The sequence below is a fragment of the Micromys minutus genome, assembly GCF_963924665.1.
Source record: "Micromys minutus genome assembly, chromosome: 22".
Classification (NCBI taxonomy): Eukaryota; Metazoa; Chordata; class Mammalia; order Rodentia; family Muridae; genus Micromys; species Micromys minutus.
In genome coordinates this window covers 6,776,598-6,920,776 of record NC_137957.1, presented here as the reverse complement: position 1 = coordinate 6,920,776, position 144,179 = coordinate 6,776,598, and the positions used below count along the sequence as shown (strand labels likewise).

Genomic DNA, 144,179 nt, shown 5'->3' with positions numbered 1-144,179 from the left:
TCTCCAGCACACCCCTTAACCTTCGTCTAAGGCCACCGTCTCTTGATAGGGGCACCAGCCGACAGGTTTCTTCATCAAATTTCTGTTGCCAATAACAAAATCATTGTCCTAGTTGGGCTTTAGTTTTGGTTTTGGTCAGCTTGGAATGAGCTAGAGTTATTTAGGAAAAGGAAGCTCAGTTGAGGGGGGAAAAATCAAATTACCTGTAGGCAAATCTGTAGGGCATCTTCTGGATTAATAATTGGTAAGGAAGGACCCACCCAGCGGTGTGTGGTCCCACCTCTCAGGCAGGTGGTCCTAGGGTGGATCAGAAAGCAAATTTAACAAGGCATTCAGCAATACCCCTCCAGGGCTTCTACTTCAGTACCTGCCTCCAGCTTCCTCCTGCCCTGGGGTCCTGCCCTGATTCTCTCCGAGAGACAGATTTACCTGGACTATAAACCTCCTTCTCAACTTGCTTTTGATCCTGGTGTTTTTATCACAGCAGGAGAGCCCCTAACTGAGACAATCAAAGCCTGGGTAAAGTACAAAGAAAGAAGTTTATCGTGGTTTCCAGCGGTTCCCAGTCCCAGTCTAAGGTCAAAGGGCAGCATTGGTGAGGCCTCAGAGTTCTGAGGTGGCGTTGTGCATGACCTGGAAAGACACTAACCAAACTGGTTTTTGAAGCAGTCCCTCTTTTCAGGGAGCTCATTCCAGCATTAGTCCCTCATCCATTAGTCACTGGATGGATCAGCCCACTCAGGAGAGCAAGAGCTAGTCACCAAGAAGAGGTTCCCTTGTCTGACCTCTTAATGTTTCACAAGGGAAGATTCAACATGAGCCTCAGGGTGGGACGAACCACAGTGGTTTCCACTAGAGCCCAGACCTGCCCCCTTTAGAACAAAGCTCAAAGAAAACATGTTATTTCGAGTCAATACCTAAAACCATTGATCCTGGTCCATACACTGTAGTTCAGGGCCCCAGGACTGGCCTCACCTGGGTGAGAGGCTGCTTCCTGATTAATCACCTCAGGGTAAGAGCATATGGAATCTCCAAGATGACTGTATCTACCACTTAGTCCACGTGGTGGAGAATGTCCCAGAAAGACAGACAGGGATACAAATGACGTTTCAGCCCACAATGTAAAGCATGAGGTCCCCAAGTTGCAGGTTACGGCACCATACAACCAACAAAAACATGTATGACAATCAGTTTTTCTTTTACTTGAAAACTGAAAAAATCCTATGAATTTGCCAGAGGCCCCCATGTCTTGTGTCTTTTCTCTCTGACATACTATGGTCTAAGATGGCACCAGCCAGCCGGAATGAAGAGATAGAAGATAGGTTTCTGCTCCTTTAGGGCATGGCATGTTTTGTACTCACAGGTACTGGCTGGACTCCGTCACACCTTGAGAAAGGCTAAAACTGGTCTGCCTTCTAGACAGCCAGTTTCTCAACGAGAACTTATGTTATTGCAGGGAAGAGGGTGAAAGTCTCTGCCCCTGAGAGGAAGTCAGGCCTTTGACTGTGTGGTCAGGAGAAGTATCTTCCTTCACAGGTAAATCTTCGCTGGTTCTTTGGTTTCTTAGTTCAGTGGTCTTGTTGGGGTATAATTTTTGTGCCATTAAATTTTCTGAACTTGATGCAAGTGTTTAGTTTGATGATTTTAATTAAATTTAAATCTAAATCCACTTCCTATGTCAGGGAGCATCCATTGCTAGACATTTCATATAAACCAATCACGCTATAGGCAGGCCTTTGTGTCTAGCTTTTTACTTAGAATGGTACCTGGGGATTTAGTCATGTTATTTCATGTTTTCAATGCTCATCTTCTCTTAGTTGCTGAACTATCTCCTGTGGCGTGGAAATTCCATTTTGTGCTTACTGATTTATAAGACGTGAACATCCACTTGTTTCTAGTTTAGAGCTCCTCTGTGATGTTACTAAAAGCATAATCTCAGCTTTGATCCTGACATAGGAGTGCACTGCACTTAGGAGATCTTGGAGGATCAGTAATTCAAGGCTAACCTTAGCTACATCATAAGCTTAAGGCTACCCTGGGCTACATAAGAGCTCATATTTTAAAAAACCACACACACACACACACACACACACACACACACACACATATGCTGTCTCTGTGTGAATGCAGCTTTCATTTCTCTAAAGTAGGTACCCAGAAGTTACATAACTGGGTCATGGAGTGTTCCTAACTTCTTAAGTAATTTTCCAGTTGAGTTTTACATTCCCACCAGCAACATATGTTGGTTCTACCTTCTCCTTGTCCTCACCAGCACTGGGCAGTGTTAATCTTTTGGATTACAGTCACCCCAAAAAGAGTATTGTGTCATCCTATTGAAAGACCCCCGCTTAGCAACAGTAAATGCCATTTCTGTAAGGCTGTGCACACACGGGGCAGGCTAGGACAGGGTCCCAGGTGGCCAAGCAAGATACCGGTGGGTGGCCAGCTAGCAATAGACAAAGAAAGGAAGACACTCGGATAAGCCCAAAGCAACTATCCTCGAAAGCTGCAGCCCCAGCTGGTACCAGGAGTTGTGTCCTTGGAGCCATATTTCTGCCACAGTTCCCACACTTATATAAGCCCAAGGCAACTATTCTCGGGAGCAGCAGCCCCAGCTGGTACCAGGAGCCGTGTCCTTGGAGCCATATTTTTGGGCTCACTCCCTGGCCACATTTAAACTAGCCAATTAAACCCCTGTTACTATGCTTCTGCTTCTGTACCTCACTTCTGCCCCCCAAACCCTATAAAAAAGAAACTGTCCCTTGGTCCGGCGTGCCAGTCTTCTGAATAGGCTGTCGCCCACGGACATCTGTGACCTATAAAACCCCCTTGTGACTTGCATCCAGTGGTCTCGGCTGATTCTTGGGTCCTGGGGTCTCCTCAGCTAAAGGTCCTCTCAACGAGGGTCTTTCACTATGATGGTTTTAATTTGCATTTCCCTTCTGAGAAACAACACTGAACATATACCAAGCTGTAAAATACCATGGAAGCACTGTTTTGGTTTCAACTAATAAATTATTATGTGTTCATTTTCATTCAGTTCATTTCCTAATTCAGTGTGCACGTGTGTCTCTATGTATCTATGTGTGTATGTATGTGCACCTTTGTCTATGTGTATGTGCCTGTGTGTGTGTTTCTGTGTGTGTGCACCTTTGTCTATGTGTGTGTGCCTGTGTGTGCCTGTGTGTGTGTGCCTGTGTGTGTCTATGTGTGCGTGTCTCCATGTGTCTATGTGTGTGTTCCTGTATGTGCTGTGTCTGTGTGTGTGTCCCTGTATGTGTGTGTGTGTGTGTGTTGAAAGACCAGGATAAATCCTGACCCCCTAACAGGTAAAGTAGAAGACCCCTAGCAGGTAGAGTAGAGCCAAAAATGCAGGCTAGCCAGTTCTGCAATACTATCCTTCGATTCCAGGAACTGGCTGACCATAAAGAATTTGTGGCCTTAAGGTCAGGGTGACTCTGTTTCAGAAACTGACTGACCATAAAAACATAAAAGTTAAATAACACATCATAAACAATCTTGAGAAACCAGGTGTTTCCTTTACGATTCTTCACTGGTATTTTTGGTATTCTCCAATGACGTACCACCCCACCCCCCGTTGTGGTTTGTCTTCCTTAAAAACCCCTTCTCTCAGCCACTCGGAGTCAAACTCCTCAACCCCAGCGCTGGATTTCAATAAACCTTGTGTGATTGCAGCAAGAACGGTCTCTCGTGAGTTCTTGGGGGGGTCGTGTTATCCTGAGACTAGACTGAGGGTCTCCCCTCTACCGGGGGTCTTTCAGTGTCTCCATGTGTCTATGTGTATATGCACTGAGCAAGCCTAAATGCATACACGGGTGTAATAGTAATTTACTTTCTAAAGCAATCCGTCCATCTCTAGCTCCTGTGAGACCAGTAACCCATATCTGAGGTGCTCCAGTGATAGCTCTATACGAACCTACTGAAAATATTCTCCACGTCAAAAATTAGAAGCCATTCCACACTCAGTCATTCAGCTGACTTATGTGACAACGTCTGACAGGAGCCAGCAGTCTGCTCGGGAGTAGGGACGTGTGTTGAACATGCCATAGAAATTTCTGATACCAGGGAAGGACATGGTTGAATGAGCAGTTATTCATGTAGTAAGTACCATGGAACAAAGCCATTACAGGAACAGGTTATAGCAGCTGGTGTGCATCGGGGACAGGTAGTCTAGACTGGGGGATCAAAGGACTCTTGGAAGAATCACAGACTGGTCTAAGACTGGGGGTGGGGGGGAGATAGCACTGACCAGAAAGCTAGCAGGTTTGCACTGCACATTACTGACAGCCATCTAAAGCCGAGAGGCTTCAACTTGACCCCTCACCTACTTGTTCCTTCTTCCCGGCTTCCTTACCTCCCCCATTTATGGGATTTGGTGGGACCCTCTAGAAACAATGCTCTTTATTAATTTGTTTTCTGTAGCCACGTTGACCTCAGTAACTATGTAACTGAGTAACTATGCAACTATGTAACTGAGGAAGCTCCTACCTACACTCTGGATTACAAGCCTGTGCCTACATCCCTGGCTCATTTTTAGATTTGTTTGAGCCAGATGGATTTAGACAGTGGGGCATGTGGTAACGCCAGTAACACCAGACCTGATGGCAGAGGAAAGCCCTGAAATTTCTGGCAGCTTCCAAGTGTAACATGTTAAACCAGTTGTCTGGGTTCCTCTAGATAAGCATCATTACCTCATGGAGTTGGATTTAGAATCCTAACTTCTAGTTCCTGGTCATACTATTGGCTAAACGAGGCAAGTTCTGTCTCTGTTCGTGTCTTTGTTAATAACCGTGGTGGAGGCATGGATGGTAAGCCAGCCTACGGCTGTGTCTTTCCTCTAGTATAATAAAAAGAAAGAATCTTTTTTGTTTCACATTCAAAACCAAGTGGAAGTGATTCTTGAATGGGAGGTGCCACAGAAGCAAGCTCAGATCCTTACTAAAATGAATGAGGCTTTATAAAATGTGCCAGAGGAGCCCACAATGGCTCCCAAGCTCACTGAATAGTTGAAGGTGACCTTGACAATGGCTGCTCTTTCTGGCTTTCATGTGTCGCCACGCTTTGCTGTTGGGCAGAACTTAGGGACAGAGCTGGAGTCTTGGCATCTCTCTCAGAGTTTTCTTTAACCCAGTGGCTAAAGAAAGTATTCTGAACACCCAGTCATCCATTCACAAGTACTACTGACTGGAGCAAACCAGATCTGTCTCTAGACAGCAAGGGACACTTATTGACTATTGTATGTCCCCTGCTTCTTCCGTCCTCTGCAGAACTTTGTTCTAACCTTCTCTATCCTTTTTATCTAATGTGTTTGGCTGTTTTCCCTGAATATATGTCTGTGCACCGCACACGTGCCTAGTACCCACTGAGGCCAGGAGAGTGCCTCAGATCTCCTAAGACTGGGGTTACTGACAGCTGTGAGCCTCCACATGTGCTCATATGGGACTCAAACCTGGATCCTCTGGAAGAGCAGCCAGTGCTGTTAACACGGAGCCCTGTCTCCGGCCTTGTAGCTCTAATAGACTATTAAAATGGGATTCTAATAAGTGGGATTATTTTATGTGGTTTAAATTTTTTGTTAGCTGCCAAATGACTTTAACTACTGTAAGGGTGGAGAGAGGTGAAACCTTCTCTGCCTGTTATCAAGGTAATAGCTGACAACCCTAGAACAAAAGACAGGTCAACAATTATGACAACAGACAACAAGGAGCCTACAGATTGAAGACCCAAAAAACTTACATGTTGAAAGGTGTTTTGTTGCTCGGCCAACGGAGAAGGTTCAGCCGTGTGTGTGTGTGTGTGTGTGTGTGTGTGTGTGTGTGTGTGTGTGTGTGTATGTGTGTGTGTATATGTGTGTGTATGTGTGTGTATGTGTGTGTGTATATGTGTGTGTGTATGTGTGTGTGTGTATATATATATATGTGTGTGTGTATGTGTATATATGTGTGTGTGTGTATATGTGTGTATATGTATGTGTATGTGTGTGTGTATGTGTGTGTATATGTGTGTGTATGTGTGTGTGTATATATGTGTGTGTGTATGTGTGTATGTGTATATATGTGTGTGTGTATGTGTGTGTGTATGTGTGTGTATTGTGTATGTGTGTGTGTGTATGTGTGTGTGTATATATGTGTGTGTGTGTGTGTGTGTGTGTGTGTGTGTGTGTGCGCGCGCGCACGAGTGCTGAAGACAAACTGAAGGGACCCCTGCAAGGCACATCTGTTCCGATTCTTCTTGGCCCCTTCTTGTAGCATCTCATTCTTAGGGATAGGGTAGGACCCTCTGGAGTGCAACGCATCAACCCATCATTAGGAAGGCAGAGATTTTATGGCTGGCCCTGGGGAAAAACAAAGTTCTGGTTTCGATGACAGCCTGGAAGAGGACGCACTGGTTTCAGTGGCTCACCTTGGAAAAGAACAAGGGATGAGAGAGGTAAGAGAGCAGGAACGGGTTAAGGAGGAGCCTTCACTCTGGGGTGTCAGTTTCTGAGCATCAACATTCTCTGGTCTGAAATCCACTCCCCCCTTTACACCAACACTGGACCAAATTCCCAAAACAGGCCAGTGTAATCACCCAGTCCACAGCTGCATGTCTCCTTTCAGGCATTGGGTCCAGATGGCTCCATCAAGAGGAGACCTCTGCAGGACTCAACCCACCAGATCTCCAGTTTGTTTCGTCATTGGGAAAACTGACCTATTACCTTGTTTCTGTGGCTCACGTAAAGGCTCAGTGAGTCAGGAGTAAAGAACGTCACTTTCTGGCTGATCCAGACACCCCAGCATTTGGGGACTTGACGAGAGAGGCACTCATCCCATGGTTCAGGAAGCAGAGGCACAGTCCAGTGCCAAGTCTTTGGCTTGGCATCTAACCTGGGGAGGCTTTTTAAAGGCCAGGCATGGTGGAATGTGTCTGTAATCTTAGTATTTCAGAAGTAGAGGCAGGAGGAGCAGAAGTTCAAACTGATCCTCAGGTACAAAGTGATTTCAAAGTTGGCCTGGGTTACACAAGGCCCTGTCTCGAAACAAACAACAAACCCAAAAGTATCACTGGAGATTCTCATGCAAAGTGCACACACAGCACACATACTGATTTATTGTCTGTCTCTCAATCTGTCTGTCTGTCTACTTATCTATTATCTATCATCTATCTATCTAAAATCTATCTATAATTATTTACCTACTATCTATCATCCATCATCTATCTATTGATCTATCTATATCTACCTATCATGTATCTACTACCTGTCTATCATCTGTCTGTCTATCTCATTGCTTTGAGTCAAGACCTTGCTATATAGCCTGTCATTATTATAATTAGTCCACTGTTGTGTAAAGGCCATACATATTTGTATATGTGTGCATGTCTGTGTGGAGGCCAGAAGCTGCATCAGAAGTCATCCTTAGTCACTCACTTCCTTATTGTTCTCATGGGAACCGGAGTTCACCCATTTGTCTTTGTTCCGTTCTTGACTCTCCCCCAGCTTTTATGTGAGCCCTGGGGATCTGAACTCTGGTCCTTGTGCCTTCATGGCAGGCACTTATTGACTGAGGCATCTCCTCGGCCCTTACTTTTTGCCCTTATTTATTTTTTAACTGGGTGGCAGCAGCAGTGGGAGCAGGGTAGTTGTTGAGACAGTATCTATCTATGTAGCTCTGGCTGTCCAGGAACTCAACTGTGTAGACCATACTTGATTTGAACTCACAGCAATCTGCCTGCCTCTGTCTCACAGGTGCTGGGGTTAAAGGTCTACACCACCATCCCCAGTATACTTTTTATCTTTAACTGATCCATAAGAGCATAAAAATAGAATATATTAATAGGATATTATGCCATGCTTGAGCCATTGATACATTGTATCACATTTAAACCAGATTAACTGTATTTATCTCCTCAGTAATCTGTGTGGTGAAAACTTCTGTATATTATTGTTATGAATTGTCACCATACTTCCCTGACACGCTGTATCTTCTCGTTTCTAATTGTAGCTCAGAGCCCATTCATCACGATCGCTGCCACAATGTGAGCTTAAACAGGCCTGTGCTCAGTCACTGCTATAACGCGTCAGACCAAAGCCAAACACATTTTGTGGATTAGTCAGCCGTACTGTTATTATCTCTGCAAATGGAGTGACTAAAGCAAGAAAAAAATGTTTAAAAACAAACTTACAAGGCTAGAGAGATGGCTCGGTGGTTAAGAGCACTGGCTGCTCTTCCAGAGGTACTGAGTTCAAATCCCAGCAACCACATGGTGGCTCACAACCATCTGTAACAGGATCTGATGTCCTCTTCTGCTGAGTCTGAAGACGGCTACAGTGTACTCACATACACAAAGTAAATACATCTTTTTCTTAAAATATATATAAATATATATATATTTGTTCTTAGACTCTGCTTCACTGGTTTTGAAGTGTTGTATCTAAAAAAGATTAACTGAAAAAAGTAAGCTTATAAAACATTGGAAATAAGCCATTCATTTAATCAGAGCTAATTAAAAGCAAATAAAGCCATTTATCAAAACAAAAGCAACAGAGGAGACTCACTTTTTCCACTAAGAAAGACAGCTTGAGGCACAAAAATCTAATCTATTTCTCCCAGCCTGTTTTCTTTTTCTGTAAGTCCAGATTGGTCACCTCTAGATACAGTGGGACCTGGGAGGAGGGAGCTGGTCAATAAGGCGGACTGAGTCTCGTGCAGTAAGATTCTTCATTCAGATTCTCAGACAACTTATACTCTGAGCATTAAGAAAGGTCACCTGAGGGAAGTCCCATGGATTCAGGCTGTATACAATCACAAGGACAAGCCAGACATGGCAAAAAAGACAAACAAAACCATGTTTTCCCAGAGGTGCATAAAGATAGTTTAAACATTAGTTGAATAAGGACAGCAAGCAAAGACTGATCTGACGCAAACTCACACCTGTGAGGAGCCTGAGACCATGCTCCAAGGACAAGTCTGTGATTTGAAGAAACCAAGGTCACAAGATGCTTGTTTTCTTGGACTGTCCTCACAAGCACTCAGAATTCTCACATGACTCCATTCCTGGACCGAGTTCTGACACAGAGCCACAGAATCAATGTCCTCCTCTTCTGACATCTTCACGTACTACACACACACACACATGCATGCACACACACATGCACACACATATGCTCACACACACACAACCAAAGACAAGCTTTTAATTTAAAAAAATGAAGAAAAATATTTTATTATTTTTATCAAAATTATAAGTAAACAAGAAAAGTAAACTATACATTTGATAAATATATTTTAGATCATGAGAAAAGCTTATATATAATTTCAATTTAATTTTAGTGGGCCTAATAACACTCAAATTTCATTGTTGTTACTTTGTTTTGTTTTTCTTAGGACATGTATCCCAGGGTAAGTTATATTTCATATTAACTCTCCCAGAGAGACACCTGGGAGCTGTCTGTCTCCAAAGGCTTGTCCAGGTGCAGAGCCTTAAACTGTCCCCACTCAGTCCTCTTCATGAGAGAAATGCTGATAATACCCTAGCCATATAACCAATCTATTTCAGCGATGGTTTCGTTACTATGATGAAACACAATGACCACTGTAGCCAGAACGGTGGGGATTGCGCAGCTGCAAAGGCATCTCCTGCAGGAGGACCTAATAGAGGACTGACTGCCTGAGAGACAGGGTTCGCAAATAAATGCCAGCTATTCAGGAACTGATGCTTAGAACAGCTACTTTCATGGAAGCAATGGGGCACGGGTGGAGGGCATTAAAGGAGTTAAAGGTACTGCAGCAGTGCTCAGGAGAGCTCCCTGCAGCACTACCACCTGCTCCGGAGCCCGTGTCGTTGACTCTGCGCCAACTCAAACCCCACGAGCAGGTAGGGAGAGAGCACAGGCAACAGACCCCAAGCACTCTTATGAAGGAAAACATTTAATTGGGACCGGCTTACAGTTCTGAGGTTTAGTCCACTGTCATCGCGGCAGGATGCGCGGCAGCACACGGCAGACATGATGCTGGAGGAGGAGCTGAGAGTTCTACATCTGGATTTCCAGGATTTGCAGGCAGCAGAGAGAGACACTGACCTACCTTCCGTGACCATCTAAAACGTCAAAGCCCACTTCCAGTGAGACATTTTCTCCAACTAGTGCCACTCCCTGTGAGCCTACGGAGGCCTTTTCAAACCTCCACACAGACACACACTGACGTAAATCATAGACACTATTTTGTAACAGCTACTCCATTTAAATAGAATGATGTGGACGAGCTTATCCATTTTCACATAAAAACTCAATCTTGGCTCTGAAAAGCAGCTTCCACATTTTTCAGAGTTGACCAAAATTTTGATTTTTATAACTGCCAGTGCTCAGACTATCTCCTGAATAAATGCGTTTATCAAAAACATCAGAAATCCACAGTATATGGCATTAATAATCATTTCATTATTATTAGGTTTTTTTTTTACTAAAAGACATGCCGGCTCCTGTGTCCCTAATTCATCTACAGACAAAAAAAAAAAAAAAAAAATGCTGTTCAGGAAAGGACACACAATGTGGGATAGTCAACAGCTTAGCTCTGTCAAGACAGAGTAAGTTAGCATTTTATAGTTCCTGCTTCACATTAGGCCGGTTAGATGGTTCTGGGCCAGAAGGCTTAAGACAGGTGCTCCATCATGCTGAGGGATAGCTGTCTCTGTAAATTAGTTAAGTTTTTGTAAGCTCTGTTTTTTTGTTGTTGTTGTTTGTTTGTTTTGTTTTTTTTTTTTTTTTTTTTTTTTTTTTTGCTTCTAACATATTTAGGTAATATTTAATTAATTCTCAAATTTCCAGCAGGATTGAAGATTAGTCACAGTCTTGTCAAACTTACGTTGTTTGGCATTGAGAAAGATGATATAGATTTGAAAGGGTGATTTTTCAGATGGTAATCCAAGCTAAAATCAGAACATAATTCAGGTATAGAATTATAAACTCTTTAAGTTGGGGTAGATAATAGGATAGTGTACCTAAATTGACAAAATTGATGGAATGGGCGTTATTAGTGTATATCATACCTTATAGTTATATATAATTACACATTGTTATAACTATGTTCATTGTATATCTGAGAGAAAAGTTCTTTTTAATGGATGAAAAGGTAAAGTGTTCTGGATTTGTTTTGTTGCTTATATTATGTTTACTGGGTTCCCAAATTACATGGGAATTTGGACATCTACATGTGAGATGCTAAAGGTCCCTGTCCCCAGCTGGTTCTAACTGGTAAATAACGTTGCCAGCAGCCAATGATTGAGCAGAGAGACAGAGGCAAAACATTAGCTTTCCAGGGCAAGGGAGGAAAAGGATTTAGAATCACCATGACAGGGAAGCAGGAAGATCACGCTTGAGAGCTTAGAAGCAGGTATGTACAGCCATGTAAGAGTTGGGGAGGAGAGGCCCGATGGGGGCCCATTTGGGTCTAGGGTAGCAAAGATGGATTTTAGATTTTAGTAAATAATAATTCAGGAGTATCAGAGGGGAAGCATTAACAATGTAGAAGTTGGGGAGTGGCCCAGCCGTTGAGTGGCTTAGGACATATTAAAAAATAAGACTGTGTGTGTGTATGTGTGTGTGTGTGTGTGTGTGTGTGTGTGTGTCTTTCATTCGAAAATACAAAGCATTTTGGGGGTGGTGAGGAACTCAGGAGCGGGGCAATTTGAGTAGTGTTAATTGATTTATGCAACAGTAACCCTACATCCTGCTGGCCCAGTGATATAGATGTGGCATAAAAGCTACACTTGGAACATCCAGCAGATCTGGGAACTCAATTCAAAAAGAGAGTGGGGGATTTTTGACTCAAAAGGAGCCCCAACACATACATCTGAACCCAAGAAGGTGATCTGTGGATCTTCTAATGGTATCTAGCTCACGAGAGAACAGAGTCAAATGGAAAGATTGGATCTGAGACTGACCTGTTGGGAAAAGAGATTTTAGCTTTCTCAAAGAGGCCATATTATCTTTGGCAAAATAATGTCAACAAGAAAAGAAGTCAACAGAGGCCTGAGCATGGGGTTGGCAAAACTTGAAGAAGAAAAGCATGTCAGTTGACTGAGGAATTTTCAAGAGGGGAGGGAGGTAGGCCCAAATGGAACAGATAGGGTTGAAAACATAAAAGCCAGAATTTTAATTAAGCTGGATGCTGACTCTACAGCTTTTTGAGCTTTTTGAGAAATGAAATAACCACGGTTTCCCTTCCTGGTTCTTTTTTTTCCCCCGAAAGTACTCACTCGGGACTATTGAGAACGGAAACGCGTAAGAAGCTGGGCATCATGGGACATACCTGTAATCTTACCGTCGGGGAGGATGAAGAAGGAGAATCCGGAGCTTGGGGCCAGCCTGGGCTGCATAGTGACACCATGTCCCCAAACAGTAACAACTATGGAACCAAAGGACTTTCATGGCAAAGGATGCACTAAGGAAATCGCACAGCTGCAGCCCCCTGGAGACGCACAAGCTACCCCTGCACGCAGCTGTGGGCAACCCCACCCAGTGTGTGAGCGCCAGGTCTTTGAGGTCTTGCCAGACCTGGACACTTGAGCTGACAAACCAAACAGCCCCATGGTTATTGAAAATTCGTTCTTGTTTTACTTGGCGTTTCCTTAGTCAGTGGATCGACCACATTTCATTTATTTACTGATATTTCTCTCTTTTGTAAAGTGAATATACTAGTCTTGTGTGGTTTTCTAATTGAGCAGTGGAGTTTCACACCCCCAAAAGGCTTTCATTAAAATTAATTTTACTCACAGAAAAGTAAAATGTCCTCCCAAAATTATGACTTTATTAACCAAGGACTATTACCTTGATTCTTTCCAAACAGACTCTCCTTGGAGCCTCTTGCTTAAGGCTGGACACCCAATCACTTGCTGTGGTATCTAGAGATATTGTTCACAACTACTAAACACCCACTAGTGACCGCCCAAATACATTTTTTGTAATTTTAAAATTTTTAGTTCCAGGGCCTTGATGAAAAAGCTTGGACTTCCTAAGTGAAGACCTCAACGAAAGGCAAGATTTAATTACAGTTCACCTTTCACCTGGATGGGAATCTAGAGGCTTTTATTTTCATGCTTTCAGTGTGTGCATGCCTATGTGTGTACATGTGGTGTATCAGTGTAGTGTGTAGTGTGTGTATGACATGCTTATGGAGGCCTGAGGGTGGCATCTTCTTGGATCACAGCCTCCTGACACCAGCTAGTCTGGCTTGCCATCTTGCTCCAGGCATCCCTTATCTCCGACTTCCAAGTCCTGAATTATAGGCTTCAACAGCCACACAGCATTATGTGGGTTCTGGGGATGCAGGATCTGAACCCTGATCACAGTGTTTGTGTGCAAGTGCTTTCTTTATCTACTGAGCCATCTGTCCAGTTCATTGCTGATATACTTATTCCCATGTACATGTGTGAGAGCATCTGTACCATGGCAAGCCTTGGGAGGTCAGAGGACACTTCCTGGAGCCAGATTTCTCCTTCCACCATGTGGGTTGTGGCCATTGACCTCCAGTCATCAGGTTAGGTACAGGCTCCTTTACTGCTAAGGTGTCTCACCCTCCCTGTTTGGGGTTGTTTGTTTGTTTACCATAGCGTCATAAGCAACCCAGGCCAGCCAAGAACCTACTGCATGGCCAAATCTGTCCTTGAACTCCAGTGCCTTCTGCGTCTGCCTCTAAGTGCTGGGGTTACAAGCATGTGCCAGCATGCCGAGCTGGTACTCGGGTTGTTTTAGCATTCTCTCAGAGTGGGGTACACCTAGACCTTAAATCATTAATAACTCAAGGGCTAAGAATGTAGCCTTGTGGCAATTTTTGGTATTTAAAAATCATTATGTCTAATCTATACACACCAAGAAAACTTTGATTATTTCCATGTTACGTTTTGTTTTACACGTACTTTACAATCATTGTAAATAGTAAGATTTCAATGCATACTATCAAACCTTTTTAAAAAATCAAGTACTGACAAAAATAGTTTTATGCTAAAAAAAAAAGTTTATTGGGGCTTTGCTTATAGTTTCAGAGTTGAGTCCATGGCCATCAGAGAAGGGAGCGTGGTGGCAGACAGGCACAGTGCGGGTGCAGTAGCTGAGAGTTTGCCTGTGGAGACAACAATTAGCTCTAAAAGTACATGATTTAATATTCTTCACTTCAGTTCCTCAAAGACAAGATCCTCCATTTAGCCTGGTCTGACTTCAAAATTACAAGCTCCTGCCTCAGATTCCCAAATGATGGGAACTCAGGCATGTGCCACCATGCTCAGTCCATAATTCAAATTTTATCATTAGGATTATAAATTGCAAAAAAAAAAAAAAAAATGAGTCATCTGGTAGTCATCCAGCAACTCTACTGCCTTCTGCCTTTACCATGGAGCCGTGACTAGGGTAACTCAAGCAAAGTCAAGGCCTGTAATCGCGTGTGGCAAATATACACCAAGAATTAGACTTAATAGATTACTGATTAGGCTGTGTCTATTTCTTTTGGAAAGTATATTACTAGCCTTGGCAAAGTTTCCCACTACTTCTAGAGCCACAGGGTTAAGCTGAACGGTTACAATATTGGCTCCTCAGTAAGAATTAAAAGCCGCCAAGAGAAATGGCTCATTGTGTAAAGCTACTTACAGCTAAGCTGGACAACCTGATTCAATTACCTGGACCCACATGGTGGCAGGAGAGATCTGACTTCCGCGCACGCCATCCTCTGGATTCAAAAGAAATGTGCTGGGTTAAGTACGCCACTGGGAGGAAACATTCAGAGCTGCCTCTTAAGAGCAATTATCTTTAGGGAGCGAGGCACTTGCTGTTCTTTCCTACTTTATACTTGGGGCGCTTCACCAAGCCACGACTTCTAGTGCTGTGCCTCAAGATTGCTTCTAGAAACGATGAGACCCTTCTCTCTCGTTCTGTTTGAAAGTGTGTGTGTGTGTGTGTGTGTGTGTGTGTGTGTGTGTGTGTGTGTGTGTGTGTGTGTGTGTGTGTTAACAGACACCATGGGTCCACACAGCCAAACACTGCTGTGTGCTGCAGACAACCAATGACGGATCGCGTAGAGGGCCGTGTTCCGTAAGATGACGTCACCTCCGGAAGTCACTGCCGTCTTAGTTTGTACAATAATACACTCCACGATTTTAGTACAAGGATGACAAAGCCTGGCACATGTCTCTGAATGTGTCTCCATATTTAAGTGGCATGCGTCTATAACTCTATAAAGACATTGAGGCAGCCCCAAGCAAGACGGGCTTCCTTCTGTCTCTGCTTCCCACTCCACAGGGGGCTCTGCTTTGCTGTTTTCCAGATCACTATTTTTATTTACTGCCACGTTTCCGAACAACGTATTTGCGTGGCTTGTTTTTGATGTGGGTCTCATTTTCTATTGATCCTTCCTGTGGACTATGAGACTTCATCTGTTTGATCGGTCCGCTCCTCCCCTTCCGAAGTTCGGACGGTAAATATCCTACAGAGATATGAAGTGTTACAACATAACAATTACATTACCGTTTCCAAGCTGCTGTGTTTCGGTTTTTCCCTGGAGTTGATAAATGTTTTTATTTGCTTAGTTTTGAGTGTCCCTGTCACTTAGTTTGACCTTCCTGGCTTTGTTTATTGCTCTTCTAGGTCAGAAACTGTCTTAGCCATCACTCTGGGAACCAAATCAAAACAGAAGTGGTTGCATCCTAGGATAAGTTCCAAGATCAAGAGGAAATGAAAGCCGGGTAAATAATGATTGACAGAAATTATAATGTCTAACTCCTTGCCTTTGCTAAACTATGACCTCAAAAAAGTTAAAAGGACGGGGCTGGAGATGGCTCAGCACTTAGAAGCCTTTGATGCTCTTGCAAAGGACCTGGGTTCAGTTCCCAGAAACCACATAGCAGCAAAAAGAAAATTGTCTGCAGCTCCAATTCCAGGGGCTCTGATGCCCTCTTCTGGTCTCTTTAGGTACTGCATGAACAAACATACGGGGTGGGGGGGGCAGACAGACAGACAGACACAGGAGACAGAGAGGGAGAAAGGGAGGGGGAGTGAGGGGAGGGAGGGGAAGGAGGGGGAAAAGGTATAATGAATGGTATGTCCTACCACAGGAATGGATCTTAAGGAGCTAAATACAAAGGCCAAATATTTTGAGTAACTATGAAAGTTTAACTCTCCCTAAGGCCATTTGACTAGGAGTAGAGTATTGTTTGTGACCGCTAAAGAAACTCCATTTTATACTAGGCAGCCATCTTGGTAGGCACTAGCCTTTTGTCTCTGGCTGAAAGTCCCTGAAAGATAAATTTCTCGTAACTCTGACTCAGAGACCCCCCCCAAAAAAATGCACAGCTGTGATTATCTACTTGTTATGCTATGTCTAGTTATATGATATATGACAAATGGTATATGACAGGCTATGTAATATAATGTATAATATACAATGTATAATATATAATACATAGAGCATAAAAATATATACACATAATTTATATACATAAATATAATTATATATAATGTATAATAAATATAATTATATATAATAAACACATAACATAAAATACATATCTATAATGTGTAATTGTATATTATATATAATATATGTTGTATATATTGTATAATATATATATTATGTTGTGCATTATATTATTGTATATTGTTGTTATATGTTGTATATGTATATAATATATGTATATAATATATTCTATGTTTTATGTATATATGTATTATATGTATATAATATGCATTCTGTATTATAAATTACATTATATGTTACATGTCATACATCATATTATATATTAAATAGTATATACACACATATATATATATACTATAAAGCTACCAAAGATTACTTTGAGTTACCTTAACCACTTAACTTGGCATAACAGGCCAGGTTTTTTTGTTGTTTTCGTAGATATTGAAGGTCTTCTTGTGGTTTTTTACCTTCAAATATTCTTCCCTCGACTCCCTTTTCGTGGACATCTCAAATTTGGCTCAGAGTGTGTGTCTTGCTAGCCGCTAATCAATAAATCTTTCCATTACAGTTGGACTGAGTCTCCAGGCGGTAGTGTTACATGCCTTTGATTCCAGCACTCAGGAGGAAGAGGCAAGTGGATCTCTGTGAGTTTGAGTCCAGCTTGGTCTACAGGGACAGTTTCAGGACAGCCAGGGCGACACAGAGTAACCCTGTCTTGAAAAAACAACAACAATAATAATAATAATAATGGGACTGAGTTCATGGCTTTTCCCCAGGGGTCACAAACTTATAGCACTATTAAGAATGTTAATGTTTGTATTAGTCCGAGTGGGGCGAGCAAGTCGAGTGGTTGTCTGTTCGCATCTCGGAAGCCGGGAGCCCTCGCAGCATGGCTGACAAACTGACAGAAGAGCAGACTGCAGAATTCAAAGATGCTTTCTCACTATTTGACAAGGATGGGATGGGACAATAAGAACCCAGGAGCTGGGGACAGTGATGAGGTCCCTGGGGCAGAACCCACAGAAGCAGAGCTGCAGGACATGAACCGTGAAGTAGGTGCGGATGGTAATGGCACAATTGACTTCCCTGGGTTTCTGACAATGCTGGGAAGAGAAATGAAAGACACAGACAGTGAAGAAGAGATTGGAGAAGCATCCAGTGTGCTGGATAAGGACGGCAATGGCTATAGTAGGGCAGCAGACCTTCTGCACATCTAACCTTAGATGGAGTTGGTCAAATGAGGGAACATCTGGGTTACGCCTTTTTTAAGTGGCTTTTAGGAACTGTCTGCATGTTGTCTTTGGAGTGTGGAGTTGTAACTGTGTAGAACAGGTACTTAAAGCTGCACTGTTGCATGACGGGTGTTTTATCCAGGTGTTCATACACTGCTCTTTGTGCTGCTGGTATTGTACCAGAAACAGTTTCTTTTCTTGTTACTTGCTTGTTAAACTTTGTTTAGCCACTTAAGGAAAATCTGCTTGTGGCACAATTTGCCTCAAATCCATTGCAAGTTGTATATTTGTTTTCCAATTAAGTGAAGTACAATTTACCCAAGAAATGTTAATGTTTCTTTTTAGAAATTAAGCCCTCACTATTTAGTTTTCACTGGCCTGGAATTCCTTGCATAGAGTAGGCTGACCTTAAACTCACCAAGATCTGACTGCCCCAGCCCCTCAACTGCTGAATTAAAGACATACACGCAGACAAAACACTCCTAACTCATACAAATAAAATAATAAAATAAATATTTTTAAATATTTTCTAAAATTTATCCAGAAGCATTTATTGAGCTGGAAAGATAGCTCAATCAATAAGCCCCCTGCCTTGCAAATCCTAGGACATGAATTTGACCCAGAACCCACATAGAAGCACTGGGTACAGTAGCATGTGTCTGTGATCTCGGTGCTGGGAAGGCAGGGGCAGGAGGATTCCTGGACAGTTGGTCCTGCCTCATTGGTGAGATCCAGGCAGATGAGAGAGATATGTCATCTCAAAATGGATGAACAGCACTGAAGATGATATCTTTATGCAGGTCCAGGATAAAGTGAGGCCTGTCATTGGATGAGAAGAAAGGATAAGCGGAAACAACATTTTAGAAAGGGAGGGGAGGCAGTCGGAGCAACCATGGAAGCAGATGTTAACATTCTTCTCTGTGCATGGATACAGGTTCTTATGAATATCTCTAAGGGATGCGTGTGTCTAGATAGACAAATTATGTCTTGTCCATTGGATCACAGGTATTGTGTGCTGTGTTCTTTCATATGACTACTTAGTTGAGTTCAAGAGAAAGTGCAGTGGTGGGGCAAACCAAGCTGCAGAACTGGGATGTGTGTGCCTGACCTGGTAACAACCCGCCTAGGGAACAGTGAATAAAAGCAGTGTGGTGGGGTGCCACGCTGGAGTGGCTCACGTACTGCCTGGGTCAGAGAGAAGGGATCTGTGCTGAATGGAACAAGCAGGAACCGGCACCCCTTTTTTTAATATTTGCTGCAACACAACATCCCTGAAGATAACTCTCAAGATTGGCCTCTGACCTCCACAGATACATTTGCTAATGCACCCATACCTGTGTGAACATGTACACACAGAGAGACTCAGACGGACAAACAATACACACACACACACACACACACACACACACACACACACACACACACGCATGCACGCACGCACGCACGCTCAGGGATCTGGCTCTGGTAACAGCCCTGGCTATGGGTTACCATTCTCTCTGCACCGAAAAGCCTCCCTAGCCAGCTCCCACCTCCTTGGGCTCCAACACCCTCCAGCCAGTGTCTAGTCCTCAGTGGTCTTTTGGGGTGTCCTGAGGCGTAAAGATTCAAACAACCTCACTATGGGGAGCTGAAATTGCTTCCTGCAGCTTCTACCTCCACCAAAGCCCAGGGCTGTTCTTTTCAATTCTCCCAATCACCTGCTAGCAATAACAATTTTTTATTTCTTAATTGCATACATGTGTGTGATGTGTGAGGGTATCCTCATGTGAGTATAGGAAACCTGGGAGGATGAGGGCATCGGGTCTCTTTACAACTGTTGCTACAGGCGGTTGTAGGCTGCCTGCTGTGGGTTCAGGAACTGAATTCTGGTTCTCTGGGAGCCATCTCCTCAGCCCAAATATTCTGTTGGCTTGCACCTCCCCCCCCCCCAGAGTCTTGCTGTGAATCCCGGACTGTCTGCCTTCCAAGTATTAGGATTAGTCTTAAGAGACCACTGATAGATATGTGTATACACACACATACGTAAACACTATATATACCACACATGCACATATGCATACACACGTGAGCACACTACATATACATACATACACACATGTGCACACATGAACACACGATGTATAGATACAAACACACACACACATGCACACATGCACTCAAGAACACACCATATAGATATTTTTCTGTGCTAGAGACTGAACCATATATGCTAGACAGGGGCTCTGACGTGGCTGTAGCCCAGCAATAATGTTTATTTTTAAGATATTTGATACTGGTGTGGAAAATATAAATGAGTTAAATGACGCTATTTTATAATTGTATTGAACAAAAAAAATGTTGGCAGATAGAAATTTCATAATTTAACAGGAAAGGCAAAGTATGGAAAAATATAGGTAGTAAAATGTCTCTCAAAGAGACATTAACAGGCTGGAGTCACAGCTGAGAGGCAGAGCAACTGCCTACTGTGCACAAGGCCCAGGGTCAATCCTTAATACCATTAAGAAACAAGATGAAACTAGACAAAAAATAAATTAACCATTCCTTTGAGCTTAAGGGTATTAACTGCCAATGGTGACCTGAGTTTGATCTCCAGGAACCCATAAGGTGGAAGGAGAGAACTGACCCCTGAATGCTGTCCTCTGACCTCCACATTCACTCTACGATAAGAGTGAGCACACACACACACACACACACACACACACACACATATCACACACACACAAATAAAATGTAAAATGAAAACAAGTTACAGATTCAAGGCCAGGAAGATACATGGTAGGACCCTGTCTCAAAACTAAAAAAAAAAAAAAAAAGTACAATAAAATAAAAATAAAAAGAAGAGAAGAAAAATAAAAGGATAATTTTTTAAAAAAGATGTAAGATCATATCTGTAGTATAGTTAAGAGAATCGAGTATTATCATCATAGTTTCAAATTTCAGTACAAAGCTAAGACCAGACTAGATCAGGGCGGGAAATGAAGTGTGAGAAAACGGAGGATCAGCAAAGATGGGCACAGCTGCAGATTCCAGGGTTTGACTATGAAAACTGTTGCTTGACAGTCTTGCTCCCAACTCTCAGGAGGCACCGGCTGATGGCTCTCTGAGTTCAAGGCCAGCCTGGTCTACAAACAAGTTCCAGGACAGCCAGAGCTACACAGACAAACCCTGTCTTGAAAAAAAACAAAATGGTGTTGGCTCAACTGGCAGTCAGCATGCAGAAGAATGAAAATAGACCCTTTCTTATCTCCTTGTACAAAGCTCAAGTGTAAGTGGATTAAAGATCTCCACATTAAACCAGGTACACTGAAATTATTGGAAGAGAAAGTGGGGAAAATCTTAGAACACATAGGCACAGGGGAAATGTTCCTGAACAGAACACCAATGGCTTGTGCTCTAAGATCAAGAATTGACAAGTGGGATTTAATGAGATTGCCAATTTTCTGTAAGGCTAAGGACACTGTCAAAGAAAACAAAACGGCAGCCAACAGAGTGGGAGAAGATCTTTACCAACCCCACATCAAATAGAGGTCGAATATCCAAGGTATACAAAGAACTCAAGAAATTAGACTCCAGAGAATCAAACAATCCTATTAAAAATGGAGTACAGAGCTAAACAAAAAATTCTCAATTGAGGAATATCGAATGGCTGAGAAGCATCTAAGGAAGTGCTCGATATCCTTCATCATCGTAATCAGAGAAATGCAAATCAAAACAACCCTGAGATTCCACCTCACACCAGTCAGAATGGCTAAGATCAAAAACTCAGATGATGGCAGATGATGGCAAGGATGTGGAGAAAGAGAAACACTTCTCCACTGTTGGTAGGGTTGTGAGCTGATACAACCACTCTGGAAATCTGTCTGGTGATTCCTCAAAATTGGACATAATACTACCTGAAGACCCAGTTGTTCCACTTCTGGGCATATACCCCAGAGAAACTCCAACATACAACAAAGACACATGTTCCACCATGTTCATAGCAGCTCTATTTATAATAGGCAGAAGCTGGAAAGAACCCAGATGTCCTTCAGTAGATGAATGGATACACAAATCATGGTACATTTACACAATGGAGTACTACTCAGCTATCAGAAACAATGACTTCATCAAATTCCTAAGAAAATGGATGTATCTAGAGAATATCATCCTGAGTGAGATAGCCCAGTCACAAAAGAACAGACATAATATGCAGTCACTGATAATTGGATACTAGACCCAGAAAGCTCTGAGTACCCAAGAAACAAGTCACAGATCATATGAAGCTCAAAAAAAAAAAAAAAAAAAAAGAAGAAGAAGAAGAAGAAGAAAAGAAAAAAGAAGGCCAAAAAGTAGTAGCCTCCGTCCTTCATAGAAAACAACAACAACAAGTGTATAGCACCCCAGAGTGGGGTACACCTAGACCTTAAATCACTAATAACTCATAGCCTTGTGGCAATTTTTGGTATTTAAAAATCATTATGTCTAATCTATACACACCAAGAAAACTTTGACTATTTGCATGTTACATTTTGTTTTACATGTACTTTATGATCATTGTAAATAGTAAAATTTCAATGCATACTATCAAACCTTTTAAAAAAAATCAAGTACTGACAAAAATAGTTTTATGCTAAAAAGGAAAAAAAGGAGTTTATTGTGTATGCGTGTGTGTTATGGTCATGCTTGCATGTGTAAATATGAGTGTGTGTTTCGTGTGCACAAGTGGCTGTGCTTGCCTGTGTGAGAGCATGTATGTGGAGCACACAGAATCCAGCTGGGGTCCAGTGTTCCTATATCACTCTCTGTGTTACTTTTTGAGGCAGGAGCTGTCACTGAGTCTGCAGCTCGCTGCTTGGCAGGCTGGCTGCCCAGCTGGCTCCAGAGACCCCTCTGTTTGGCCCTCACACCCCTAGAACTGTAGTTACAGACTTGCCCAGAACTTTTTAGTGTACACAGACCTGTAATGAAAATTCTATTATACACTACAGGGCTTTTTAGCCTTAGGTTCATACAGTGTACATTGTAATAAACACCTGGCAAATCAGATAAAGAAAATCCAACTCTTTTCAACATATAAATAAGCCTTAGGCTAATGATATACAGAGATACCATGATGCACTCAAAGACTAAAGGCAGGGACTTTCTTGACTCTTGCCTCAAAGTGAAAAGACCAAATTAAGGAAGTTATGTGTCATATTTGGGCCAAACAACTCCCCCTGTTTGTGGCACTCAGTTCTCTTGACAGATTGTTTTGTTTTGGATTTTATTCCTGAGTAGATGGTTAAGATAATACTTTAATATTTTCCAGCCAGGGTGATGATGGCATACACTATAATCATAGTGCTAAAGAAGGAGGGGGCACAAGGACCATAAATTCAAGGTCATCCTCAGCTACATCGTAAATTGGAGGCTAACCTGGACTACGTAAGAATGTGTCCCAAAACAATATAAACAACCTACAAAGTCTGGGTGTAGCTGTTAGTAGATGCTTGTTTAACCTACACAGAGCCCTAGGTTTGACCCCAGTCAGTCCAGAAAACTGAGCATGGTGGTTCCTGCTTACAATCCTGGCCCTGGGGAAGTGGAGGCAGGGGAATTAGAAGTTCAAGGTCACCCTTGGTTGTGTGGTAACTTTGAAGCCAGCCTGGGGTAGAAGACATCCATGGCATACAATAAAGCTCGGTGGTATAGCTGTTTGAGAAAACCTACTGATTATGGGCTGGAGGGATGACTCAGTGGTTAGAGCACTGACTGTTGCTCCAGAGGTCCTGAGTTCAGTTCCCAGCAACCACAGGGCAGCTCACGACTGTAATGGGATCTTCTGGTGTGTCATAAAATAAATGAATACATTTACAAAAGAAAAAGAAAAAAAAGAAAACCTACTGATGATTTCCAAAAAGACATAAACAAACAAAATGAAAAATTAAGCATGTACACAGCTGTTGGCAGCTAGACATTCATAATAGCTGAAAAATAAAAGCCACCAAAATGTCTATCAGCTAAGAAGGAGAGAAGCACATGCGGTGTGGCTTATAGTGAGGACTGGGTAGCCGTGCTTATCTCAAGAAAGAAAAAGTAACTCTTGTAAACATCCTTCAAAGTTTACTTTTCTCGATGGTGAGCTAAGCTGTTTCTAGATCCACAGCCTCACTGTCTTCGGAGACAAGTGTTTTCCAGCTGATTACTCCAAGCAGCTTGCATTGGCCTAGCAAGACATTCTTTGGAGTACTTTAGACGATACCCCTGTGGCTATTCTCGATCATGACAGAAGATGGTGCACTTCCCCTGGGATTCAGCACAAAAAGCCCGTGGTTGGCACGGTGCCAGGTTTAGGATCCATTGGTAAATTTGGCCTGAGGTGCAAAGCCCCGTAGCAGGTGAAAGATGGCTGGGCGCGTGCAGGGCTGAATCCACGCACCAGCCCCCACCCCATCCCTCCCATGGCTGTATGCCGTGTCCTTCTCATAGCAGGCTGTTTGTCACGATTTCTGGGTGGGTCTGGGAGGCCTCACCTGGGAGGCCTACTCACTGCCTCCATCGGTGTTGCAAAATGTTGCTTAGCAATCTTCCAAATGGTCTTTGTACTTCTGATCTCCATCATGAGTTGAGCTGGTGGGGTACAAAGAACAAACAGGCCTCTGGCTTCCAGTTCCTGGGGAGATAAAAGTGTTAACACTGAGATGTAGCCGAGGTACATTGAGCCTAGGCCACTTCAGGCTGGTTTTATGAGATTCTGCCCCATTCCCCCAAAATAACCGCAACTCTAAATTGCCACCAAAGAACTCCAGAGATAGCCAAGAATAGACACTACAAGGAACCAAACTTGGTTGCTGACTCCTATAACCCAGCACTTGGCAAGAGGATCTCTGTGAATGTGAGGCCAGCCTTGTCTACACATGGAGTCCCAGGACAGCCAAGCTAGAGTGAGACATGGTCTACAAAACAAACAAAAACACTGAAAGAAGGTTAAAAAAAATACAAAGAGTGACTGAATATTAAGAAGGGAAATAGCAGGACTGGAGAGATGGCTCAGTGGTTAGGAGCTCTGACTGCTCTTCCAGAGGTCCTGAGTTCAAATCCCAGCAACCACATGGTGGCTCACAACCATCTGTAATGAGATCGGATGCCCTCTGCTGGTCGGTCTGAGGACAGCTACAGTGTACCCACATATATTAAATAATTCTGAAGACTCCAGCCACCCAACACTGTCAGTTAAAGGCTAAGCGTAATAAATTCCTGCCTAGAGTGGTTTTGAAAGCTTGAGACGTAGACCTCTTCCTCTGGTTTCTCACTCTGTGAGTTTCTGTGACTCGGGCCATCAGCTCTAGGAGGACTTGCTCCTTGCCATGCCATTCCAGAGTTTCTGTCCAGACAAAGAAGTCCATCTACCTGTTTGTGATTCCAATTGTATGAGATACACATACACCTTGGCAACGCAGTCACAGAAACTAGACCCTAGATTCATTGTTGCCTAGAACTGATAGGAATGGCTGCCAGTGGGTTACCAGTGGGCTACCAGTGGGCTACCAGTCCCTTCTGTTTGTTTTGCTCTTCAGGATTTTATTTGTTTGTTTGTTTGTTTGTTTTTTAATCTATGAGTACACTGCAGCTATCTTCAGACACACCAGGAGGGGGCATCAGATCCCATCACAGAAGGTTGACAGCCACCGTGTAGTTGCTGGGAATTGAACTCAGGACCTCTGGAAGAGCAGTCAGTGCTCTTAACCACTCAACCATCTCTTCAGCAGCTTTTCAGGATTTTAATGCAGTCCAGTCCAGAGGAGGATGTCTGGTTTGTTTTAGCTCCTTCATCGCCAAGCCAGGGGCAAGGGACTGCTTCAGCCCTTCTGCCTTCTTCTTGTTCAAGATGACCAGGGTGTAAGGGAACCTGCTGCCATGAACCTTGAACTTCTCATTGTCCTTGTTCTTCTAGATCCTGAAAGATTTGGCATCCTTTTGCCTGGCTGTGAGCAGAAAGTCCTTCTTTAAAGCCTGGTGTACTGGCATATGCCTTTAATCCTAGCACTGTGAGGCAGAGGCAGCCATGAGTTCCAGTCTAGCCTGGTCTACATAGAGAGCTTCAGAGAAGTCACGGTTATATAGGAAGACCCTGTTTCAAGGCATCGGAAAGAAAAAGAAAGAAAGAAAGAAAGAAAGAAAGAAAGAAAGAAAGAAAGAAAGAAAGACTGTGTAATATGTAATTCAGTGACACCAGGCAGTGTGAAAACCCTCGACAAACCTGAGTCTTGGTGTCCTTCCATGGGATTGGAAATGGTTTGTGCCTGTGCTATTTACTTTGTGACTCAGGGTAGGCCGCAATGACTGCTCACCTGCACACGTGTCCTGTGACCTGCCCTGTCTTATCTATCCTGTACCCTGAACCTCCTTATTATCTGAACAAATTCTGTTTGCCTAAGCCACTTTGTGCTGGATTTTTGTCAGTGGCAAACAAAGCTCAGCAAAGGAGAAAAGGGTTCTTGGTCTCTGTGGCCTTTCCTAGAATGAAGGGTAAAAACTTAAATGTGTATTCTTTTTCCTTTGGGAAGGTATTCATAAACATGAAATTATTTTTTTAATTTGCATGTGTAACACAGGTTATACATGCCCAGGTGTGTACATAGAGGTCAGAGGACCACTTTTGAGAGTCCTTGCTGAAACAGGTCAACTTTGTTGTTTCTACCTCTGTACTGAGTGCTCTAGACTTGCTGGCACAATTCCAGGTGAGCCTCCTGACTCTTAACCCCCATAGGAATTAAGAGATTACAAGCTGTCCCATCAGGCATGTTGTGTGGTTTCCAGGAATTGAACTCTGGCTCTCAGGCTTGTATGGCCAGAGCTTTACCCACTGAGCCACCTTCCCATTCCTAAAACTGTTTTATTAAGGTTTATGAAAATAGCTCCACATCACCAGAAGGAATCCATGAGGGGCAGGGGGAAAACTCAACACAAACAAGCACAGGGCACATGGGACCAGGTGTTTAGAACAATGGATTATTCGTTGCGTATGGACAAAAGCAAGGGTCATTACCAGAAAGAAATATTAATTTAACTGTGTTTTCCCTAGCTGGCTGTGAGATAAATCAGTGGGCATAATGGCAGGATGAGGGACTCAGGAGCATGGGCCCACTATTTATCCAGGAGAGCAGGGTTGGGGATGCGTTTGTCCCCAGCAACCATCCAGAATGAGCTGTTTCTCACCTACACTCATAATTTGGAAACATTGTTTCAAATTAGTAATGAAAAAACTCTCTCTCTCTCTCTCTCTCTCTCTCTCTCTCTCTCTCTCTCTCTCTCTCTCTCCTCCCTCCCTCCCTCCCTCCCTCCCTCTCCCTCCCTCCCCCCACCTCTCTCTCTCTCTCTCTCTCTCTCTCTCTCTCTCTGTGTGTGTGTGTGTGTGTGTGTGTGTGTGTGTGTGTGTGTGTGTGTATACCACGGCATAGATGTAGAGGTCAGGGGATGATATTTCTTTCTTTTCACTGTGGGTCCCAGAGATTGAACTCAGGTCATGAGGATTGTGTAGCAAATGCTGTCACTTGCTGAGCCATCTCCCTGGCCCTATAATAATGTAGTTATGCAAAGCATGGCTGTGCATATCCAATCCCAGCACCCAAGCAGTTGAAGCATCTCCAGGGCATTGCCTGTCTGGGCTTACAGAGAGTTGAAAGCCAGTTCGGACTGCGTGGAGAGATGGCTGCCTTTTCCGCAGCAATAAAGGAAACACATTTATAGCTTTATAATCTGGAACAAAGAATTTTAAAAGAAAATATAACTTGTAAGAAATGACAGTAAAAACATGCCCCCTACCGCCACCATCTCTGATCTCCAGCCAGTGTTGGAATTTCTCTACTCAAAATGTGGTCATCCTGGGTGTGTTGTATGATTTTTATCTTTCTGGCCCCTGTTAATTGGACCAGAGATAAAGCCAATCAAAGCCCACAAGTTTCTTTACCCTAACCAGTACAGCCTGGGTCCCAGAAACCTGACTGGGATGTTAAAGGAACAAAGAAACACTGAAGGGATTAAAAGCTATCTGGGCAGAACACATACAGATGTACTCATGGAAAACCTGGGGCTAAGTGGGCTGTACTCGGATGAAGAACAGCCTCAATGCAACAGCTGCAACTTTAGGGTTTTATTGCACACAGCATAGAAGGGAAGACTTAGCTCAGATGCTGTCAGCAGGCAGCAGACACTGGCTTTAGACATCCGGACTAGAGGAAGCTTTGCCATGTCTCTGAGCCTGACCCTTGCATTCCCATGGGCCCAAGGCATCAGATGCTGCACATTCATCCGGGCCTGTTTGGGTGGAGGCAGGGAATATAACTGAAAGACAGCTGTCAGCCCCTGTCATGTACAGTGAAAAACCTGTAGCTCCAGCCACTCAGCTTAGGCAGGACGGCCACCTCAGAAGTTCAAGACCAACCTGAGCAGAACATTGACGCCCTGCCTTAAAATAAGCAAAGACAAAACCCTTCCTTGTTACAGTTTGATTGTGAAGTGGCCCCCACCCCAGCTCGTGTTCTTAAATACTTGCAGTTTGGGAGACTGTGGAGGGATACCCTAGGCTGAGCCTTGCTGGAAGAAATGGCTCCCTGGGAGTGTGAGCCGTACAGCTCTGCTCTCCTTCTCAAGCTGTCCAGATGTGTGTATGTCCCCACAGCTGTAAATCAATCTGTAAATCAATCTGTAAATCAAGCTGGCATGTTCCCCCATTAGCTCTGGTTTTGTTTATTCGTTTTTATAGAGAAGACTTTCAAGTAGCCCAAGTTGCTCTTGAACTCATAATATCCAGACCTGACCTTGACCTGAACTCCTGATTTTCCTGTCCTTGTAGGTGCTGAGGTTACAGGCTCGCACCACCACACCCAGCTCTTAGATCATCCGGCATATTCCGGTCAGAGCCAAGAGGACAGTAACTAATATCCCCAATCAGCTGCTGATAAAAAGCAGGACAGGTGGCTCACAGGGTGGGCCCAACTGGGTGCAGGTTAGTGATAAGGACTGGAGGCAGGGCTGAGAGGGCAGAGCCCGGCCTTGAACCTGAGCAAATCTCCCCGGCTGGATTTGCAAGCCACTTTGACTGGAAGAGCTCTTGTTAACCTTCTGTTCTTCGACCTTTCCCTGGCTTTGGACTAGAATGTCTGTAATTACAGTCCTAAAGACACACCTCTACTATGTTCTGGGAACACATAACTCCTTTGTCTAATCTTGCAGAGGAGTTAGGCTGTGCCCAGATTTCTCTTAGACGGGATGTCAGTGGTGGTGGGGTGTAGACAGATTTGGGAGCAGCTCTGTACTGAAATGCTACTTCCACAGGTCTTGAGAGAGTAAATGGGTTTGTTCTGTTCCGTGGGCGCAAAACTTACAATGATGAGAAACAGGTGGTGGTTGTATAAGGTGTAGGTGGGTGAGGAATGGCGAGGACAGGGAGGCTTGCAAGGATGATGAAACTATGTATCTTGGTGCTGATGGTAATTACACCTGTTGGTGTGTTCCAAATTCATAGGGTATACACCAACAGTTCGTTGTAATGTATGATCATTTAAATATTTGACAGGAAATTAAACGTGCAGAGAGCTCCATCAACTCAACGTCTAAAGCCCTATGGTCTGTAGTGATGAATATGGACTCTTGTCTCCGAAGGAACGTGAGATCGGGGTCCTGGTTTTACCCTTTTCTGGATCAGCAGTAAGATTCCAGCTACTTAACCCTCAGCTTCCTGAAAGTTGACCTTGATTTTATTCTTTTTGTGAGTTCTGTTGTATGGCAGAGTGTTTCCTGGTGATGTCAATTGATGGTGCCTATCAGGTTTCATAATATAAAGTTTCTCTGGAGGTTTATAGAAAGCAAAAAAAAAAAAAAATCCCAACCACTCATTCTCTGTAGCCATCGTGGGTTGAGAAGCTGTTCTGTGATGTGACCACTAGGCGGCAGTGTGGAGTAAAGTGGCGCAGAGATCTCAAAGAAGGTGGGATCTCTTTATCATCGGTTGAGGAAGTTAACCTGCTTAAGGTTTCTCACAGACATGGCTTGTTGAGCCACAGAGCTGTGAGGACTATATGGGACAAGGCAGTGGAAGGCACTCAGTCGGCAGTACTCTCCCCTGTTGTGGAGCACTGTGGTCCCGGGATGCTGAACCCTGAGCAGCCTTGAGCACCCTTAGGAGATCTTCCCAAAACCAGGCCTGCTGACATCTCTTCAGAGAAGTGGAGAGGGTCGCCACGCCCTCACCTGAGATGACAGCCATTCAGTTCCTCCTACCCCACCACTCCAGCCTGGACGCATGTAATCCTGCACGAGGTTGGGTGGGGGCGGGGGAGGAAATGCTAGCGGATACAGGAGGCAGAAAGGTAACCAGAAGGTGGACTCCTCGCAGCAGCTTTTGTGACACTGGAACTGGCTTTGGGTAGTGGCAAGAGCCCTCCGCACTCATGTTTCCGTAGGAAACCCCAGTAAACTCACTGGCTAGCTTGCCTTAGTGTGATCCGTTATTTTGTAGCTCTTGGGACAAAAGGCAGCTCACCGCTTCAGGGGACACATCTGAAAGTGTTAGGAGACAGGAGACAGCTAGTGGACGATAAACTCTTGGACTTGGCTCACTTTATCATACACACACACACACACCTCTTGAGAGAGAACATATTTATTAACTCTCCTTACCGTTCCAGGCCGGAGGCCTCAGGACCTCAGTCAATTGGCAGATAATCAAGGAAGCCTCCGAAGCTGTCAGCCTCCAATCACAGAGCCTGACGTGTGGGGGATGGGCACAGTGTGTGCCCAACTTCCCACCACTGCTCCCAAGATATACATTAGTCTCCATCCTCCAGACCTTTAGCCTTTGCTGTGAGCGTTCTAGAAACAGCGGCCTTCCTCAGCCTGTGAGTCTAGGACCGGAATAGTTGAATCTACATAATCTTATGAAGAAAGGGGGTTTACGTAGGTTACAGTTTTGGATGCTACACAGACAAGATGAGAAACCCCTATTGGTTTATACCTGGTGATGGTATCAAGGCAGAGGGCATTATGGGACAGTGATGGAGTCAGAACACACAAGGGAGCAAGAGATTACATCGCCAGAGGTGAAGCCCGGAGAGCGTGAAGCGAAGCTTGCTCCTTATGTAACCACCTACACAGGGGTCCCATAAGAATGAGTTCGACTCTTCCAAGTGCATTCTCCCAGTGATCCAACTTAGGTGTGGCAGCTTTGGGGCCACTTCGAACACATTTGGAGCTCATGCAGAGAGGCCAGTCCTGACCCTGTCCATGGTCCTTCCTAACCATGCCTACTTCAGAAGCTGACTCTGTAACCAGGTTTGACAATCTCCCTGAGCAAATTTTGGCACAAATTGCTAAAACTAATGACAAATTAATAATAATAATCAGTCCCCTGCCTGGGTGGAAAAGTCCCCTTACCTCAGAGTGGACAAGGCTGACACTATCCCCTTGATAGTGACTATAACCCCCACCTTCTGGTGTCAGATTCCAGTCCTCCAACTCGGAGTTCAGCTGTGTCTGACTTCATCTGAGCCACCCCTCCTGTGCTTTCAGTATCCTGCTGACCCTGCACCTTCCACGTCCAGGAAGCGGCTGGTCCGCCTGGAAAATAACCATAACCACCAAGTACTTTTTGGTACCACGTAAAACCACACTCTCAATAATGCCTGGGATTCCAAATAGGTTCTTTGAAGGATTTGCTTTCATTTTGTATTTGTGTCTGTGCGTCTGTCAGTCACGTGTGTGCAACGTGCAGGTGCCAGCAGAAGCCAGGGGAGACCATTGGAACCCTGGAGCTGGAGTTACAGCCTATTCAGGTGCCGAGAACCACAGTTGTGTCCTCTGGAAGAGCAGCACATTCCCTTAACAGCTCAACCATGTCTGCAGTCCCTGCATATAGGTTTATCGGGTAACGGTGCGTGCCACATTCTCTTCAGCACTAGAGATGCGCCAGTGGATGGACAGTCTAAAGCCCCCTCCTCACTGGACTGAATCCCCACCTCCGCCTCTGTCTTCTGCTGCCTGTCCCTGCAGAACTGCTGAATCCCCACCTCCGCCTCTGTCTTCTGCTGCCTGTCCCTGCAGAACTGCCCGTTTCACAGCCGGAAGGTACAGAGGGGACCTTCCCGTTGGAAGCACTTGCCTGTCACATCCAGGCCCTGACCCTTTGCACTGCCAGAGCTTGAACTGGTGCTGATCTTTTCTGCCTATGTCAGCACTTTCCTTACAGGTATAACTTGTGGCTCAAGTATCTTTGCCCCAAAACTGCCCTGTCATAAAACCACCATAAAATCACGCAGTGCAGGGTTGGACAATAAAGGTGCCTCTGGAACCTTGCCTAAAACAAGAGATCTCTCTCGTTCTCACCTGTGATTTTTAAAAAGCAGGTGCATCCTGCTTTCAGGAAAAGACATAGGCATAAAACATAAGCCACAGAACGATTTTCCATGTCAAAGGAGCCATCAAGAGCAATAATCTGGATCTTCAACTAGAATCAGACCTGGAAGTCACAGTGTCACTCCTCTCTGTTCTCTCAAGTGCTCTGTATTCTACCTTGTTACAGGTGTGTGTACACACCCAGACACAAATATACACACAGACACACACAGAGAGACATATACACACATACAGACACACATATACACAGACACATACATTCATGTACAGAAAAACACACACAGATACATATATACACACTGACACACACAGATATATACACACACATACAGACACACAAGTACACAGACACATACACAGACACACACTCATGCACAAAAAAACACATGCAGACGCATACACACATGTGTGTACTCACCACAGCAGACTGTGCTCACATTCACTTGCACACACATTCACACATGAAACTCCAGTAAAAGATGACTTTTTTCAATGTAATTCTTTAAAAAAAAAATATTAAGGGCCCAGAAACTTTTGAGAAATGCAGTTGGAAAATAAACGCCTTTAATCCCAGCACTTGGAGACAGAGGCCGGCAGATCTCTGAGTTTGAGACCAGCCTGCTCTACAGAGTGAGTTCCAGGACAGCCAGGGTTACAGTGAAAAACCCTGCCCCACCCAAAAAAAAATCGCATTCCATCTGAAAGTCCCTATTTTAGACTCATCTTAACCAAAGAGTATTCAACAAAACCCTCATGTCTTAGTAGAGAAATAAAAGAAATGGTGAGCAAAGCTGACATCTTTAAGATGCCAGCTAGAAGAACTACCCTGAAGATAAACTTCCATTCTTCAAACCTGCAATCTTTAAAAACTGTTCTGTTCAGTTTGGTTCACTTTGCTTTGCTTTGCTTTTTTGGGATGGTTTAGTGTCCCTTTCCAGGGATTCATGGAAGGCTAAGGTTGCAGCAGGTTTGCATGCAGAGGCTGTCCTAAGCTGCTGCAGTAGGTTCAGGGACTGAGAGCATATGGAGGGATAAGCAAACACAGGCATGCGCACTAAGGGAAGGATCTCAGCCAGATGAACCAGACAAGGAATGAGAGGTTCCAGGGCTGCCAGGACAGGAACTTACATGTGCACACAGGAATCTGGAGGCTATTCCCCCCTCCTCTTATAGCATCCCTCCACCACCCTCTACTGGCAGAGCATGATGTCAAAATCAGTGTACAGAGCAATCTGTGAGGGATGAACTGGAGAAGTCCTTGGCTGATGCTGACTCACATGGTAAACTGCCCCAAGACCACATCATAAAGCCTCATTCTCGCTGCAGTGACCTGAAACACTGTCCTTTTATTTCATAGATTCGTGCTCCTGCTCCTGAGGCAGGATCCACAGATTCCTAACTGCTCAACTGGCTAAGAATTAGTGACCATCCTCAGCCATAAATGTGGCCTCTCGATTGTCCTGAGCTGGCTACTTTTGTATATACATGATACAAGCTGGAGTCATTTTGGATGGGGAATCTCATTTGAGAAAATGTTCTCACTAGCTTGGCCTGTGAGCAAGCCTATGTATGGTACATTTCCTTGAATGATCGACTGATTGATGATTGACTGGTTTATTGATGATTGACTGGTTTATTGATGATTGACTGATTGATTGATGATTGACTGGTTGATTGATGATTGACTGATTGATTGATGATTGACTGGTTTATTGATGACTGACTGGTTGATTGATGATTGACTGGTTGATTGATGATTGACTGGTTGATTGATGATTGACTGGTTGATTGATGTAGGAGGGCCCAGCTCACTATGGGTAGCACCTTCCCTGGTTAGTTGTCCTGGGTGCTATATAAAGCTCGCTGAGGCTCTGCCCATGATGCACAATCCGATTCCTCGGTGTTGGAGATAGAACTTCAAGTGTGCACCTGCGTATTCCCACCGTTGCTCCGAGTCCTGTGGATGATGACTGAAGGGTAGTAGGAGGGGATGCAAATGAGGGAGATACAGACGAATGAGGACCAAAGCCACGCTGGGTAGGGAGATGGCTCAGCTATTTGAGTTTGTACTGCTCTTAATCCAAGCTCAGGTCTCAGCATGCACACAGGACACCTCACAACCAGAAGTAACTCTAGCTCCCGAGGAGCCAGTGTCCTCCTCTGGACTCTGAGGGCACCAGTACACTCACACACACACACACACACACACACACACACACACACACGTTTTTAAAAGGAATAAAACCATGTTTCCTCTAGGTTTTTGGCCAGATAAACTGTAGGAGGATAGCTACCTGGTAAAGAAGGCAAACTGCAGACCCATGACCCTTATCCAAAATACATAACCAAATACCATGTTTGTCTTTCTGGTTCTCAAGTTCTGCAGTAGCACTTGGGATGGTTTCTTTTTGTTTGTTTGTTTGTTTTGGTTTTCTCCTAAATTCTTTCATTTACCTGATCATTTTGTTTTTTAAATGAGTGATTAGATATTCTATTGTGTAAATGAGCTACATTTTCTTTACACATTCATCTGTTGATGGACATCTAGGCTGTTTCCAGTTTGGGGCTGTTATGAATAGGATGTCATGAACTTGGCTGAACAAGGGTCTCCGTGGTGGGATGAAGTGTCCTTTGGGTATACAGCCAAGAATGGTATAGCTGGGTCTTGAAGTAGATCCCCATCTTTCTGAGGAACCGACACACTGCTTCCCATAGTAAGTAGACAAGTTTGCACTCCCACCAGCAAAAGTTGTGTGTTCTCCTTTTCCAACATCCTGCTGTTTGTCTTATTGATCTTGGACAATCTGATTGATCATTTGTTTTATTGATCTTGGCCAGTCTGGTTGGAGTAAGACCAAAGCAGTTTTGACTTGCATTTCCCCAATAACTAAGAATGTTGGACATTTCTTATCAGAAATTCTTAATAAGCACTTATCAGACATTTGAATTTCTTCTTTTGAGAATTCTGTGTTTTTGCCCATACTTTTTAATTGGGTTATTTGTTTTCTTGATCTCCAGCGATTTTAGTCTTATGTATTTTAGATACTAGCCTTCTATGGCATGTATAGTTGGCAAAAACAAAAAAAAATGTTTTTCTGTTTTGTAACCTGAGGTTTTGTCTGAATGGCCGTGTCCTTTGCTTACAGATGCTTCTCAGCTTCACGTGGTCCCATTTCTTACTGACTATTGTCCTCGATGTCTGTGCTGTTCATGTCCTGCCCAGAAAGTCTTTTCCAGTGCCAATGAATTCCAGTATGTTCTCTACCTTCTCTTCTGTCAGATTCATTGTAACTGGCCTTATGTTGAGGCCTCCACCCAGGTGGACTTGAGCTAGAGTGGGTTGATAAGTATCTATTTGTATCTATTTGCGGTCTTTTACCTGTTGCCATCCAGTTTGACCAGCACCATTTGTAGAAGATGCTGTCTTTTCCCCCAGTGTGCATTTCTGCTTCTTTATCAAAAATCAGGTGTCCATTGGAGTGTGGGGTTACTTCTGGGTCTTCAACTATTTTTGTTTGTTTTTTTTTTTTAAGATTTATTTGTTATTTATTGTGAGTACACTGTAGCTGTCTTCAGACACACCAGAAGAGGGCATCAGATCCCCTTACAGATGGTTGTGAGCCACCATGTGGTTGCTGGGAATTGAACTCAGGACCTCTGGAAGTGCAGTCAGTGCTCTTAACCACTGAGTCATCTCTCCAGCCCTTGGTCTTTGATTCTATTCCATTGATCAATGCATCTGTTTTTCTGTTAAGCCATCAGTAAGCTACAATCTGTATAACCACAGAGGTTATGTAGCAAGTGTATGGCTAGGGGATAATGGGAATGGATCTTCAAGGGAATCTCACTGGGGAAACAAACCACTGGTAAGGTCAGACCCCATGTCCAGCCGTAAGTGCCCACACAAAATGAGCTCAAGAGAATCTTTGGATGCTCTGTGTATGTAGTGTTAAGTCAGGCACTATTATGAAATGCCTGTGTGTGCAAACATGTCTCTGGGTCTATGTGCATTCTTGTGCTTTTTTCTTTAACTCTTCTTTCTGGATTATTTTGTCCTATCCTGATTTGTTTGTTTACCTTATTGTATTTTATTATGTTTTCATTTTTATTCCTTAGGTTTCCTTTTTTTTCTTAGAAGAGACAGAAAGGGGATGGGTCCAGATGGGAACACTGGTGGGGAGGTACTGGGAAGACTAAGGGGAGGGAAAACCATGATCATAACATACTGTATGAAAAAAATTTTAAATAAAAGAAAAGTATGCATTACATAATAAGCCAATTAGCAATCAAGCAGTGCTTAAATCTGTCATTCTTCATGTTTAGAAAAAAATGGACCCTCCTTCACAAAAGTACACTCTTAGCCACCATCTCCTGTGATTTGACCCCCAACTCAAGGTACTTGTGCTGCAAAGGAGTCAGTGTGGGAAGGCAGGACCTAGCGAGAGCTGTTCTGGTGGATTCATGGCTTTCTCTGGGGACTTCCGCCCTTTACATCTCTCTTTTAGTCACTCAGTGGATCTTCCATGTCCTGCTGTGTGGTGAGACGTTTTTACCTAAAGTCAAGCTGAACCACCGAACCACCACCACACTATTAGCTGGCCAGTCACCACAACCACGGACCAAAAGGAGCCTCCATTCAGCAAGGAGATTATTCAGTCTTGGGGATTGTGACAGAAACAGAAAGCAAACTTGTATGATTTTTTTTTTAAACAAGAGGCAATTATACTGTGTCTTGTTTAATTTTGTGTTATTCTAGGTATGAATCGTTTGCATGAGTAGGTGTTTCTTTAAATTGCTCATGAAGCCAGAAAACCTAATTTGAACCTAAAAATGGATATCCATAAGACATTTTTTTATTTAGAAAGTGTTCCACATTAGTCTTATGAGTCATCTAATGAAACCTATCTTCTGATCCCACAGCACAGACTGAATCTCTCTGGGTGGTCTTTCCTATCTAATTGTTGTAAACACAAAGTTTTCCTACAGCTCAGAATATATGTAAAATCTGGGTGGAACCTCCTAAGCAGACCCCTCGGGGTCCTCTGGGAGATGCCGAATAGAAGCAGCTGAAGATGGGGTCTGAGTGCTAGGGCACAAAGGTCCTTGTGCCCGCAGACCACAAGGGAACCCAGGTGATCTGGTTTCTATAGAAACACACACTGTGCCCTTTCCCAACCCCTCCAGGGCAAGTGTGCCGCTTTAGTCTACCAAATGCTTCCCATGATGCTCTCTGCCTTACCTCAGAACTAAAGGCAACAGACCCAAACTAGAACCATGAGCCAAAATAAATCTTCCTCCTTTAAACTGATCTCGGATGAGAGATTAACGTGAGGTCTCTTATCCCATTTATTCTGAAGCCGCCAGACAAAAGGTGACGTCTAACGGATTCAGCAGAATAGAGCCCACACATTAAGGAACCATGGGACATCTCGCTTAAACAAACAGAAAAAAGAATGACGGATTCTAGGAGGCGGCAGTTTGATAGGCTTCGGACAAGGGGCTGTGTGAAGTGAATCTCAGGCTTAGACTGCAAAGCGAGCTTCACGTTCCTCTGTGAAGAGGAACCCTTTGAGAACACTGCAGTCCCTTGGTTGGATCTTGAGGCTGGTCTCAAAGGAAGTACTAGGCCACGCCCTCCTACTGGATCTTACCGGTCCGTAACTGAAGCACTTCAACAATTGTTGGCATTGGGAGAGGAAAAGTAAGTTTTCTTCAAGATGTGGCTCCTAGGACATCAGTCGGGCTCCCGTGAATGATCCCTCTGAACAGCACAAATTAGATTCAACAGTTAAAGGGAGAAAAAGAAAAAGAAAAACGAAAGGACTCATAGTTGAAGCCTGCAGGGTAGAGAGTGGGGCTTAGAGGGGTCTGAACGTTGTGGGAAGTAAGATTTTAGGGTCTCACCAGTTGAGAATGTACCTCGGGGGCAGGTTTCCTACAGAGTTAGCATGAGGCCCTGGGGCCTGGATCCCCAGCAAGTGTGTGGGAAAGATAAGAAATCACGCCACACTTTGATTTCCGTAGGCCCTATCAGAAAGACCTTCCGACAGGGAACATTTGAATTCTCCATTTAGGGCTAATATTTATTTTCTCAACAAGGCATGTCACGCACAAGTATGTGATTACTGTGAGAAATAAATTCTTATGGTCCTTTTTGTGTGTGTAAAGGAGCCTCCGGCCAGCACTGGCCTAATAAGGATTGAACAGAAAACACATGATAATAATAAATAATAATGATAATAATAATGCTTCCAGCCTATTTCCTCACAATACACACTGAAACCTAAACACTAAGTTACCGCTATGCGGCCAAATGAGGAATTTAGAGCAGAAAATTACAGATGGCTGATCTTGCCTACAAAATCATGTAACCCATAAGCTTTAAAATAAACAAGATTTAAGATGTAGAGACAAGCCCGTGCCCTCCTGAGAAAAGGTGTGACAGAGAAAATAATAAGCCCTTCTGATTACACAGAGAATGTGGAAAGGGGGAGGGGCTTGAATGTGTTAGGGCTTAAAACTGTCCTCTGTGTTCAGACACTGGCCTGTCCCCAAGGAGTCTTTAGTGCTCACTGCCATGAGGTAACAAAGCAGTTTTGTTTCTGCCTGTTAGTCTCGGGCCTGGGATACGCCTAAATTGTAGGTTTCTCTGTAATTCAACCAGCCAGGCTTGCAGATTGCCCCTACCCCTCCTGTTGCAATTTCAAAATTCAGATGGAATTAATATTATTCCTTGCAGGCCTCCAGTCTCCAATGACCCAGGGCCCCAGGCATGACTAAAGAAAGGAAGTACTTTAGCCCTGGGGGTGTTTCTGTAGAGAGTGAAATTTCGTCCCTTGGGGATCTGAACAAGCAAAACGTTTTTTTTTTTACTGCTTCTCATAGCATTGCAGATCTGTAGTTCAGAGAAGCCTTTTGTTTATTTCTCTCTAGACTACTTGACAAAAGACCCCAGAGAGAAGGAGGGAGGGGAGGGGAGGAGGAGAACTGATCAACTAATAAAATCTAGTATATTTTAATTACATTCAAAGCAGTATTTTTTATAGATTTATTTATTTATCAATGCATATGAGCACACTGTCACTGTCTTCAGACACCAGAAAAGAGCATCAGATCTCCATTACAGATGGTTGTGAGCCACCATGTGGTTGCTGGAATTTAAACTTAGGACCTCTGGAAAATAGTCATTACTCTTAACCATTGAGCCATCTCTCCATCCCAGCAGTATTTTTTTAAAATATCATATTGTCCCTACGGTCTAGAGAAAATCACGTGTGGGGCCTAAGCTGGACGCAGCACTGTGGGCCAGAGAACAGAGGCTTGCTGGTTGGAGGCTAGCCTGGGCTACCTAGGAAGACCTATCTTTATAAAACTAAAAGGAGAACCTTTCTCCTTTTTTAGAGGCTCCAGTACCAAAATGCCCACATACGTTGCTTTAGGCCCTGGTGGGAGTGCCCAATGGTCCCATTATGTTGCCAAACCCAAGTTCATCTCCTTGACATTTCAAAGCCCAATGATTCAAGGATGAAAATGTTCCCTCCCAAGGGGCTCAGCCAATCAGATGAGGCTAGAAGGCTGCTGTGCTTTTGCTCACTTAAACGGGGATACATTTACATTTAAGCTTATAGGGCTGGAGAGATGACTCATAGGTTCAGAGCACTGACTGTTCTTCCAGAGTTCCTGAGTTCAAATCCCAGCAACCACATGGTGGTTCATAACCAACTGTAATGGGATCCGGTGCCCTCTTCTGTTGTGTCTGAAGACAGCTACAGGGCCAATGTCTTGAGTAACCCTGGCTGGCCTTGAACTCATTATGCCTCCAATAATGGCCTTCGGGGTCATCTGTGGTTTTCCTGCCCCAGTGATGAGGTTATGAGAAGGTGCTGCTAAGCCTGGATTAAAAGGCTACTTTTTAAAAACTCAGTTTATCATGCATATTGTTTGCACAAGAAAATGGATTCCACTAAGGCATGTTATACCAATATATAATGCACTTTTATTAGTTCATTCTTCATTATCCTCACTCATCCCCCTCTTCCTGCTGCTCACCTCCTTCCTCCCAGACTCTCCTTCTCGTTAATGAACAAATCTTATCTTAGCCTAGGTTCAAAGCTTTTTTTATGCTTAGGAATGAAGGAAGCAGGGGTGGAGGGCTTAAACTGGGAAAGGGTTGATGGCTAGAAAAACCTAGATCATTGTTACTCAACTTGTGGTCCTGATCCCTGGGGGGAGGGGGTGTCAAACAAACCTTTTTCCTGAGGTCGCCTGAGACCATCAGAAAACACAGATGTTTATTATGTTCCAATTCACAACAGTTACAAAATTACAGCTATAAAGTAACAATGAAAATAACATTTATGTGTGGGGAGGAGGGCGTGTCACAACAACCTGAGGAGCTGTATCAAAGTGCCACATGGTTAGGAAGGTTGAGAACCACTGAGTTAGAGGGTTTAGCTCAGTAGAACTACTTGCATAGCATATGTGATATCCTGAAAAGGGCTGTTGAGAAAACTGTTTGGAAATCTGCTAATCATATCACATTTTCTCTGTCTCTCTGTCTCTCTGTCTCTCTCTCTCAAAAAGATTTATTTATTTTATGTATATGATGTTCTACAGAAGACAGCATCAGAATCAGATCCCATTGTAGATGGTTGTGAGCCACCACTGGAAGAGCAGACAGTGCTCTTAACCACTAAGCCATCTCTCCAGCCCCATGATTCTCTCTTAAATCTTAAAAATACACGAGTCAGCAATGGAGAGATGCCCTAGCCATTAAGGGCACCTGCTGTCCTTGCTGAGTTCAGTTCTCAGCCCCCACATGGTGGCTCATAGCCATCTGTCACTCCAGTTCCAGGGGTCAGACACCTTTTTCTCATCTCCATAGATGCTATTTGGCACATGCACACACACGCAGACAAACTCCCATACAAATAAAATTAATGATCTTTACATCCCTTAGTCTTATGTTGATACCTCAGCTTTGAAGAGAGAGAAAGATTGGATGACTGAGGGTAACACATCTTCTGTATCAGTTTGAAACAAACGTTTCTCTTTTTGCTGCTGTTTTTGTTTCCAGCAGAGTTTCTCTGGATAGCCCTGGCTGTCATGGAGTTCACCCTGTAGACCAGGCTACTGCAAACTGTCTAGGTCTGCCTGCCTCGGAACAAATTACCAAACCCTGCCAGACAAGGATATTTTAACTGATTAAATTTCTTTCTGCAAATTGACATTGAATCTAAGCCAGGGGTTAAGGTACAAATTAAGGTGCTCGCCAAACAGCAGTTTTCTCTCAGCTACAGTAACACATGCTAGCCAGAAAAGACCCTACCAGGAGCAAAGCTAGACATAGGGAAATGCCCATGGCCCTAAGAGCCAAGATTATTCTCTTGGGGCTGGAGAGTCAGCTCATTGGTTAAGAAAGCACACTGCTTTTGCAGACAACCTGAGTTCTGTCCTCTGCACCCATGTGAGGCAGCTCCTAATACCAGTTCTAAGGAATACAACACTGCCTTAGAGGCATACAACTTATGTACAGAGACACACATACACATATAGTTAGAAATTACATTTTTCTATATAAACAATATCTGAACAATGTCAATATCAACAGACATACTAACAAAGGAGAAAAACTATGCAGGGTCTCCCTGGGTAAGGAACTGTAGGCAGCTGACGACCACTAAGAAACAGAGAGCCAACTTTTCCCAGGGAGGAACCCCTTAGTTAGCTGTCCGATACAAAGTGGTCAGCACTGAAACCATATGAACACAACAGAATGGACTCAACAGGTTGTATTTATACATGTATGTGTGTGTGTGTGTGTGCATACATGTGTGTGTGACAATAATTATCAAGGAGAAAGAGGCTAACAATGTGAGAGTTGGGGACATAGAATTGGAGGGAAAGGACTTGGAGAAACTGAAGGGAGAGAGAATGGGAAACAAGGAAAGACATGTAATTACATTTTAATCAAAATGTTCTTTAAAACTTTAATAATTAAATCTTTTAAGAATGAGTATTTTATGTGAGGCAAAATGGCATGATGGTGGCTCTCTGTGAGCTCCAGCCAGTCAGTACAGAGACCCAAGCTCATGCTAAGGGTAAATTAAGACACTCCCCTTCCCAACCTACAGAGCAAAAGGACAATTCCTGGTAGAGCAGATATCATGGCCCATAGGACTTCTATTAAAAGCCCAAACACAGTGCTGGAGAGATGGGTTGGCAGTGAAAACCATTGCTCTTGGAAAGGTCCTGGGTTCAGTTCTGAAAACTCTTATTAGGTGGCCCTGACTCCCAAGAACTCTTACGCGCACATAGACTCACGTAGGTGCGCGCACGCACACACAGACATTTATAAAATTAAATTAAAAAATTAAAGAGCAAATACTTACTAGTCCTAACACATATCTTTTAGTGGGTACAGGTCTTCCCATACATCCTAAGTGGCAGATATGATATTTGACATCTTAATAAAAGAAATAACACCTATTTTGGCTTGCTGTCTCTCAATGGCCACACGCTCTTGTTTAAAATACACAGGTGGCTGTAAAGTTCTGCACACTACTGCAAATACTCATCCCTCACAGACTGTAATTGCCGCCCAAGGTGGAAGGATGAATAGCCTTACAAAAAGCCATCTTAGCAAGTAATGACACAAACGCAAACCGACTAGACTGATGTTGATGCAGGAGAGAGCTCTCTGCAGGGAGTAAGAAAAAGAGATCCGTGGGGGAAAAAATGTAAGAGAAAACAAATCCTGAGGCACAGGGAAAGTTTAAGGGTTAAAATGACACTCCGGCCAAGGAAGGAGATTGGTACCTTGTAACTTCGTTTTTTAAACCTTATTTTTAATGGTGGCTTTAACCTCCCTTTAAGCTCATCACCCACCAGAGACAGAGGAAAAGACAGGACAGGGGAAGTGAACCTGTTTAGAAATGGTTCTTTGGGACAACTCACATCTGTGTTGTCTGAAAATTGACGATTCAGTTCACAGGTCAGCAATGACAACTAAGACACAAATCAACAGGAGGGACCCAGAGGAACAACAGGAGCAGTTCTCAGCAGTGAAAGAATACGTCAAAGTCAATCACGGGTGCAAGCTGATAGCTCTGTGTTCTGCTCCAAGGGAGTCTCATTGGGGAAACAGACCACTCTTAAGGATAGGCCCCATGCCCAGCCATAGATGGCCTACATAAAATTAACTCAATGCAAAGAGGGGGGTGGTGTTAAAACGAAAGAGCAAGTGGCTGGAGAGATGGCTCAGAAGTTAACGGTACTGGCTGCTCTTTCAGAGGATCTGGGTTCAATTCCCAGCACCCACATGGCAGATCATAACCACCTGTAACTTCTCTTCCAGGGATTTGATGGTTTCTTTTGGCCTTCGGGGCACTAGGGATACATGTGTCACATAGACATACATGTGACCAAAACACTTATACATTTAAAATAGTAATTTAAAACATTGCAACGTCTGAAACTCTGAGGAAGAAGGGGGCATGTAGTCAGGTATAAAATACAGCTAGAAGAAACTAAACAGCTCAGAAGAAAGGCTTGGCTCTAGACTAGTAACCACAAGCCAGCTGTTGCCCCATCCCAAACCACTGAGGAAAAGTCCTATTGTCCTCACATATAACCTTGTATCCAATGCAAGCTAACTGTAACAGACTGAACTCTAAGGATGACAGATAACAAGAAACCTACTCTTATCTCAGGAAAGAAACTCCAACTAAGAACTAATACATCTACTTCTTGGGCTGGGAGAACAAGAGAGCTCAGCAGAGCTAACGGTGTTTGAGATACTTGCAAAGTCCAACTGGAAAACCTTTCTACTCTAAGAGTTTCTTTCACTTTCCCTCAGTTTTCACACTTACCCTGTAGTTCTTCATAATAAAGCTTGCTTTGGCTTTGCACATGCCAAACTCACTGACCTGAGACAATGAACTCTGACCCACTATCCCAGGTCCATTTTTGGTATCTTGGATGCCTAGCACCCTACACCCTCAAGTCCCATCTTAATCAATGCCCATACAACAATCTCCCCCATTTCTTTCAAGAGACTCCATTCAAAGTCCTTTCTAAGGAAGGTCCTTGTGGTGGTGTTTGAACGCTTGGTGATCAGGGAGCAGAACCATTTGAGAGGAATTAGTTTTCACAGCCCATGGTAGCCCCAGTCCCCTCTCTCAGCCAGGTGAGAGAACATGGCTCTTACTGCTTTAACCCATGGGTGCTGCCATGCTCCCCACTTTGATAATGGACTAAACCTCTGACACTGTAACCCAGCCCCCAACTAAATGCTTCCTTTTATAAAAGTTCCTTGGACAAGGTGTCTCTTGATGGCAATGGAGTTATGGGTTAGGTAGCCTTTAGGTTTTTTCAGGCTTTCTATGATGTCGTGAAATATAATGTGGTGTGTGGTGAGGGGCTATCCTTAGCTGGAACATGCCAAGGTGCACCCCTTGAGAAATTACTCCATAAAATACATCTGGTGTAAAGGGAGTTTTCTGGGGAGGGGAGGGGATAAGACCTGGAGGAGGGGTAGAGGCAGATGAGTGGACATGTAGACAAGCAGACAGACAAACAGACAGGAGCAGAGACATGAGAGCAGACAAGGGGGAGCAGAAAGGAAAAGGGAGGGGCCTGCACTGAAAACAGAGAGAAACCGGGGTGGTGTGGGGGTCTTTTATTCACTGTGCACACCTGGTGCACTTGGAGGCCTCAGTAGCTCATGACAGCTGCTCGGTCCCTGAGGGCAGCCCGGCGGAACTGTCCATTCACCAACATAGGATCCTAAACTATTAAATCTCAGCTTCCTCCCACACCTGGAATTCCACAGAGCGGAAAATAAACTCCTACCAAAGTCCACCTTAGTTACACCTCTCAAAATCCACCCAGGAAGTGGGTTTAGTTAAAACAAATAAAAACAAAAACAAAAAATCCCTCCTGTGAAGGAGGAGCACCTGGTCCTCCTCACCATCCCTACCGCCACTAAGAGCTCAGCTCCAGGATTCGTTTTCCAGGTTAGAGCTGCAGAGACATACCCCACGCTTAATCCAGGCAGGGTTCAACTCTCCACCCTATCTCAGAGGATCAAGACTCCAGGAGAGTCTCCCCGCCGCCTACTGCTATGACATCCTGGGGACCTCAAACTCATGTAAAAACAAAACAACCAGATGAGATTACTCCTTCCAAGTTATTAAATGTAAGGTCCTCCTTCCTTCAGTGCCCCATCACATTCCAAGGTGGATAATCCTCTCTTAAGTCTCTTTGGCAACAAAGGCCAAGTTTTGAAATTTCTCTACTGGAATTCATGCCCACTAGCCTGTCTTCCGGAGCAGGTACAGATCTCCAAATTCTTTCTGTTCAGTCTTGCCCTACCCAGTTTTCCTCAGCTCATTTAAACAATAGTATCATGACTGCATTTATACAAGGTTAGGCAAAAATGTTCCCCAACCTGCCATCAAGTCTTGGTTTTTGTCAAAGAAACACAGTCATGTTTCTGCTAAAAGACTGGTACTCTCTTGCTTATCCAGGCATCTTCAGGTCCAGCTATAATGGGTTTCTTTGATTTTGATGTTATGTACAGTGGCAGAAAACTCTGGAAACAGGTAAGATCTAGAACCAGCACCCACTGAATGTGGAGGGCCACAGAACTCGGGGTGGCTTTAAGATTCAAAGCTGGAACAAGTAGCTAAAGCGCCTGTTCAGTCTATCAAAGCTAATCTGGCCTCCATGTTCTCCCAGCATCCCTCAGTGCAGTTCTCTGGTCTCCTGACAATCTCTTCTCTGGCTCAGCCATCCTCTCACTCTGGTACCCCGATTCACTCCAACACCGAAGGTCAAAGGGTCAAGTGCTTCTAGGCTAAGTACTCCCAAAGAGTTAATCCGCCCTTGGCGATCCTTTAAAGGGCCAGACACACAAAATAAATAATACACCACCTCAGTCAGGGGATGGCTGGCACCTCATCCTCTACCCTGAACACTCCAGCACAGGGGATGGACTGCCCTTCCCCCCAGAGGCTTTTCCCCTTGTAATCCAGACATTTTGGTTCTCTACTCTCTCTGTCCCTTCTTTTGGCTTCCTGGCTGCTGTACTTGATCCCCCTCTCTCCCTTCCCCTTTTCCTCTCCCTACTCATGTTCTGTGGGACAGTTGGTAAGGTAGAGCGGGTCTCAGACCCCTAATGCCTCCCTGCTCCCTACTAGATCCTGGAGCACGTGTCCATACCCACGTGCGTAGCCCAAAACAGAGTTCTCTATGCTAATGAGGTATCTAGAGGCCCTGACTGTTTAGCCAATAAGCTTCCCTTCCCAGACATACCTCCCTGCAAAAGGTATTTAATCTCTGGTCCACCTGAGGAGTGGGATGCATTCCATTTTTTATGATGAACAGTCAATAAGTGTTATATATAAACATGGACTATGTCTTTCAAGAACATCCGCGGGAACTAAAAACCTTCCACTACCAAGCCTCTGCCTAAGTCTCCCACAGAAGGCCTCAGCCTGTGGCCTCCATTCTGTTCTCAAGTCTTCAGAGCCCAGCAGTGCCTGGATGCCCAGGAGGCTGGCAGCATCCAGTCCAGGCCTCGTCACAGGCCTAGTAGAGGCCTGGGAGTCAGCAGCCCAGGGTGAACGCAGCCCAACATCTCCTAGGCCTTTGTGGCAGGGCGTTTCCCACACCCTTGTGGCAGGGTGAAACATGGCTCCACAGTGTTCTTTTTTTCCTTTCTATTTCTTTTCTTCACTCACCTGGTGGCTGAAATGGCCTCTCTCCCTATTGCAGAGAAAGGAGCCTCAGTTGAGGAAATGCCTCCATGAGATCCAGCTGTAAGGCATTTTCTCAACTAGTGATCAAGGGGGAGGGCCCAGCCCATTGTGGGTGGTGCCATCCCTGGGCTGGTAGACCTGGGTTCTATAAGAAAGCAGGCTGAGCAAGCCATGGGAAGTAAACCAGTAAGTAACATCCCTCCATGGCCTCTGCATCAGCTCCTGCTTCCTGACCTGCCTGAGTTCCAGTCCTGACTTCCTCTGGTGATGAACAGCAATGTGGAAGTGTAAGCGGAATAAACCCTTTCCTCCCCAACTTGCTTCTTGGTCATGATGTTTTGTTCAGGAACAGAAACCCTGACTAAGACACTCCCTGTCACCGTCTCCGACCAGCAGAAAAGGAGCAACGACACAGTGTTCTTCTCAAAGCGGTTTATTCAGAAACCTTACAGAATGCCCGTGAAAATCTTTTTGTCTCTTTCTCTCTCCCCTCAAACGCAGTCCCTTTTATCCTCTCTCAACTCCACCTCCTCAGTCCACGTTTCATGGCTGCAGTTCATAGGTCCGCATCATCTGGCCTGATCTCGAGTCATGGGTGCGCCTGCGCAGCTCGCACGGTGGGAGTGGCTAACCTGGGGGGGGCAGGAAGAAGTCAGGTGCTAGTCACAAGACTTGGCCAAAGTCCCAAGCGCCATCTTGGGACTGCCGCCACACCTGCTCTCCACAACTCCCCAAGGAGCTCGTCAAGCTGCTGATCTGACTCCTTTAGGTATGTACAGTTTATGTGTTTCTGTTGGCTTTCACACACACACTCACACACACACACACACTCACACACACACTCATACACACACCAGATTTGATTCTAGAATCCGAATCTTTAGCTGCCTTTTTCCTCCCTTACCTAACTGTACATCTCTCCTCACCTACTCAGTAAAGTGTTTTCTCACAGCTCCACCCTTTCAGGCTGCCACCATGTGAGCATCTCCCTTTGTTGCCCTTTTTGGGCTGCCTGCCACTTGGGCATCTCCCTTCGGGCCTTACCACGTCCGGCGACAATTATACTTTCTCAGACACACCTCCCCAGCTGTTTTCTCCTCTAGCTGCTCTAACCACTTGTCACTCCCGTTCTAGTGTCACTACAGAGCTCCCTGCTCTGTTCACTATGGAAGCCCCTCCAGTGTACTAGGAAACTTCCTTGCCCTACTAGACCCCCATCAGGTGGGAAGGTATGCCCCGCCTCTGTGATTTGGGAATGTTTCTCTCGGGCTAGTCTCTCAGTCCTCTTGGGGGTGCCTGTAACTTTAATCTTTTCGAAGGGTACTTTTAATGGTGGTTCTTAGATGTTTTAACCTCCCTTGTAACTCACCACCCACCAGAGGCAGTGGAAAGGAAAGGATACAGGGAAGTGGGCCTGTTTAGAAAGGTTCTTTGGAGCAACTCCCATCTGTGTTGTCTGGAGATCGGCAGTTCAGTTCACAGGTCAGCAGCAGCTCCATCCACTCACAAACACTTCACGGATACACCAGCATTCCAGTTCAGAAGAGTCGGTATAGCAAACACAAATCAGTAGGCATGACACGACCTAGCAGTCAGCCAAGCCTCAGCTTGAGTCAGCAGGAAGGACTGGGAGGAACACCAAGAGCCGTACTCGCCTGTGCCTCTCTCAGAGAAGGGAAGATCAGGGAAGGTTCGAGACCCACAGGTGTTGCACAGCTAACTCTACGAACAAGCCAAGCTCAGCCTCCATCACTCAAGTCCTATTTATACCCTCCAAACACCACGTGTCTCCATGGGTCTTGCCTCAGCACGTACATCTGTCTCAGACATCACTCAGCCAATCGACCTAAGTCTACAGAATCAGCCAGAAACTGTAGCACACCACCAGAAGTCTTTCTATGGATTCCCAACAAATGCAGCTCAACTACACTATGTAAGGTGGACCAGGACATTGTGTCGTTAGCAAAGGATCCTTTCACGTGCTGGCTTTGGCAGAACATCCTCTCTCCTGTGTCTGCTTCAGCTAAATGTTCCTTCTGTGTTTGCCCCAGCAAAACACCATCCAACACAACTGACTTTCCAAAGAACCCTTAAGTTTCCACTTCAGACACTCCAGATTGAAAGTCTTATGACCATGACACTTAACCCCTCTGCTACCTCATGGCTCCTCTCAGATCCTTCCTGGAACTTCCTCCCCTCCCCTAGGAGCTGCCTAAGTCCAGCAGCCTCCCAGTGCCCCCTTCTTCTGTGATATTGGGACCCTCCCTCATGTGGTGTTCCTTTGTGCTCCTTCCTCCTTACGGCTGCACAGTTCTGTGTCTCTTGGTCTCCTCATCCTCCCTATGTGAGCATCTTTAACCTCCTTTTCCTGCTTCTCTCCTCAGACTCAATTCCTCTCTTAGACTCACAGATTTTTTTTTTTAATCTCAATGTCTTGGCCTCAGTATAGCACAATGGCCAAAGAAAGCACACTTCATTCCACATTCTCTCAAACTGTAACCGCTTCTGCCACCGCACAAATGGTCCCTGAGTCTCTTATCTCTGAGGCTCTATGGCTTTCCACTCTTAAATCTTTTATCTTCATGATTTCTCTACTCTCAAGAAATCTTTTGAGACTATTGTGTAAGTCTCGGCATTGACTTCTAAATCCATTGGGTATGGTTAGAAATGTATAAAATCTGTAACAAAACTTGGCTCCACTTGTAACTAAGGATGGGTTTCTCAGTTGAACACAGCAGCCAAGGCTTTTGCTGCCTTCTTAGATCCCTTGGCATACAAAATCCAGGCCTTAGGCCTCACTCTCCTAAACCTACAGCTGAGCTGAAAAAGACAGTTTACCTTGCTACCAGACTCTAACTAACAAGAGACTTAACTCACAAAAAGAACAGATTTCAATGTAACATTTAGTATTCCTTCACTTAATTGCTGTTCCCAGTAACCAATCACCTGCACCTTGCTGTGAATAAATAGAAAAACACTGCAATGTTTATGTTCGCTCTACGGATGTAAAAAGGAAATGCTTTAGGGTCCAAGAAGGTGCTTTAGGGTTGGTGAATGCAAGTTATAGAGGTCAGAGGATGAGAAAGCTCTGTGTCTCCACGGCAACCTCAGCTTCACGGCTGCTTCTTTCAATGTCTGGGTTTCTCCACAGGCCCTGGGTCACTTCTCTGGCCCTGCTCTCTGTAGAACTCTAGGCTCTGGTTGACTTCATTCCACTGCTGCTGCTGTTCTTGGTGATCATCCCATAGTACTCGAATCTCTAATGTGCTAGTATTTCTCACTGCAACTAGGCTTCACCAATAGCCTCTCATAGACTCTCTTCATGGTGCCAAGCCTCAACTACTTTAATGACCCTTCAGTCCTGGGCCATCAACTGCAACTGAGGCTGCACCAACACCAATGACCTTCCACAGTGCTGAGTCCCACACCCTCCATGACCTCTTCATGCCTTTAAAATCAGTACCACCTGGGTGACTATTCTTATACATGACCAAGTCCAGCTGCACATGAGGTACAACTTTGACTATCTCTGGAACATAGCTTCTTTTTGCTCTCAGAAAACACTTCCCAGATTCACCTCAGTGATTCTCTCTCTCTCTCTCTCTCTCTCTCTCTCTCTCTCTCTCTCTCTCTCTCTCTCTCTCTCTCTCCTCTCTCTCTCTCTAAGATTGATTGATTGATTGATTGAGTACACTGTCACTGTCTTCAGACACACCAGAAGAGGGCATCAGATCCCATTACAGATGGTTGTGAGCCACCATGTGGTTGCTGGGAAGTGAACTCAGGACCTCTGGAAGAGCAGTCAGTGCTCTAACCACTGAGCCATCTCTCCAGCCCATGGCCTCTCTTTAATCACCACTAATTTCTTAGCTCCAGCTTTCTAGCATCCATTATCCCAGTAATCCCTTGTATTCTTGACTCTAAAGCCAGAGCCACGTGGTGAAGCTGCCGAGTTCTGCTGCTTGCTTGGGCTGGAACATGGCTTCTTTTTCCTTTACATTATCATCAGCTTTCTGTTTTCCAACTCCTTTACTGACTAAGCTTTGCTGTCCTGGAACTTGCTCTGTAAACTCACCTTGAACACAGATCTGCATAGTTCTGTTTCTTAGGATTAAAGGTGTGTGCCACCAAGCCTGAGCCTAAGCTTTTCAAGGCCACTGTTGTTCTACATCCGGATCAGAAACCTGTGCCTCGAGATCTGGGTCACAGGTGTGCCCTCCGTTTCTGGATTGTAGTTCATTTCAGCTTAAAAATAAAAGTAAAAACAATAGCCAAGTCCATTGTCCAACTGCAAAAGCATAAGCAATAAGCTTAGCAGGACAGGACCTCGCTTTGGGGTCACACTCTGCTTTGGGGTCACACTCCCTTTATCTGTTTATCTCCTTGAACACAGGTTCAGCTTCATTCTACTTCCTGGTGCCCCTTTATTCTTTAGACCATATGATCAAGAAAGCAAAATGAGCCTTGATACTTGATATTACAAGAATAAGGTTATTGTGTGAATCTCTCTCTCTCTCTCTCTCTCTCTCTCTCTCTCTCTCTCTCTCTCTCTCTCTCTCACACACACACACACACACATTTACTATATAAATTGTAATAAACTCTTTGGTAATCATTTTAAATAAATTTGTATTTTTAAACTGATTTATTTTAAAAAGTCCCTGGGGGAGGCCATGCCACGCATCACTGTCCTTTAGTAGATAAGCAGGAAGATTGACTTCTCATCAAGAAATGAAAGATTCCTAGCTCTGCTTCGAGGATAGGGAGATGTGCCAGGAACATCAGCAGATGTGGCTAGCAGAACCAGCATATAGGAAACCTATAGGTATAGGTTAGTCTACAAATTCAACCCTTTGAGAGTAGAGTATGCAGGATGGTAGCCAATAACCCTTACAGAGCTTTGATCGTAGCCCCACGTGAAGACAAGTGGTACAGACTGGGCTCCAAGGGGACCAGTGAGAAGGGCATTTGGGTTAGAAGAGGCAATGAGGCTTTTGAACGGAGCCAGGAATGATGTCCTGTTGGTGAACCGCTTGCTCAGCAAATGTGAAGCCCTGGGTCAAATCCCCCAACGCTGTGTAAACTCAGGGTGGTGGTCCACCTCTGCCATCCTCACATGGAGGTAAAGGTAAGAAGTTTAGAGGCTCAAGATCTCCCTCAGCTACAAACCAGGTTTCAAGAAACGTAAGAGCCTCTCCCCCAAAATAAATAAATAAACAGCAAAATTAAAAAGGAAAGCCTGTTCGAATGGGCTGGCACATGCCAGGAGACCCAGGGACCTTGCTCTGTGGAACAAGGACTAGGCTGAGTGTAGGGAGAAAGCCTGGTAAAGGCATCAGGTTCCTATGGAGTTAGCCCTGTGGGCAAAGTCAGAAGGGTGAGAAAAGGGGCAAACACCTGCCCCTAAGTTTAAGCTGCAGGCCTCTCTCTCCAGCAGAACTCAGGACCTCAGACCCAGGTCTCTTATTTAGCTTGGCAGCTTAACTCATCCTTGCCTCACCTTGGATCTGTTCCAAGCTCTGAAATTTGGCTTCGGCAACTGTGCCGGCACCCAGGAAAGCCGTTGCCATTGCTACATAGTCTAAAGCAGGTAGAAACAGGTCAACTCCTGCCAGAAACGTATTCCAACCTCTAAATTAGAATCATTTACACATCCAAAAAAAAATAGGTAGAACTCGTGTACATAAGTTAGGAAGGGCGGTTGCTAAATAGCCAAATACTTTCCAGCAGTCAGAGAACTAGATCGGGGCAGATGAGGCAGACTTTACCGATGTGCCAATGCTCCGTGACCCCTTACTAGCCTGAGCTGTTGCCTAGCAACCACACATGATAAACTTTTTTCCTCTTTCCTGTCTGTCTCTTGCTCCCTGTCTTTCTGAGAGTGAAGATGCATGTCACTGAGACTGAAGGAGTTGTTCTGCGAATCCCTTCCCTGGGGTGATATAAGCAAGGTCTCACTCTTCACAAGGGTTCAGGTTCCACCCGGGGAATCGGTGGTAGAGCATGCTGAGGGGTTTCTTACAGAAGCACAGGTAACTCCTGCATGGTTGACGGCTTCTCTGTGGCCACAAGCATGGAGTCTTCCCTCTGGAGTTAAGCTTTCTCTGCAACAAATGTACTGTTACTTTTAAAATAAATTTCAACAGAAAATCAAAGGTGAAGTAGGAAGTGTGTAGGAGACATTTCCTTGGGTCTAGACTGAAGATGTCTCAGTTCCAGATAACTTCATTATATAACCACATCTAAAGTTATGTGGGGAACTTTCTAATCAATTCCCTGGATGTGAGTCCTGGATAAACCACATAAACCCATCTTCCTCTTCCCACCCACACCAGAAACCTGCAGCACATCCCAGATGAGGAAATCTTCATGTTGGCAAGGATCGTAAATAAGGACCTCTGCTTTCAAATCCAATGAATATTTATTAAGTAACTTTTCTGTTCAAGGAACAATCTCTTTTGGAGCCCCCTTGAGACCCACTTGCAAGAGACAAATAATGGCCCTATTGTAAGTGCACAGCCAGACGCTGAATCAAGAAGGCTGACAAAGCATCCAGTTTTACTTCTGTAAATCATTACAGCCCGTCCCAGCCTTCCCTGTGCCTTTTATACTTTTAAAACTTGGGCTATCATCGTTATGCACACCATCTAGAAACAGTCCTTCCTGATAGCGTAAGAGAAGGGACCTTAGTACAGGAGAGTGCAGCATCTCCTCAGAGCCCAGAGGGCTTTGCTCCTGTAACAAAGTATATTGTTCTTCATGAAACTGAACTGTGCAGAAAGTGAGTTTGTTCCAAACTTGATCAATCCTCTCACAGAATTGGATTTGCATAAATAAGAGGTGGGGATGAAACTGGGGCCTGGGAACATGGCGCAGGTGCCCTCCTTAGAGAGACTTAGAAAGACGTGGTGTTAGAAGACCAGTATGAACAGCTAAAAGCCCTAGAACAAAAGGAAGCAGATATACCCAAGAAGAGTAGACGGCAAGAAATAATCAAAATTAGGGCAGAAATAGACCAAATACAAACAAAAAGAACCATTGAAAAAATCAACAAAACCAAGAGTTGGTTCTTTGAGAAAAGCAACAAGATTGATAAACCCCTAGCCAGACTAACTAGAGGGCAAAGAGAGAGTATACAAATTAACAAAATCAGAAAGGAAAGTGGAGACATAACAACTGAAATTGAGGAAATTCAAGAAATTATCAGATCCTACTACAAAAAATTATACTCCACAAAATTGGAAATTCTGGAGGAAATGGATGAATTCCTAGACAGATACAAGATCCTAAAGTTAAACCAGGACCAAGTAAACCATCTAAATAACCCTATAACACCTAAAGAAATAGAAGAAGTCATCAAAAGCCTCCCAACCAAAAAAGCCCAGGTCCAGATGGGTTTAGTGCAGAATTTTATCAGACATTTATTGCGGATATAACACCAATACTCTCCAAACTATTCCAAAAGATAGAATCAGATGGAATACTACCGAACTCATTTTTTGAGGCTACAATAACCCTCGTACCTAAACCACACAAAGACCCTACAAGGAAAGAGAACTTCAGACCAATCTCACTTATGAACAGTGATGCAAAAATACTCAACAAAATCCTTGCAAACCGAATTTAAGAACACATCAAAATGATCATTCATCATGACCAAGTAGGCTTCATCCCTGGGATGCAGGGATGGTTTAATATAAGAAAATCCATCAATGTAATCCACCATATAAACAAACTCAAAGAACAAAATCACATGGTCATCTCACTAGATGCTGAGAAAGCATTTGACAAAATTCAACACCCCTTCATGTTAAAAGTCCTGGAAAGAACAGGAATCCAAGGTCCATACTTAAACATAATAAAAGCAATATACAGCAAACCAACAGCCAACATTAAACTTAACGGTGGGAAACTTGAAGCAATCCCACTAAAATCAGAGACTTGACAAGGCTGCCCACTCTCCCCCTACCTATTCAACATAGTACTGGAAGTCCTGGCTGGAGCAATTAGACAGCAAAAGGAGATCAAGGGGATACAAATCGGAAAAGAAGAGATAAAAACATCACTCTTTGCCGATGACATGATAGTGTACTTAAGTGACCCCACAAATTCCACCAGAGAACTCCTACAGCTGATAAACAAGTTCAGCAAAGTGGCTGGATACAAAATTAACTCAAACAAATCAGTAGCCTTCCTATACTCAAAGGACAAACATGTGGAGAAAGAAATTAGGGAAAAGGTACCCTTCACAATTGTCACAAAAACTATGAAATACCTTGGTGTGACTCTAAGCAAGTGAAGGACCTGTATGACAAGAACTTCAAACCTCTAAAGAAGGAAATTGAGGAGGATCTCGGAAAATGGAAAGATCTCCCATGCTCATGGACTGGAAAGATCAACATTTTAAAAATGGCCAACCTACCAAAAACAATCTACAGATTCAATGCAATCCCCATCAAAATTCCAACCCAGTTCTTCATGGAATTGGAAATATCAATGTGCAATTTCATATGGAATAACAAAAGACCTAGAATAGCGAAATCCATCCTCAACAACAAGAAAACATCTGCGGGAATCACTATCCCTGACCTCAAGCTATATTACAAGGCAATTGTGCTGAAAACTGCTTGGTACTGGTACAGAAATAGGCATGTGGATCAATGGAATAGAATAGAAGATCCAGAAATGAGCCCTCATGTATATGGTCACCTGATTTTTGACAAAGGAGCTGTAAACATTCAGTGGAAAAAGGACAGCCTATTCAACAAATGGTGCTGGTCCAACTGGCACTCAGCATGCAAAAGAATGAAAATAGACCCTTTCTTATCTCCTTGTACAAAGCTCAAGTGTAAGTGGATCAAAGATCTCCACATTAAACCAGATACACTGAAACTATTAGATGAGAAACTAGGGAAAACCTTAGAACACATAGGCACAGGAGAAAATTTTCTGAACAAAACACCAATGGCTCAAGCTCTAAGGTCAAAGATTAACAAATGGGACTTAATGAGATTGCAAAGTTTCTGTAAGGCTAAGGACATTGTCAAGAAAACAAAACGGCAACCAACAAAATGGGAAAAGATCTTTACCAACTCCACATCAGATAGAGGCCTAATATCCAAGGTATACAAAGAACTCAAAAAGCTAGACACCAGAGAATCAAATAACCCTATTTTAAAAAATGGGGTACAGAGCTAAACGTTTTCAGTTGAGGAATATCGAATGGCTGAGAAATATCTGAGGAAGTGCTCGACATCCTTAGCCATCAGGGAAATGCAAATCAAAACAACCCTGAGATTCCACCTCACACCAGTCAAATTGGCCAAGATCCAAAACTCAGATGACAACAGATGCTGGTGAAGTTTCGGAGAAAGAGGAACACTTCTCCACTGTTGGTGGGGTTGCAAACTAATACAACCACTCTGGAAATCAGTCTGGCGATACCTCAGAAAATTGGACATAATACTACCTGAAGCTATTCCACTTCTGGGCATATACCCCAGAGACACCTTAGTACACAACAAAGATATATGCACCACAATGTTCATAGCAGCTCTATTTATAATAACCAGAAGCTGGAAAGAACCCAGATGTCCTTCAGAAGATGAATGGATACAAAAATTGTGGTACATTTACACAATGGAATACTACTCAGCCACCAGAAACAATGACTTAACCAAATTCTTAAGAAAATGGCTGCATCTAGAGAACATCATCCTGAGTGAGATAACCCAGTCACAAAAGAACAGACATAATATGCAGTCACTGATAGTGGGATGCTAACCCCAGAGGCTCGGACTGCCCCAGAAACAACTCACAGACTGTATGATAAAGTCCAAGAAATAAAGAAAAAAAAAACAAAACAAAAAAAAAAAGTCATGCTCAATCCTTACCCACCAAGAACACATTGACAAATTCCGGGTTGTACACTGTATTACATGTACTGTCTGTCTGCTTTACAGACAGTAAAAAAACTTTACACACCGAGAAAACTTTGACTATTTTCAGGTTGCATCTTGTTTTACGTGTACTTTATGCTCATTGTTACTGATGAGATCTTTATCACACTATCAAACCTTAAAAAAAAAAAAAAAGTACTGACAAAAATGTATTGTATAATTTTATGCAAAAAATGCTTAAAATCTGTACATTTAATCTTTGTTTTGTAAAATAAAGTTGTTAAATAAATAAATAAATACTGAAAAAAAAGACCAGTATGAAAATATGGGGTGGGGGAGGGGCTGGGAAAATGGCTCAGTGGTTAAGAGGGCTGACTGCTTTTCCACAGGTCCTGAGTTCAATTCCCAGAAACCACATGGTGTCTTACAACCTATAGTAATGAGATCTGATCTTCTGGTGTGTCTGAAGACAGCTACAGTGTACTTATAAATAATAAATAAATAAATCTTAAACAAAATATAAGGGGCTAGAGACAGGGCTTTGTCAGTAGAGAGCTCACCAAAGAAACAGGAGGACTGAGTTTGGATCCCCAGAACTCACATAAAAATCTAGGTGGGGTTGTGTATACCTCTAATCCCAGCATGAGGCTGTGGAAACCCATGGGTCCCCTATGCTTGGCCTGTGTACCAGGCTGTGGCGGACTAGCTGAAGCAGTGAGCTTAGGTCCCAAGGCTCCGTGTCAGCTCCTTTTTGTGTGTTTGTTGTTTTGGAGGGAGGGTCTCTCCACATGGCCCTGGATGTCCTAGAACTTACTACGTAGACCAGGCTAGCCTCTAACTCGCAGAGATCTAACTTCCTTGGCCTCCCAAGTGCCAGAATGAAAGGTGCACACCTCTATGCCCAGCTTTTGTTTTAGGTTTTGATCCCAGGACACACAAGGAGAAAAGTTGCTCATCGGTCAGACTCATTACTAAGCACTTCCAACCCTCCGTGAATCTGTGTCAGTTTTAAAGTCCCTATGATGGATGAGGCTTAAAATTCACTTCACAACGTTCTGGGCTGAACTTCAGGACCGTAACAATGTTTGATATACTCAAGAACAAATCAACAGCCAGTGGAGTGAGGCATAAATCACTGAAGGAAAGAAAGGAGCCTGGCTGTGGTTCAGAAGTAAGAACTTGAAACACAGTGACTGGAAAAGAAAAAGGAATTGATCTTCAAAAGAAGGGTTTTGACTGTTTTTGTCTGGGGTCAGAACTGTAAGTATGGAACTCGGCTGGGTTTGTCCTCTGTAAGGACATTCTTACATGAGTTCTAATACAAAGCAACACAGTGAAGTCGATGGTTTGTGTGACACAATTTAATACAATGAGATGCACCAAGTTATCTACGACGTTGCTACCCTATATCCCTCTGTAAGACGTTCATAATGGCTCGCTCCTCCAAACATGTCCCACTTCAGGTAATGAGTGGGCTGTATATGTTCACTCTATATAAGGGAAAATGCATGGGGTTTTCTAAGAAATCTTTAACATTCCTCATAGATGACAGAGGCAGATACCATCACCTTCCCCCTACACTATTTGTCTTAGTTGGGGTTCCTGTAACTTTGATAAAACACCATGACCAACTTGGGAGGAAAGGGTTTACTTGGCTTACGTGTCCACATCACTGGTCATCACTAAAGAAAGTCAGCACAGAAACTCAAACAGGCAAGAACCTGGGGATGGAGCTGATGCAGAGACCATGGAGGGATGTCACTTACTGGCTTGCTGCCCATGGCCTGCTCAGCCTGCTTTCTTCTAGAACCCGGGACCACCAAGCCAGGACAGCCTCATCAACCGCTCATTAAGAAAATGCCTGACAGCTGGATCTCATGAAGGTATTTTCTCAATTGAGGTTTCCTCCTGTCGTTTGTGTCACGTTGACATAAACTAGCCAGCATACTGTTAATGCCTTTAAAATGTCTGTAATGTCCCATAATATCAAGGTGACAATGCTGAAGAAAAAGGCTAGAAGACACAGGCACATTAGCCCTGCCATCCACTAGCCTGTCACTTAGGAAAGCAAACCTCACATTCGTGGTAGTGAGTCTTTTGGTTTTGGTTTGGTTTGGTTTGGTTTTAGTTCTGTATGAGAAAGTCTCACCATGTAGGCTAACCCAGAACTGACTGTCTAGCCTCAGCTTCCTGTGTGCTAGCATTCAGTAATGTATCATCAGGCACATCTTAAGAAAACAGATTTTTAAGTCAAGCCACCGCCCGAAGCAAATCGTCTCCCTTGCCTAACCCTCTCTGCTTTCATCTGACCACTGATCAGGAACTCTCAGCCTTCTCTCCTAAAAGTGTGGCTCATGCTCAGTCCTCAGCACTTGGGAAGCAGAAGAGGGTGGATCTCTGTGAGTTCTAAGCCAACCTGCTCGACATAGAGACTTCCAGGACAGCCAAGGGTAATATAGAGACCCTGCCTCAAATAATTTTATTTCCTTCTTTTGAGGCTATAATATAATTATGTCGTTTCCTTCTTCCCTTTCTCCCTTCAACCCCTATATGCCAGTACCTCCTTGTTCTCTTTTTGAAAAATGTTTTTTTTTTGTTATTACAAGTGTTCATTTATTGTTACTACATACTATATATATATATATATATATATATATATATATATATATATATATTGAATCATATGATTCTTCAATGTTCTCATGTAAGAATTTATCACAGAACTATCAATATATAAGTAATAGCATCAAAACAGGCTCAGTTGGGGGCTGGAGAGATGGCTCAGTGGTTAGAGCACTGACTGCTCTTCTAGAGGTCCTGAGTTCAAATCCCAGCAACCACATGGTGGCTCACAACCATCTGTAACTTCTGTTCCAGGGAATCTGAAGCCCTCACACAGTCAAACATTCAGCAAAAGACCAATGCACAGAAAATAAAAATAAATAAATCATAAAAAGAAAACCAGATTCAGTTGAGGAGTAGAAAGATGGCTCAATGGTTAAAGCACGTGTTGCTTTTTCAGAGAACCAGGGTTCAAGTCCCACCACCCACTTAGGGAGGCTCACAACTGCCTCTGCTCACAACTTGTGACCTCCCCAGACACTGACACTCTCATAAACAAACACACACAAATGTACATATAGTTAAAAATAAATCTAAGAGAGAAAAAAACCAATAAACTGTTCTTACATGGCTCTGTTTAATAGGACAGGGGAAACGTGGTTAAAATCATAGTTTTGTAGACTTGAAATATGAGCACCTTGATTAACAAGCTCGCTGCCAGCCAGGGTTAGAGTGGGGTTGAGAGAAAGGAAAAGACATCCGGGTAAGCGGTTTAGGCAAGAAAGCATATCCATGCAGATAGCTTGAGCTGGGAATAACTGAGTTATTTCTTCATCCCAAGAGCCACCGATCCAGGATCCTTCAGACTGCCTGAGCTGGCTTGCCCCTAGACAGGGCCAACATGTAGTCTACCAGTGACGTAGGCAGATAAGATAAAGGGATGAAGAAAAGCTTGGCGTCCCAGCCCGCGGAGTACCGGGTGCGAGGATGCGCGGAGGTCAGCGCATGCTCCATGCAGTCCGTGACGAGGCTGAGGTTCGTGCTGCACTTCATCAGAAGCTGTTTGCTGTTGCTGCAAACTGAAGAAGCGGAGGAAGGTCAGCCAGCTCTGCTCTGGGATGTTCTTAAGTTACCGTAGCGCGTGGTCATAGGAGTCTGACTACAGTTAACGTCTGTGAAAACCAAGAAAGACTCCAGGCCAGACCTGCGCTTCTCAGAGTGATCATCACAGACATAAAGATCAAACCTGTGCTTTTATTTAATTCTAGAGAAAAGTTTATTTTGGGATCCAAGGTGTGTACCACACCCTCCCTTAGTAAACGTTATTTTTAAAACTCAGTTCCATGACTAATTCAACAGAAATACATGGATCTCCTTTTTCAATGAGAAAATTTATTATTTATTTATTGAGTGCATATTTATATGTGTGTACACATTGCACAACACGTGTGTGGAGGTCAGGGGACATCTTTGTGGGGTTGGCGCTCTTCTACATCTTTATTTGGGTTCTAGGGCTGAACTCAGGTCACCAGGCTTCGATAGCAAATATCTTTATCAAGTAAGCTATCTTGCTGGCCCTCAGCTGTAAATCTGGGTATTTTTGTTATATATCATAAAATCTAGCCAGTTAAAGCACACAAACTGTTGAGTTTTAGTGTATTTAGAGTTGTATGATCATCCTCACATTGGAACTTTAGAACATTTTCTTCACTCCAAAAGTAAACCCTGAAGGATGGACATGTGACTCGGTGGTAGGGTTCCTGCCTACAACATGCATGGATGTCCCTGGGATTGATCACACGACATCGCATACATGTACACACACATACATATATGCACCCACATAGATTCACATGTAAAACGCATACATATGTACAGTTAAAACGTAAACACATACATATGCACAAACATACACACATGTAAACACATATGTATGTATATTGCATAAGCAAATACACATACAAACATACAATCACAAAGCCACTCTTTTTCTCTCCAGTCTCTATGAATTTGGGCATTTCATATGAATATAACCATGAATTGTATTCCTTATATATGTGCTTATGACTAGTAGCACATACCAGAGTGTTCACAGAAGCTGCCTGTCTTGTTTTTTTAATACAAACATACCCATTTTCTCTACAATCTCTATAAAAATAATCCAAACAACAACAAAACAAACCTGGGGCCAGGACGCTGCAGGTAAATCGTACAAATGCCATTGAGTTAGATCCTCAGAACCCACAGAAGCCAGGCCATGGCTGTAACCCCAGGAAGGAGAGAGGTGGCTCCTGGGACTTCCTGACCAGCCAGTCAGACTGAAGGGATGAGCAGCTAGTTCAGAGACCTTGTCTCACAAACTACGGTGGAGATCCCGGCGGTGGTGTACCCCTTTGACGTGTGGAAGGCAGAGGCAGGCAGACCTCTGTGAACTCAAGGCTGGCTTGTTCTACAGAGCTAGTTTCCAGGACAGCCAGGGCTACACAGAGAGTTGTACTAACTACTACTCGGGGGTTGTGGGGGACTAACATGGAAGGTGATAGATGACACCCAAAGTCCGCCTCTGCTCACTCCAAATGTGCAGAGGAGTACACCCCACACACACACACACAACCCCACACACACACACAACCCCCCCACACACAACCCTACACACACACACACAACCCCACACACACACACACAACCCCACACACACACACACAACCCCACACACACACACACAACCCCACACACACACACACAACCCCACACACACACACAACCCCACACACACACACACAACCCCACACACACACACACACACACCCCACACACACAACCACACACACACACACACACACACCCCACACACACACACAACCCCACACACACACACAAAACCCCACACACACACACAACCCCACACACACACACAACCCCACACACACACACAACTTACAGTTATCAAAAAACTGCTGTCCGTAGGACTCCTTGACATGCTCAGGGGCCGCTTCCCAAGCTTCCTTGGTTTTCTCAGTGCTTAGCTCTGCGTCGGTCATGCTTGTCTTGAAGCTCCCAGGCTCAATGATGCTGACTTTCACCCCGAAATCCTGAATCTCACGCCTGAAACCAAACTTTAAGTTACCACCTTTGATGAAAACCATCACCATTTTAACTCTCTCTCACACACACACAAACACACACGTGTAACAAATAGTTTTACTGCAGATTTTAAAGGACAGAGCCACCACGAAGTGATACACAACCTTGAATCTAAGCACTTAGGAGGCAGAGGCAGGTGGATCCCTATGAGTTCCAGGCCAGCCTGGTCTACAGAGTGAATTCTGGGCCGGCCAGGGCTACACAGTGAAACCCTGTCTCAGAAACATAAAATGAAGAACAAAAAATAGGAGGAAAACCCAGTAATTTAAACGTACCTGGACGGAAACATGATTATACTGACCCCTCTAACCATTACTCTGTTCTGCTCTTTTGCTTTGTTTAGATTTTATTTTACTTTGTATGTTTGTGTGTGCATGTGTGTACACGTGTGCATGCATGTAAATATGTGTTTATGTGTGTGTGCATGTGTATATGTGTGTGCATGTATGTATATATGTGTATGTACATACATACACGAGTGTGTGCGTATGAGTGTGTATGTGCCTGCATGCATGAGTGTTTGTGTGTACAGTGTGTATGTGTGCATGTGTTAACCATATCCCACTTGTTGGAGGTCAGAGTTCAACTGATAGGAGTCAGTTCTCCCCCTCTTGCATGCACAAGAAATGACTTAATAGATGTAAAATTCTTACAATATGGCCTGATAAATAATAAACACATGACATTGTTCCACAATGTAGTGTCATACAAGATACATGAATCTAGGGGCTGGAGAGATGGCTCAGTGGTTAAGAGCACTGACTGCTCTTCCAGAGGTCCTGAGTTCAAATCCCAGCAACCACATGGTGGCTCACAACCACCTGTAATGGGATCCGATGCCCTCTTCTGGTGTGTCTGAAGACAGCTACAGTGTACTCACATACATAAAATACGTATTTGTTTAAGGAAAAAGATACATGAATTCAGGAAAGGACATGTGCCTTAGTGTCCAAATGATTGCTTAGTGTGTATAGGGCCCAGAGTTCTATCAATAGTATCACACACACATACACACACGTGTTCATGCACGCACAAAGAGTTCTAGATTCAGGCAAGGCCTAGGGGTCCCATGATAAATTGAAATTATAGTGAAGAAAACAGGTTATCAAGTAAAGATTCAGAGTAAGGTGTTACATGGAGAGAGAGACAAGTTGTTTTCCAGGAAGAAAAACTAGCCACCCTCTCCTCAGAAGGGGCGTCTTATAAGGGATGCACCTTGAGAACTAAGTGTGGTGTGGTTACAGAAGCTAATGACCTCAGACCGGAGCATCATTCTGCCAAATCCTGACTTACAGATTAATTGGGGGGGGGGGGGGAATAAATGGGGAAAAAATGAATTCTGGCCTCAGTTTCTATGAACCAGTAACAATGTCCACATATCAGATTTTTGAACCAGACTCTGTAGTAGTGCACACTTTTAATCCCACACTTGAGAGGCAAAGCTGACAGATTTCATTGAGTTGAAAGACCAGCCAGGGGTTCGTAGTAAGATCCTGCCTAAAAAAGCTTTTTTAGCTAGACAATAGCACACACCTGTAACCCCAGCCCTTGGAAAGTTAGAGCAGTATGCTCAGGAGTTAAAGGCCAGCCTCAGCTACCTGTTTCAAAACAACAAAGGTTCATATTTGTAATCTCAACATGCAGAAAGCCAAGTCAGGAGGAGCGCCTACACTTGAGGCCAACAAGAGCTATAGAGTGAGATCTGTGTCACACAACAGAAGCAATGTGAGGAGCGAGGTAGCGTCTGCAACACAGGCATACGTGGCAGTTACCTTAGCACGTCTGAAAATGCCTCGACTCCATACTTGGAGCAACTGTAGAATCCACTAAACAATGCAACTCTTCCCAAAACACTGGAGACATTGACGATCCTGCCCCGAGCCTTCTTTACCAGGAAAAGCATGCTCAAAGTCACCTGGGCCAAACCAATAAGGTTCACTTGAAAGATAGACATGTAATCCTCTGGTCTGTACCACTCAGTGTAGGCAAGTGGTTGGAACACACCTGCATTATTAACCAAACCCCAGAGTCCTGAAACAACAAAACATATATCAATACTTATGTTCCTGATACAGACAACCACTTATATTGACAAATATTCCTCAATAAACAGCTAAGAATGCTAGAAAAAAAATAAGATTGAGACTAGATCTCTCCACATAGCCCAGGATGACCTGCAGCAAATGATGCTCTTCCTTCAACCTCCCAAATGCTGACAGAGGAGAGAGGAAGGAGCTATTGCTTTTTTAAAAGGGGGCGGTTTGAGTCTTGGTTTGGGGTTTTGTGCTGGTTAGTTTTAAATCATCTTGACACAAGGTAGAGTTATCTGGAAGAAGAGAACCTAAGTTGAGAGAAAATGCTTTCCTAAGATCAGGCTGTAGGGTATTCCCACATCAGTGATTGATGGGGGCAGACTTAGCCAACCCTGAGATGGTGATCCTGGGATTTATAAGAAAACAGGTTGAGCAGGCCATGGGAAGCAAGCCAGGAAGCAGCACCTATCCAAGGCCTCTGCATCAGTTCCTGCCTCCAGGTTCCTGCTCTGTTTGAGTTCCTGTCCTGACTTCCTCCATAATGAACAATGGAATGGAAGTTTGAGCCAAATGAACCTTTTCCTACCCCAAGACGCTTTGGTCATGGTGTTTCACAGCAACAGCAACTTTAACTAAGACAGTTTTTATTTTATAAGTCAGACCAAACTCTAAGGAATGCAATAATCTAGAGAAAATAAATAGAACCCTGATTGCAGGTTTAAATTTTAAGGAAATTTGTCAACCACTGTGAACTTGGAGGAGCATAGTGAGGAGGAGGAGGAGGAGGGGGAGGAGGAGGAGGAGGAGGAGGGGGAGGAGGAGGAGGAGGAGGGGGAGGAGGAGGAGGAGGGGGAGGAGGAGGAGGAGGAGGAGGAGGAGGAGGGGGAGGAGGAGGAGAAGGAGGAAAGAGGGAAGAGGTTTGCACAACACTTCTGGACTTTAAATTCTAAGGAACCTGGGCTCCAGAGACGGCTCAGTGGTTAAGAGCACCGGTCAGGAGCTCTTCCAGAGGACCTGAGTTCAATCCCCAGCAACCACATGGTGGCTCACAACCATCTGTAATGGGATCTGATGCCCTCTTCCGGTGTGTCTGATGACAGCTACCATGTACTCATACATGAAATAAATCTTTTTTTAAAGAAGAAAAAAAAAGAAGGAAGGAAGGAAAGAAGAGAGGATGGAAGGAAGAAGGAAACAGAAAGAAACAAAATCATGACAGCTTCAAGTGGCAAAGCCAGTGTTTTAAAACCTGTTTCTTGGCATGTATACATGATACAGCCTTGCCTATTCTTGCCTAAACAAATTAAAAGTGAAAATATTTCTTTGTACCTTTGTCTCCAACACGCTCCTTCACCCACTGAGTGGCTCCCGAAATACTCTCTGTCTTGGTGACATCAAGGATCACTGTCTCCAGCCTGTCAGATGTCTTGCTCCTCAGCTGCTCAGCTCCCTTCTCAGTCAGACATGCAGCCAGCACCCTCATGCCTCTCCTGTCCAGCTGTCTGGCCAGCAGGTTCCCAAAGCCAGAGTCACAGCCGGTGATGAAGACATACTTGTCTTGGAGATGGCTCACCACCTGCCTTTCACGATACCAACGCAGAAGGTGGTAAAGGCCCACAAGAGTCACCAGGTAAAACCACATTATCCCTGAGTAGAAAGAGAAGAGATTTTGTCAGGCAAAAGGCTTTGGATATGCTTTAGTAGAAGACTACTTGCACCAGCCCAGGTCTTGATTGCCAGTAAGAGAAACAAAGAGAAGGCAGTAAGGGTGTGACAGACATCTTAACAGGAGTTCTATACACAGTTACACAGGGCCAGGTGTTGCAGCAAATGCCTATGATTCCAGTACCAGGAAGAGGGAGGCCAGAGTGTCAGCCATATGTCAAGATGGTATCTAAGAAAGAAGAAGAGTTTCATATGCTACAAAGAAACATTGCTAGTTTTGTCTCAAAAAAAAAGGTGGGGGGGGGAGAGTCTGGAGAGGTGACACTGCAGTTAAGAGCAATTGTTCTTCCAGTGAACCCAGATTCAATTCCCAGCACCCACATGTCAGCTCACAACCATTTGTAACCCAACCTCAGAGGATCTGACTCTCTCTTCTGGTCGCTGAGGGCACTGCATTACACGGTGCACAGACAAACATGCAAGCAATGTATCTATACACATAAAATAAAAATTAGGGCTGGAGAGATGGCTCAGTGGCTAAGAGCACTGACTGCTCTTCCAAAGGTCCTGAGTTCAATTCCCAGAAACCACATGGTAGCTCACAACCATCTGTAATGGGATCAGATGCCCTCTGCTGGTCTGTCTGGAAACAGCTACAGCATACTTGCTTTAAGGATCGTACAGTGGCAGTTGAGGCTACATCAGACAGGTATTTGTTTAATGGGAAATCAATTAAAAGACTCAATAATTTGAGTGACTTAATACAAGCAAAGCATTTGTAAATATAGACCAGCCTGAAGAGCTGTTGAAATTCATCTAATTGGCCATGATGTATCTCAATCGGTCCAGTGCCTACTTAGCACACATCTCAACTACTACATAGGAAGTCTGAGATCGGTCACATGAGACCCTGTCTCAGAAGGGTAATGGAACCTACATGACATGAAAGCAAAAGCTTTTCAGAGAGAAGTGGTAAGAAAAGGGGGGACAATAATGAAGTAATGATATGTGTACATCAAATGCAAATGCTAAGCAGTGGTCCATGGCTCCTCAGGCTAACTACAAACAATTTAAAACGAAAAGGAGACAGGAAAAAGTTGCCTGTCTCTGTACAGAGCTCTGGAGAGCTGCTCACTTTCTTTTGTTGGTCTTTAAGCATTGGCTACTATGTAGTCACTATGAGTAAAGGTCAAAGGTAAAGGTAACAGGCCTCCCCCACCACGCCTGCAAGATGAGAATCTACACACTTCAGATTCCTTGTTCATCATGAAGGTATTCCTGGTGCCAACACCTAACCCCCTTTCTCCTAGTTTGTGCTCTCTTTCTTCTTAATTTTTTTTAAGACAGGGTCTTGCTATACAGCCGTGGCTGGTCTGGAGCTCACTATTAGATTAGGCTGGCTTCAAACTCACAGTTTGCCCACCTCTGCCTCCTGAGTACTAGTCTTAAAGACATGCCTCACCACATCGGACTCTACCACTCTTCCTTACAGCTTACTCTAATCCTAGCAGGCAGTTTCCAGTATGCCCCAGAGGGCAAGTTTTTCTGGTTTTTCAACATTACTATGCTGCCCAGTCTGGCCTTGAACACCTGAACTCAAATGATCCTCAGCCTCCCTCTTAGCAGGTACAAAAGACTGGCCACACTATATCCAGATGCACAGTTTTGCATTACCTTTGCATTTGGTTCAGTACATCTTTCATTTCTACCCAACACTTACCCAATTAGAAAATAATATATATTATTATATCTCATATATTATATCATGTTTTATATTGTATATTATATGCCATATATTGTATTATATCATATATCACATATTATAGATCACACATCATATATCACATATATATCACATGTCATTTGTCATATATCACAGATCACATATCATATGTCACATGTAATATATCACTGATCACATACCACATATCACATGTCACATATCACACATCACATGTCATATATCACAGATCACATACTATTTGTTACATGTCACATGTTATATATCTCAGGTCACACATCATATATCACATATCAAATGAGAGTCAGGTCAAACATCATTTTCCTTCAGCAAACATTTACTTTGAGTCAGACATTTGGAAAGTGTGAGGCACTGACCCACAACCAGCAGCAGAACAGTCCATCTGAGCCAGGTGTGGTAGCATATTGCCTATAATCCTTGCACTAGACCGGCTAAGGCAGGAGGATTACAACAAGTTCAAAGATAACTAGGGCTACACATCAAGACACTACCCCCAAACAGCCAAAAAGAACAAACTAACAAACTCACAGTCTTCTCTCTGTTGAATTTTCAGTCTTAGTGTGAACACAGATGGTGCCCAGGGTACAGTCAGAAAAGACAAGACAGTAGGAGAGAGTTAGAGAAAGGGGTTCCATGGGAGGGGGGTAAAAAGGTGAATAGAGATGAATATGATCAAACTACATTATATATGCACATACCAGGGTTCTCCAGAGGAAAAGAATTGGTAGATTAATAATATATTACAAAGGAGGTGTTTAGATTGGCTTACACAATGCTCACAGACAGCACACTAGACAGACTCAGTGCCAAACACCTCAGCAAGTTCAGTCTGTCCTGGAGGCCTCAGATCCTCAGTCTGTGCTAGCCCAGAGAGGAGTTCCAAGCTAATGAGAACAGGTAGCCAACAGTCTCTCCCTCAGATTTGGGTCTAGACCTCCACCAGAAGGTGCTGCTTCCTCCGGGGTAGGGGCTTCCTTCTTCTGCTGCTCCCTTACAGACCAGCCCAGAGGCACTTAGTTTCCAGATCTGATCAAGTTGTCACCCTGAAAGATTAACTACCAAATTCCCCCCTTTGGTCGTGCCCTATTTTGTGCTAATTTCCAAATGAAGACAACAGTGTCATAATTCCACCTGTCTTATATAGAGCTAGAAATGCACTGTTTGGGGTTTTGGGGGTTTTGTGTTTTTGTCTGTCTTACATAGAGCTAGAAACGCACTGTTTGGGGTTTGGGGGGTTTTGTGTTTTTGTTTGTAATTTAGTTTTTTGAAACAAGGTCTCACTATGTGTCTCTGGCAGTCCTAGAACTCGTTACATAGACCAGACTGGCTTTGAACTCATGTAGACCTGCCTTTCTGCCTCCAAAGTGCTGGGATTAAACGTGTGCACCACCGTACTTGGCTACTGTTCTTTTCAAAATGATATTGTCATTAGTTCTTTGAGAATTTCATATATATTCTGGTCACATAGCATGGTCGATATATTACCTCCTCCTAAGTCCTCCCCTAGAGCTGCCATATGGGTGGGGGGAATTGAACCAAGGTCCTTTAGAGAGTAGCCAAGACTCTTAGTGCTCTCTCTCTCTCTCTCTCTCTCTCTCTCTCTCTCTCTCTCTCTCTCTCTCTCCCTTTTTAAGTAACCCCTAAGTAACCCCCTGAATCCCTTATATATATGATGTACAATGAGGGTCACTCACTGGAGGACAGTCGACATACTCTTTCTCCCTCAACAGCCATCAAATATCAGTAATTCCTCAACTAGGGGTGGGGGCTGAGATGTTGGCAGCCATAGGTCTGTGTGTACCTGTGCAGGCGACCACAGAAGTGATAGGCTCACAGGCGCAGTTGTCCTGTCACGTCCCCATGGCGTTGTTAAGCCGGGGGTTTTGCCAGCTCTTGCTCCCACAGCTTTCAGCCTCCTCTTCCAAGATATGCCCTGACTCTCAGGCAAGGGGGTCAGACACAGGTGTCTTATGTACACCGAGAACCCCACAGACACCTTTTTCTCTGCACTGTGACTAGCTTCGAGTTTCTGGAAAGGGATTATTCTTAACAGAAGTGTTCACAGTAGTGACACGTCTCATTTCTGCGGTGGACCACGTGGTCTTAACTGAACATCCTGAGTTTCTTCTACTCTCAGCAGGAACCTCAGCAAGTCAGTTCTTTACCTGAAGGGGGAACGCAAATCTTCTTTTCTGAAATGTTTATTATCTTTCCTGGATGGTGATGTGTAGTTTCCCACAGGCTTTAATTACAGAATGTGGTAACACCAAGAGATGCCTTCAAGAACTCTCTGCCCTCCAGATCTATCCAGATACTTCTTCCCCAAATACCTTTCTCATCAACTGCTCTTCCCACATGCCTGACCATTTCGCTGTAGCATTGGCTACAGTGCATGAATCGGTGTTTGCACATTTGGCCATTTTTCCTTCAAAGCAAAATTCACAACCATATGTACTGCCTCAAGTTCTGCTCACTGAGAAGCTCTGCCTTCCCCAGTGTCCTTGAGGGTTGTCTCAGAAAGGAGCTGTAATACTGTAATACTACAACTGTCTTCTGGGTGCATAGAGTGCATGGCTACCCACAAACTAGGTCCTAATAGCCTCTCAGTCTTCAGTCAATCAATCACAGGCCACACCCCACCAAGCCAAAGGTGTATGTTTGGGTGACATTATAATATTTGCAAGACCCATATGCATCTAGGTAACTTCTTCGTGTAACTGACCTGTGCCCTAGACCCAATCACACACATGCCGCACCTATTTGGTGGTGGGTTGTTGCTGTTCACATCCAACTTTGCAGTTGGGTGTGTCAGACAACACCCAGCTCACGTTGGGCAGCTCAGGTTGCAGGGTAGCTTAGTGGCTCATTATTTATTGTATGTATATGACTACACTATAGCTGTCTTCAGACACACCAGAAGAGTGTGTCAGATCCCTTTACAAATGGTTGTGAGCCACCATGTGGTTGTTGGGAATTGAACTCAAGACCTCTGGCACTGAGCCATCTCTCCATCCCAAGAAAAAAAAATTTCAGAACTGTAACAAAGTCCTTCCTCAAGCAGACCTAGTCTCCCCTTCATTTGAAGAGTTTTAGGTCTTCAAACTAGCTCAAATCTGGAAATGAGTTAGAGCCTTAGTTCTCTGCTGTTTTGACTTGGGGTAGCCTTTCATTAACTTGTTCTAGAAATTCTCTGCATACACAGAGAGCTTTCTACCGATTTCCATGGGAACACCATGGAACACCACTAACGCTAACATCAGTTAGGGGGGGGTCTGCACAGATCATTGTGAACATCACTTCGGCTACACTGCAGCAAGAACACTTGCCTTGCCTCTCATACTTCACCTGCCCCTGGACACTCCGAGACCCATCGCACTCAAGTCAGTAAGAAGCCACAGTCCCCACTGTAAGATTTGGCACAGAAAAAAGCAATAGCCAAGCTCTTCAAGTAGAATGAGCTCCTTTCACTAATCCATTTCTTATTTATGGAGGGCAAGTCTTCTGGATCCTTTCACACGTGTCATGATGTGTACATGGCCAACAGACACACACAGGCACACATACACACATATAAACATAGGCACACATATATACACAGGCACACATATATACACAGGCACACATACAGACACATACAGGCACACATATAGACAGACACATACATACACACACAGATACACTTCACACACACACAGGCACATATACAGACACAAACATCTAGACACACAGAGACACACAGTACACACACATACAAATACATACAGACACACAGACACATACAGGCACACATACAGACAGACACACACAGACACCTACATACACACACAGATACACTTCACACACACACAGGCACACATACAGACACAAACATCTAGACACACAGACACACACATATAGACACACAGAGACACACAGTACACACACATACAAATACATACAGACACACAGACACATACACATGCAGGCACACATATAGACACACACAGATACACTTCACACACACAGGCGCTCATACTGACACACATACAAACAGACACAGACACACATATAGACACAGAGACACACAAATACACACAGACACACTTACATACACACACAGGTAATCTAGCACAGAACGGTTAGAAAAACCAGGAAACCAGGTAACAGCAGACCCGACTGCTTATTTTACAGCTCACTTTACGAGCTGTCTGTCCCAGCCTTCCATAAACCAGATCCAGCAAAGATCATGAATGACTTCCTACTTGCCCTAACGGATGGGCACGTTCTCTCCTCTCTTGGCTCCTGCGAAGTCATTCCTAGCTCTCCTGTTCATCGATTTCTCTGGCCCTTGCTGGCTTGTCTTCCTCTGCTATCTTTACGTGAATATCTTTAACAGAACTACCCTGTATTTCTTTCTCTTCTCATATCCACATTCCTACCTGGTGATCTTGGTCGTCATCCTGACCTCAATTCAAGTGGCCCCGAATCTCTGATTTCAGCCCAGATCTCTCCCCTTGCATCTAGCCTCTGATTTGCAACCGCCTGCTGAACACCTGCCACCCGGGTCCATCTGACACCCACATGCTTAGCCTTTGCTTTACATGCAAGCCCTGAACGAGCTACAAAGAGTAGCAGAAGTTCATAGACGTGCTACGTGAACTCATAGCATTTAAGTCTTTCTGGGGAGGTTGCTTAAGGAAATCTCACACGCACTAAGCACTACCACTGAGCTGTACACCGAGCCCTAGAATTCATAGAATTAAATTAGAGAACAGATGGCACGCATGCAATATGTCCCAAAGGGCAATACACGCAGATACTTAACATTGTCACACACGGTATGCGACCAGGAAAGAAGGCTGAACGCAGTGACTCCTTGAATTCAACCTGTTAGGAACTGAAGCCATCATGCTTTGTGGCTGTCTGTCCTTCCTCTTGCACATGCATTCCCAACCTACTTCTAGTTGATAAGTATTTAACACTCTTATCAGCACCTACAAAGGTTCAAGAAAGTCCCCTTCTATCCAGTTGCCAAAGTCCACAACTCGATCATTATTTTCATCTCTTTCCTCCTTCCCCACACGTAGACATTATTAATTCTGTCTCCTTAAGTTACCAGATCCATCCCACCTTTTCCTCTTCAGAGATTCAGGTCGTGGGTCTCTGTCATCTGATCCCAGCATCTAAAACTGCCTGCTGTTTTCTCCCCTCCTACCTGCTGGTCTGTGGCTCTAGAAATTTCCTAATGCACAGTTCTGGTTGTGTCACTGGAGAATGATTAAACCCAGCAGTGAAGTGGTGTACTGTCCTAGACACCCGGGAGGTTGAGAATCGTAAGCTGGAGGCAAACATAGTGACACAGTGAGAAAAGAACATTGATCCTCGCTGTTTTCAGAAAATCCCAAATTTCCACAAAAGATTTTGATACTATGTTTTGGGGTGAGTCTAATAACCTTTTATTTTACACAGTCTGCTGGGAGAGGGCTGTATTCAAAGCGTAGGTAGCATTATGAACAACAAGAAAATGTGCACAAGAAGACAACAAAGGTCTAGTAGGTTAATTTATAAGTAAACTTTAAACGACATCGTTTAGTGGACACTTGCGATGTTCTACAGTGGATGCTTTGTTTGCCTTCATGACTGTCGCTTGCTTTGGACTTAGGAAAGAACCATGTGGGGCTCAACTGAAAGCATCCTTGTTAAACAAATTCGGTCTTTACAAACAGGCTGTGCTACTGTGCTGTAGCTTTTTTTATATAACACTATCAAATTTAAGCTGAACTATGATCGAGAAGCATCTAGGAATTCTCCATCCTGTGTCAATCAAACGTGTCCTATCTCCTCCCTTCTGTCCAGAGGAGGAAACCAACCAGCACACAGGACTTCAAGTCTTCTAAGAACTTGTTCAAGTATTTCTTTCTCTTCTCATATCCACATTCCTACCTGGTGATCTTGGTCGTCATCCTGACCTCAATTCAAGTGACCCCGAATCTCTGATTTCAGCCCAGATCTCTCCCCTTGCATCTAGCCTCTGATTTCCAACCGCCAGCTGAACACCTGCCACCCGGGTCCATCTGACACCCACATGCAGACTGAGATACAAATTATTTTTTTCCGCCATAGTATTTTCCGCCCCCAAACTTCTCATCAGTCACTTTCCTTTCACTTTGATGGAGCTGAATAAAAGTGAAGGATGCATTCCATTTACCATCATGTTCCTGAGCTTGGCACACAGCGCTTGCCCCACGCTGCCTCCTAGACCGACCTCTCGGCTGAACTATTTATATGGAGAGCTACCAGCAGATTCCCGAACACACCATGCCCTTCGTACATCTGCATCTGTATTTCTGTGCCAGTCTTATTATTATCTTAAGGAGCTGCAGCCATAGAGGGTTGGGGATGTGGCTAGGGGGTTAGGAGCACTTGCTGTTCTCCTCCAGAGGCCCCAAGTTCAGCTCCCAGCACACATACAGCGGCTCACACCTGCGTGTGAGGAGGATTTGATGACCTCTTCAGGCCTCTGTAAATACCCAGACATATGTGGTTAACACACACACACACACACATTTAACAACAGTTTTAAAATGTCTAACTACCCCTAGAACATTTTATTGCCCTTGTCTGTGTCTGGTGTCCCTTCTAGACCTTCACTGCCTCAGGAGCATAAACCATATCATTAATTTTTTCTCCTAAAGCCTATCTTTGTACCCAACCTAGATTGTGTTAGTATTATAGACAGAGCCTACAGGGTAAACAGATACAGATATATGAAAAGGTTACTGGGGGCATCGGCTCACAGAATTGTAGAGGCTGAGAAGTCTCGAGACAGGCTGTCTGTAACTGAGGTAGGTCTCAGTTCAAGTCCAGGTCTCCAGATCCAGGGAAATTGCTCACATAACCCTCAGGGTAAGGCCAAAGGATTCAGCGAGACACAGGTTGAGTCCTGGATTGCTGGGAATCGTCTCTCTGCCCTTGGGGATGGAATTAAAGTGTTCCAGGTTTAGGAAAGAGGAAATCACCTTTCTTCTGTCCTACTTGTTCTTTCTGGTCCCCTAGCTGATTGGACCGCTCCTGCCCACAGGGAAGGCGGGTCCTCCCACCCAGATTAGCAGTCCATTCACCAACACCCCCTTTAAATAACCTCACACCCAGAAACAATGTTTTACCAGTGTTCTGGGTATGTCTTGATTGAGTCTAGGTGACATACAAATCTAAGTATTACACATTTATTCATTAATTATCTGCAGACTAATAGAGTAAATGAAAGAAAGTCTAACTTGACATGGTGGCCACTCTTGAAATGTTGTGTTTAGGAACTGGGGCAGTGCGATGAAAGTCTGAGGCTGACCTAGGCAATGTAATTCCCATCACCTCCAAAATGTTAATATTTTTAAACCATGTAAGAAATAAAGATTTAAAAAGCCACACCCCCCCAAAATAAATTACTCTTTTAGTGTTAAAACCATGTAAAATAGTGCTGGAAACTAAACTAAAAAGAAACCCCAAATAATTGGTATCTCAGTCTGCTGAGTTTGGAGAAATAGCTTGGAACTCGCTAGATATTAGCTCAAAAGAAGAGTGATGCTGTCCGACAGCGTAAGGCTTGAAGGGAAATAACTGCCAGTGGTTAGAGGGCAGTACAGTCCAACAGCATAAGGCTTGAAGGGTTTAACGGAAACAAAAAGGTGACAATGCTGCCACCGAGTGGCAGTGGTCGGAAAAGCCTCTACCTGAGGATTCTTTTAAGATTAAATAGCTTCTGTGTGGCATACAATGTGGTCTATGACTGTCCTCTCTTTTCTTTCTTTCCTTTCTAAAGATTTGTTTGTTTGTTTGTTGTATGTGAATACACTGTCGCTGTCTTTAGACAAACCAGGAGAGGAAGGGCATCGGATCCACCATGTGGGTGCTGGGAATTGAACTCAGGACCTCTGGAAGAGCAGCCAGTGCTCTTAAGCGCTGGGCCATCTCTCCACACACGTCCTGCTTTTTTATCCCAGAAATAACCTTGGGAGGATTTGAGTCTTAAGACCTCTTTATATTGGCTGTCTCTTGAATAAACACTCTTGCAGAAGCCTTGGGTGGCAGACTTAAATACAACAGGCAATTCCACTTGTTCTGGCTCCCTCTCTCCATGCTGAGTGTGCAGGTGTCTTACCCCTAAACCTCGGCCTGAGTGCTGGGATTAAAGATGTGGCTTTTTATGTTTCTTTGTAAATAACTTTAATTTTAAAATCTCAAGGAACACTGAAGCCCAGGCCTACAATCTTAGCACACAGGCAGCTGATACAGGAAGACTGGCCACACAGCCCAGGCAAGGAGTGAGCCCAAAAAGACCACCAGTCCAGAGCTTTAAAGGCACTAGCGGGCAGACCACATCCAGGATGACCCTCACCATGTTTCAGGCTTCTAGGGCAGGGAGCACCCTGAGACAAGACTACCTCAGCCTGGGGCTGTGAGGCCAGGGTGAGGAGCAAGCCTGAGATGACTAACAGTCTGTCCCAGTGAGGAGCCAGTAGTAATAGAGTAGCAGAAGCCGAAGGCCTTGAACCAGACCTGTAACGATCGCCGATCTCGCCAGCAAGAAAGATGCGCCACAACAGGATCCTTCTACAGGCGTTTATTGCGGGTTTGATTGCAGTGGCGAAAGACCCCGAGCCCAGAAACCAGCCCTCCTTATATATGCTTAGGAGAACTGTGTCACCGCCTGATTGGTGCACTCTGTGCGCCCTAATTCGCATACTCGGAGTCACCATGATTCAGCAAAAACAGGCAGGCGTGCATGCGCACTTAGGTTGTTTATCTCAAAACTGGCCTTCCTCCCTACGGGCTGAGCGCCATCTTGTAATGGCGAATGCAGTGGCTTCCTACATCTCCTTTTTTCTTTTTTATGAGGCCTAACTGGGCAGAGGAACACTTGACCGGCCTGTTATTTAGGATGTAACCATCTCTGTCTTAGGATCGACCTCTCAAACCCAAGCCTTACCCGTCGCAGGATTACCTTGTTGTCCTCAAGGCTCCGTGTCTTAGGTTGGTCAGGGGCTAGAGGAAGTTGCCCGTCATTAAGAATGGCTACTTTGGGTCATTTTTTCATTCCTCCCAAGATCCCAGGGATGAAGAGTAGAGCCTTCTTTACTTTAGGAGATTGTGGAAGCTGACCATTTTGAGAATTAAGATTCCCTAAGTAGGGATAGCCAAATATCTTGAGAAGCACCACCTTCAATGGCCATAAGAGCCTGAGTAATGATGACCTTATCTCGTCTTTGTTGGGCTCTAAGTCTGCACAACAACCATAGAAGCAACACACCTCCACAGCATATTAGTGCACCAAAAATAACAACTCCCACCCACTCTTTAAAGTAAAAAAATGCAGAAGAAAGCCAAGAAGTAAAATCTCCAAGGGTAGTTGGTTCCACTCGAGTGCCATTTAAGGTCAGGATCTGTATTTGAAGTCTTTGTTGTAGATCTTCCAATTCTGCAGACCATTCTCCTTTCAAATAATCTGAAATATTTTCATTAGAAAATCGAGAGTCATTAATATACTTTATAGGGGTTATACATAAGTTTGGTTGGTGGGAAACACAACTTAATTGAACCATATCAGTTAAAGCATCTATCTGATGTTGTAATAGGTCCACTCTTTGATTAACAAAGAGGAGACCAGATGCCAATTGCGCATCGGTCCTTTGTAGGGTTACCAATGCTTCTGAAGTCTGTTCTGATATTTCATTTATAGTTGTAGCAGTATTAACTTGATTGGCCATGGCAATCCCAGCAGTAACCGCTGCACCAGCAGATATCACTACAGCAGTTATAATAGCAGCTGTAATTCCAAAATCTCTTTTATATCTGAAAAGCTGGGCAATGGGAAATTCTTCAGGATTAGCTTCTACTGGAATAGGTACCAAAGTGGGAATCTTAACAACCACAGCGTACTTATAGGTTTTATTCCAGCATTCAGCAAGTAGACAAGAAACTTGTGTATTATTGCATAGGATCATACTATTAGTTACCTTATTGGTCAACAAAAAGAAAAATGGGGGTTTTAAACACACAGGTGAGGCAGAAATATTTACCTCATTAGTTTTTTGATTAAATGACATCACTGTGACATGTCCATCCGAAAAATTATAATATCCCGATATATTATACAATTTATAAGTCGCTCCAAGAAATCTGTCAAAAGGAGTCAAAACTGTAGCAGCTCCTTTCTTATTAGACAGAATCCACTGGAACCAAGGCCAAGTATTATCTATGCCAGTTTGATTATTCTTTTTATCCCAATTGACATTACCAAGAGGTGGTGAAAATTCAAATCCTGGAATAATATCTTGGGGGCGACTTTTAGGAGATTGGCAGGGGGTATATACCGGTGGAAAGCTCTCATAGGGATAACAAAAGGGTAAAATCTTCCGATTAGTTGAAGATTTGTTAGCAACAATAGTAGGATCTTTTGGCTTAAATGGTCTTGTACCTTCATGAATCATAAGAAGTGTGGTTAAATTATATGTTTCAACATGACTATCACTGCTTCTCGACCCTGTTTGGGATCCCTTAGCAACCTCTTGAAGGGCGCTTAGAGCAGATTGTATGGTATTAGCTGATGCACCCTCAAGAGGATTTTTCCAATGTGCAATAACACCTTTACGGATCCAAATGCAAGGGTTCGAGTCAGAAGAAAGAGCAAAACATAAGGTACCAGATATGGTAAAATTGGTAGCATTATAAGGCTGAGGGTTTTCCCCAAGAGGTGTTATACATGGAACATCTTGTTCACAGTTTGTTGAGAAAAACACTGGCAACACCGTGGAATTGGCATGCACAGGTATAGGGACAGGCCAGGTTCTAACGATGGCCCATAATGGGATACTTTCAGTCTGTACAAACCACATTCCCATCAGTATTCCCAGAATCCATGGATGGATCCTTTTCTGGGGTTGTCACTCGTCCTTCATCCTGGTCTTTGATGATCCTCACCAATCTCGTTGGCACCCAAATGGGATTTTCTTCATCCTGTGGGAAAACACAAACAGCTCCCCTGGATCTGATTAACACGGGATCCGGGCCTTGCCATCTATTAGTCAATACATTTTTCCATCATGCCTTATCAATGGGTGGTTTAGGCCATTGACCATTTCTTTCTGCCGCTGATTAGCCATTATCATCCAAATTTTAAAAATTAAGTGTAAATAGAGCAAGGGATAACCGTCTTAGGGGTAGATGCAACTCCTTCTATTCCCCCTTTTTGTTTTAGTAAATATTGTTTAAGGGTGCAATGCGCCCGTTCAACTATGCCTTGTCCTTGAGGATTATAGGGTAATCCCGTAAGATGTTTAACTTGCATATGTAGACAAAATTGTTGAAATTTGCTTGAGGTATAAGCAGGACCATTATCTGTTTTTAGCAACAGTGGTTTTCCCCACGTGCTCCAGGCCTCCAAACAATGTTGAATGACATGGGAAGCCTTTTCACCCTAAAGGGGTGTAGCATGCATGACACCAGAACTGGTATCTGCAGACACATGGACATATTGTTGTTTTCCAAAAGATTGGATATGAGTCACATCCATTTGCCATATGTCTAAAGGTCTTATACTGCGAGGGTTGACCCCACATTAGGTTTAGAAATAAAGTCTGCACATTTACTGCATCTTAGGACTATATCTCGTGCTTCTGCACAAGAGATAGAAAATTTAAGCCTCAGTGTAGTGGCAGGTACATGATAGAGAGCATGGAAGTCTGCAGCGGCTTCTAAAGGTGATTTAGTTAAGATGGGGAACATTTTTGTGGCGTAATCAGCCAATGCATTTCCTTGTACTATAGGACCTGGTAACAGACTATGAGCTCGAATGTGTCGAATAAAAAATGGGTGTGATCAGGAAAGGATACAATTTTTTATATTACCAAATATATCAGTCACTTTGCTAGATTGTTTAATCATTCCCGCAGTTTCTAGCTGAGAAACCGCATTTACCACATAATGAGAATCCGAAATTATGTTAATTGACTGTAGGGGGAAATGCTGGAAAACTCTCAATACCACCATACACTCAACCAATTGAGGTGCATCAGGTGAAAATTGAAAGGAATGCACCTGATCTTTCACAACATAGCATCCTCTTCCTATAGATCAGTATAAATATCTAATGCATTAACAAGGGGTTTTGAGGAGGTTAATTTTGGAAATATAATAGGATACCTAATGGCAAACTGTAACAAAGGATGTTTTGGTTAATGGTTGTCAAATTTACCGGGAAAAGTGCAAAGCAATATAGCCCACTCATTGAGGGTGGCACTCAATACCTGAATTTGGTCTGTTGTATATAGGATAATAATTTTTTCAGGTAACATACCAAAATGTGTTAAAGCTTGTTTAAGTCCTGCTTGAGCTAACTCAGCAATCATTGTAGGATAATGTTCTATTGTCTTGGAACCAGATGAGTGTGAATGGACCCATAAAAGTGGTCCATCTTGCCACAGAACAGCTGTTGGGATTAGGGCAGTTTGCAATAGACATAAGGAGAATGGTTTTTTAGGATCTATCCTGCTCAATTGAGTTTTAGTGATGGCAGTCTCTACTTGTTGAAGAGCCTTCAAGGCACTAGGGGTTAAGCGACGTGGAGAAGAAATATGAGTTTCTCCTTCAAGGATGGCAAATAATGGTTTTAAATCAGATGTAGAAATCTTTAAAAAAGGTCTGAGCCAATTTATATCACCTAATAATTTTTTAAAGTCATTTAGAGTTTTTAAATGATCTCTTTGAATTTGTAACTTTTGAGGTCTAATGCTTGAAGGCTTAATGATAGCTCCCAAAAAGTGTCCCATGGTCAAATATTGTACTTTATCTGATGCAATATGTAAGTCATGCTCTTCTAAGGTACTAACAATTTTTGTATAAGCATTAATAACATGTTTTTCTTGGGAACCAGCCAAAAGAATATCGTCCATATAATGAAGTATTTTTATATCAGGACATTCTTTTCTTATTGGACTTATGGTGTGACCCACATAAACTTGACACATAGTGGGACTATTGGCCATACCTTGGGGAAGAACTTTCCACTGATATCTCATATCCGGTTGCTCATGATTAATAGATGGTAGGGTAAAAGCAAACCTGCACCTATCTTTTTCATTTAAAGGAATTGAGAAAAAGCAGTCTTTAATATCTATAATAATAACCGACCAATTCTTTGGTAATGCGGAAAGCAAAGGGAGACCTCTTTGTACAGGTCCCATAATATTCATCTGTGCATTGAGAGCCCTAAGATCATGTAACAGTCTCCATTTTCCAGATTTTTTCTTAATAACAAAAATAGGGGTATTCCAGGGCGATTGGGATGGTTCTAAATGACCTAATGTTAGTTGTTCTGTAACCAAAAGCTGTGCCACTTTCTTTGGGTAGTGGCCACTGAGGTACCCAGACGGACTTGTCCGTATGCCATGGAATGGGTAGCGGCTCCTCAGTGGCCCCTATGAAAAACCCAGTCCTGCACGATCTGTTTTTCCCATGGCTGGGATAGGGTCCAACCTTCCTTGCAATGTCTTTCCTAAACCCTTCCCAGGTATATAACCCATATTTCTCAGAAGTTGTTGGCTATTTTTTGAATAGTCATTGGTCAAAATAAATTCTAGGGCCATTAGTACATCTCTGCCCCAGAGATTAACTGGAAGAGGGAGAACATATGGTTGGAATTGACCAGTCCTTCCTTCTGCATCTTTCCAGGTCAAAGTCTTAGCACTAATCAAGGGGGTGGACTCATAACCTAATCCTTGCAATGAATGAGCTGATTGATTTACAGGCCAACAGGTAGGCCACCACTTACTTGCAAGTATACTCTTGTCTGCTCCAGTGTCTAATATACCTGAAAATTGTTTGCCTTCAATTTGTAATGTGAGTGTAGGGCGTTGATCTAATTGTAATGATATGAAAGCTCCATCTGTACCTGAGGAACCGAAGCCATGATTTTCTCTAATTTTATCGGAGCTAGGATACATTCTATGACAACTTGGCAACACTAATAACTGAGCTATTCGATCTCCTGGTGAAATGGCAAAAATTCATCATGGGGAGGAACACATAGCTTTTATCTGTCCAGTAAAATCTTGATCAATAACTCCAGAACGCACGACTAAACCTTTTAAGGTAGAAGATGATCTCCCTAGTAATAGCCCTACAGTATCTTTTGGTAAGGGTCCTTTAAAATCTACAGCGACAGGTTGGCATCCCATCTGGGGTGTTAATACTGTTCTGGTGGTGGCACGGAGGTCCAATCCTGCCGAACCCGTAGTGGCTCTGCGCGGGGATTCGGAGGATGGAGAGATACAGGAGACTGAACTGCCCCATACATTTGCGGGCCCTGGGGACATGGGCCCCTCTGTCCATTTTTTGACTCTCGATAAGTTTGGGTAAGCAGTCGTCCTTGCATATCTCTTAAAGATCTGCATTCATTAGCCCAATGTCTTCCCTTTCTGCACTTTGGACACCTCCCTGGAGTCTTTTCCTGTCTGAGCTGAGTTATTTCCTGTCTACATTGTTTTTGTACATGTCCCCGTTTACCACATTTGTAACAGGTGATCTCTTTCTTCTTATGGGCAGCCAAAACAGCTGCTGCCAGACCTGCACTGGAGAGCGGCCCACCTATCTCTCTGCATGCCTTCATCCAGGCCTATCATCCTTTAGCCTTCCATGGGGTTATGGCGTTTCTACATTCTCTAGTACATTGCTCATATATCAGCTGTTCTATAAGAGGCATGGCAGTTTCATGATCCCCAAATATTCTATCTGCTGCTTCCATCATGCGGGAGACAAAGTCTGGAAAAGGTTCAGTAGCTCCTTGTATTATTTTTGTAAGATTTCCTCTGACCTCCCCTCTATTTGGCAGATTTTTCCATGCTTTTACTGCTGTCATATTAATCTTCTCATATACTGGCAAAGGAAAAACTAGTTGATTGTTGGACCACTGACCCCTGCCCTGTTAACATGTCAAAGGTCCAAGCAGCTTGTCCTGCTGCCTCGTTAACTCGAGCTTGGGTTAGACAATAGTCAAGACAAATAGATTTCCACTCTAAGTACTGACCCATTGATAAACAGGCCTTTGTCACTTGCATCCAATCAGCAGGAGTCATCGCCGTACTTGCTAACCTCTCAATTTGAGACTGTGTATAATTAGCATTAACGCCATACGTTCTCACAGATTCTGCTAATTCTTTCACTTGCTTAAGTTCTAAAGGTTGGTGAAATCTGACCTGGTTTGCATCCTCAAACACTGGAAACATTTGTTGTAAGTGTCTTGTTTGAGCAGAAGGAGAACTTACACTCACTTCCGCCTTTATTATGATAAGGTGGCGGTGGCGGCGGGCTAGGCGCCATCTTAACAAGGCTTTCTGGACTAGAGCGCTCTGCTTCATATTCAGCGGCAGCTTTTTCTGAATCCTCTTTTTCACTGTCAGAAAGCCCAGACTCCTCAGAACTCGTCAGCTTGAGGAGCTCTAACTCTGCCAGAGGGTAAAGCAACTTTGCTCCGCGCTTTTCTTCCCCTGGTCTCTTTTGTTCTGTGTACACTTTTCTTTTCTCTTTTCCCCTTAATGGGTTTTTCTCGTGAGCTCCCAATTTCTTTTCTCACTCTGTTTCTGACATGCTCTCCTGGTAATCCGCTAATACCTTTTGTCCCTGTCTAACTTGTACCTCACAGTTTTTGTCTTGTATGCAAGCTTCTACTAACTTTCATATTGGCCTTATCCCCGAGGCTAACGTCCCTTCTTCTGCAGCCCTATCTATATCACGCCCCAACTTAGACCAACTTGGTAAATTGAGAGAACCTGTGGTAACAAACCAAGGCGCCATCTTATCTACTTCTTTTATAAAACGTCCCAAGTTTGGTTCCAAAATCTTCAATCCCCTTTCTTTTAGTAAGGCTGCGAGAGCAGATATCATAGCTCTAGATGGTGAATTTCCCATGTCGCTTGTTTAGCTACACAAGAACTTACACACGGGGCTAGCAAGTCTAACTATGCTCGTGTTACCAACTGTTCTATTCCCAACAAATACACTCTTTTCCAGGGCGATGACAATTGAGACAATAGCAGATAAGCAGCACAATTACGACCAAGACAGGGAAAGCTAACCCAACCCACAGCGGATCTACACCAAATGGAGGCATACCTCTCAGAGCAATCCGGTACACCCTCGGTGATACTTACCCGACTATACCCACGCCACGTAGCTCTGAATCCTCCAGCGTAGTACTGGGGTCTTCGCTTGTGCCTCAGATGTTTCATTCCTGGGTTTCGGCACCAAATGTAACGATCGCCGATCTTGCCAGCAAGAAAGACGTGCCACAAGATCCTTCTACAGGCGTTTATTGTGGGTTTGATTGCAGTGGCGAAAGACCCCGAGCCCAGAAACCAGCCCTCCTTATATATGCTTAGGAGGACTGTGTCGCCGCCTGATGGGTGCATTCTGTGCACCCTAATTAGCATACTCGGAGTCACCATGATTCAGCAAAAACAGGCAGGCGTGCATGCGCACTTAGGTTGTTTATCTCAAAACTGGCCTTCCTCCCTACAGGCTGGGCGCCATCTTGTAATGGCGAATGCAGTGGCTTCCTACACAGACCAATGACTCATTGCAATGAACATTTGCAAGTGAAGATGTGTGGACAAAGAGGTGTACTGTGGGACACACTGGGACTTACTACAGCTCCCACAGCCCGGTGTTTTTTCTCCTTTAGTGGGAGGTTGCCAGGGTGGAGGGCAAGTACAAGGGGCAGGGAGATGAGTGGGATTAGGGTGCATAATGTGAAATTTACAAAGAACCAATAAAAACGTTTTAAAAAGACAGACTAATATATTTCCAAAAATTCAAAACAAAATAACATACTATCCAAAATAAGTGTTCAAAATTTAAACTTTGGGCTGGAAAGATGGCTCAGTGGTTAAGAGCACTGGCTGCTCTTCCAGAGGACCTGAGTTCAATTCCCAGCAACCACATGGTAGCTCACAACCATCTGTAATGGGATCTGATGCCCTCTTCTGGTGTGTCTGAAGACAGCTACTCTGTACTTATATGAAATAAATCTTTTAAAAATTAAACTCTTAAAAACAATAAAAATAATCTGCAAACAAATTTTAATTTAAAATTAATTAATTAATTAATTGGATTTTCAAATATGGTTTTCAAGTGACACCGTACTGATGAGATCATCAGACTGGCGGCCATCGTTCATAGCGGCAAGAAGATGCGTCATAGCACAGAAAGACTGGCTGGGATATTAGCACATCGGCAGAAAACGAGCTGTCTGCATACTTTTAAAAGCTCTCTATGATTCTTCTAATTCATGTTTTAGTATTTCTGGGAGCTCTATTTAAAAGACCGACTCTTCAGTGTGTGGCCGGAGAGTATAAAAATGGCAGGATGGACTTGAGAACCCAGAAATTAATCTATATGTCTATAGTCAACTGCTTTTTGTAAAACGTGTCAAGAACATACATTGGAGAAAAGACAGGTTTCTCTCTGTCTGTCTGTCTGAAAGTAAATGGTACTGGTAAAATTAGATATGCATATGGATATATGCAAAAAGAAATGAGAAACCAAATACCAAAAAACAACTTAAAATGGATCAAAGATAGCTGGGTAAGGTGGAATCTGAAGGAAGCTCACCCGTAATCCTGCTCTGTGGAGGCAGAAGTAGGAGAATTGTTGCAAATTAAAGGCCAAGTGTCTGCAAACTTTCTAGAAAGGAAAGAAGAAAAGAAGGAAGGAAGGGAGGGAGGGAAGGAGGGAGGGAGGAAGGAAGAAGGAAGGAAGGAATGAAGAAAGGAAGGAAGGAAGGGGAAAGAGAAAGAGGAAATGAGATGTGATGGCTCAGGAAGCAGAGGCAGGCATATCTGTGAGTTCAAGGCCAGCTTGACCTACAGAGAAAGTTTCAGAAAAGACAGGGCTACACAGAGAAACCATGTGGGGAGGGGAGAAAGAGGAGGAAGAGGAGGAGAAAAAAAAAGGAAGAAGGGAGGGAGAGTGAGACAGAAAGAAATAAGAGAGAGAGAGAGACAGAGAGAGAGAGAGAGAGAGAGAGAGAGAGAGAGAGAGAGAGGAGAGAAAGAAAGGCTAGAGAGGTATTCAGCCATAAAGCCATTAAGAGCACTTGCTGTATTTGCAGAGAACTCAGGTTCAGTTCCCAGAATCACATCTGTAATAGTAATTCCTAGGGATTCAACACCCCCTCCAGGCCTCTGAGAGCCCAAGCACACTTGTGATTCACAGACATACTTGCAAACAAAACACCCATATACATAAAGATAAATAAATACAATGTAAATACATTTAAGTAGTAAGTTCTGGTGTTCTATAGGGCCAAACTGTTACACAGCATCAAAACTTAGTTTGGTGTGTAAAGGCAATTGACACATAAACCCAGCATTCTGCCTTCCATCCCTAAAAACTACACAGAGGCAGAAAGAGAAAGCCAACTCCACAAAACTGTCACCTAGCATCCACACACTTACGTGCCTGAGCACACACAGAATGACTTTTTAAATCTCATTGAAGGACTGGAACGGAAATGTATCACGAAATGTATCACACTAAATAAGGCAACCCAGGCTCAGAAAGACAAATGCCACATAGTGTCTCTCATACAAGATGCTGGCTTTGATTTTTAGATTTGTGTGTTTTACTTGGGATGTCCAGAAGACAGGATTCATGGAAGGTGGGTATTAAGAGGTGAGAGGGATTAAAGGTTTAAATGAGGTAAGGGCAGGGTAAAACGGAAGAGGAGCAGGTGAGGGCTGAATGAAGTTCCCTTATGGAAACCAACTACTTTGTAAGCTAATTTTAATATATATATTTTCTGTTTTTAAGAGTGTGAACATGGGTACCTTTGCACGGACAATACTTACTTCCCCAATAAGACAGGAGTAATTAAAGGAAAGTTCCAGATGGTAAGATCTTCCTGCTGATGAGATGACATGTTTGGCTGCAGGAGACCTGCATATGAAACAACCAATAACACGATCCGTTAGTATTGTAACAGACATGAAACAACCAATAACACAATCCGTTAGTATTGTAACAGACATGAAACAACCAATAACACGATCCGTTAGTATTGTAACAGACAGCACTAATTAGACCCAGTGGGCCACAGTAAGCAACACAAAGGAAAACATGAAGAGGAAGTACCTGGGGGTACCTGGGAAAAATGGGAGAGAAGAGTCGGGGTGGTTATATTCAAGACATACGGTTTAGAGGCTGGAGAGGTGGCTCAGTTCTCAAGAGCACTGACTGCTCTTCCAGAGGACCCTGGTTCAATCCCCAACAGCCACAGAATGACTACACTATTTTAACTCCAACTCCAGGAGATCTGATGCCCTCTTCTGGTCTCCTTTGGTACCAGGCCTGTAACATAAAGACACACATGCAGGCAAAACATAGAAGTAAATTGTTTTTAGACGATTCATTGTTTGCATGTATGCAATTGAAAAAATAAACAATTTTTTTCTAATAAAAAAATAAAATTGAGGTTGGAGAAATAGCTCAGCAGAAATAGCTCACTGGCTACTATTCCGAGACCAGATTCTATTCCCAGCAGCCACATAGTGGCACTCACAGCGGTCTGTAACTCCTGTTCTAGGGGGTCTGATGTCATCTTCTGTGGGCACTGCATGTGCGTGAAGCACAGACACACATGCAGGAAAACACCCATACCCACAGAATAAAATAAATGAATCCTAAAAAGAAATTTTAAAACACACTATAGCCCAAAAATATATATAATGTTGAATGTTGTTTAAAAGTAAAAATACTAACCAGCCTGGTGGCATACACTAATGGTCTCAGCACTTGAAACACGGAAGGAGACTCTCCAATCCAAGGCCAACCTGGGCAAGAAAGCAAAACTCTGCCTTCTAAAAGTACATGTTTAAAAGCGTAAAACACAAAAATGTCTATGCAAAATTAAACAGACAAAAGAACTCTGACCTATGCTTGCAACGATTGTTCAGAAAATTAAGTTACTTTATTTTTGTTTTGTTTCTTGAGACAGGGTCTCAGAACTCACTCTGTAGACCAGGTGAGTCTCAAAGCCAGAGATCTGCTGCCTCTGCCTCTCTGGGATTAAAGTCCTGCACTCCCACCACTCAAACTGAGAATTAAGTTCTTATGTGTAATTTTACAAATGGTGCAAAAATGTTCCTCTGTCAGTCTTGCAGAAAACCAAACTGTTCTCCCCAGTGATGGCCTAGTTCAAATAACAAACCCTGAAACAACAGGGCAAAAATAAAGCAATTTATTATTATCCAACAACTTCTATAATTTTATTCATCCCCTGAGATGAAAGAGTTTGCAACCTCATAGGAAGAACAACAATATTAACTGACCAAACCCCCAGAACTCCCAGGGACTAAAGCATCAACCAATGAGCACACATGGAGAGACCCATGGCTCCAGCCGCATAACTAGCAGAGGATGGCTTTGTCTGGCATCAATAGGAGGAGAAGACTTTGGTTCTGTGAAGGCTCATTTCTCCGGTGTAGGGGAACGCCAGGGCGATGCGGTGGGGGTGGGTGGTTGGGAGTGGGAGCATCTTTATGGAAGCAAGGGAAGGGGGAGGCAGGTTGGGAAAGGGGGAAAAGGAAATAACATTTGAAATGTAAATACATAAAATAGCCAAAAAATATTTTTTTTAAAAAAAATGTCTCTCCACTTATAGTTAGATATAGCTTTCTTACATCTCTCATAGATGAACAGCCTCCAGTCAGAACCACTAGAGAGGGCTCTTTTCCTTGAAGCCCCTTCTTCCGCCCCTTTCTATTGTTTATTTTCTATGAAGTTCCCATATTCCTGTGGGTCTTTGTATCTATACCAAAAGTGTAAAATGGCGTTTGACTCACTTGCCACAGAAAACTTAGACTAAATAGCCTTTGGTTTTTCTCACGTGGTCTTCATTTCGAATACTGAATACAGTAACTCTATGACAATTTTTCAAAACCTCTTTATGAGATATTGATATTATCTCTAAAATATTCATCTTTTGCACAGGACTTTTAGGAATCCTATTATTAGTAATCTAAGTCAATATGCTAGCGGTCTCTCCTCCGGGACAATCCTGTTGCTAAATGGATAGGTTTTCCGGCGGAAGAAGCAGGTAGTTTAGATAATCCAGGAGAAGAAGTCGGAATCCGCCGCACCTGCGAGACCTGCGAGTACTACAATTCCCAGCGGTCCCTGCGGCGGCGTGGATCAATGCGCGCGCAACGATGGCGTCCTGTGCTGTTCCCGCCAATTCTCGTGTCTGTCCTGTCCGGGTGTAAGTCCTTACTTCATGGAGCCATTTGATCCCGCGGAGTTGCCGGAGCTACTCAAGCTTTATTACCGAAGGCTCTTTCCCTACGCCCAGTACTATCGCTGGCTCAACTACGGCGGAGGTGATGGAGGCTGGATCGGGATGGGTAGCAGGGCTGGGAGCGGTGTGTGAGGATATTCTGGACGGGATGACCTTATATACGGTATAAAGGCCCTTGGTGCCGACGTGAGTGCTCTCCTGCACTATCTCCATCGTCCCCACCACCTCTAAAGTACAAAAAGACAGGCGGCCGTACGTGTAAATGAAAGAGAAAGAAATGGGCCAACAAGCAGGCACGGAGGAAGAAGGGACCGTCTTCACCAGTGACAGGCATTTCGTCTTTGAAACAGTTACACCTCCTGTTTTTTGATCCCTAGCAAATGTGAAATTGTATACCCTTCAGATTACAGCCTATCTAGAACAGTGTTGGGTCCGGGGTACTCATGAAAAATATTCCCGAGCACCTAGTGACTCATGCCTGTGATCCTTACATTAGGGAGGTTGGGGCAGGTGGCTTTTCATGAGTTCAAGGCCAGCCTAGGCTACATAAGTAAGTTCTAGGGCAACCTAGTGTACACAATAAGAGTCGTTTAAAAGTGTCTTCCCATTAGTTAAGGTGATATAATGCCCTAAACTAAAATTAAAATGATTTTGCAGTGACAAAGAATTACTTCCAACACCGTGAATTTTCATTCACGCTGAAAGATGATATTTACATTCGCTACCAGTCCTTCAATAACCAGGCTGATCTGGAAAAGGAGATGCAGAAAATGAACCCATATAAGATCGATATAGGCGCAGTATATTCTCACAGAGTAAGAAATCTTTTTTTGTTGTATTTTGTTTGCATCGTGTGTGTGTGTGTGTGTGTGTGTGTGTGTGTGCATTTATTTCGTAAGCCAGAGTGAGTTTGTGCCCTCAAGTTTTGAAGGTTTAAGAGTTTATTATAGTTGATGAACCATACCTGTTTTGCAAGTAAATTTTAATCTTGTTTAAACACTCTGCTGACTGAAAATCACTTGGCTTTTAGTACCTTGCCTTCTTACTAGGTTTAGAAAAAAGGTGAGCTTTGGGCTGGGATGAAGCTCAATTGATAGAAATGCTTGCTAGGCATGTGTGAACTGTTGGATTCGTTCCTAAGAACACATAAACCGGGTGTGATATGCATTATCTGTAGTCCTAACATAAAAGAAGCAGGGGCCAGTTTGAAATACATGAGGCTGTGTCTTTAAAAAGAACAATTCTTGCTGGGGTCTTGGTGTTACTCTTGTAATCCTAGAGGCAAAAGGATCTGTGAGTTTAAGTTTGAGGCCAGAGTGAGTACCAGGACAGCCAGGGCTGCCAGAGACGTGAGGGCAGAGAGCACAGCTTTGATTTGGTTGGCTAAAAGCCAAAACTAAAACAAATTTATGTTAAACAACAGTAAGCCTAAGGCCAGGGAGATAATTCTGTTGGTAAAGTGCTTTTGGACCTGAGTTTCGAATACCCATGTAAAAAGCCCTGGAGGCAGGGACAAAAAAAGTCCCTGGAGTTTGCTGGCCAGACAGACTAGCTGAACCAGGGAGAGACCAGAGACCCTGCCTAAGTAAGTAAAGAAAACACCCAGCTGCAACCTACCCAGATACATCTGACATGGCCAAACATGCAGACACACAGTTAAGTATAAAAGATTTTGCTAGATTTCTCAGAAAAGGAGCTGGAATGTATGAGTCATAAAATATGTGTTGTGTGAGTTATGAGACCCTACATTTGATCCCTGTTATGCCAGGTGTGGGGAATCAACACTTTAGTTCTCTTCTTAATGCATGAGATTTGGAAGCTCTTAAGATTTTCTGTGCACCATTATGTTCTGGTAGGTATCGATGGACCCTTACAATACCATGGTCTTCAATTGTGGGGAGGAGCTAAACTTTTTTCTAAATAACCTGTCCTTTTAAATATATATATATATATAATCTTATTTCCGAGGATTTCAATGATAGATCATTAAACTCTCTTTGCGGTCTTAACCCTCTCACAGTCTCACATTTGCACGAACAACCATTTATAATCTTGCTTCCACCAGAAGTTGCCAGAATTGTAGGTGTGTACCAAAGCACTCACCAATGGATGTGATGTTTTACTGAGAAGCGATTTGGCTGAGCCATATTCTTAGGGATTCTCTGAACTAAGCTCTCCTAGATCTTTGTCGGGATAAAACCTCCACTAACATAGAGACCTTTGTTTAGTCACTGATCTATCCCTGGAGCCCAGAACAGTCCAACACATCTGGTCAGATTCCTCTGAAAGGAATCTAGTCCCCTGCCTGGGTTATCAGTGGAAGCCAACAGTGAGGAGAAAGGCCTGAGTCTCTGGATAAAGAGATGGCTCGACAGGAAAAGCCCTTGCTTTGGACATGAGTTCAAACCTCCAGCATCCACATAAAAGCTGGTCATGTCTACCCTTGACTATAACATCAATTCTGGGCAGGACAGAGCAGGAAGGCACTTGGGTTCCATGTTTCAAAACAACAGAGACCCATTAGAGGAGATATTTTTCAATATGTTGAAGGGATCTAAAGTAGGTATATATGTGTGATTTGTATCTACCATAACAAGGAAAGATTTGTAAAATACCCTGTAATAGGGAATTGTTTGCATAGACACATTTACTTATTAGAAACCTGACATAGCTTTGTTATTCACTACACCCTATTTTAAGTCGACAAAATTAAAACTGTCATCAATTCAAATTGCATGAAATCCAAAGTATCTAAAGTGTCACAGGCGGGGTGTTAGGCAGCGCCTTGGCCTCACTGCCGTGTGACTGGACACAGGCAGCTCTTACAGAACCTGATGGCGTTTTGTATTCACAGCCCAGTCAACACAATACAGTGAAGCTGGGAGCTTTCCAGGCTCAGGAGAAAGAACTGGTCTTTGACATCGACATGACAGACTACGACGACGTAAGGAGATGCTGCAGGTAAGCGCCTGCCTTCTGGGGTAGGCGACGTCACCAGCAGTGAGTAATGACGACTGTGTTCAGTTCTGCAGACATATGTTCCAAGTGCTGGACTCTCATGACGATGGCCATGCGCATCATAGACCGGGCATTGAAGGGTATGTGTTAGTGTGTTTTGGGCATGTCTTAGTCAGGGTTTCTATTCCTGCACAGACATCATGACCAAGAAGCAAGTTGGGGAGGAAAGGGTTTATTCAGCTTACATTTCCACATCGCTGTTCATCACCAAAGGAAGTCAGGACTGGAACTCAAGCAGGTCAGGAAGCAGGAGCTGATGCAGAGGCCATGGAGGGATGTCACTTACTGGCTTGCTTCCCCTGGCTTGCTCAGCTTGCTTTCTTATAGAACCCCGGTCTACCAGCCCAGGGATGGCACCACCCACAATGGGCTGGGCCAGGGATGGCTTCACCCACAATGGGCTGGGCCCTCCCCCTTGATCACTAGTTGAGAAAATGCCTGACAGCTGGATCTCATGGAGGCATTTCCTCAAGGGAGGTTCCTTTCTCTGTGATAACTCCAGCTTGTGTCAAGTTGACACAAAACCAGCCAGTACAGGGTGTCAGTGTGTCGTGCGTTTCAGTGTGTTGTATGTGTCTGGGTGTTGCGTGTGCCAGTGTGTTGTATGTGTTAGGGTGTTGTGTGTGTCAGAGTGTTGTATGTGTCCGTGTGTTGGGTGTATCTGTTAGGGTGTTGTATGTGTTATTGCATTATCTCTCAGTCTCTGTATTTCATTATCAGATCTCATACATTTCTAATATTTTCCCCTGAAACATGTTGAGCAAACCAGTGTATCTCCCCATACAGACTGCTGTGGGGCAGCAGTGGGTGCTAGGCACTGTTCTCCATACGAGACTTGAGAAACCTAAAGAACAGTCTTAAACTTGCTGTATTGCCAAGAATGACCTTGAACTCCTGATCTGCCTACCCCTACTCCCTCAAATTACAGGACCTCTGAGCTGGCTCCCAGCCACCCCTAATCTTGCTCTAAGAGAGTCCTGGCCTCTGCAGGCCCCATCATATACACAGGCGTGCACTCACATATGCATAAATATTACTGAAAATAAGTCAAAGAAGAAATAAATTCTTGCTAGGACGATAATGGTTAAGGAAGACCAGTGCTCCAGTCACAGCGAGCGCTCAGGCGTGTGGTAAGCTGTGGTTGAGTCGGCATGAGGAAAATGAGAAACTGGCTGTGTGAACATGAACGCCTGAGTTTGGCTCAGTGGCACATGCGACAGGATTCCAGAGGCTTTCCCAGCCAACCTGTCTTTGCTGAATCAGTGAGACCTCAGAAGATAAGGTGGACGGCAACAGAGTCTCTGAGCTCTCACATACATGCACAGGCATGCCTGCCCCTATGTCACAACCACAAATTAAAAAGTAAAATGTGAGAAAGCCCGGTCTGGTGGTGAATATGTGTAATTTTGAGGGTGGAGGTAGGATCAGGAGTTCAAGGTCATCCTTGCTAATATAGCAAGTCTAAGGCCGGGCTGGGTGGGTTGTCTGGACGGTGGCAGTGCATGTTTTAATTTCTTCACTCGGGATGCAGAGGCAGGCTGACAGATGGAACTCTATAGACAGCCAGGGTTACACAAAGAAACCCTGTCTCAAAAGAACAAACAAAAGGCCATCCCGGGTAATGGAAGACCTGTCTCAAAATACATCACCAGTACTCACCCTTCCAGGGAGGGAGTGGGGGTGGAAGAAAAGAGTGCTCAGTGGGCAAGCAAAAACTAGGTTATAGAATTGCCTTAAAACCTGTTGTTTCTGCCCCTCCTCAGAGGACTTTGGATTTAAGCACCGCCTCTGGGTGTATTCAGGAAGGAGAGGTGTGCATTGTTGGGTTTGTGATGAGTCCGTTCGGAAGCTGTCCTCTGCTGTACGCTCCGGGATTGTGGAGTACTTGAGTCTTGTAAAGGTAATGGTGTCTTAATTAACAGTCTCCATGTCTTTCTCTAGTAGATATTACTCAGAACTTTCTCTTTTTTTTTTTTTAATTTTAATTTTTATTTATATAAGTACACTGTAGCTGTCTTCAGACACACCAGAAGAGGGCACCAGATCTCATTACAGATGGTTGTGAGCCACCATGTGATTACTGGGAATTGAACTCAGGACCTCTGGAAGAGCAGCCAGTGCTCTTAACCACTGAGCCATCTCTCCAGCCCCCTAGAACTTTTAATAACACAGAAAAAAACATATTTTTATAGCATTTATATCCTAGAGTAAGTGAATTTAGCAATGACCATTTATAGCCACAATAGTTACTTTTAAAAGATACACGCACATGCACACAGCTCAGATCACATTGCAGGAGAGAGAACAGGAAGAGCCAGAGGATGGGAAGATGTCTGCTGGACACCAGATAGTCTGTACACAAGTGTGTTCACTGTACCTGTGGTTATCAGCATAAGTCCTTCATGTGGGGCTCCTGAGGGAGGGTGTCATTCTCTTCACCTCTCACCCACACTGGGGCAAGAAACTTCAGTTAAACTCAGTGAGTCTCACACACAAATGAGCAGAGAATGGGAAGAAGAGTTTTAATAAAGGAGGGTAGGGGTGACCGGAATGGGGGGATTTATATATATATATGTATGTATGTATATATATGTGTGTGTGTATATATATATATATATATATATATATATATATATATATAATGAAGTATCTATATATCAAGTATATATAGAATATGTGTGGCCTCTCATGCCCATAATTCTAGCCCTTGAGATCTGAAAGGAAGTTGGCTGTGAGGTTCAGGTCAGCATGGGCGTAGAATGAGGCCTTGCCTCCAACATCAGCAACAACAAAAAGTTATTAGATGTTTTGTTGCTAAGTATCCTTTGCAGTGAAAGGAATTTTATCCAAGGAAGTTGGAGGTGTTGATATCCTGGGCTGGAGAGAAGGCTCGGTGGTTGAAAGCACTCTCCACTCTTCCAGTACCCGGACCTGACCCTGGACCTGACCTGATCTATGGCCTTTGTAGCTACACTTTTGTCAAGCACTTACATGTCCTCAAGCTGACACATACACAAAAGATAAAATATTTTTAAGAAAATAAAGAAGCATCTAAGCTTCTGTACTTCAGAATTTATCCACTGTCTTTGGTTTGTTTTGTTTTTTTTTTTTTCTTATATAGCTTTAAAGGGAATAATAGAACCTATTATAGCTGTTTTTAAATAATTAACTTACACTTTATAATATGCTTAGTTCTTTTCTGGTGGTTTATTTTTCAGGGTGGTCAAGACGTTAAAAAGAAGGTTCACCTAAATGAGAAAATTCACCCTTTTGTCAGGTCTGTTTGGCAAGACCCCCTGCGGGCCTCTGGTTTGCCTCCTGTGCTTGTTAGAGCCTCTTGCTGCCGATTTTCACCAGAGTAGTGTGTCCAGTAACAGCTGCAGCCGACAGCCTCCACCTTTCAGTAGCCCTCTCCCCATGTGCTTCTTCCTGTCCTTTTCAGTGACCCTCAGGACTTCAAGAGAAGTGGGTTTTAGAGAACTGTATGGCTCGCTCGACCTCACATGAGCCATTGTCAACATGGATCCCCACCTACTTCATTTTAAGCACCCCTGCTGTTTCTACCCAATAAACACTGGAGGCACCACCCCTGTGGATGATGTGGGGTCCCTGTGTGTCCCCCAAAACAAGCGACACAAGATGAAGCACATTTGCAGACTGGGGAGAAGTGGGTACAGTTCAAGGCAGGGTTTCTCTGCAGCCCTGGCTCTCCTGGAACTCTTCCTGGATTTCTACCACTGTTGTATATCCTGTGATGTTAGTAACATTATAGATTACAGGATTTAAGAAGTAATCATTTAGGCCAGGCATGGTGTAGCACACACCTGGCCTAAATGATTTTTTATTATTTAATCACAATACCAGGGGGGCGGAGGCAGTCAGATCTCTCCAGAAGCCAGCCTGGTCTACATAGTGAGATCCAAGCCATCCAGAGTCACAAAGTGAGACCCTGTCTCAAAAAAAAATTTTTGTTTAAGAACCAAATATTTCCCTACTTATCCTGTGACAGGTACATGCTAGGCTACTTCTGTTTTAAGTGTCTAGTTTTAACTTAATTAACTAACAGAAAGGTCTCATCCCATTTATCTAGTTCTAGAAATTCAGGAAAAATAAACAGTGACCTCACCAAGTAGGAGAATGCCTATGTACCCTGTGTCTTGCTAATACTGTTGTTACTATCATTCCTACAGAAAATCTATAAACATAATCAGAAAGTACTTTGAAGAATATGCCTTAGTTGACCAAGATATTCTTGAAAATAAAGAAAACTGGGATAAGATTTTAGCTCTTGTTCCTGAGAATATCCTTTCCTGTGGTTACTGTGTAAATTAGTTGTGTTGGTCTGTGGCATATAGACGTGTACATTTACATAGGCTCTGTGACATTACAGGCGTCTGCATTTATATAGGCTCTGACATTATACATGTGTGCTACTTACATAGTCTTTGTGGTATACATGTATCCTGCCTGCATAGTCTCTCTGACACACACGTGTCCTGCCTGCATAGTCTCTAACACACATGTGTCCTGCCTGCATAGTCTCTGACACACGTGTCCTGCCTGCATAGTCTCTGACACATGTGTCCTGCCTGCATAGTCTCTGATACACATGTGTCTTGCCTGCATAGTCTCTGTGACATACATGTATCCTGCCTGCATAGTCTCTGACACACATGTATCCTGCCTGCATAGTCTCTGTGACATACATGTATCCTGCCTGCATAGTCTCTGACACACACATGTCCTGCCTGCATAGTCTCTGTGACATACACACGTGTCCTGCCTGCATAGTCTCTGTGACATACACGTGTCCTGCCTGCATAGTCTCTGACACACACATGTCCTGCCTACATAGTCTCTGTGACATACACACGTGTCCTGCCTGCATAGTCTCTGACACACGTGTCCTGCCTGCATAGTCTCTGTGACACACACACATGTCCTGCCTGCATAGTCTCTGACACACACGTGTCCTGCCTGCATAGTCTCTGACACACACGTGTCCTGCCTGCATAGTCTCTGACACACACGTGTCCTGCCTGCATAGTCTCTGACACACACGTGTCCTGCCTGCATAGTCTCTGACACACACGTGTCCTGCCTGCATAGTCTCTGTGACACACATGTGTCTTGCCTGCATAGTCTCTCATGTTTCTAGAGGTTTAACCTTTTGTTTTATGCTGTTATCTCTTGCACTTCTACATTTTTGTGTCACTGGGCTGTAAGAAATGGGACCATTTTATAAAATAGTTTCCTCATTTTATAAGTTGTTCCTTGAATTAGTGGTTAAAGAATGGGGAATCATTTCATCCAGGTATGAGGTCATAAATACCTTCTAATTATGTCGGCATTCTTTCTGCTAGATCTCTACTATAGTTGTACAAAGGATTTTTAATGTGGTAAGTGCTGACCACTTGGGTTTTAGGAGTCGTTAATAGTGTCCAAATATGTGAAGCTTCAACATTCTTGTAATAATATATAGTAAAGACTTATTCATTGAGGTGTCCCAAGTGAACATGCTCCTTAATGAACCATCACCAATTCATGATGAGCTTCAAAGAGGGTTTCAGAAGTGTCACAGTTCACCTCAGCGCTGGGAATACCTGAAGAAAGTGGCCAACGCACCTCAGGTAAACACCACTGGGATCCATATTTATCAATATCAACACAGTTCCTAATTGAATTATGACTGTCCTTCTGATCCTCACGGTGGCCTCACGTCTTTTAGAACATCAAGAATGAGAAGTGTGGCCCCTGGCTGGAGTGGGAGGTTATGCTCCAGTACTGTTTCCCACGCCTGGATATCAACGTCAGCAAAGGAGTTAATCATTTACTGAAGAGCCCTTTTAGTGTCCACCCTAAGACAGGTACAGTGCAAAGAAAGCGAGGAAGGCTAGAGGAAAAGACAAGGTCTCACAGGGTAGCCCTGGCTGGCATGGGACTCACTGTGTAGATCAAGCCTGTCTCTGCCTCTGAGTGCTGGGCTTAAAGGCATACGCCACCATGGCTGGCTCGTTACGTGTTCTCAAGGATGTCATTAGTTGTGAATACATGTGTCTGTGAGGTGAGAGGTTGGAGAGTTGACTCATTGGCTACTCTCTACCCACATTCCCTTTGTCCTTTGTGGGAGATACCAGGAGAACTGCTACTATATAAAGGTCTTAAGGTTACAGGGCATGTAGCTTACTTTGTACCATGCTCGCCTGGCAACCATAAACTGATGGCACAGACCTATAATCCCACTAATTAGGAAGAGGATCAGAAGTTTAAAGTCATCATCAGCAATGTGAAACTCAAGGCCAGCCTAGGCTATCTGAGAGCCTTGTCTCAGAAAAAAAAGGAAATCCAAACTGAAGCCTAGAACAAAGATTTTACACATTTGTGATCCCAGCCCTCAGGAGGTAGGAGGCAGGTCAGAGTCATCCTTGGCTGCCAGGGGGTTCCATAGTGGGACCCCATTTCCAAAGGAACCGTTGTGTCAACAGCACCTAGATACGCATCTCATGTATTTCCTCAGGTGGAGATTTAAAAGATGATGCTACCAAAGGTCATGGGTCACTAACAGCATCACCTTTAGAGAGATAACATGTATTTCATTTCATTACCAAGCAGACATCTCAGTCTGTTTTTATACAAACTAGGCTGCTTGTCCTATGGGCACATGACCTTGTGTTTCCAAAATATTTTATAAAGATGTACACGGTGGGGCTGCTGAGGTGGCTCAGTGGGTAAAAGGCACTTGCCACATGTACTGCTCCTCCAGAGGACCTGAGTTCGAATCCTAACACCCACACCATCCAGCTCACAGCTGCCTATAAACCCAGCCCCAGGGAAATCCGATGGCCCTAAGGAAATCCGATGGCCCTAGTCTCTACAGGTGCCTGCACTGCTGTTCATAAAAGATTCGCATTAAACTTCATGTGCATTGTGGTCAGGTGTATCGATGCCAACATCTAGTCTCAGGACTCAGGAAGGTCATAAGTTCAAGACCAGATCAGGCTACATAGTAAGACCTTAGTTTCATGCATGTAATCCATCCCAGTACTCAGACAGACAGGAAGATGGTTGCAAATTCAAAGCCAGCCTTTTCTGCATAGCAATTTTTCAAGAATGACTAGGGCTGTATAATGGGACCCCATCTCCAAAAACTGTATTTAAAACCCTGTATAATAGCAAAGTTGTTTTTTTTTTGTTGTTGTTTTGTTTTGTTTTTAATTTATTTAATGTTTATGAGTACACTGTCACTGTTTTCAAACACACCAGAAGAGGGCATGAGATCCCATTACAGATGGTTGTGAGCCACCATGTGGTTGCTGGAAATTGAACTCAGGATCTCTGGAAGAGTAGTTGGTACTCTTAACTGCTGAGCTACCTCTCCACCCAATAGCAAAGATTTTGAAAAAAAGATTTGCCGTGTGTGTGTGTGTGTGTGTGTGTGTGTGTGTGTGTGTGTGTGTGTGTGTGTGATACTAAGGATTGAACTAGGACCTAAAGTATACAAGTGATTAAACTATCCTTGTAAAATTTTAACCAGAAATAATTCAGAGACACAACAACCAACAACTGTGCATTCATTACTTCTGCTTCTTACAGGTCGCATCTCTGTGCCTATCGATTTTCAGAAAGTGGATCAGTTTGATCCATTCACTGTTCCAACTATAAGGTATGTTCCCAATCGGTGATCATTCCTTATTTGTGACGTTTTTTGAATTTTAGATAGATTATACTTGATCCCTAGACAGAGAAGGAATGGCATGCCATGGTCCAGAGGCAGGAGGATCCCAAGCTCTAGGTTGGGGAGCGAGGGCGAAGCTCAGTTGCGTGGAGTATATCATAGTAGGTGCTGTGGTATACACCTGTAATCTCGGGCCTCAGGATTCAAGGCAGCCCTTGATTGTGACAGGTTTGAGGCCACCCTGGAATACATGAGGCCATATTGAGCTGGCAGGTTGATTGTTCAGTGCCAGGGCCTTTTACATGTGCAGACAGTCTCTACCGCTGAGCTGCACCTCAGGAGCATGGTTTTCACAGAAGATTTTGAGCTTCTAGTGCTGGTATGCCACTAGTGGTGTGGGACCGAGAACCAACCCAAGGGTCTCCTGCTGTGGTGCTTGCAGTGATATCTGCCGGGAGCTGGACGTGGTTTCCACCAATGAGAAGGAAAAGGAGGAGAATGAGGCTGACAGCAGACACAGAGTGAGAGGTGAGCGACTGTACTGAGGCTTCCTCATAGCCTGCACTCCTGAAGGCATCCCTCCTCAGAAGCAGGCCACCCTGGGCCGCTGTCGATCCTGAAACCAGCTCCATGGTAAATTCTGTTGTGGAGTGCTTTCTCTAGTTAGCTATATTCCCAAGCACTTCATTTTCTGGTTTTAGAGTTGTTTTAAAAGGGATATTTGGGGCTGGAGAGATGGCCCAGTGGTTAAGAGCACTGGCTGTTCTTCCCAAAGGACCCAGTTCAATTCCCAGTACCCACATGGCCCCTCAACCGTCCATAACTCCAACCCTAGGGGATCTGACATCCTCACAAAGACATGCATGCAAGCAAAATATCATGTGCCAAAAGTAAATACAACTTAAAAAAAAAAAGTTAAATGGGATATTTTTCCAAATTTCTTTCTCTGAGATTACATTATTGGTTTATATAAAGGCTGATTTTGTATCCTGCAAGTTTTCTAGGATATTCTACAGAGTCTTTAAAGAATCATGTCATCTGTAAATACAGAGTGTGACTTGTCTTCCTTCTGTTTTTATCCCTCTTAGGTCTATCTGTTTTGTAACTGCTAGAGCTAAGATTTTAAGCACTATATCAAAAAGAGTAGGGGGGTGCTGGAGAGAATTCTCAGCAGTTAAGAGAGCATGCCACTCTTGCAGAGGACCCAGGTTGGATTTCCAGCCCCCACATTGTAAGAGCTGGTTGTAACTCAAGTCCAAGGGGTATCCAGTACCCTTTTCTGGCTCCCATAGGCACTGCATGCATTTGGCACAGAGACACACATTCAGGCATACACTCATTTACATGAAATAAAGAGTCTAAAAAGACATAAAAGAAGTAAGAGGGTAAGAGGGAAGGTGGGCATTCTTGTCTTGTTCTTGATGTGTAGAGGAAATGTTCTTGGTCTGTCTCCATTTTACATAATATTGTCTATAGGTTTGTTGTATATAACCTTTATCATTGAGATCTGTTCCAACTATAAAGTCTCCAGAACTTTGATCATGAGGCATATCGAATTTTGTCAAATGCCTTTTCAACATCAATTAAAACACTGCGGTTCTGTCTTAAGTTTATATAATGTATTACATTTATTGATGTCATATGCTGAACCAAACTTGCCTCTGGCACGAAGCCTGCTTGTTCATAGTGCATAGTCTTGTTGTGTTCCTAATTCAGTTTTCATGTATTCTGTTGAGAATTTTCACATTTATGCTCATCAAAGAAATTGGTCTGTAGTTTGTGTTTCGCGGGGGTGTCTTTGTGTCTACCTGGTTTTGCCACAGGATAATATTGCCTTCATGGAATGAATCTGGTGGTGTTTCTTTTTTTCTGTTTATGGAACAAACTTCCTAAAAATTGTTATAAGATAGCCCTTGAAAGTTGGATAGGGGGCTAGAGAGATGGCTCAGTGGTTAAGAGCACTGGCTGCTCTTCCAGAGGTCCTGAGTTCAATTCCCAGCAACCACATGGTGGCTCACAACCATCTGTAATGAGATTCGATGCCCTCTTCTGGTGTGACTGACGACAGCTACAGTGGACTCACATACATAGAGTAAATAAATCTTTTTTTAAAAGGTTGGATAGGTCAAGCAGGGTGGCACATGCCTTTAATCCTAGAAATAGGAGGGTGTCTGGGAGATGAGGCCAGCCTGGTCTACAGAGCGAGTTCAGGACAGTCAGAACTATACAGAGAAACCCTGTCTCAAAAAACTAGGGGAGAGTGGGATATCAGTGACTCTGTCCAGCTTCTATTTGTGGTGTGTCTATTTAAAGTTACTTATATCTCCTGAACCTAATTTTATTATGTGATGTGCATTTAGAGATCCTTCTATTTCTTCTGAATATAAGTTTTCATAGTAATCACTACCAAGTCTCAGTATTTCTGTGTCATGTGTTGGACTAACACCTTCTGTTCTGTTCAATACATTTATGTCCCCTATTGGGTTGACTAAAAGTTTGTCAGTCTAACTTCTCCAAAGAACTAACTGGTTGTTCTAAAATATCCGTGTTCTGCCAACATGACTTAGATTATAAGAAGACCAGTCTAGCACCGTATGTGAAAGTATTTGAACAGTTTCTTGAAAACCTGGATAAATCCCGAAAAGGGGAACTTCTCAAGAAGAGCGGTAAGATGAGCTTCCCCTTGTCTCTGTAAAACTAATCTCTGAATAATCTAGTTTAAAAAATTGACTCATTTATTGTAACCTTAGTTGGGTAATTTTTGTTGTTTTACATTTATTTAGCTCTCTTCCTCTCTCTCTCTCTCTCTCTCTCTCTCTCTCTCTCTCTCTCTCTCTCTCTCTCTTTCTGTGTGTGTGGGGGTGTTCGTGTGTACATTTGCCACAGAATGTGTGTGGAAGTCAGAAGACAACTTGTGGTGGCTAGTTTTCTCCTTCCACCCATGTAGGTCCTGGGCTTAACCTCCGGTTTCAAGGCTTGGCAGCAAGCACCCCCACCACTGATCAGTCTTGCCGGCCAGTCCTCTGCATTCTTATTCTGTCCTGCATCAACCTATAATTTGGGCTTCAACAAGTGTGAAAACAAGTCTTTACATGTGGTGTAAATTAGTAAAAGCTTGAAACAAAACAGAATAAGGAAATAAATGGTTTTATTTTCCTTTACTAATTCTTTCACTTAAACTATATTTTTATTTTAAAGTTTTGTTTTCTATTTTATTTTAGATTTACAAAAAGATTTCTGAAGAAAGCAACTCCATCAGACCAATGTGAGTGTCTTCTGCCTTCAGCCATGCAGCATTTAATAAATACAGTAGAATCATCGATGGGCCTTAATCCTTAAAGCAGAACTTTCTTTCGAGAAATAATTTATGTCAAAGACACCTGGTTTCTGAGACCAGAGAGGGTGGCAAGGGCCCTGAAAGAAACAATAAATCAAGGAACAAGTGAACTGCAGAAGTCTGTTGAGTGATTATTTGAAAGACAATCCTCGGGCTTCTGATGTACTCTGTCCTACCCAGTACTCTATAGAGGCAGGGGTGAACAGGAGTATGCCCAGAATGTCCATTTTAGTCCTCTGGATTCCTTATATAAATGAGGCCTTGTCCTTCAGCCACGAAAGTTACTCGTGGCTCACACCTGTGATCCCAGCACTCAGAAGTCTGAGGCAGAAAGATTGCCATAAATTCAACGCCAGACTGAGCTAAACCACAACCCATTTATTTATATTAGTCCTGGTTCTTTAAAGCCACAGCTAGCTATCACACCACTGCTCAGCTTGGTCTGGCTTGGGTTTTTTTTTTTTTTTTTTTTTTTTTTTTTACTGTTTTATCTACTTGTTTTGAGAGATGGAGTCAACTCTAGACCAAGCTGTGCATATAATAAATCTCTTCCTAGGTTAGACTTAAAACAGTTAGAAATAGTCCATGAGCCCAAGTAGCCTCAACACTGACCTGGTTGGAAGAACCAGCATCTATTCCTCTGTTAAATTCAACTGCTAAGTCCATGGTTGGTTCAAGAAAAGAAACTGGTGGTGGTGAATGTCTTTAATCCCAGCACTCAGGAGGCAGAGGCAATGGGATCTTTGTGACTTGGAGGCCAGTCTGGTCTACGTAGTGAGTTCTAGGACAGCCAGAGCTATACAGAGAAACGCTGTTGAGGAGGAGGAGGAAAGAGTCAAGAAACTTGAGTGTGAGGAAGCTGCACTCAAGCACCACTCCCCTTCCCTCAATTTCAAAAGAACTGAGTCTTCCAAATTAGTTACTCATGAATAGAAGTAGCTGGACCTCCAACTCTCCATCCTCCTCAGCTCCCTAAGTAGATGTGACTACAGATGGGCCACAGAGCCTGGTTTAGCTACTTTTAATAGTAATGAACACTAAGTAGTGGGCACATATTACCTGCTTCTTATACATCTTCCTAGCGGTATGCCCATTTTACAGATGAAGGCAAAAATGGGCTAAACAGCCTAAATGATCTACATGAGAGTCAAAGAAGATTGCAAAATGGTTTTTGTGGGAATGGTGGGTTGGTCTTATTTAGCCCAGGATGGTCTCAAACTTTAATGTAGCCAAGGATAATCTTACCCTGAACCCATGACCTCCACATGCCAAGTGCTGAACAACAAAACAGAGTTATAGTCCCAGCCTCACATCTGTTCCTAGTCACTCACAGTCTCTCCCATATGAGGGAGATTTCAGAATTCCTCAGTCCTTGTAAAGTCTGTCTCAGTCCTTAACTCCTCAGCTGAGGCTCCTTCCTCTGGTAACTCCAGTTTGTATCAAGTTGACACACAAAACCAGCCAGTACAGTTGACCCGTGTGTGTCAACTTGACACAAAATCATCACTATTAAGCCTCAACCCTCACTTTCTTATTCATCCCCAAGATCTACATAACCTTATGAGTCCCGGTCTTTACAAATTTCTACCTATTAAAATTTCAATTTTTTAAAATTCAAAGTCGTTTTTTCAATTCAAAGTCTCTTAACTGTGGGCTCCATGAAAATACTTTCTTCAAGAGGGAAAGATATCAAGGCACAGTCACAATCAAAAGCAAAATCAAATTCTAACTGTACAATGTCTGGGACCCACTTACAATCTCCTGGGCTCCTCCAAAGTCTTGGGTCACTTCTCCAGCTCTGCCCTTTGTAGCACACATCTTGTCTTCTAGGCTCCAGCTGCCTGCTGCTGCTGCTCTTAGTGGTCATCCCATAATACTGGCATCTCCAACTGCAACTAGGCTTCACCAATAGACTCTCTTCATGGTGCCAAGCCTCAACTCCTTCTGATGACTCCTTCAGTCCTGGGCCATCAATTGCAACTGAGGCTGCACCTTCACCAATGGCCTTCCATGGTCTCTCAAAGAGCCAAGTCTCAGCTGCTCATCATAACCCCTTCATGCCTTCAAAACCAGCACCACCTGGATGATTCTTACACATTACCAAGTCCAGCCACAGCACAAGGTACAACCTTGGCTGTCTCTGGAACAGACTATTTGTGCTCTCAGAAAACACTTCCCAGAAGAGTTCACCTCAATGATGCTGGTCTCTTAATCACCACTAATTTCTTAGCTCCAGCTAACCAGCATCAATAGTCCCAGAAATGCAACGGTTTTGCTTTAGTAGTTCTAGTATCTTGTTAATCGTGGCTGATTCTTCAGCTCCAGCTAACTAAAAACCACAGAATCATCACAATCAAACCAGCCCTGATAAGAGTCTTTAATCTTCTCTCTGAAATTTCACAAGCCAAGCCTCCCCCATCTTCTGCATTGTTCTCAACATTATCTTCCAAGCTCCTAAAGAACATCCCACAGAGCTCTTAACATCCCAGTAGCTTTACTTGCTTAAAGTTTCAAAGTTCTTCTACAGTCCTCCCCAAAACATGGTCAGGTTATTACAGGAATATCCCACTTCTGGGACCAATTTGTCTTAGGGTTTCTATTCCTGCATAAAACATAACTAAGAACCAAGTTGGGGAGGAAATGGTTCATTCAGCTTACACTTCCACATTGCTGTTTATCACCAAAGGAAGTCAGGACTGGAACTCAAGCAGGTCAGGAAGCAGGAGCTGATGCAGAGGCCATGGAGGGATGTTGCTTACTGGCTTCCTTCCCCTGGCTTGCTCAGCCTGCTTTCTTATAGAACCCAGGTCTACCAGCCCAGGGATGGCACCACCCACAATGGACTGAGCACTCCTCCCTTGATCACTAGTTGAGAAAATGCCTTACAGCTGGATCTCATGGAGTCATTTCCCTAGCTGAGGCTCCTTTCTCTGTGATAACACCAGCTTGTGTCAAGTTGACACAAAACAGCCGGCACAGACTGCTACCCCAATTAACCCTGATTTCCTTGTCCTAATTCTCATTTGTTATACTCAGAGTCTCAAAACAGTTTTTCTTTTATTTCTGCTTTATAAGTATAACTGTAGTGTTGCCTACAGATATGTCTGTGAACCCTGTGTATTTATTGGTCCCAGAGCTTGGAATTCCCTTGGAGTTGTAGTTACAAACAGAAGAGCTGTAGACTCTAGGACTCAAACCCTTGCCTTCTGAAACAGTAGCTAGTGCTCTTAACTGCTAAGCCTTATCTTCAGCCCAGATTTGGTTTTACACCAGGGACATGGCTGAGATACCTAATTAACATAGCAAAGTAGACCAGGCCCCCAGTCTCTTCCAGCATCCTTTAGTCTGCACCTGTCACAGGGTCTGGCTGACCCACTGTCCTCTACTTTGAATTCTCTAGCTCAAGGGCAAGGCTATCCTTTCCCCCCTTCCCACAGAGACTCTTCCCTGAATAATCCAGACATTTTGATTACCCACCCTTTTTGTACCTTTGGGTTCCAGGCTGCTACTACCCCTGGTTCCCTTCTCTCCCTCTCCTTTTTCCTCCCCCTACATGGGTGGGCTCAGTCTGGTCATGTCCTCTGGACTGTGGGTCCCTCTGTCTCAGGCTATGCTCTCCCACAGATCTATAATAAACCTTATCCTCCTCCATACCCAGGGACAGGCATATCCTTTCTCTTTTTATTTCTTTTTCATTCTTTGTTTATGTGCCCTTGATGTGTGTGTACTCTGTGGAAGCTGTTCTCTTCCACCTTTCCATGGGCTTCAAGGATGCACAGTCAGCAGACCTGTACAAGTGCCTAAACTGGCTGAACCAGCTGACCAGCCCAATCAAGGCTTAAAGCACCTTTCAGATGTTTAACTTTCTTAATGCTCCCAAGAAAGCACAGCCAACCTTGTTAAATGTTGTTAGCCAGATACGATGATGTCCAGCTGTAATCTCAACACCTTTGAAGACTACAAGAAGTTTGAGAATAGCCTGGATTAATAGTTTTCTTTAAAACAAAAAACAATAGCAGGTGAACTAAATAATTCAGGTCCAAAATTGTTCAGTCCTTTTGTAGAACTAAGCAATGGTGTGTAACTATTTCTTTGACAAAATAATGGTTTTGTTGTATAATCTACTTTCAACGAGTATGAGGTTTTGTTTTGAGACAGGCTCTCAATAGCTAGCCCAGGCTGGCTCCAAATTTGCTAGGTTCAGAAACCAGTGGGTCTCTAAGGTCTATACAATAAGACCTGAAGAGCCCAGCCTTTAATTCTAGCATTCTTGAGGTAGAGGCAGGTGGATTTCTATGTGAGTTGGAAGCCAGCCAGGAATACATAGCAACCTTACCTCAACAAAAGACCACACACACAAAATTCACTGTGTTGAGGTTTTGCAGAGGTTGACTTTGAACTTTTTGATCCTGTCTCTGCCTCCCAAATGCTGGATCGCAGGGTCACACCACTTACGATTTTTTGTGCTGCTGTGGATGGACGAACCCAGGCCTTCTTGTATGCAAGGCAATCACTCTACCACCAACCGAGCTACATTCCCAGGCTCAGGTTTTTAATGTATAGTCCTGCGACCCTAAGAATGAGTGAACTTTAGAGTATCTGAGAAGTACCAAGGTATCAGGCGAAAAGACCTGTGTTTGAGGTTTTTCCTGGAGAGAACCGAGCTTTGGCCATTCTAAATCCTCTATTTCCAAAATTTAAACCTAGGTCACTTCTCTCCAATGGCGCGTACATGGGCTCTGTGACGTTCGCTGTTAATTCGCAACTCTCCAGCTGTCGCTATTTCGCATACGGTCTTGGCACGTCCCTCGAGGTCAAGGCCACGGCGGAGCGGCCCATACAGCTCCAGCCAGGCCCGCGCGTCCTCTCAGGAATTCCTAGCCTTATTTAGACCGGGCCACCACCGTGACCGGAGAACAGCTGCTCTGCTCGCTACAGGAAGTGGAGGCCCGCGCGCCTGACCCGGAACCGATTGTTGGTCCCGCCCTCTTGCTGCCCGGCTTCCTTCTGCAACAGGCGTGGGTCACGGGCTCGCTCGCTCTCTTTCCGCCGCCATCTTGGTTCCGTGTTCTCCGCACAGTAAGTGCTGCTTGCGCCTCTGCTTGCCATCCGTAGCCATCCTCGCCTGTTGCGAGCTCTGGGGTCCCGGGCATTTAGTGAAGGAGCGCTGGTGGCTCTGTGGGGCTCAGAGTTCTTAACTCGCGCCTGCGGACAAAATGGGGTCTGCGCTTTGGGTCCGGGCAAAAGCAGGACAGAGGGCCCACGGGTCCCGCCTGGGGTTAAGGCGTGGGAACGTGGAAACCATCGGGGTATAGCAGGAGAGGCTGGGCACGTCTGCAGTTTGGAAGGGCGCCACGGGGATCTGGAGGAGGTTAAGGGGGTCACAGCCTTGGAACTCGCAACGTCGTTCGTTCTGTGGCAAGGGAATGTAGGGAGTTAAGGTACCCCTTATTCTTGCTCTGCCAAGTGGTATTGAGAGAGTCCGGGGGTCCCAGGCTCAGCGGCGTGAATGTTAGGACCGGAAGGGGGCCTAGGGTAGTGCCTGAAACCTCACGATTAGGAGCCAGACCTTGGGATTGCTGTCCTTGTGGGATCGGAAGAGTGAAAACAGGACCTGGCCGGTGCGAAGTCAGCTATCTGCTAAGTGAAGCGGCTCCGTGAGGTCAAATCCCTTTAACAGCATAGTTTCCAGTCGCTTTGGGGAGGTTGTGCCTGGACCCTCGGGATTTGTTTTCTTAAGTTCCTTATGAGATTTTTTTTTTTAAGAATACTTGGGCTGGGCAAGTGGATTCACTCTAGTTAATTCAGGGCCTCCGTTTTATTCCCTTCAGAAATGCCTGGTGAAGCCACAGAAACCGTCCCTGCTACAGAGCAGGAGTTGCCACAGCCTCAGGCTGAGACAGGTAGGTGCCCATAGCTCTTTTGCTGTTAATTAAAATTGATCCTAAAGCATTTTGGTGAGTAAAGGAACAAATACATTTCTGCTTTTTGTAGTTTACTGCCATTTAAAGAAAAATTCAACGTGGGATTGTAGCTTTAGTACACAATTTAATTGCTATCTTGCCGGGGGAAGGGGACTCTTTACAGGAAGTAAAAGATTGTGTTTTGAGGTTTATACGGGGGTTTTCTAACCTGCTTCATGAATACATCAACTCCTTGAAAAGCTCGTCTGTGGAATCTACATATAGGAAACCTGAGTAGGGAAGGGGCTGGGTGGTTCTGGTCTGTTGTAACTGGGTGACACAGGCAGGCCAAGGAGACCTGAGCTTTGGTGAAAATCCAGCCAGCAAGTTGGGTCGAGGTTTTAGATAGCCACGGTTGGCACCGAGCCTTTCATCACGTGTCTGGATGAGACACTGCTGCTTATAAGCATGTCCTGCCTAAACCTCTGCCTGGGTTAACTTGTCAGGGTTCATAGTGCTTGCTAGCGTAGTTCCATTACATAAGACTGAAATAAATTCTTGGGGTTTTTCAATAGAATGTAGTCTGAAGGTAGGCTGAAATGTTGGTTAACACATTTTGATAGAAACTTTTAAGAGAAGAGTCTGAAAAGAGCGTGACTGGTCTTGCTTGCTGAGTCAGTTCTACAGAACTAAATGAAGGACAGCCATGAGATAGGGCTGGATGTGACTTTAATCCCAGCACTTGGGAGGCATGGACACTAATCTCTTGAGTGTGAGGCCAGCGCGGCCTACAGAGTGAGCTGAGAGGCTACACAGAGAGGCCATGTCTAGGGGAAAATAGATAAACCCTCCACTTTGTTTTTAATAGAATTTTTGTTCTTCTATTCATGGTAATTTGTGTTTTCTTTTAGAATTAAAGTTACTTATATTTAAAAGCATTAAAGTCCTCCCTTCCCACCTGTCTGATTTTAGCAGCCAAGGGATTAATCCAGCTGCTAGACCAGAAAGGAGGTGGGGCCCTGAGCTGGGAGTGGGCAGCGTGGAGAGGGATGGGGACCTGCAACTTCAGAGCTCAACAAGAGTCAAACTCCATTTTACAAATGTGGAGCCTGAAGGTGGATTTTGAATATCCTGATCCCAGCTTTTAAAATGATTTGTAAAGCAATCCTAACTAATCTGAGCTTGTATTGAGGGCATACCAATGATGTCTGTAATTATTCTTTTCAATCATTTTTAATTTTTTCTTACAACTTTATTTTTAAAAAAAACAGGTACATGTACAGATTTTTAAGGCATTTTGGCATAAAACTATGAATATATTTTGTCTGTACTTGATTTTTTTTAAGGTTTGATAGTATGCATTGAAATCTTAGAATTTACAATAAGCATAAAGTACATGTAAAACAAAACATAACATGGAAATAGTTTTCTTGGTGTGTAAAGATTAAACAATTTTTAAGTACCAAAAATTGCTACAAGGCTATCTCCTTAGCTCTTGAGTTATTAATGATTTAAGGTCTAGATGTACCCCACTCTGCAGGGGTACTATACACTTAATGGCTTGGCTTTTTTTCTAAGTTTGTAATTCTTACTGAAATGAATGAAAGCAATCAGGATATTGGTTATAGTATAAAATCCCGAAATATGGGCATGTTTTAAGTTCTAGTTGAAATGTGTACAGGAAGTATTTGCATTATAATTAGAAGCCTTTGACCTACTAGTTCTCCAGAAAGACTGGTCCAGCCACCTCTTTGGCCTATAATCCCATACTGTAAGAATTTGAGAATAAGCTGGCTGAGCAGGCATTTTAGTGATAATACTTTCTAGGTATTTATCCTTTATTGACTGACTTAATCCAGTGTTAGCTCTTGAATGGCAGAAACACTCCTTCAGAAATCTTTGTAGTGCCAAATAGTTGACTGTTTAGTCAGGATATCATACTTAATCTAGGTTAAGGAGTAGGGAGCAAGTATTTTATATATTTCTCTCAAAGTATGGCTTAGCAATTTGGGTTTTGTTTATGATATAGTCCCCACCTGTCGTGCTCTGAGCTCTAACTTGAGTCTGAGTGAAGAGCAGTACTGCAGAAGGGGTAGAAAATGGCGGATGACCCACTTCTGAAGTGTTGTGTTGGTACCAAATGTTGAGGGGCTTGGGCTCCTCAGAGGAACCGAGTTGGGCTAGCTGTGTCCTTTCTAATGTGTTCCAGCGTAATTGAGTTCTCACTTTCCATGCCCCACTCCATCCCCCACAAGTCTAAAAGAAGGGCCAGAAAAGATTGGATGAAGTGTGATCACACTTCTTTAAGCCTATCAGAGATAGCTACCCTGAGTACCTAGGGCTAGCTACAATGAGACCATGTCTAAAAAGCAAGACATTTTGAATAGTGTCAATTCTGTGAAGGAGGAAGAAATGACTCCGGGTTGGTGGCTTACACAGGGAGTAAGAAGCTGAGAATTGTAAATTCAAGGCCAGTCTTAAGAAATTGGTAGGACTGCTTCAAGAGGGCTAAGGTTTTATATGTATATTAGAGTTCTTGCATAGCATATGTAAAGCCTGAGCTTAATCAGTAACAGGGTGTGGCCTGTGCTCCCCATTTAGAGATGAGCTAGTCTTGGACTGTGTGCCCCACCTTAAAATAGCTGGTTTATTTAGAAGGATGTAGTCCACTTAATCACTGAAATGTGCACAGGCAGAGTTGATACTGCTTGTCACCTGTTTCTAATCCCGAGTGGTGACCATCATTCTCAGATTTAAACTTGGTTGTTTCCTGTGAGGCATGTTACCAACTTGGGCTGCACAACTTAACCTTTTTCCCCTCCCTTTATCTCCTTTTTGTTTTGTTTTTTATTTTATTTTTGCTTTTCTCCAGCTGTGCTTCCTATGTCTTCAGCCTTGAATGTTACTGCTGCTCTAGGGCAGCCTGGACCTCCCCCTCCCTCCTCCTCCTCCTCCCTGGGCCCCCAGCAAAGCCCTCTAGTAACTACTTATCAGCCTTCTCCACTTCCTTCTAGTATTTCCTCAACCCCTTTTGAAGTTCCTTTTGCCCACCCTGAAACTGCTGTGCCCTCAGGAACCGCCCCTCCCACCCCGACTTTCCTACCACACCTGATAGGGCCTCCCATCTCCCCAGCTGCCTTAGCCTTGGCCTCTCCCATGATAGGTCCAGCTCAGAAAGGTGCCCGTTCCCCCTCGGCTCCCTTGTCTCTGGTCGCATTGGCTCCTCACTCTGTCCAGAAGAGTTCTGTGTGTCCCCCTTACCCTCTCACCTTACCTCCATCAGCTGCTAGAGCAGAGTCAGGAGCATTGACATCTACGGCAGCTTCTGTCCCTCCCTTAGAACCAAAGGCTTCTTCTGCCACTCAAGTTTCCGCTCAGGGAACCCCAAGTCTGAAAGGCACTACCCCGTGTCCTCAGGATGTAGTCAGTGCTTTTCCTTCCCACCTTGAAACCCCCTTGGCCTCTGTCCAGTCTGGTTTAACGTCCTGTCCTCAAGCACTAGCCATCGCTTCCCCAGTCAAAGGTGCCCCCATTTCCTCAGCTCTGACACAAAGTCTGCTAAGCCCTAACCTAAAGGGACCTGTTAGTTCACCTCCTCAGAATACTGTAACTCCCAGCATTCCCCTCTTCCCAGCACCCTCAAGTGCTCTGGGTTCTTCACGTCCACTTCTGCATCACAGTTGTTTGGGTTCTCCTCTCCAGCCTCCAGGTCAGTCAGGTCTTGCAGTGAATAATCCCATTTCTGTAGGTCATTCTTCTACTGCAGCCTCTTACCCACCTGAGCTGGCTGCTGATACTGTGGTGGCTCCATCTGCTGACAAAGGCTCCTCAAAAGTAGCTGGTACTTCATTGTCTCCTATAGCCTCTCTCGTTCCCAAAGGTTCTAATGCTGCCCTGCAGGTAACTCCTGTCTCCTCTATTGGAACCATCCATCCTGCTCTGGATAACCCTTCTACCATTTCTGTAGCACCTGCCACTCATGTGTCTCCTCCATTGTCATCAGGTCTTGTAAATAGTAAAGGCCCAGCTGCTCCTGTTCCTTCCCTCATAGCACCTGCTGCTCACAAGCTGTCTCCTTCTTCAGTATCAACTACTCTAGGGGTACCAGTGTCTCCTCTGCCAGCCACTGAAGGCCCTAAAGATCTTCCTATTTCAGTATTGGTAAATGTAGGAGCCCCTGCTTCTCCAGCCCAGGCAGGGCTCCCTACCAAAAAAGACACTACTCTAAACCCCTTGGCTCCGATGGCACTTAAAGAGTCTCCCTCTTCTCAAAGTGCATCATCTTTGGAGGTACTTACAGAAGATACAAAGAAACCTGCCCCTGTAGTCCGGCCAGCCATTGCTGCTGCTGCCCTGCATGCTGACTCCCCACTTGCTGTTGTAAGGGCAGGTTCTCATGTGAGCCCAGACCCTGTTAGTCAGCCACTCAGAAGTCCTGGTCCTGCCCCAGCAACGACTCCATTTCTTTTAGAAACTTGTGATTCTAAAGGTCTGGCTCCTAGAACAGATGAAGATACCTTTCCTGCTACCACTTCGCCTCTGGTTCCTTTAGCCTCTGAAGTCTGTCCTGTGGCTCCATCTTTGGTTTTGTCTCCCCAGAGTGCTTCTGTTTCTGTGACTACTTTGGCATTGACCCCTGAAATTCCCAAGTCTATACCCTTTCCTGCTCCTCCCTCAGCTGGGATTTCTTTTTCTAGTGCAAGCAAAGTTGATGTTGTCTCTCATACGGAGTCTTCAGGCTCCTCTCATGAAGGGCACCCAGAAGCTTCTGTGTCTTCCAAAGGAAGTCTGGTTTGTCTAGCTGACTCCTCATCTTTAGACACTAGTGTGTCTTCTCAGACTAAACAGCCTGCATCCAAGAAGGGGTCTGCTCTTCCAGATGTTCCTCCTGGAAATGTTTCGTCTCCTCTTTGTCCACTTGAGGGTTCTTTACTTCCAGAGGCAGGTCTTTCTTTTCAAGGCCCTAAAGGCTCACTTAAGCTTTCTTCCATTCCTCCGTCCTCCAAAGGGGCCCTTATTCCTTCAACTGTGGCTCCTTCCTCCCCTAAAGGGGCCCCTATTGTATCAGATGTGACTCCTGCCTCTCCCCAGAAGACTCCAGCACCTACCTTTCCCAAAGATACATCAGCAAGCCTGTCTTCTAAAAGTGACCCAGCTGTGATTTCTCTATCTTCCCCAAAGGTCCCTGCAGCTCCATCTCCTAATGAAGCCCCCATTGCTCCTACCAAGATTCCCACCTCCTTCAAAAATGCCCTAGCAAGTGCAAGCTCCAAAGAGACTTTAGAAACCTCAATTCCCAAAGTTGCCTCTACTGCCCCAGCTGTGACTAGTCCCTCCACACAAAAGACTCCAAAATCCATGTCTCCTAAGGGCACCCCAGCCACGACTTCTAATAAAGCAACAGAAATTGCAGCCTCCAAAGAAGTCTCAGCTTCCCAGTCTCCCAGAGAGGTCCCTCTTCTACCAGTTGTGGCTCCTACCTCCCCATCAGTGTCTCCAGCAAGTGATGTACTCAGTGGGGCTCTAACAAGCCCATCCCCCAAATGTGCCCCTGCCACCCTAGCTGAGAGTCCTACCTGTCCTAAAAAGTCCCCCAAAACTGCAGCTCCCAAAGAAACTCTAGTGACTCCATCTCCTGAAGGGGTTACAGCTGTACCATTGGAAATTACTGCTTGTCCCAAAAAGGCCCCCAAAAGTGCAGCCCCCAAACAAAGTTCAACAACCCCATCTTCCAAAAGGATCCCCAAAATTGCAGTTTCCAAAGAAATTCCTTCTAAAGCTGTACCTCTGGAGACTTCTCTGCCTCTAAAACAGACCTCCAAAAGTGCACCGCCTGGTGAAAATTCAGCCTTATCCTCAAAAAGGTCCCCCAAAACTGTAGCCCCCAAAGAAATTCCACCTGAAGGGGTCACAGCTGTGCCTCTGGAGACTTCACTGCCTCCAAAGGAGATGCCCCAAAATGTAACCTCTAATGAAAACTCAGCAGCCTCATCCCAGAAAAAGTCCCCCAAAACTGCAGGTTCCAAAGAAACCCCACCTGAAGGGGTCACAGCTGTGACACTGGAGATTCCTCCTTCCCCCAAAAAGGCCCCCAAAACCATAGATTCTAAGCAGGTACCTCTAACCCCACCTCCTAAAGATGCCCCTGCTACTCTAGCTGAAAGTCCTCCCTCTCCCAAAAAGGCCCTCAAAACTGTAGCCCCCAAACAAGCTCCATCAACCTCACCTGTGGGGGTCACAGCTGTATCAGAGATTTCTCCCTCCCCAAAAAAGACCTCAAAAACTGCAGCCCCCAAAGAAAATTCAACTTCATCCCCAAAAAGGTCCCCCAAAACTACAGCCCCCAAAGAAACTCCAGCCACATCTTCTGAGGGGGTGACGGCTATGCTGCTGGAGATTCCTTCCTCTTCCACAACTCCAGCCTCCAAACAGGTTCCTGTGACCCCACCTCCCAAATGTGCCCCTACTGCCCTAGCTGAGACTTCTGCCTCCCCTAAAAAGGCCCCTAAAACTGCAGGCCCCAAAGAAGCCTCGACAACTCCATCCCCCCAAAAAGTTCCCAAAATGGCAGGTCCCAAAGAGACTCCAGCAACCCCACCTTCTAAAAAGACCCCCAAAACTGCAGTCCCCAAAGAAACTTCAGCACCTTCTGAGGAGGTCACAGCTGTACCACTGGAGAGTCCTCCCTCTTCCAGAAAGGCCCCCAAAACTGCAGCTCCCAAAGAAACTCTAGCCCCATCTCCTGAAGGGGTCACCACTGCACCAGTGCAGATTTCTCCCTCCCCCAAGAAGGGCCCTAAGACAGCACGCTCCAAAGAAATGCCCACAACCCCGTCTCCTGAAGGGGTTACAGCTGCGCCACTAGAAGTTCCCTTATCTTCCAAAAGGGCCCCCCAAATGGCAAGTCCCAAAGAAATGCTAGTAACCCCATCTTCCAAAAAGCTCTCCCAAACTACAGACCCCAAAGAAACTCCATCTGAAGGGGTCACAGCTGTGCCACTGGAGATTCCTCCTTCCTCCAAAAAGGCCCCCAAAACTATAGCCCCACCCTCTGAAAAGGTCACCACTGCACCACCAGAGAAGCCTGCCACCTCACAGGAGGCCTCAGCAACTGTACCTTCCAAAGTGCCCATCCCTGCTGAGACACAGGAAGTTGCTGTCTCCCCCAGAGAGACTCTACTAACCCCAGCTGCACCCCTAGTAAAGAATCCTTCCTCCCATAAAAAGACCCCGAAGACTGTAGAACTCAAAGAAACTCCAGCAACCCCCCCTTCTTCCTCTCCCATAAAGAGCCCCAAAATGCCATCATCCAAAAAGGCACCAAGAACTTCAACCCCTAAAGAGTTTCCAACAAGCCCTTCTATTAAAACTGTCACCACCTCACTGGCACAGACGGCTCCATCAACTACAGCCCTCAAGGAGAATTTAGCTGCTCCAGTTGTTATTCCTGTCTCCAAGAAAAGCCCAGCAACCCCAACTCCTACAGATGCATTTATTGCCCTAGCTGCCACTTCCCTTTCCCCAGCTCCCCCAGTCAAGATTTCTTCCTCCAAAAAGACCCCAGCTACCACAGATACTCAAACAGCTCCAAAAGAGGCCCAGGCAATCCCATCTTGTAAAAAGGCTCCAGCCACTAAGACCTCCAGTGAGACTTCAACAACTCCATCTCTCAAAGGGCTCCCCAAGGAGGCCTCAGAAACTTCAGTGTCCAAAGGAGTTTTCACATCCACAGTCAACTCTTCCCCTCCTAAAAAGGTCCCATCCACCAAAAGGTCCTCTGCTCTCCCACCCATCGCTGCTGCTTCCACAAAAGACTCCCATGCCTCCCCAGTGTCCGTTACTTGTAGCCCAGGAACTACTACCCCTCAGACATCTGAAAAGCTCCCAGCAAAGAAAGATTCTACAGCGCTCACAGAAGTGCTTGCTGCACCTGCTCCAGAAAGTGCTTTGGTCATCACTGCTCCCATTCAGAAAGGCCAAAGAGCCAAGAGCAATTCTGCTTCACCTCCTAAGTGCCCAGATCCCTCTGCTAAGGATACAAAGGGCCTCCTTTCTGCAGTAGCTATAGCCCCTCAGACAGCCCCTGTTGAAAAAGGCTCTTCAAAAACTACAGAAGCTCTGCCTGTTTGCCCTGCAAAAGGCAGTGGCTATCTTGATTCCCCAAAGGGTCCCGTGGAGTCTCAGGTAGCCCTTCCGGAAGCTGTGTCTGCATCTGTGGCTCCAAAGCCTACCCCAGCAGCTTCCCTGACTCTTGCTCCCTCCCCAGTTCCCCCTCTGCCTCCTAAACAGCCACTTCTTCAGTCCACACCTGGGTCAGTGCTGGAGCCACCCTCTAAGCTCCCAGTCCCTGCAGATGAGGATGAGCTGCCGCCTCTGATTCCCCCGGACGCAGTCTCTGGGGGAGTGCCTTTCCAGCTGATCACCCCTAAACCTGCTGGGATCCCTGCCCCAGCCCCCTCTGCCAAGCAGCCTGTTCTGAAGAACAACAAGGGTATTTGCCTTGGTTTGCTGTGTGCATGGTGTGTTGCCCACACCCCTCTTGGGGGCCACCCACCAATACTAACTAGGACGCGGCGCTTTGTATAGTATGTCTGCTTGAGTGTGGGCATAGTACATAAGATGGTGACTTTAAATGTAGAGGCTCTAGGAATATGAACTAAATCTTGGTTTCTGTCATCTCGGGTAATACTTTGTATCTTGTGTAAAGTGATCTAAGAGCTCTGAATGTAACATCCTTTTTAACCTGAGCTGATACTGAAAACCAAGACCTACCAGGCCTTTACTCTAATTCTTGTCACATCACTAACCTTGTCCCTGGGCCTGGAATTTTCTTTTATAAAAAAAGTAATTAAAATGGGAAAAATAAAAAATAAAAACCTTAAAGCTATTCATTTTCTTCTTAGACTTAGTTGGTACCAGTTGCCCAGGGACTTCCTTTTCTTAAGAATGTACAGAGCTGTTTTTCCTAGCCTGAGAATGGTGTGGGTGTATGCTTTCCTCTCCTTCAGTAGATTTTACTGATGCTTGGCCCTTCAATTGAAGGAAAATTAAGATGTGTCAGTTGTGTTTGGGAGTGGGGGGTCTTGGGCATATATTTAGAGGTGAGAAATGACAGGGCTTAACAGTATGGAGGTTGTCTAGTGCCTGGTTAAAACTCCATGAGTGGTTTGAAAGGCAGAACATATGTGCACAACTGCTTCTGACCTTCCAACTCTATTTAAAGGGGTTTCACATAATTGTATCTAAAGATGCCTTCTGTCTAATTCTGGGGTGGGGATAAAATTTGGAATCTAATGGATGCTTGGTGTTTGTGCCAAGAAGTGAAGACCTTCAGAGAGAGAAGGCAGTCACAGCATGTAAGCTGCTTAGCTGTATCTAACTACTGTCCCACATATCTGAGAAAAGGTTTTCAATGGAGTCCTGTAAGTTGGAGGCTTTGGGCTGGGTCACAGAAGCCAGTTGACTTACATTTAGCTTTGTAAGGCCTTGCATAAAGCAGTGACAGCTAGTTAGTTCAGGCAGGCCATGATGAAGTACCACCTCTTAAGATTCTGTTGAAGATAATAAGTTACCTGTCATCTTAGGGTCGGGAACAGAGTCTGACAGTGATGAGTCAGTGCCAGAACTCGAGGAACAAGACTCCACACAGACGGCCACACAACAAGCCCAGGTGCGTGTTCACTTAATAACTACATTGAGTCAGGAAAGCACTGGAGGACAAGTATGGTGGCCAGGTCCTGCAAGCCTGGTACTTGAAAGGCTGGGGCAGGAGTTGAAAGTTGAAGAACTGCCTGGACCACAGTGGAAATGTCTCAAATTTTGTTGAAGGTCTGCAACCAAGATTAACTGTAAAGGATTTGGCTGTTTGAACTGTGAATCTTTTTTGTAAAACAAAACTTTAAAAAAAATTTTTTTTTTAATGCAAGCAAGCACCCAAGCTTTGAATCTGTTCAAGAGGCAAGAAGATCTCTAAGTTCTAGGACAGTCAGGGGTATACAAAGAAGACTTGTCTCAAAACAAAACTTTTGTTTTCTTAGCTGGCAGCCGCGGCTGAGATCGATGAAGAACCTGTTAGTAAAGCCAAGCAGAGTCGGAGTGAGAAGAAGGCGAGGAAGGTGAGGAGTCTCGAGTGTGGATCGGGCCTTGGGTGTACACTCGTGGGATCCCAGCACTTGGGATGCGAAAGCTGAAGGATTAGGAGCTAACCAGCTATGTAGCAAGTCAGAGTTAGACTCTGCCTTCAAAAAGGTGCCTGTGGTACTACTCATGAACTGCTACAGCCGAGCACACTCTACTGCTCTTTTCCTTAACGCAGGAAACGTGTGACTGTTTCATGTTTTGTTTTGTTTTTTGTTTCTTTAAAGCTGCTCCTAAAATTAGAAATTTAATGTTCATTTCTTTTTAGGCTATGTCCAAACTGGGTCTTCGACAAGTTACAGGGGTTACAAGGGTCACTATTCGAAAATCTAAAAATATCCTCTTTGTCATCACAAAACCGGATGTCTACAAGAGCCCAGCTTCAGATACCTACATAGTGTTTGGGGAAGCCAAGGTTAGTAAATTTTCAGATAAATTGCTCCAGACAGTATTACTGTTATTCGTCAGATAATTCCTCACTGCTGCTCCTGCAGAGGTTAAGCCCTAATTGTGATACCCAAAAAAAAAAAAAACAACCTCTAGCATCAAGTTCCCTGAGATGTATTTTTCACTTACAAACATCTCCCCATGCCTCTGTCCTCTCTCTGCCCTGTAGATTGAAGATTTGTCTCAACAAGCACAGTTAGCAGCTGCTGAGAAATTCAAAGTTCAAGGTGAAGCTGTTTCAAACATTCAAGAAAACACTCAGACTCCAACCGTCCAAGAGGAGAGTGAAGAAGAAGAGGTAATCCACAAATCTTGTGGATTTTACTTAAGCTCTCTGTGTTGGTAGCTTTTGCTTCAGAGCACTGTGAAGTTATCCTTTGATTTATTAACTCTCCTCCTTCCCCCTCGTAGGTTGATGAAACAGGTGTGGAAGTTAAGGACATAGAATTGGTCATGTCACAAGCGAATGTATCAAGAGCAAAGGCTGTCCGAGCCCTGAAAAACAACAGTAATGATATTGTAAATGCTATTATGGTGAGTGGCCCTTTGATTAGGCTTCATTGCAAAGTGAACTGCCTTAGATTTTAATGACCTGAATTCTCTACTTAGCCAATAAATGCCTCTAATTCTTTTTTTTTCTTCTTCTTTACAGGAATTAACAATGTAACTATTTGAAAACAAGGACATCCTCCCTTCTTTCCCCTCTTTTTGGTGTTTGAAAAGTGGAACTACAGCTTGGTTTAAAATTTGTACTGTTTCTATCACTAATAAAGTTGTGGCTTCTTGTTGGATGGACTCAGTAGGTGCTAGATCTTTTCCCAGAGTTCAAGTGTCTCTCCCCCCCCTTTGTTATCCTGTCCTCCTCCCTATCCCCCCCCCCCCCCAGTTGTGTATGCAGACACTGTATGGGAAAGATCCCTTTTTAAAAACTATTATCTTGATGGGCATGGTGGCCTACAACTTTATTAATTCCAGCATTTGGGAGTCAGAGGCAGGAGAAACCTTTGAATTTGAAACCAGCCTTGTCTTCATAGTGATAGAGCTGTATCATAGACCCTGTCTCCAAATTATTTTTAATCTTTAGATGACACATGATCAGTAAGCGTTTGTTATTGAGACAGAATCTAAATTGTATCCCAGAAGAACTCAGATTCATGGCTAATCTTCTGCCTCCACCTCCCCAGTTAAAAGCACTGAATTCCCAGGTCATCCGAGTTCATTTTCCAGCAACTGCATGGTGGGTTCCAAGGAATCTAATGCCCTCTCACTTTGGGTACCAGGTACACATACGATAGACAGGGAGGGCTCTGAAAGAAGTACTGCATGTGTGGAGACGAGTGGGGTGCCTCCATGACACCCAGTACCATGGAGTAAAAGGACAGCCTGCAGGAGTCCGTTTGGTTTTACCACGTGCGAATGGCACTCGGGCTGTAAGTCTTGGTAGCAGGTTTGCTCTTCCACTAGGCCATGTTGCCATGTTGAGACCTGATCTCTACATATCCCTGACTGGTATGGAAATCACTAGGTAGACCAACCTTTCCTCATAAAACTCTGCTTCCCAATTGCTGGGTTGTGTGTACAACCTCCCACCATTCTTGATACCTACTATGTGCTAAGCACTGGATGTGCAAGTCCTCATACTCAAAGTTCATCCACAGCATGGCAAGAGTGGTCAGACTTGCTCTGTAATGTCATGGTCTGTGAAACTCCAGTGTTCTGTGCTGAAGTAGAGGATTATGAGTTCAAGGCCAGCCTAGGTCACATAATTTCAAACCAACTTAGGCTACAAAGGGGGGCCTGTTTCAAATGTCTATAAAAATGTTACCTAAGGCTAGTCAGCATTCTGTTACTGTAACAAGACAGCTGAGGTAAACCAGCTTATGCCTTCCATGTGACATGCGGTGATAGCCATAGATGGAGGAGGGTCAGGTGCTCAAGATTATCCTTGGCTACATGCCAAGCTTGGAGCCAGCCTACAGAAGACCATGTCAAAAAATACGTAAAACAACATTTTGGTTTTTGTAGGGCTGAACATGAAGGCCAGGAGCAAGTGGAACAGCAAAACTGCCTAATTGAGGATAGAAAGGGAAAGACCAAGCTTTGGATATGTGAGCTGGTAGGAAACAATTAGAATTGATTTAAACTTGGTAGGAGGATCTTTGAGGCCAACCTGGTCTATATATCAAGTTCCCAGGTTAACCAGGGACTTAAAAACAAGTAAAACATCTCTTGGCTTGGTCTCATTTAAAAGGGGGATAGAACAACTCTGGCTTTTTGTAGAAAATTTAAATGCCTGGAATAAGTGTACAGTGCTTGTCACATCAGTGTTGGCCTGCATGTGTGTCTACACTGCTTACGTGCAGTAAAGAGTAGCTAACCCCTTGGAACTGGGGTTACAGAAGATTGTTAACTCCTATGTGGTGTGGTTGCTGGGAATCTACCATGGGTCTTCTGAAAGAGCAGTTAGTGGTCTTGGTCACTGAGCCATCTGTTTAGCCCCTACAGTTTCTTGAAAATACCACTAAGATTGCTTTATACATTCTATGTGGTACTCTTACGGGTTTACAAGGCTGGCTTTAAACTCTGACCATCTTCGTCAGATAATTCCATACTGCTGCTGCTGCAGAGGTTAAGCCCTAATTGTGATACCCAAAAAAAAAAAAAAAAAAAAAAACAACCTCTAGCATCAAGTTCCCTGAGATGTATTTTTCACTTACAAACATCTCCCCATGCCTCTGTCCTCTGCCCTGTTGATTGAAGATTTGTCTCAACAAGCACAGTTAGCAGCTGCTGAGAAATTCAAAGTTTAAGGTGAAGCTGTTTCAAACATTCAAGAAAACACTCAGACTCCAACCGTCCAAGAGGAGAGTGCTCTCTCCATTCTGGGGTTTCTTTAATCCTGTTGAAACCATTCTGTAGTGTTTCATGGCAAGTGCTCTGAGTTAATGTTGGTGACTGAGATTGAAGGAGCTGGGCAGTGATTGTGCAGGCCTTTGCTTAAGCACTTTGGGAGGTGGAGAGGCAGGTGGTATTTATTGAGCACTGACATTTTGGTGAAGTCTCTGCCATGAAAGGCTGCCATCAACTTTTTGGTTATATGAGATGTCAATTTTTAAAAGGAGAATGTTGTGTCTAAATTTTTTGAGTGTATGTTAATCTGGTGTGTGTCAATTGCCCAAAGAGAGCAGAAAAGGGCTTTGAATTTGCTAGAACTAAAGTTACGAAGTGCAGGAAACATGGGTTTTATCCAGGAGCAGCAAATGATGTTCGAACCATCTCATCTTGCTTTTGATGCAGGCTTTCACTGCAGTCTTCGCTGATCTGAGCCTCACTCTGCACCCTCACACTCCAAAGTACCAGGACTACAGGGTTAGCCCCTATACCCAAAAGGTGTGCAGCCCAGGCTGGCCTCCAGCTCCCAGCAATCCTGCTTCAGTTTGGCATGAGCCATCACACTTCTCATTCTTTCTGTGATCTGTGTTAAGTATGCATGTATGCATGCATTCATGTACTTTCACTATGTGTTAGTGCCAAATTCATGTTCTAGAAATCACTGTAAAAAATGTCTTCTTTGGTTCTCCAACTCAACCCCCCCCCCCTTTTTTTAAGGTGGGCTCCCACTCTGTAGCCTTGGCTGGCCTGGAAATCTCCATGTAGACCAGGCTGACCTCAAATCATAGTCTGTCTGATGGTTTTTGTGTTTTCTGAAATAAGGTTTCTTTGTGTAGACTTCTAAACTCAGATATCTCCCTTCCTCTGCCTCCCAAGTGTTGAGATTCAAGGTGTGTGCTACCACCTCTTAGCAGAGTGGTTTGAGATGGTATCTTGCTGAACTTGAACATAAATTTGGCAAGAACAGCTAGCCAACAGGCCCCAGAAATCCTGTCACTGCCTCCCAGGAGTACATGTTACTGGTAGACATGGCTTCCTCACAGAAATGCATCTGCCTCTGCCTCCCAAGAGCTAGGATTAAAGAAGCACCACCATGCCTGGTGAGTATGTATGTTCTTAAAGGTGATTATTTCAGGTATGAGTATTTTGAGAAGAATTAAAAAGTCAAGAGTTGCTAATGGAATTAAGGAAAGAACCCAGAGCTACCCCTGGTTTGAATACTCTCCCTGAGTCTTCCATTGTACTGTGGCTCCTTGTATAAATCTCTCTACCTGAAGTTTTAAGAATCTGTGTATGACAAAGGGATATGCTCTCTTCTTTTTAAGGGTTTATTTTATGTATACAAGCACACAGTTGCTCTCTTCAGACACACCAGAAGAGAGCATCAGATCCCATTACAGATGGTTGTGAGCCATCATGTGGTTGCTGGGAATTGAACTCAGGACCTCTGGAAGAGCAGTTAGTATTCTTTCTTAACTGCGGAGCCATTTCTCTAGCCCTGGGATATGCTCCTTTTATTGAGCAGCCCAGGAAGTATCATGTGAGGTAGAAATGAAGGATACTGTCACAGGTATCCAGGGCATTCTTATTTAACTTGGATTGAATAACTGACTCCAGCTAACCAAGATAAGCCATGTGAAGCAATAAACTGCTTTAAGAACAAAAATACTTAGCATTTGGTTTTACCAAATGAAGACTTGAGCTGGATGCTGTGGTGAAAGCCCACTAGCTCAGCCAGAGGAAACACCAAGCTGTCCTTCCTACTGTGATATCACAGAAGGGGACAAAAGATTCAAGCTGTCTTAATTAACTTCCAACTCGGTGCCCCTCCGGTTCACTTGGGTTCATTCCCTGTCAGCTGCTCCTTTTGGACCTAGGGTTGACTTTATTTTGCTTTTGGGTTAACAGTGTGTGCTGGGGCTGAGCCACACACAACAAGGTTTTCTCCAGTTCTCAATCTTAAGGTTCACAGTGTGGTCAAATAACCTGCAACAATATGGATAATAATTTCAGCTTGTGTGGGGATACTCATTTTACAAAGTAGCTTTCAGTCAGTTTGCTTTTTTCAGCAAATGACTGTCACATCATGTACACGTCAATTACTCATAGGTCAGGAGAGAATAGCTATGTGTAAACTTAGGTTGTGAAAGCAAGCAATTGAGGTTGGTTGTTACATTGTTCTCTTAAAGTCAGGTTAGACAGCAGTCAAGTGTTAAGTGACCTCAAAGTATATTAAATATGGCTGTAAGTTCCAGTCTCTTAGGATAGACCTTTTTTCATTTTTTTACTTTTTCATTAGTGTTTAATATAAACATTTTAAAGCCTCTTCCTTACTCTAGAAATATTGTTTGGTACGTGGTGGTGGTGATGAGCCTTCAACCCCAGCACTGGGAGGCAGAAGCAGGTGGCTAGCTGAGTTCTAGGACAGCAAAGGCTTCACAGAAAGACTGTCTCGGGAAAATTCTTGCTAATGTGGGCCCATATTTAAAGACCCTAGAACAATGAAACCTCAAAATATAAGAAAGCTCAAGGAAGGCATAGTAGTTTTCTTTACCTTTCTATTACTGTCAAACTGGTGTTTTAAATTGTGAGAAGAAAAAGATGAAGCACAAGAGAGAATGTGAAGTAACTCTTGTGTTTTAATCTAGTTTTAATCTAGAGCTTATCCCAACCAAAAACTGAATTTGTCACTAAATTTACAAAACAAACCTATTAAAACTTGGGTCATGGGTGGAGAGATGGCTCAGCGGTTAGAGCACTGACTGCTCTTCCAGAGGTCCTGAGTGCAATTCCCAGCAACCACATGGTGGCTCACAACCATCTATTATGGGATCTGATGCCCTCTTCTGGTGTGTCTAAAGAGATCAACAGTGTCCTTACATACATAAAATAAAATCTTAAAAAAAAAAAAAAAAAAAAAAAAAAAACTTGGGTCATATCAGCTAATGGTGGAGATTATAGCTAAAGACATGAATGAAGTCTAATGTGAAATCCATTGAAAAAGAGGAGGGCTGGAGAGATGGCTCAGTGGTTAAGAGCTCTGACTGTTCTTCCAGAGGTCCTGAGTTCAAATCCCAGCAACCACATGGTGGCTCACAACCATCTGTAATGGGATCTGATGCCCTCTTCTGGCATGTCTGAAGACAGCGTACTTATAATAAATAAAGCTTAAAAAAAATAAGTTAGGAAAGACAGAATAAAGGAATAGGGTTGAGGAATAGTGGATATAGCTTTGCAGTGTCCCATGAAAGACAACTGTTTCTAAAGAACTTTTCCTGGTAATCTCAGGTTGGAGTCTAAATGTTCTCTTCTAGTCTGTTTCTTTTCAGTTCAGCTCATACTTTGTTCCAAGTTAATCTTCCTAGAACATTTTCAAACTTCAAAGCATCCATTGTCAGAGAAATCAAGGACAATTAGCCTAGCATCAATCCCACCATTGTTTAGCCTCCTTAGCTCTTCTAGCACTGGGGAGTAAACCCAAGAGCCTCATGCATGCTAGACAGCCTCTAGCTGCACACAGCTTGATCTCCAGCCTTCCTTGAGAGGGTCTACCTTATAGGTTGCACAGGCTAATTATGCACTTGCTTGTCAGCCCAGGCAGGCTGAGAATATGAGATTCTCTGGCCTTAGAGTGTGATTACAGACCTGTACTGCCTGGGACCTACCTTCTTAAATTTTTACTTCACATCTGGTATCAAAATATGCTGAGGATGACCTTGGATGTCTGATCCCCCTACCACGTGCCATCAGTTACAGGCAAGTACTATGCTCTCCTCCCTTAAGCTTAACATTAGTGATTTCCCTACACCTTGGGGTCCATATGCAAGCCAGAGGTCAGCTACTACTTGCAGGCCGAATCTACCTCACCTGCCATCATTTTTTATCCAATATGAGAGTAATTAATGATTCATGTAAGAGCACTGAGCTATCTTTCCAGACCTCTCAAGTGGCAGTTTTAAAAATTGAATATTCTGACAGTACAAGCCAACCATACACTCATCTGATATCTGTATTCTGACGGGAGAAAGGTTTTCCATAATTAAGACCATATAATAACAGGAAACTTTTGTGTTGCAGTAAATGACACTGCCGTCTTATTACATGCAATAATCTCAAATCTAACCTGAAGTAATTCCCAAGTATTTATTGGCATCTGTGTCAGGAAGGCCCTGGCAGTGCAGGAGCTATGCCCTGTGTTCAGAACCAAGGCTGCAGAGAAGCTGAGCTGTGCACATGGCAAACTGCTTCCAGAAGCGCCTCTCACTTCAGATTTGATTCTTCATTGGTATTTGCTCCTTGGGAAGCTCAGAAACCTTTCACTGTTGCAGTGTTTCCAAAACACTTCTGGTTGCCTTGGAGCCTAGAGAATAGCCCTGAGACAGGCAGGTCAAAATGGGGATGGGTAAAGGATACAGGACGTGCTGGGCTCAATCTTTAGCACTACAACAAAGAAAAGGGCAGACTAAGCAATATTTTCTTATGAAGGGTTAGCCTTCCACTCCTTATTTCATTTTCATTTTATGAGCATTGGTGTTTTGTGCACACACACAAATTATAGGTGTAATTCACCATGTGGAAGCTGACAAGTGAGCCTGAGTCCTCTGAAGAGCAGTAAGTGCTCTCAATTTTGAAATCATCTCTCCATCCTGATCAATCACTATAGCCCTGGCTGGCCTGGAACCCACTATGTAGAGCAGGATGGCCCGATTTTAACCCTGCTAGGGTTAAAAGCATAGATCACACCTGGCCTTGTTTAAGTTTTCTGTGTGGTTGTTTTGCCTGCACGTAATATCTATGCCATTGGAGGCTAGAAAAGGGATCTCCTGGGACTAATGGAACTGAGCCCAGGTCTTATTGAAGAGCAGCCAGTGCACTTAGTCCTGAGCTGCCTCCATTCCTGATAAGTTTCTGACAAGGCCTATTCTGTTTCTTCAGTGAAGATGTCCCTTTTTGTGCTTCTAACACTTCAGGTCCCCATGATAACAGTGGATCTTTTTTTCTGTTGGGCATATGGTGGTAGTTGGTGTCATTGACTGAACCTAATAGGGTTTACCCATGTAAGCTTACCAGTAAGTTACATCCTAACTTTTATAGAAATTGAGAATGTTTTTTTAGGGGGTTCTGATTTTTATTTTTATTTTTTCTGGAGGCAGGTGTCTTTATACATAGCCCAGGCTGTCCTCAAACTCGAAGATCCACCTGCTTCTGTCTCTCAACCCAGTTTTGGGATTAAAGACATGGGCCATGCATGACCCCTAGCTCTTGTTATTTTGAGAGCTGGAGAGGATGGCTCAGCAGTCAAAACATTGGGGTGATCTTAAAGACAGGTTCTAGTCCCAGAACCTACATGGTTCACATGATCCGTAACTTAGTTCCAAAGGATCTCATGCCCTCTTTGACCTCTATGTGGGCATCAGGGGCATAGAGACTGAAGCCAGATTATCCAAACTTTGAAGATAGCCTGAACTACAAAACGACAAAAGCCTTTACATCCCCTTTAGCCATATTTGAGACAGGGCCCCCATTTTGTAGATCTGAAAGAGCAGAGCTCCCCTTCAAGCTAACACTTGTCCCAAACGGTTTACATTTTCCTAAAACTTGCCCTGAATATTGGCTCAATGGTCTACCTCGGCCCTAATCTGACAGTTTTTGACAAGCAAATACTGTTTTTAGTTGCTAGCATCACTAAATCTTAACCCAGGTCATATACAAAGCCAGTTAAAGGATTTTCAAACATCCTCAACCTCCTCATCTGAACTCACGCATGGAGACAGCGAATTAGTCTAGAAACTCTTCTTGCCTCCCTCAGGACGCCAATGTCTCCAAGCAGGGGGAAGGCGTGCCCATAAAGGCAAACTCGCAAAAGCAGCTCCTCAGCTAAAGGAGCCCAGAAGGGGTTCCGACACTCAGAAAAAGAGGGGTTCCAGGCTTTGAGGACGTTTTCCCACGGGTGTAATCGGCGGTGACTTTGGCACAGGACTGCAATCCCAGCACTCGGGCGGCTGAAGCTCGAAGCCGACCTGGGCTTGCGTGTGGCACCCTGCCTCAGACAAAACGACCCCAGCACGTCGCCTTGGGGCCTGCTTTGCTTCCCAGGCCCGCGCGCGTGCTCAGACGGTTGGCGGCCAACGGCTTGCTAACGCGAGAGGGGAGCCCGGGAAGACAGGCGCGAACCGGGCAGCCGGAGGGGCGAGAGGAGGGGCGGGCGCCGGAAGGATCGCGAAGGAGCCGGGAGGCCCCGCCCCTTCCGTAGAGATCTCTAGAAAACCGCGCAGAGCCTGGAAACAGCGACTGCGCATGCGCGGCGGCCGGGCCCGGGCATTTTGCTGCGTCACCAGCCGCCGCCCGGCCTCACCACCCCTCGCGCGCACGCACGCTCCTTCTTCGTCCTCGCGCCCCTTTTCCTACACTTTCCTCCTCTCCCGGGCCGAGAGAGCCGCTCTTCGCGCGGTGCATTCTGGGCATCGAGGCCGAGCCCGCCGCCGTCGCCTAAGGGGAGCGAGAAGAGGCCGCGACCGGGCAGAGACCGCCGGAGTCGCCGCCGAAGAAGAGTCGACTCGCCAGCCGCCGCCAGCGAGGCCCGCCCACCCGTTCGCCTGGCCCTCTGCCCCGTTCACCATGTGAGTGCGACATCCCGCCGACGGAAGGTCGTCCCGGAGCGGAGCGAGGCCGCGCCGGCAGCCCCGGCTGCCGGGAAACGGCTCCTCGCCCTCCCCCCACCCGCGGCCCTTCGCCTTTCTCCCCGAGCTGGTGGCAGTCCTGCTGTGGGGTGGGAGGGCCTGCATCCTTGTTCCTGTTACCGTTGGAGGACATTTTTCCTCCAGATGTCCGTTTTCCCCCACCTCCAGCCCGTCCCCCCGGATTCCTCCTGCCAGAAATCCCACTTTTCCTCCCTAAACGGCCTGTTTCACTCGGAACTCTGGGAACTTAGCCTTAGGCCTCAAACTCGTGTGTGAGCTTTCCGCCTTGAGGGCGCCCGGAGCCGTGGAGTTCTGCCGCTCGGTGCTGATGCCCGGCCCAGGCAGGCCCTGGGCTTAGAGCACTTGTGGGTGCCGCCGTAAGCCAGTGCTACCGGTAGGGCACCACGCGGCCCTCGGCGGCAGGCACTGCTAGGCAACTAGAGGGGGCCATGCCGTCACCACAACGAAACTTCCCGTTCCCACATCTCGGTCTGATGTTAGCAAATCCAGTCACCTCCTTGGCAGCGAGTAGTAGTTACTGTGAAGCAGGTAGCTCTGCACGTGTCTAGTCACAAGATACTTGTGGACTTTTTCAGCATTTCTCAAACTTTGGGTGGCATTTCGTCATGCTCTCTCCATGTGAAGGTGAAATAGGTATGAAAGACCACCTCACTGACCTGAAGACCTTAGTTTATGTTGAGGTTACAGATTCTTTTAACCTAAGATTTTTTTTCCAGTCAGGAAAACTTTCAGATATGAGAGAATTGAATTAGAGTGTTTGAGGGTAGTGTGGGTGGGTTCTATGCATGGCACTAAAAGTTATAGATAGTAATTGGAAAAAACGTAAAGTTTAACAGTTGTACAAGTTTAAGTGTTTGCTTGAATGGTTAGAAATGTAAATGAATAGAAGAACCCTAGAGCCAAGTAGTGGCTGAAAAATGGGTCCTAGAAGACATGTAGTGCTAGAAAATATGTAAAGAAATTTGGAGTTTCTCATAAAAAGCCAAATGTGTAACAGATTTTACGTTAAGTGTTTTGTCATAGTGATTTTATTTGTGTGTGCACCCCTCCCCTACTCCTGGAGGTAAAGAGTCTTCACCTGCATGCAGCACTTGTAGAGGTCAGAAAGAGAGGGTTGGATCCCCTGAAGCTAGAGGGTTGTAAATCACCATGTGGGTGCTCTGGAGAGCAGCCAGTAAGTACATTTAACTGTTGAGCTATCTTTCCAGCTTCTTGTGTTTGTGTGTTTTTAAGATTTGTTTTATGTGAGCACACTGTAGCTGTCTTCAGACCGACCAGAAGAGGGCATCAGATTCCATTACAGATGGTTGTGAGCCACCATGTGGTTGCTGCAAATTGAACTCAGGACCTTTGAGCCATCACTCCAGTCCCTGTGGTGGGAGGGTGGGGTTTTTTTGGTTTTGGTTGGGGGGGGGGTTGTTTGTTTTTGTTTTTTGTTGTTTTGAGACAAGTTCTCACTTGTAGCTCTGGCTATCCTGTAACTTGGGCTGAAGATATCCTGCCTCTGCCTCCCTGGGTGCTAGGATTGAAGGTGTGCAACTGGTCCTATTATCTTTTAAGGGTTTTTTGAGGCAGGGTCTGTGCTGCCCAAGATCAAGGCCAGCCATGTGTGCACACCTCTCTCGTGTGTGTGTGTGTGTGTGTGTGTGTGTGTGTGTGTGTGTGTGTGTGTGTGTGTGAAAGAGAGAGAGAGAGAGAGAAACAAGGCTTCTCTCTGTGTAGACCAGGTTTGCACCATTGTGCACATTTGAAAGAGATCAGTTGTCTGGTCTTGTTTTAAAATGCTCAGTATATACCATTTTGTAAACATCAAACCATTTATTTAACAATTGACTTTCTAAAGTGAAATTGAAATAATTCGGCTAATGTGTTGAGTTTGAGATAGGATAGAGTCTTACTGTATAACCCTAACTGCAGTCTCACTGTATAGTCCTGGAACTTGTAGACCAAGCTGGACTTACACTCAAGATCAGACTGCCTCTTCCTTCCAGGTACTGGGATTAAAAGTTAAAATTCCACAATGCCCTGCCTGTCTGTTGTATTTTTTGCTCTACAGAACTCCCAAAATAAATCTTAAGGTTTCTAAACTTTTAATAAGCATGTGGTATATGGCTCAGGTTTGAAGAGAGTATCTGATGGTGGCTTTTGTTCAGTGTTGATTCCCTAACCACTGTAACCTGGCAACTGGTTTCCCTTTTTTCTTGGTGAGTTAGACTTAAACTAGAAGGCATAGAAACAAAGTGACAAAATTTGCTGGGTTGTAGGTTACTTCTATAGCTAATTTAAGATTACTGTATTTAATTGTATTTTCTGTTTTAAAGATCTAGAAACCAAAATATCGCTTGGACTATTAAATGCTTACTTTTACATCAGGTAGACAATATTGCATAGATGGTAGGGGTTTTGGTGGTTTGGGGTTTTTAGGTAGGTCTTACTACATATGCCAGGCTGACATAGAGTTTGTTATCAGTCCTCCCACCACCCAAATGGTGAGATTACAAGCATATGCCCAGCTTTGTAGATTCTCAAATGTAGAATTGTACCAAGATAGACCCGAGGTTCATTTACTTGTGCTAGGTAAACTACTCTATCACTTTGCTTTAGTCCCATTATTTATTGTATGGATGGACTGATAGATTTTTGGGTGTCAGGGATGGGGTTGAAGCAGAGTCTCACTGTGTAAACCATATTAACCTTGAACTCTGATCCCCAGCCCGACATTTCAGTTTTTTGTTATTGGAGGGTTTTGTTTTGAAGCAAGCTCTTGGGGTCAGAGTGAGGCAGTCTCTCTGTAGCTGTTGGCTTTACACAGGCCTGCCTGCCTCTGTCTCTTGACTGCCCATTAAAGCTGTGCACCATTACAGCCAACTGTTTGTTTGAGGCAGGTGTTGCTGGCCTGGAATGTCTGTCTTCACCTCCCAAATGTTGGGATTACAAGCATATTTGACTGTGCCTGGCTTTCAGTAGCTGAGTTTTGGCATCTCCTTTGTCTGGTTCTTAGTACAAACTGATACAGATAAAAAACTTTTGGTTTTATTTTTTGTGAACTCCTGGTTCTTCTGCCTCCCTGTGGAATACCAGCCCTGGAAAGGTAATAGCAAAAGGTTTGATGCAGTTTGAGGCCATCTAGAACTGTATAGTTAAAACTCTGTCATAACAAGACATTCCTTTAAAAATTCTGAAAAGATAGGGGGAAATGGTACAGCCAGGAAAACACTAAAAACATGAGGGTCTGGGATTGCATTTCCAACACCCATATAGAAGTTGGGTACTATGCTCTTGAGCAGTGCACTGTGATGTTAGGGCTTGTTGGCCAAGTGCATGTGTGCTACATAATCCTTTTGTGTGTGGTTATGTGTGTGTATGTAGCTGCATATATGTATGTTGGTGTGAGTGAAGGCTTGAAACTGAAGCCTGAGCACAGTTTTGCTTCATTAGTTGAAGCAGGGCCTTTTGAATATTGCACAGAGAATGCAGACCAGGATGACCTGGAACTTTCAGTAATGCCCCTGCCTTAGACTCTCCAAAGCACCACTCCTCTCCTATTATGCATCTCTAGCACAATTTCCAGTTATAACCTTCCGGTAAACATTAAATGGTGTTCAGGCTCTAATGTGCTTTCTATAGCATGAGTATGTGAGATGCTTTTGATAGTTACTTTGTAACAGATCTTTAAGTTGAACTAAACTTTCATGTCGAGCATATTAAAAAGTAAAGTGGTTAGTAAGGCTAGGAGATGGTGCAGAACTTAAAAGCTGGGTATAATGATACCAGCCTTTCATCCCAGTGCCTGGGATGCAGAGCCAGGCAGTTCTCTGGAGGTCAGCCTGACCTACATAGTTCCAGGAAAGCTAAGGCTGTGTAGAGAGACCCTTTCTAAAAACTAAAAGCACTTAACTATTCTTAAAGAGGACCTGAGTAATTTCCAGCACCCATATGGAGGCTCACAGCCTTTCCTAATTCCAGTTCAAGGTCAACACCCTTTTCTGGCTTCTGCAGACAAAACCCCTTATACATACAAACCTTAACAAAAGAAGTGTGGTTTGGGTTGGTTGGATTTTTTTAAAAAAAAAAATGTTTTTGAAATATAGAACAGCATCGCCTGCATATATAAAGAACTTTTGATATGTGAGTCCTTTAGATTAGGTCTGTTGGTTTGAAACATTATTTAGCTGGGGTTTAACACTGTAGGTCCCCCTTGAATAGATTTAGCTTCTCAGCTCACCTAATACTTGACAGAGATTGAATTTGGGGGGGGGGGGATTTATTATATGGAAGTACACTGTAGCTGTCTTCAGACACCAGAAGAGGGCATCAGATCTCTATCCTATCTCTGTTCTTCCAGAGGTCTTGAGTTCAAATCCCAGCAACCACATGGTGATTCACAACTATCTGTAATGGGATCTGATACCCTTTTCCGGTGTCTGAATAAATCTTTTTAAAAAGTCAGCATCTAGTGGTTTTAAAAGTATGTAGTATTTTAAAATATTAAGTAGTAAGAATTTTTGCAGATGTGTCTTTCCATTTCAAATAATTTGAGCAAGAAAATTCATCGATTTTCTTGATTTATTGATTTAGAATTCAGTCAAGTTTACAACCAAGATTATTTGGGTAGGTCTTTTTTTAGGGTGGAGTTTTCTCTGTGAAGCCCTGCTTGTCTTAACTCTGTAAACCAGGCTGGCCTGGAATTCAGAGATTCCCTTGCCTGCTGGAATAGTCTTCCAACCTGTGCTTGCCAAATACTGGATTATCAATCAGATTTATATGTTAAGTTCTCAATCTACAATACAAGTGCGCAATAAGCTGTTGGACAAAAATATAAGCTGCCCACTTAGATAAAACAAATTGACCCATTAGAACCTTTAGAAATAATCATATCTACTTATCGTCAATTAAGACCACCTAGGTCTAGAACCTTCTCCTTAGGTTCTATCTTGGATTCTCTGTCTTCATTTCTCTACCGCCCAATCGTGTATCACCTTGACCTAACTAGTGCCGGCACTTACCTGCATATATAATTATTGACCTACATGCATGAGCCACCACAATCAGCTAGTTTTAAAATGTCTTCATTGTGTAACATTACTGCTGTATTCTTAGCAACCTGGAGGTCTCTTAAGATCTACCCTGCTGAAGACATCAGATCTGGTGGACTTCAGCCTTTACTAGTATGAATGAAAGAGGGGAGGGAGACTCTGTAGCCAGGGCTGGCCTGGAACTCAGATCTGCCTCCTTCTGTCTGGCTTATGGATTGTTTTTTGTATGGATGATTTTGGTTTGATTTAAAGTTTTGTTGTTTTTGTTTTGTTTTCTTTCTTACTTAAATCTATCCATCTTACACTTAAAAACCTCACTGCCTGGCTATAAAAACTTTATTTGCCAGGTGGTTGTGGCACACACCTTTAATCCCAGGCAGAAGCAGGTGGGCCACATGAGATCCTGTGGGGATTGGGGCAGAAAAGTGGTCTGGCTGGCAGTGACAGAATAACTTGATATTTTCTCCCATCCAAACAACCTGAGTTTGATTTCTAGAACCTACAAGTCTGAAGGGAAGAACCAACTACTGCAAATAGTTTACAGGCACATTGCTGGTGGGTACCTGTATATGTATACACGAAAAGAGAAATTTTTTTTTAAAACCTATAAAACTCTTAGGGAAAGAGGCATTTGAAATCTGAGATCAAATCAAATTGAACAAATGATGTATACCTGTTAATTCCAACTAAAGACATGGGGGCAACTCTTACAGACCAACCTGCACTTTATAGCAAAATGCATCCATTCTGACCAATATTGTCATTTAAAATTGGAAACAGTTGTGTCATTTTTCTAAACTGCATATATTATTATGTGTTTTGACCCATCTACCACTAGACGTGTGGAAGTCTAACACTAGGTGGGTCTCAGGACCACCTCAAGTAGTAGGGCTTGGCATGCTTTGTCTATTGATCTAGGATCCCCTGGAACTGGGGTTATACACGTTTGTGAGTGCTGGTTGTTGAATCCAGGTCCTCTACAAGAGTAGCAAGTGCTCTTTGACACTGAGCAGCCCTAAAATTGCAGTCCTTTTGCCTTAGTCTCCTGTGTTCTGGGATGACAAAAACCTTGTTGTATATTATTGTTCTAGGCTTTGGTATATAAAACACAGACCTGCAATGTTGAAAGCCTGATTGTAAAATAGTACATTTAGTTGAAGGTGGCTAAGTTCGCCTTATAATTAAATCTATGAATCTTAGTTTCAGTAATGATGGTTTAAAAGGTTATCACCTAATGATTGACCGGCATTAAACGTTAGATCTTAACTCTACAGTCCCTTTTAACCCTGGTGAAATGGGGTGTTGTTGGGCTGGGTGACATTTTGTGTGTGAGTGTGTGTGTGTGTGTGTGTGTGTGTTTTGGTTTTTTGAGACAGGGTTTCTCTGTATAGACTTTGGATGACCTGGAACTCTGTACACCAGACCAAGCTGGGCTCAAACTCAGAAATCTCACACTGTCTTCTTAGGGCTAGGATTAAAGGCATGAACCACCTCCTGGTTGGTTTGTTTTCAGAGCCTACTTTTTGTTCCTATAAAGACACAGGGAAGATAAATGACTTTGTGTAGGTAGGCAAGGAAGGACCAGGTATTCAAGGCCAGTGTGGGTTACTTGAGAGCCCTGCCTCATTCCTTCATCTCCCAAATAAAATCCCTATTAGGAAAGTGTTTCGTCTTCGTGATACTGCTTTCTTGAAGCCTTTGGAATGTAGGATAAATGTAAAGTGGAATTTAAACTGTATGGGGTTTATTGTGTTATTACTATGTTAAATAAGAAGTTATGAATACGAAAATTTGTTTTTTAATTTATCATTTTCTCTATTTATAGGCAGCCTGCTTCTGCAAAGTGGTACGATCGAAGGGACTATGTTTTCATTGAATTTTGTGTTGAAGACAGCAAAGATGTTAATGTAAACTTTGAAAAATCCAAACTTACTTTCAGGTAATTTGCCATTTTGTCCCATTTAAGGTGAAAGCTATTACTGAGACGAAACACATGACCTTGGGTGGAGATGGATTATTGGGCTTATGGAGCCACTGTCAGTCATCAGAGGAAGGCAGGACAGAGACGATGGTGGAGTGCTTCTTACTGCCTTCTTACAGGATCAATCACTCCCTATCAATCACTAATTAAGAAAGTGTACTATAGGCCTTCTTACCCCCTGATCTTATGGAAGCATTTTATCATTTGAGGCTCCCATCTTGTCTCTTGGATTGTGTCAAATTGACATAAAACTAGCCAACACACCTGTTTTACATCAGTGTTACCCAAAGCTTACTTAACATAACTGACTGGTTTTTTTAATCTCTTTCTCTGTCTCACTTTTTTTCTTTTTTTTTAGTTGTCTTGGAGGAAGCGATAATTTTAAGCATTTAAATGAAATTGACCTTTTTCATTGTATTGATCCAAATGTAAGTACTATTCGTGCTTTTTTCTGATTTAAATTATGAGAAACTGGGCATGCTGCTAGTTATCTTTTATTAAGTGGCAGTTTTTATAAAGGGAAATGTTTAATTGGAGCTGGTTTACAGCTGGGGGTTCAGTCCATAGTCATGGAGGGAAGCATGATGGCATGTGACCCACCTGAAGGGGCAGGAAGAGAGTAGGCCTGGCTTGAAGTTCAGAGACATCAAAGCCCACCTGCAGTGACTTCCTCCTACAATGCCACCCTTTCCAACAATAGTAGTCCCTATGAGCCTATGGGCCATTTTCATTCAAACTACCACAATAATAAACATTAAATCTTACATCTGTTTAGCCTAACAGTTTAGAGACTATTGGCAACCTCTCTTCCTACACATTCTTTATTCTGTAACTGGCCAAACAAATCACAGTACCTTTGAAGTTTTTCTGTCTTAGATCAGAAATTTTTGTTCTTCCAGTTTAGAAAGAATGTAGGATATATTAAAAAAAAAAAAAAGGCAGGCTTGTGCCTGTAGGCTGCTTTTAGGAAGTGGAAGCAGGACAGAAAGCTTTGCCTACATAGAAAAAAGGATCTCAGGAAAGAGACAAAGCTTAGTACAGAGGGACTCTCAAAACTAGCAACACTCGGAAGCTAATTGTGGAGGACCTTGGGTTCTAGACTGGACTGCATTGTGACAGCCAAAGTATGGAGGTATGACTCCACCATAGAGTGCTTTCTTTCCTAGCATGTTTCAGGGTCCTGGGTTTGATCCCTGAACAGTGCTCTGTGCCTTGTGGGGTGGGGGTAAGGGCAGAAAAAAGGACAGACTTGTTATATAACACAGCAGTGAGTGGTGTGATGCTTATGTTGTAGGACTCCAAGCATAAAAGAACGGACAGATCAATTTTATGTTGTTTGCGAAAAGGAGAATCCGGCCAGTCGTGGCCTAGGTTAACAAAGGAAAGGGCAAAGGTATGTTTCCCTTTTCTGTTTAAATGTTTGACCTTTTAAGAATTAAAAATAGGACTGGAGAGATGGCTCAGTGTTAAGAGCACTGACTGCTCTTCTAGAGGTCCTGAGTTCAATTCCCAGCAACCACATGGTGGCTCACAACCATCTGTAATGACAACCATCTGTAATGAGATCTGATGCCCTCTTTGGGTGTGTCTGAAGACAGATACAGTGTACTCATACATTAAATAAATAGATTTTTTTTAAAAAAAGGGGGGGGGGGCTGGAGCGATGGCTCCAGAGATAGTATAAAGCTGGTGTTCTATACTTGGCCATAAAATCAGACCCTAGTTGATAGAGATAAGCTTTTGCATCAGGTATGGCACACTTGGGACTAAGGCAGAAATGTTGTAACATCAAGACTTAGCTTGCCTGACTTAGTTAGGGTTACTATCGTTGTGACAAAATGCCATTTGAAGCAACTTGGGGAGGAGTTTTTATATAGCTAATACTTGATACTATTGGTCCATGATAGCAGGGTAAGAACCTGGAGGCAAGAGCTGATGTAGAGGCTGTGGAGGGGTGCTGCATATTCGCTTGCTTCTCATCGCTTACTCAGCCTTATAGAACCCAGGACTACCCTACCCATAATGGGCTCAGCCCTTCAGTCACTAATTAAGATAATGCCTTACATGTGGATCTTATGGTAGGTTTTCTCAATTGGGTTTTCTCCCCTCAGAGGACTGTAACCAGTGTTGATGACATAAAATTAGCCAGCACACTGAGATACGTTACTTGGTTATGGTGGGGGAACAAAGTGTGGTGACATTTAATATTCAAAGATCTGAGGATAGGCAGGCAAGGTACCTTATTAGGAAGGTGGTTGCTGCCAAACCTGAAGGCCTGAGTTCTGATCACAAGAACTCGACATGGTAAAATAGAGTATGTTAGAGGCTGAAAGGTTTCTTTGTGTTTGAGGCCAGCCAGGGCTTCATAGTATGGTACTGTATAGAATGGAAACAATGGCACTGGGGTAGCTCATTTGATAGAGTGCCTACTATGCACAAAGCTGTAGAACGAATGCAGCCTGAAGGCATGTGCTGTAATCCATGGGTTACAGTTGAAGGTTAGCCTTTGTGAATTGAATGAATTCCAGGTATCAGACAATACTTTCTGATAAATGTTTTTGTGTGAAAGGTAAGTTGAACAGTCAAAAATATTTGTGGGCTTATTACTGCTCTGGTTTCTTATAAATTGTTCTCTTTTGAGCTAATTTTATGTCACATTATTGGTTATGAGTAACATGGAGGTAATGTTTTTGTTGATCTCTAGCTTAATTGGCTTAGTGTGGACTTCAATAATTGGAAAGACTGGGAGGATGACTCGGATGAAGACATGTCTAATTTTGACCGTTTCTCTGAGGTGAGTTCTTTTAATGGCATCTTTTACCCTGTTCCCATAATACATTCTATATAGTTGTTTTAATCCCTTTTTCCCCCATTTTAATGTGTATGGCTAATTTTTGCCTGCGTTTGTGTGTCTGCACCACTTTGGGAACCTGGTCCTCAGATGGACAGAGTCCTAAGATGGTGTAAGGGTCCCTGGAAATGGAGTTCCGAGCCGCTGTGGTTGTTAAATCAAACCCCAGTCTTCTGCAAGAGTAACGGGTGCTTTCAACCAGCCCTCAGTCACCCTTTTTAGTTTTCTAGACAGAAACCATGCAGTCAGAACAGGTCACAACTGCTTATAAGTATATGTCTAGAGAAACTAGTGGCCTTTACCTTTTCTGGTCTATTCCGGCACCAAGCTTAACATGTGATGGACAAACATCTAAAGAGATGGTCTTAGGGTGAAGAGGGTTTTTTGTTTGTTTGTTTTGTTTTTAAGATTTATTTATATATATGAGTACACTGTTGCTGTGTCTTCAGACACATGCCCTGAAGAGTTCTATTTGAAAAAGGGTTTCTCTGTGTAGCCCTAGCTGTTCAGGTACTCGCTCTGTAAACCAGGTAGGCATCTGAGTTTCAAGACAGACAGGACTACACAGAGAAGCCCTGTCTCAGAAGATGGGGAGGGACAGTTATTTTTGCTCTTGAGATGATGTGGTTGGTTTCTGGTATCCTTGTACGTTTATTTGTTCATAATTCTAATTATGTGTCTGAACGTCTGCTGGCCTGAGTTCAGAAGATTGACTGGTTGTGAACTACCATGTGGGTGCTGGGAAATAATAACCTGGGTCCTAACCACTGAGCCATCGCTTCAATTCCCTTAAAAAGAATTTTTTTAAAAAAAAAAAGGACCATCATGCTGTGTTCTTAACACTGAAATGTGTGCAAAATCAAGAAAAGGAGGAAGGTTTGGTGGTCCGTGCCTTTGATGGGAAATACTGGGAAGGCAGAGAAAAGGTTCTGAGTCCAGCCTAATCAACATAGTGAGTTTCAGGACAGCCAGGGATAACAGTGAGACCTTGTCTTTTAAAAAACCGAGCAAAATGGGTGAGCAGAGGAGGACCATTGTGCTGTTTGATAAATGTTACAAACCTCTTACTGTGACCAAAGTGGGAAAGTACTTGCCAGCTGTAGTGTAAGTGAAGGAATAATGCCATTCCGCTGGTAAATGCTTACTCAGCTTGCGTGAAGCCCAAGATTTTAAAGCCAGGAGTGATAGGTAGCACAGACTGGTAAGTGGAGAGTCAGAGGAAGTTGGGGTCATCCTCAGCTACATTGTAAGTTCAAGGCCAGCTTAGGCTACACAGGACTATCCCAAAATGAAGAAATTTAGGGGCTAAGTTTCCAACATGTGTTTTAACTGCTTTACATCTCAAATGGCTCTTAGTTTCATTGGGGAGAGAGAGTACTTTGTGTCATTTTTAAGGGGTTTTTCTTTTACCTCCTAGTACCTAGAATTGTGCTTTGCACATTTTGAGGAGTTTTTGTGCAACCTTCCTTTCTGTTTTTCCCACTCTCACCCCCAAGAGACTGAATAGGCTACTGTTTTAAGGCTGAACATATTCCTGTTGCATGTCTAGCTAAGCCTTTTGTACCCATGGAAACCAGAAGAGGCCATGGATGCCCTAGAACCAGAGTCAGACAGTCGTGGTCCTCATCCATGTGGGTGCTGGGAATTTGACCCAGGTTCTCTGGACAAGCAACTAGTGCCTTTAGTTGTTGAGGCCTCTCTCCAGCCCCACCTTCACTCTTGTGTCTCTTTTAAAGCCATCTTAGGTCTTGAAATCAAGGATAACATTAAGTATTTAAGTTTTTACTTTTCTTACAAAGTGGCATGTAGGTTATATAGAGTTTTCAGTTTCATTTTCTGCTATATGTAGATATCTTGCTGGGTAAATTGAGCTTTTTTTTTTTTTTTAATTTTAATTACTTACTGGGAAGACTATATAGCCCAACCATGATGGCCTCTCTCTCACTTAGTATATAGTTGAGGATGATCTTGAACTTTTGAATCCTCCTGCCACTGGACCCTGTGTACCTTCTCTTGTTTTAGATTCAGCCTTTATAGAAAGCAAAGTACTTAAGATTCTTTGGCATTCATTCATGGGAACTTATGCTGTACTGAAAGTCTATTCTGGAGTGTGTGGCCTAGTAAAGCTGGATTTAACATTTTAAAGATGATTTTTATTCTTCAAATAGATGATGGATCACATGGGTGGTGATGAGGATGTAGATTTACCAGAAGTAGATGGAGCAGATGATGTAAGTGTATTTGCCCCCTTTTGTTCACTAATAATGGTCTTATGCTCACTGTTCCCCTGAAAGGGTGTAGCCATCTCTACCTTTATTCTACCCATCTTGTTTTTTACATATTAAAGGGAAAAGATTTTACCTACTAAGGAAATTCTATTTATTAGCCATTAAGGATCATTGATATTAACAAATCATTGCATAAAATAAAAGAGTTAAAAGATTATCATTTAACAAGGATAGAAATGGGATTTAAAAGCAGGTCAGGGATAAAGGGATGTGAATGAATTGAGGAAGGTGTACTCTACTACTTTGGACATAATCTTCCAGCAATCTTACATTTATATAGTTGAGAATTCTCAGCTTTAGTATATAGAATTAGAACTCTTTGGCTTCTGTTTATTAAGTAATTTTCTTTTACATTGAATGCCAAGAGAGGATGACAAAGTTGCGGGAGAATTTACAGAAAGATGGGTCTTCTGCTACAAGGCCTAGGAAAGTAGGCCTTGATTTTAAACGCATCATTAAGTTTCTAGGTTCCGTGTAACTATTTAGCTAATACAGTAAAAATTACAATACTTAGGATTTTTAAGGTACATTATTCTGTAAGAATGTGTGTGTGATGAACTTGGTAACTTTTTAAAAATTTTTTCTTCTACAGGATTCACAAGACAGTGATGATGAAAGTGAGTATCATTGATTTGTTTTGTTTTTTTTTTGTTGTTTATTTTTGTTTTGCCTGTTTATTTTATGTTATGAGTGCACTGTAGCTATTTATCTTCAGACACACCAGAAAGGGGCATCAGATCCCATTACAGATGGCTGTGAGCCACCATGTGGTTGCTGGGAACCACTGAGCCATCTCTCCAGCCCCATTTGTGTTTTGTTGTTTATTTTAATTGCTTCTGCTGCAGTGGTTGTCCACACTTTGAAATCAACTTTCAGAGCCGACACCACCTATAATTTTCTTTGTTTTCACTGCATATGTGTCTGCAATGTGTGTATACCTGGTGCCTGGAAGGACTGAAGAGGTTATCAGAGAACCCTTGGAACTGGACTATATATAGCCAGTTATAAGCAGCTATGTAGGTGCTGGGAATTGAGCCTGCGTAGAGCTTTAACCACCGACCCATGTCTCCTGCCTTAGACTAGGTATAGTCTACAATTAGCAAGGAGAGGGCATTTCCAGGGATAGAGATGGGCTAGTGAAATAAGAACCAAAGAAGGTCTTGTCATATTCTTAGTATATATATATATATATACATATATATATATATATGTGTGTGTGTATATATACATATATACATACATATATATATATATATACTCTTAGGTGTGGTTACATGTTCAGTTTGTAAGCCTTTACAGATGATTCTACAGAGCTCAGTTTTGTTTTCTCATTTATAAATGTGAGGTTCTATTGTAGTTCTGTTGTAGGCCTTGCTGATTATTTCTAAAATTCTTTCAGAAATGCCAGATCTGGAGTAAGAAGGAGTGTTGTCATCGCCTGGATTTTGAAAAAGAAACATAAATTCTGCAAGATTTCATAATTGAGAAAATCCCTGAGTTGATAGCTCTGAAAGCAGATAGGCTGTACTTGCCTCCTTTAACCCATTTTCCAACCTCTTTTTTTGTTTTTTGTTTTTTGTTTTTTTTTTTTAAGGCTTCACTAAGGGTTGATTATGTACCATTGTATGGGGCAATTTAAGTCAGCTAAGGCAATACCCATGTGCATGGACATTTCCCAGGATTCTATGAAGCAGTTGAGATCCTAGGCAACTGCTACAGCAGCTCTGATGAAAAATGCATTTCATCCAAGTCTTCTTTCTTCATAACACGGTTACTTACACATTAGGAAAGTTCTCAGCTTAGGGAAAAACAAAGGTTTTAAATCCTAGACCGTGGATTTAAAGGAGGCAGAAACAAATTGGCTAATAACTTAAACTTTCACCCTGCCATTCTTTCAGGATACCTATCAGAATTATTCCACTAAAGTTTATTTTTAAAGAAAAAAATGTACTTTACATCGTTGTGTGTGATCACTTGTCAGTGTTCAGGTGTATTTTAGCTAAAACTAGTGGATGCCCTAACTCAGATGGTTTTTGAAGCCTATACACTTGGTATTGTTTGGCCCTTAAGCTTTTACATCTCTTAGCATGGAGGACTAAGAAAGCTGTACATTGTTGCTTGAGAATATGTACATTTTAGACCAGATTTGTATTTGCACTGTCAGTATGGCAAATGAGTGGAAAATGTTAATACACTATTGGATTTTTTTTTTTTTTATTTCCTGTTTTGATTTCAGCTTATACCCTGGCTGGAAAACCTCAATTTATGTTCATGACAGTGGGGATTTTTTTAAATGTCTACATTCTTTCTAATAAACTGTTGGAAGATTTCTTGGCTGTCCTTTTAAGTGTCTGTTTGCTGTAATTTCATGTATTTACCCCTTGCTGGAATGGAGTTTGTTTTTTGTTTTGTTTTGAGGGAAATTTTGGGGCTGGTCCTGTTTGAACAAAGGCTTGCTGTACTGTCACAGGAACCCTGTAAAGTGCATCTGTAATGGAGGCTGGGCTGCACTTGGCAGCAGCAGGACAAGGACTGTGACTTGATTGAAATAAACTGAATGTGTTGTCCTCCTGTACATTTTTTACTCCTGCATTTTAGCAGTGTCACCTCTATACAGTGTCTGAGACCTGTCCCGCATGAAGTGCCAAAGATGCAAAGCTAGGTTCCTTGGTGATTTCCGTATAGCTCAGAATTTGAATCGG

The 144,179-nt window shown here is 43.8% G+C and overlaps 4 protein-coding genes across 6 annotated transcripts; 3 read left to right on the top strand and 1 right to left on the bottom strand.

Annotated features, from left to right (window-relative positions):
* Positions 1-60,146: 60,146 nt before the first annotated feature.
* On the bottom strand, positions 60,147-66,104 carry LOC308435200 (17-beta-hydroxysteroid dehydrogenase type 6; the record flags this gene model as incomplete). The annotated part of the gene is made up of 4 exons (XM_080935880.1): positions 60,147-60,364; positions 62,227-62,390; positions 64,202-64,460; positions 65,792-66,104. 4 exons carry the CDS (start codon positions 66,102-66,104, stop codon positions 60,147-60,149), a joined length of 954 nt encoding a protein of 317 aa, XP_080792006.1.
* A 23,039-nt stretch (positions 66,105-89,143) lies between these two features.
* PRIM1 (DNA primase subunit 1) lies at positions 89,144-103,305 on the top strand. The gene is made up of 13 exons (XM_080935569.1): positions 89,144-89,293; positions 89,869-90,026; positions 92,066-92,172; positions 92,236-92,309; positions 93,993-94,129; positions 95,448-95,506; positions 96,420-96,541; positions 97,768-97,859; positions 97,958-98,096; positions 99,823-99,892; positions 100,347-100,432; positions 102,472-102,570; positions 103,126-103,305. The coding sequence occupies exons 1-13, from the start codon at positions 89,191-89,193 to the stop codon at positions 103,143-103,145; spliced, it is 1,266 nt and encodes a 421-aa protein (XP_080791695.1). The 5' UTR covers positions 89,144-89,190; the 3' UTR covers positions 103,146-103,305.
* Positions 103,306-108,223: 4,918 nt separating this feature from the next.
* On the top strand, positions 108,224-120,528 carry NACA (nascent polypeptide associated complex subunit alpha). 3 transcript variants are annotated; one of them, XM_080935018.1, is made up of 9 exons: positions 108,224-108,320; positions 109,073-109,144; positions 112,017-117,635; positions 118,729-118,814; positions 119,182-119,259; positions 119,550-119,696; positions 119,898-120,026; positions 120,140-120,262; positions 120,381-120,528. In XM_080935018.1, the coding sequence occupies exons 2-9, from the start codon at positions 109,075-109,077 to the stop codon at positions 120,393-120,395; spliced, it is 6,267 nt and encodes a 2,088-aa protein (XP_080791144.1). In that variant the 5' UTR covers positions 108,224-108,320; positions 109,073-109,074; the 3' UTR covers positions 120,396-120,528. The 3 variants fall into 3 exon arrangements, with proteins under 3 accessions (XP_080791144.1, XP_080791146.1, XP_080791145.1); XM_080935020.1 differs by lacking the exon at positions 112,017-117,635 and having other exon boundaries at positions 108,245-108,320; XM_080935019.1 differs by lacking the exon at positions 108,224-108,320.
* An 8,404-nt stretch (positions 120,529-128,932) lies between these two features.
* PTGES3 (prostaglandin E synthase 3) lies at positions 128,933-143,808 on the top strand. The gene is made up of 8 exons (XM_080935310.1): positions 128,933-129,240; positions 136,183-136,296; positions 136,697-136,766; positions 137,633-137,731; positions 139,043-139,132; positions 141,358-141,420; positions 142,070-142,094; positions 142,877-143,808. Coding segments are annotated over exons 1-8 (483 nt in total). The 5' UTR covers positions 128,933-129,238; the 3' UTR covers positions 142,897-143,808.
* Positions 143,809-144,179: the final 371 nt, after the last annotated feature.

Coding starts and splice junctions, on each gene's coding strand:
- PRIM1 (XM_080935569.1), top strand. CDS start 89,191: ATGGAGCCATTTGATCCCGCGGAGTTGCCGGAGCTACTCAAGCTTTAT. Junction 94,130..95,447: donor AGTACTTGAGTCTTGTAAAG/GTAATGGTGTCT, acceptor TTTATTTTTCAG/GGTGGTCAAGACGTTAAAAA. Junction 95,507..96,419: donor AAAATTCACCCTTTTGTCAG/GTCTGTTTGGCA, acceptor TCATTCCTACAG/AAAATCTATAAACATAATCA.
- NACA (XM_080935018.1), top strand. CDS start 109,075: ATGCCTGGTGAAGCCACAGAAACCGTCCCTGCTACAGAGCAGGAGTTG. Junction 119,260..119,549: donor GTGAGAAGAAGGCGAGGAAG/GTGAGGAGTCTC, acceptor ATTTCTTTTTAG/GCTATGTCCAAACTGGGTCT. Junction 119,697..119,897: donor TAGTGTTTGGGGAAGCCAAG/GTTAGTAAATTT, acceptor TCTGCCCTGTAG/ATTGAAGATTTGTCTCAACA.
- PTGES3 (XM_080935310.1), top strand. Junction 141,421..142,069: donor AAGTAGATGGAGCAGATGAT/GTAAGTGTATTT, acceptor TTTCTTCTACAG/GATTCACAAGACAGTGATGA. Junction 142,095..142,876: donor ACAAGACAGTGATGATGAAA/GTGAGTATCATT, acceptor AAATTCTTTCAG/AAATGCCAGATCTGGAGTAA.